This window comes from Danio rerio, chromosome 8, assembly GCF_052040795.2.
Source record: "Danio rerio strain M-AB ecotype USA chromosome 8, GRCz13ab, whole genome shotgun sequence".
Classification (NCBI taxonomy): Eukaryota; Metazoa; Chordata; class Actinopteri; order Cypriniformes; family Danionidae; genus Danio; species Danio rerio.
Window position 1 is genome coordinate 1,351,831 of NC_141028.1, and position 130,670 is coordinate 1,482,500.

At 37.5% G+C, this 130,670-nt stretch overlaps 4 protein-coding genes and 1 long non-coding RNA gene across 19 annotated transcripts in view; 2 read left to right on the forward strand and 3 right to left on the reverse strand.

Annotated features, from left to right (window-relative positions):
* Positions 1-28,923: 28,923 nt before the first annotated feature.
* On the reverse strand, positions 28,924-40,879 carry ptger4a (prostaglandin E receptor 4 (subtype EP4) a). Of its 2 annotated transcripts, XM_087263586.1 has the most exons (3): positions 40,560-40,879; positions 38,182-38,993; positions 28,924-29,468 (listed from the first exon to the last, which is right to left on the reverse strand). In XM_087263586.1, the coding sequence occupies exons 2-3, from the start codon at positions 38,938-38,940 to the stop codon at positions 29,016-29,018; spliced, it is 1,212 nt and encodes a 403-aa protein (XP_087119712.1). In that variant the 5' UTR covers positions 38,941-38,993; positions 40,560-40,879; the 3' UTR covers positions 28,924-29,015.
* An 11,965-nt stretch (positions 40,880-52,844) lies between these two features.
* Positions 52,845-70,169, reverse strand: mrps27 (mitochondrial ribosomal protein S27). Its single transcript, NM_001003778.2, is given in 11 exon segments — positions 52,845-53,575; positions 54,457-54,597; positions 60,023-60,165; positions 60,737-60,839; positions 61,265-61,380; positions 62,406-62,484; positions 63,251-63,365; positions 63,443-63,501; positions 65,448-65,518; positions 67,494-67,571; positions 70,084-70,169. Coding segments are annotated over 11 exon segments (1,197 nt in total). The 5' UTR covers positions 70,160-70,169; the 3' UTR covers positions 52,845-53,359.
* Positions 70,170-70,173: 4 nt separating this feature from the next.
* Positions 70,174-108,489, forward strand: LOC137496321 (uncharacterized). 12 transcript variants are annotated; one of them, XR_015497470.1, is made up of 7 exons: positions 70,174-70,588; positions 75,202-75,266; positions 75,395-75,491; positions 87,082-87,325; positions 91,463-91,536; positions 99,708-99,932; positions 105,921-106,334. It is a non-coding gene; the product is annotated as an uncharacterized LOC137496321 (long non-coding RNA). The 12 variants fall into 12 exon arrangements; XR_015497469.2 differs by having other exon boundaries at positions 70,191-70,588; positions 87,105-87,325; positions 105,921-108,405; XR_015497475.1 differs by having other exon boundaries at positions 70,356-70,588; positions 99,708-99,945; positions 105,921-106,642.
* On the reverse strand, positions 75,373-105,841 carry znf366 (zinc finger protein 366). Of its 3 annotated transcripts, none has more exons than XM_087264126.1 (8): positions 105,809-105,841; positions 99,681-99,904; positions 96,869-97,308; positions 94,704-95,099; positions 89,524-89,715; positions 83,427-83,536; positions 81,892-82,989; positions 79,361-81,219 (listed from the first exon to the last, which is right to left on the reverse strand). In XM_087264126.1, exons 2-7 carry the CDS (start codon positions 99,862-99,864, stop codon positions 82,872-82,874), a joined length of 1,440 nt encoding a protein of 479 aa, XP_087120252.1. In that variant the 5' UTR covers positions 99,865-99,904; positions 105,809-105,841; the 3' UTR covers positions 79,361-81,219; positions 81,892-82,871. The 3 variants fall into 3 exon arrangements, with proteins under 3 accessions (XP_087120253.1, XP_087120252.1, XP_087120251.1); XM_087264125.1 differs by having other exon boundaries at positions 83,427-83,601; XM_087264127.1 differs by lacking the exons at positions 79,361-81,219; positions 81,892-82,989; positions 83,427-83,536 and adding an exon at positions 75,373-75,552.
* A 17,182-nt stretch (positions 108,490-125,671) lies between the features above and the next one.
* Positions 125,672-130,670, forward strand: part of fabp1b.1 (fatty acid binding protein 1b, tandem duplicate 1) — a 6,712-nt gene continuing 1,713 nt past the window's right edge. The window contains 3 exon segments of the mRNA NM_001024651.2: positions 125,672-125,759; positions 127,957-128,129; positions 129,581-129,673. Coding sequence (NP_001019822.1) covers positions 125,693-125,759; positions 127,957-128,129; positions 129,581-129,673 — 333 coding nt within the window. The 5' untranslated portion in view covers positions 125,672-125,692.

Sequence of the window (130,670 nt, forward strand, 5' to 3'; positions counted from 1 at the left end):
TAAGGAAAGCCCAAAACAACACAGAAATTGGTGAGCACATGTGGCATATCAACGAGATGAAACTTGCAAAGTTTTGTGAAGATCAAACCATAGGTGGCGCTATAATAGCAAAAATAGTCTTAAAAACATGCCAATTGCCTTAAAAATAAAGTAAATGTGCTTCATTTAAACACTATTTCACAAATACACTTAATCTACATATCATATGATAGGTCTGCTCATACTGAACAGTTTGAGACTAAAACCACTGCTGTCACTCAAACTGTTCATTAAATAACCATCAATATAAACAAAACCTACTTTTGCGAACTAGTCCCTGGTTTTTAACTCAATCGCAACGAAACCAGTGTTGTATGAACCTCTGGACTGAGTAGATCAATAATTATCAAAAAAAAGTTGAACTTTCCATTTTAGATAGCTGTAACAGGCTCATTTACAAAAGGGGCGTGTCTACACGAACCTACATGCCTGTAAACCAATAAGGAAAACCCAAAACATCACAGAAATTGGTGAGCAGATGTGGCATATCAATGTGAATAAACATGCAAAATTTTGTGGAGATTGGGCAATAGGTGGCGCTATAATAGTGGAAATGGTTCTAAAAACATGCTAAAATGGCTTAAAAATGCAGTAAATGTGCTTCATTTACACACTTATCACTGAAATGATTTATAAGTTATTTTTTCTGTCCATCTTGGATGTTTAAAGGTCTCAAAAACACATATTTTCAATATTCTATCATTTTAGCCAATATAACACAGACTTTCAATTGTCACCTACCATTTCTAACCACTAGATGTCACAACAAGACCACTTATTTATTGTTCAAAACATTTGCATACCATTGTTGTTTTACATTTTTTGAGTTTAAAGTCAGGGAAATTGCATTTAGGATCATTCTGAATCATATTTTGACCTGATGTAAACACTGTTATGTATTAAACATCTAATTTGGTCCCAGTTAACCTCTTCATAATAATTCTAATAGGTAAAACTGGTTCTATGATTAAACACCTTGTTTTAAAACATGTGTAAAGAAAATCACAACTGTGGCTTCTAGATGGCAGTAACAGACCACTTGTTGTTTATTTTACTGCTGTATAGCAAAGAATGTAATGTAATGTTATCTAATGCATTCTGAATCCCAAACTGACATGGCATGAACACAGTTAATCCATTTAAGATTAAATTTAGTTAAAGCTTTTCACAAATTTTTCTCTGTAGATTTATAATTATTTTAATATAATACAAATTTTTCTTTTTATACAGTTAGAACATGCTTAATTATAGAAGGGATATGTTTATGCACACCTAAATGGCTGTAATCACATAAATAAATTACACTGTGGCCACTAGATGGCAGTAGGAGATCACTAATAGCTTATTCACTGCTCTTTTGTCATTTTTATTAAGAAGAGCTAAAATAGCCATAACTTATGAAGGAATTAAAATATCTTCACCAAACTTGTTACACATATGCAAGAGGTCAGTCTAAGGTCATAGCATAAAACTCGTAGACATTGGCCACATGGTGGCGCTATACATTGTAAAATCACTGTATCTGAGTAACCATTTATCTGATTAACTTAAAATTTGACATGTCGTGTCTTTGTCTAAGGTGCCATGACTCGATCTACACATTATATCATAGGGCTGCTTATACTGGTCACTTTGACATAAAAGCGGTCACTCGAAATGTTCATAAAATTTTGTCAATATGTAAAAATCCAAGTTGCTTCTCTGGAGTGTTTAATCAAACATTTGTTAGCTCAATCTATAAACTCTAACACTCTAATCGTATATTTCGTTGTCGAATAAACTACTTACAGGCGTCCTAACTGCTATATGACCTTACCCTGCTAAACTGCTTGACCCCCGTTAATTGCTGCTTGCAGCTATATTTATTATTAGGGGGTCAAGCGCGTAGCGCTGAAACCCTATTGTATTTGTTAGGATTTTTATTATTATTATTATTCTGCCGAAGTCACTATTGCCCAGACCAAACCGTAAGGCCGAGAGAGCTGAAACTTGGCCAGATCGTAGTACCCCGGTACACTACGTTCTCACCAAAGATCAGCCAAATCGGACCATAGGTGGCGCTACAGCGCCAAAAACCAACATTTCTGACATTTTTGGCCGCTATACGTTCACCGTTTGTCGTAGACTCAAAAACTTTACATATTTTCAATCCTTGGGTTAGCCCCAACAAAAGTGCACAGCTGCACTTTTTGCTCTACGGCGCACCGTTTTCCCGCTACATCGCGATTTATCCGAAACCTACTTTTGCGAACTAGTCCTAGGTTTTTCACTCAATCTAAACCAAACCAGCTCTCAAATGTTCTCTAGACACTGAATATTAATAATTATCAAAAAAAAGTTGACATTTTTATTCTCACGCGAAACAGTACACAACAATGTTCGATGCTAATTGAAGCTAAATGCTAATTGGAGCTATAACTTTTGAACGGAATGAGATATCATCACCAAACTTAGTACAAACATGCATAAGTACAATTTGAGGTGACACTGCAAAACCCGCAGACTCTGGCCACATGGTGGCGCTATAAAGCTAAAAAAACATAAAAATGACTCTAACCTTACAGCCATTTGTCCAATCAGCTTGAAATTTGGTATGCAGTGTCTTTGACCAAGTTGTCATAACATACTATAAGGACATTGGCATATCTCAAAAAACATGGCCGCCATTGGCCAATGAAAATTGAGCAGCCATTTAACAAGGTTAACGATGAGTGATCAAAACGAAACTCGCTGGGCATGTTCGACTCATGGTCCTAGAGGTCTGTAAGAATTTTGAAAGAAATCGGCCACTAGGGGGCGATTTTACGTATTTTTAGTGTGTAATGGGATGTGTATCACACAACCTTTTGCGCAACCACACAAAATACATATCATATGATAGGCCTGCTCATACCGAACAGTTTGACACTCAAACCACTGCTGTCACTTACACCGTTCGTTAAATATTCATCAATATAGGAAAAACCTACTTTTGCGAACTAGTCCCTGGTTTTTCACTCAATCGCGACGAAACCAGTGTTGTTAGAATCTCTGGACTGTGTAGATCAATAATTATCAAAAAAAAGTTGAACTTTTCACTTTGGCTAGCTGTAACAGGCTAATTTACAAAAGGGGCTTGTCCACACGAACCTACATGCCTGTAAACCAATAAGGAAAGCCCAAAACAACACAGAAATTGGTGAGCACATGTGGCATGTCAACGAGATGTAACTTGCAAAATTTTTTGAAGATCAAACCATAGGTGGCGCTATAATAGCAAAAATAGTCTTTAAATAATGCTAAATCGCTTAAAAATAAGGTAAATTTGTTTCATTTACATACTATTTCACAAAAAACACTTAATCTACATATCATATGATAGGTCTGCTCATACTGAACAGTTTGAGACTAAAACCACTGGTGTTCCTCAAACTGTTCATTAAAAAACCATCAATATAAACAAAACCTACTTTTGCGAACTAGTCCCTGGTTTTTAACTCAATCGCAACGAAACCAGTGTTGTATGAACCTTTGGACTGAGTAGATCAATAATTATCAAAAAAAGGTTGAACTTTTCATTTTAGATAGCTGTAACAGGCTCATTAACAAAAGGGGCGTGTCTACACGAACCTACATGCCTGTAAACCAATAAGGAAAACCCAAAACATCACAGAAATTGGTGAGCAGATGTGGCATATCAATGTGAATAAACATGCAAAATCTTGTGGAGATTGGGCAATAGGTGGCGCTATATTAGTGGAAAAGGTTCTAAAAACATGCTAAAATGGCTTAAAAATGAAGTAAATGTGCTTCATTTACACACTTATCACTGAAATGATTTATAAGTTTTTTTTGTCCATCTTGGATGTTTAAAGGTCTCAAAAACACATATTTTCAATATTCTATCATTTTAGCCAATATAACACAGACTTTCAATTGTCACCTACCATTTCTAACCACTAGATGTCACAACAAGACCACTTATTTATTGTTCAAAACATTTGCATACCATTGTTGTTTTACATTTTTTGAGTTTAAAGTCAGGGAAATTGCATTTAGGATCATTCTGAATCATATTTTGACCTGATGTAAACACTGTTATGTATTAAACATCTAATTTGGTCCCAGTTAACCTCTTCATAATAATTCTAATAGGTAAAACTGGTTCTATGATTAAACACCTTGTTTTAAAACATGTGTAAAGAAAATCACAACTGTGGCTTCTAGATGGCAGTAACAGACCACTTGTTGTTTATTTTACTGCTGTATAGCAAAGAATGTAATGTAATGTTATCTAATGCATTCTGAATCCCAAACTGACATGGCATGAACACAGTTAATCCATTTAAGATTAAATTTAGTTAAAGCTTTTCACAAATTTTTCTCTGTAGATTTATAATTATTTTAATATAATACAAATTTTTCTTTTTATACAGTTAGAACATGCTTAATTATAGAAGGGATATGTTTATGCACACCTAAATGGCTGTAATCACATAAATAAATTACACTGTGGCCACTAGATGGCAGTAGGAGATCACTAATAGCTTATTCACTGCTCTTTTGTCATTTTTATTAAGAAGAGCTAAAATAGCCATAACTTATGAAGGAATTAAAATATCTTCACCAAACTTGTTACACATATGCAAGAGGTCAGTCTAAGGTCATAGCATAAAACTCGTAGACATTGGCCACATGGTGGCGCTATACATTGTAAAATCACTGTATCTGAGTAACCATTTATCTGATTAACTTAAAATTTGACATGTCGTGTCTTTGTCTAAGGTGCCATGACTCGATCTACACATTATATCATAGGGCTGCTTATACTGGTCACTTTGACATAAAAGCGGTCACTCGAAATGTTCATAAAATTTTGTCAATATGTAAAAATCCAAGTTGCTTCTCTGGAGTGTTTAATCAAACATTTGTTAGCTCAATCTATAAACTCTAACACTCTAATCGTATATTTCGTTGTCGAATAAACTACTTACAGGCGTCCTAACTGCTATATGACCTTACCCTGCTAAACTGCTTGACCCCCGTTAATTGCTGCTTGCAGCTATATTTATTATTAGGGGGTCAAGCGCGTAGCGCTGAAACCCTATTGTATTTGTTAGGATTTTTATTATTATTATTATTCTGCCGAAGTCACTATTGCCCAGACCAAACCGTAAGGCCGAGAGAGCTGAAACTTGGCCAGATCGTAGTACCCCGGTACACTACGTTCTCACCAAAGATCAGCCAAATCGGACCATAGGTGGCGCTACAGCGCCAAAAACCAACATTTCTGACATTTTTGGCCGCTATACGTTCACCGTTTGTCGTAGACTCAAAAACTTTACATATTTTCAATCCTTGGGTTAGCCCCAACAAAAGTGCACAGCTGCACTTTTTGCTCTACGGCGCACCGTTTTCCCGCTACATCGCGATTTATCCGAAACCTACTTTTGCGAACTAGTCCTAGGTTTTTCACTCAATCTAAACCAAACCAGCTCTCAAATGTTCTCTAGACACTGAATATTAATAATTATCAAAAAAAAGTTGACATTTTTATTCTCACGCGAAACAGTACACAACAATGTTCGATGCTAATTGAAGCTAAATGCTAATTGGAGCTATAACTTTTGAACGGAATGAGATATCATCACCAAACTTAGTACAAACATGCATAAGTACAATTTGAGGTGACACTGCAAAACCCGCAGACTCTGGCCACATGGTGGCGCTATAAAGCTAAAAAAACATAAAAATGACTCTAACCTTACAGCCATTTGTCCAATCAGCTTGAAATTTGGTATGCAGTGTCTTTGACCAAGTTGTCATAACATACTATAAGGACATTGGCATATCTCAAAAAACATGGCCGCCATTGGCCAATGAAAATTGAGCAGCCATTTAACAAGGTTAACGATGAGTGATCAAAACGAAACTCGCTGGGCATGTTCGACTCATGGTCCTAGAGGTCTGTAAGAATTTTGAAAGAAATCGGCCACTAGGGGGCGATTTTACGTATTTTTAGTGTGTAATGGGATGTGTATCACACAACCTTTTGCGCAACCACACAAAATACATATCATATGATAGGCCTGCTCATACCGAACAGTTTGACACTCAAACCACTGCTGTCACTTACACCGTTCGTTAAATATTCATCAATATAGGAAAAACCTACTTTTGCGAACTAGTCCCTGGTTTTTCACTCAATCGCGACGAAACCAGTGTTGTTAGAATCTCTGGACTGTGTAGATCAATAATTATCAAAAAAAAGTTGAACTTTTCACTTTGGCTAGCTGTAACAGGCTAATTTACAAAAGGGGCTTGTCCACACGAACCTACATGCCTGTAAACCAATAAGGAAAGCCCAAAACAACACAGAAATTGGTGAGCACATGTGGCATGTCAACGAGATGTAACTTGCAAAATTTTTTGAAGATCAAACCATAGGTGGCGCTATAATAGCAAAAATAGTCTTTAAATAATGCTAAATCGCTTAAAAATAAGGTAAATTTGTTTCATTTACATACTATTTCACAAAAAACACTTAATCTACATATCATATGATAGGTCTGCTCATACTGAACAGTTTGAGACTAAAACCACTGGTGTTCCTCAAACTGTTCATTAAAAAACCATCAATATAAACAAAACCTACTTTTGCGAACTAGTCCCTGGTTTTTAACTCAATCGCAACGAAACCAGTGTTGTATGAACCTTTGGACTGAGTAGATCAATAATTATCAAAAAAAGGTTGAACTTTTCATTTTAGATAGCTGTAACAGGCTCATTAACAAAAGGGGCGTGTCTACACGAACCTACATGCCTGTAAACCAATAAGGAAAACCCAAAACATCACAGAAATTGGTGAGCAGATGTGGCATATCAATGTGAATAAACATGCAAAATCTTGTGGAGATTGGGCAATAGGTGGCGCTATATTAGTGGAAAAGGTTCTAAAAACATGCTAAAATGGCTTAAAAATGAAGTAAATGTGCTTCATTTACACACTTATCACTGAAATGATTTATAAGTTTTTTTTGTCCATCTTGGATGTTTAAAGGTCTCAAAAACACATATTTTCAATATTCTATCATTTTAGCCACTATAACACAGACTTTTAACTGTCACCTACCATTTCTAACCACTAGATGTCACAACAAGATCACTTATTTATTGTTCAAAACATTTGCATACCTTTGTTGTTTTACATTTTTTGAGTTTAAAGTCAGGGAAATTGCATTTAGGATCATTCTGAATCATATTTTGACCTGATGTAAACACTGTTATGCATTAAACAACTAATTTGGTCCCAGTTAACCTCTTCATAATAGTTCTAATAGGTAAAACTGGTTCTATGATTAAAAACCTTGTTTCAAAACATATGTAAAGAAAATCACAACTGTGGCTTCTAGATGGCAGTAACAGACCACCTATTGTTTATTTTACTGCTCTATAGCAAAGAATGTAATGTAATGTTATGTAATGCATTCTGAATCCCAAACTGACATGGCATGAACACAGTTAATGCATTTAAGATCAAATTTAGTCAAAGCTTGTCACACTTTTTACTCTGTAGATTTTTAATTATTTTAATAAAATAGAAATTTTTCATTTTATATAGTTAGAACATGCTCAGTCATAGAAGGGATATGTTTATGCACACCTAAATGGCTGTAATCACATAAATAAATTACACTGTGGCCACTAGATGGCAGTAGGAGATCACTAATAGCTTATTCACTGCTCTTTTGTCATTTTTATTAAGAAAAGCTAAAATAGCCATAACTCATGAAGGAATTAAAATATCTTCACCAAACTTGTTACACATATGCAAGAGGTCAGTCTAAGGTCATAGCATAAAACTCGTAGACAATGGCCACATGATGGCGCTATACATTGTAAAATCACTGTATCTGAGTAACCATTTATCTGATTAACTTAAAATTTGACATGTCGTGTCTTTGTCTAAGGTGCCATGACTCGATCTACACATTATATCATAGGGCTGCCTATACTGGTCACTTTGACATAAAAGCGGTCACTCGAAATGTTCATTAAAAATTTGTCAATATGTAAAAACTGAAGTTGCTTCTCTGGAGTGTTTAATCAAACATTTGTTAGCTCAATCTATAAACTCTAACCCTCTGATCGTATATTTCATTGTCGAATAAACTACTTACAGGCGTCATAACTGCTATAGGACCTTACCCTGCTAAACTGCTTGACCCCCGTTAATTGCTGCTTGCAGCTATATTTATTATTATTATTCTGCCGAAGTCACTATTGCCCAGACCAAACCGTAAGGCCGAGAGAGCTGAAACTTGGCCAGATGGTAGTACTCCAGTACACTACATTCTCACCAAAGATCAACCAAATCGGACCATAGGTGGCGCTATGGGGCCAAAAACCAAGATTTTGGACATTTTTGACCGCTATACGTTCACCGTTTGTCGTAGACTCAAAAACTTTACATTTTTTCAATCCTTGGGTTAGCCCCAACAAAAGTGCACAGCTGAACTTTTTGCTCTACGACGCACCGTTTTCCCGCTACATCGCGATTTGTCCGAAACCTACTTTTGCGAACTAGTCCTAGGTTTTACACTCCATCTAAACCAAACCAGCTCTCAAATATTCTCTGGACACTGAATATCAATAATTATCAAAAAAAAGTTGACATTTTTATTCTCACTCGAAACAGTACACAACAATGTTTGACGCTAATTGAAGCTAAATGCTAATTTGAGCTATAACTTTTAAACGAAATGAGATATCATCACCAAACTTGGTACACACATGCATAAGCTCGATTTGAGGTGACACTGCAAAACCCGCAGACTTTGGCCACATGGTGGTGCTATAAAGCTAAAAAAACATAAAAATTACTCTAACCTTACAACCGTTAGTCCGATCAGCTTGAAATTTGGCATGCAGTGTCTTTGACCAAGTTGTCATAACATACTATAAGGACATTGGGATATCTCAAAAAACATGGCCGCCATTGGCCAATTAAAATTGAGCAGCCATTTAACAAGGTTAACGATGAGTGATCAAAACGAAACTCGCTGGGCATGTTCGACTTAAGGTCCTAGAGGTCTGTAAGAATTTTGAAAGAAATCGGCCACTAGGGGGCGATTTTACGTATTTTTAGTGAGTAATGGGTTGTGTATCACACAACCTTTTGCGCAACCACACAAAATACATATCATATGATAGGCCTGCTCATACCGAACAGTTTGACACTCAAACCACTGCTGTCACTTACACCGTTCGTAAAATATTCCTCAATATAGGAAAAACCTACTTTTGCGAACTAGTCCCTGGTTTTTCACTCAATCGCAACGAAACCAGTGTTGTTGGAATCTCTGGACTGTGTAGATCAATAATTATCAAAAAAAAGTTGAACTTTTCACTTCTGATAGCTGTAACAGGCTCATTTACAAAAGAGGCGTGTCCACACGAACCTACATGCCTGTAAACCAATAAGGAAAGCCCAAAACATCACAGAAATTGGTGAACACATGTGGCATATCAACGAGATGAAACTTGCAAAATTTTGTGACGATCAAACCATAGGTGGCGCTATAATAGCAAAAATAGTCTTTAAATAATGCTAAATCGCTTAAATATAAAGTAAATTTGCTTCATTTACATACTATTTCACAAAAAACACTCAATCTACATATCATATGATAGGTCTGCTCATACTGAACAGTTTGAGACTAAAACCACGGCTGTTACTCAAACTGTTCATTAAAAAACAATCAATATAAACAAAACCTACTTTTGCGAACTAGTCCCTGGCTTTTAACTCAATCGCAACGAAACCAGTGTTGTATAAACCTTTGGACTGAGTAGATCAATAATTATCAAAAAAAGGTTGAACTTTCCATTTTAGATAGCTGTAACTGGCTCATTAACAAAAGGGGCGTGTCTACACAAACCTACATGCCTGTAAACCAATAAGGAAAACCCAAAACATCACATAAATTGGTGAGCAGATGTGGCATATCAATGTGAATAAACATGCAAAATCTTGTGGAGATTGGGCAATAGGTGGCGCTATATTAGTGGAAAGGGTTCTAAAAACATGCTAAAATGGCTTAAAAATGAAGTAAATGTGCTTCATTTACACACTTATCACTGAAATGATTTATAAGTAATTTTTTTCTGTCCATCTTGGATGTTTAAAGGTCTCAAAAACACATTTTCAATATTCTATCATTTTAGCCACTATAACAGACTTTCAACTGTCACCTACCATTTCTAACCACTAGATGTCACAACAAGACCACTTATTTATTGTTCATAACATTTGCATACCTTTGTTTTTTTTTTTTTACATTTTGTAAGTTTAAAGTCAGGGAAATTGCATTTAGGATCATTCTGAATCACATTTTGACCTGATGTAAACACTGTTATGCATTAAACATCTAATTTGGTCCCAGTTAACCTCTTCATAATAATTCTAATAGGTAAAACTGGTTCTATGATTAAACACATTGTTTTAAAACATATGTAAAGAAAATCACAACTGTGGCTTCTAGATGGCAGTAACAGACCACTTATTGTTTATTTTACTGCTCTATAGCAAAGAATGTAATGTAATGCATTCTGAATCCCAAACTGACATGGCATAAACACGGTTAATCCATTTAAGATCAAATTTAGTCAAAGCTTGTCACACTTTTTACTCTGTAGATTTATAATTATTTTAATAAAATACAAAATTTTAATTTTATACAGTTAGAACATGCTCAATTATAGAAGGGATATGTTTATGCACACCTAAATGGCTGTAATCACATAAATAAATTATACCGTGGCCACTAGATGGCAGTAGGAGATCACTAATAGCTTATTCACTGCTCTTTTGTCATTTTTATTAAGAAGAGCTAAAATAGCCATAACTCATGAAGGAATTAAAATATCTTCACCAAACTTGTTACACATATGCAAGAGGTCAGTCTAAGCATATATGATGAAACACATAGACATTGGCCACATGCTGGCGCTATACATTGTAAAATCACTGTATCCGAGTAACCATTTATCTGATGAACTTAAAATTGACATGCTGTGTCTTTGTCTAAGGTGCCATGACTCGATCTCCACATTATATCTTAGGGCTGCTTATACTGGTCACTTTGACATAAAAGCGGTCACTCGAAATGTTCATTAAAAATTTGTCAATATGTAAAAATCGAAGTTGCTTCTCTGGAGTGTTTAATCAAACATTTGTTAGCTCAATCTATAAACTCTAACACTGTAATCGTATATTTCGTTGTCGAATAAACTACTTACAGGCGTCCTAACTGCTATATGACCTTACCCTGCTAAACTGCTTGACCCCCGTTAATTGCTGCTCGCAGCTATATTTAGGGGGTCAAGCGCGAAGCGCTGAAACCCTATTGTATTTGTAAGGATTTTTATTATTATTATTCTGCCGAAGTCACTATTGCCCAGGCCAAACCGTAAGTCCGAGAGAGCTGAAACTTGGTCAGATGGTAGTACTCCGGTACACTACATTCTCACTGAAGATCAGCCAAATCGGCCCATAGGTGGCGCTATTGCGCCAAAACCCAATATTTTGGCCGCCATTTGTACACCGTTTGTCGTAGACTCAAAAAAATTACATATTTGGAATCCTTGGGTCAGCACCAACAAAAGGAGTGACCCAGATTTTCCCTACGGTGGACCGTTTTCCCGCTACATTGCAATTTGTCCGAAACCTACTTTTGCGAACTAGTCCTAGGTTTTTTGCCCAATCTAAACCAAACCAGCTCTGAAATGTTCTCTGGACACTGAATATCAATAATTATTAAAATTAAAAAAAAGTTGAAATTTTTATTCTCGCACGAAACAGTACACAACAATGTTCGATACTAATTGAAGCTAATTGCTAATTGGAGCTATAACTTTTGAAAGGAATGAGATATCATCACCAAACTTGGAACACATATGTGTAAGCTTAATTTGATGTGACAGTGCAAAACCCGTGGACTTTGGCCACATGGTGGCGCTATAAAGTTTAAAAAACATAAAAATGACTCTAACCTTACAGCCATTAGTCCAATCAGCTTGAAATTTGGCATGCAGTGTCTTTGACCAAGTTGTCATAACATACTATAAGGACATTGGCATACCTCAAAAAACATGGCCGCCATTGGCCAATTAAAATCGAGCACCCATTTAACAGGGTTAACGATGAGTGAACGGAACGAAACTCGCTGGGCATGTTCAACTCATGGTCCTAGAGATCTGTAAGAATTTTGAAAGAAATCGGCCGCTAGGGGGCGATATTACATATTTTTACTGTGTAATAGGTTATGTATTACACAACCTTTTGCGCAACCACACAAAATACATATCATATGATAGGCCTGCTCATACCGAACAGTTTGACACTAAAACCACTGCTGTCACTTACACAGTTTAATAAATATTCATCAACATATGAAAAACCTACTTTTGCAAACTAGTCCCTGGTTTTTCACTCAATCGCAACGAAACCAGTGTTGTTAGAATCTCTAGACTGTGTAGATCAATAATTATCAAAAAATGTTGAACTTTTCACTTTGGCTAGCTGTAACAGGCTAATTTACAAAAATGGCGTGTCCACACGAACCTACATGCCTGTAAACCAATAAGGAAAGCCCAAAACATCACAGAAATTGGTAAGCATATGTGGCATATCAATGAGAAGAAACTTGCAAAATTTTGTGAAGATCTAACCATAGGTGGCGCTATAATAGCAAAAAGAGTCTTAAAAACATGCCAAATGGCTTAAAAATAAAGAAAATGTGCTTCATTTAAACACTATTTCACAAATACACTTAACCTACATATCATGTGATAGGTCTGCTCATACTGAACAGTTTGACACTAAAACCACTGCTGTCACTCACACTGTTCATTAAAAAAACATCAATATAAACAAAACCTACTTTTGCAAACTAGTCCCTGGTTTTTAACTCAATCGCAACGAAACCACTGTTGTATGAACCTCTGGACTGAGCAGATCAATAATTATCAAAAAAAAGTTGAACTTTCCATTTTAGATAGCTGTAACAGGCTCATTTACAAAGCGGGCGTGTCTACACGAACCTACATACCTGTGAACCAATAAGGAAAGCCCAAAACATCACAGAAATTGGTGAACACATGTGGCATATCAAGGAGATGAAACTTGCAAAATTTTGTGAAGATCAAACCATAGGTGGCGCTATAATAGCAAAAATAGTCTTTAAATAATGCTAAATCGCTTAAAAATAAAGTAAATTTGCTTAATTTACATACTATTTCACAAAAAACACTTAATCTACATATCATATGATAGGTCTGCTCATACTGAACAGTTTGAGACTAAAACCACTGCTGTTACTAAAACTGTTCATTAAAAAACCATCAATATAAACAAAACCTACTTTTGCAAACTAGTCCCTGGTTTTTAACTCAATTGCAACGAAACCAGTGCTGTATGAACCTCTGGACTGAGTAGATCAATAATTATCAAAAAAAAAGTTGAACTTTTCACTTTAGAAAGCTGTAACAGGCTCATATACAAAAGGGGCGTGTCTACACAAACCTACATGCCTGTACACCAATAAGGAAAACCCAAAACATCACAGAAATTGGTGAGCAGATGTGGCATATCGAGGTGAATAAACATGCAAAATTTTGTGGAGATTGGGCAATAGGTGGCGCTATAATAGTGGAAATGGTTCTAAAAACATGCTAAAATGGCTTAAAAATGCAGTAAATGTGCTTCATTTACACACTTATCACTGAAATGATTTATAAGTTATTTTTTCTGTCCATCTTGGATGTTTAAAGGTCTCAAAAACACATTTACAATATTCTATCATTTTAGCCACTATAACACAGACTTTTAACTGTCACCTACCATTTCTAACCACTAGATGTCACAACAAGACCACTTATTTATTGTTCATAACATTTGCATACCTTTGTTGTTTTACATTTTTTGGGTTTAAAGTCAGGGATGCATTTAGGATCATTCTGAATCATATTTTGACCTGATGTAAACACTGTTATGCATTAAACATCTAATTTGGTCCCAGTTAACCTCTTCATAATAATTCTAATAGGTAAAACTGGTTCTATGATTAAACACATTGTTTTAAAACATATGTAAAGAAAATCACAACTGTGGCTTCTAGATGGCAGTAACAGAGCACTTGATGTTTATTTTACTGCTCTATAGCAAAGGATGTAATGTAATGTTATGTAATGCATTCTGAATCCCAAACTGACATGGCATGAACACAGTTATTGCATTTAAGATCAAATTTAGTTAAAGCTTGTCACACTTTTTAGTCTGTAGATTTTTTATTATTTTAATAAAATACATTTTTTTTCGTTTTATATAGTTAGAACATGCTCAATTATAGAAGGGATATGTTTATGCACACCTAAATGGCTGTAATCACATAAATAAATTACACTGTGGCCACTAGATGGCAGTAGGAGATCACTAATAGCTTATTCACTGCTCTTTTGTCATTTTTATTAAGAAGAGCTAAAATGGCCATAACTCATGAATGGATTAAAATATCTTCACCAAACTTGTTACACATATGCAAGAGGTCAGTCTAAGGTCATAGCATAAAACTCGTAGACAATGGCCACATGATGGCGCTATACATTGTAAAATCACTGTATCTGACTAACCATTTATTAGATTAACTTAAAATTTGACATGTCGTGTCTTTATCTAAGGTGCCATGACTCGATCTACACAATATATCATAGGGCTGCTTATACTGGTCACTTTGACATAAAAGCGGTCACTCGAAATGTTCATTAAAATTTTGTCAATATGTAAAAATCGAAGTTGCTTCTCTGGAGTGTTTAATCAAACATTTGTTAGCTCAATCTATAAACTTTAACACTCTGATCGTATTTTTCGTTGTCGAATGAACTACTTACAGGTGTCCTAACTGCTATATGACCTTACCCTGCTAAACTGCTTGACCCCCGTTAATTGCTGCTTGCAGCTATATTTATTATTATTATTCTGCCGAAGTCACTATTGCCCAGACCAAACCGTAAGGCCGAGAGAGCTGAAACTTGGCCAGATGGTAGTACCCCGGTACACTACGTTCTGGCCAAAGATCAGCCAAATCAGACCATAGGTGGCGCTATGGCGCCAAAAAAACACTTTTTGGACATTTTTGGCCGCTATACGTTCACCGTTTGTCGTAGACTCAAAAACTTTACATTTTTTGAATCCTTGGGTTAACCTGAACAAAAGTGTATAGCAGAACTTTTTGCTCTACGACGCACCATTTTCCCGCTACATCGCGATTTATCCGAAACCTACTTTTGCGAACTAGTCCTAGGTTTTTCACTCAATCTAAACCAAACCAGCTCTCAAATGTTCTCTGGACACTGAATATCAATAATTATCAAAAAAAAGTTGACATTTTTATTCTCACTCGAAACAGTACACAACAATGTTCAATGCTAATTGAAGCTAAATGCTAAATGGAGCTATAACTTTTGAACGGAATGAGATATCATCACCAAACTTGGTACACACATGTATAAGCTTAATTTGAGGTGACAGTGCAAAAACAGCGGACTTTGGCCACATGGTGGCGCTATAAAGCTTAAAAACCATAAAATGACCCTAACCTTACAACCGTTTGTCCGATCAGCTTGAAATTTGGCATGCAGTGTCTTTGACCAGTTTGCCATGACATATTATAAGGACAATGACACATCTCAAAAAACATGGCCGCCATTAGCCAATTAAAATTGTGCAGCCATTTAGCAAGGTTAACAAGCAGCGATCGGAACGAAACTCGCTGGGTATGTTCGACTTATGGACCTAGAGGTCCGTAAGAATTTTGAAAGAAATCGGCCACTAGGGGGCGATTTTACACAATTTTAAGGTGTAATGGGTTGTGTATCACACAACCTTTTGCAAAACCACACAAAATACATATCATATGATAGGCCTGCTCATACCGAACAGTTTGACACTCAAACCACTGCTGTCACTTACACCGTTCGTTAAATATGCATCAATATAGGAAAAACCTACTTTTGCGAACTAGTCCCTGGTTTTTCACTCAATCGCAACGAAACCAGTGTTGTTGGAATCTCTGGACTGTGTAGATCAATAATTATCAAAAAAAAGTTGAACTTTTCTCCTTGGCTAGCTGTAACAGGCTAATTTACAAAAGAGGCGTGTCCACACGAACCTACATGCCTGTAAACCAATAAGGAAAACTCATAACATCACAGAAATTGGTGAGCACATGTGCCATATCAATGAGAAGAAACTTGCAAAATTTTGTGAAGATCAAACCATAGGTGGCGCTATAATAGCAAAAATAGTCTTAAAAACATGCCAAATGGCTTAAAAATAAAGTAAATGTGCTTCATTTAAACACTATTTCACAAAAACACTTAATCTACATATCAAGTGATAGGTCTGCTCATACTGAACAGTTTGACACTAAACCCACTGCTCTCACTCACACGGATCATTAAAAAAACCATCAATATGTACAAAACCTACTTTTGCGAACTAGTCCCTGGTTTTTAGTTCAATCGCGACGAAACCCATGTTGTTGGAATCTCTGGACTGTGTAGATCAATAATTATCAAAAAAAAGTTGAACTTTTCACTTTGGCTAGCTGTAACAGGCTAATTTACAAAAGGGGCGTGTCCACACGAACCTACATGCCTGTAAACCAATAAGGAAAGCCCAAAACATCACAGAAATTGGTGAGCACATGTGGCATATCAACGAGATGAAACTTGAAAAATTTTGTGAAGATCAAACCATAGGTGGCGCTATAATAGCAAAAATAGTCTTTAAATAATGCTAAATCGCTTAAAAATAAAGTAAATGTGCTTCATTTACACACTATTTCACAAAAAACACTCAATCTACATATCATATGATAGGTCGGCTCATACTGAACAGTTTGAGACTAAAACCACTGCTGTTACTCAAACTGTTCATTAAAAAACCATCAATATAAACAAAACCTACTTTTGCGAACTAGTCCCTGGTTTTTCACTCAATCGCAACGAAACCAGTGTTGTATGAACCTCTGGACTGAGAAGATCAATAATTATCAAAAAAAAGTTGAACTTTCCATTTTAGATAGCTGTAACAGGCTAATTTACAAAAGGGGCGTGTCTACACGAACCTACATGCCTGTAAACCAATAAGGAAAACCCAAAACATCACAGAAATTGGTGAGCAGATGTGGCATATCAATGTGAATAAACTTGCAAAACTTTGTGGAGATTGGGCAATAGGTGGCGCTATAATAGTGGAAATGGTTCTAAAAACATGCTAAAATGGCTTAAAAATGCAGTAAATGTACTTCATTTACACACTTTTCACTGAAATGATTTATAAGTTATTTTTTTGTCCATTTTGGATGTTTAAAGGTCTCAAAAACACATATTTTCAATATTCTATCATTTTAGCCACTATAACACAGACTTTTAACTGTCACCTACCATTTCTAACCACTAGATGTCACAACAAGACCACTTATTTATTGTTCAAAACATTTGCATACCTTTGTTGTTTTACATTTTTTGAGTTTAAAGTCAGGGAAATTGCATTTAGGATCATTCTGAATCATATTTTGACCTGATGTAAACACTGTTATGCATTAAACATCTAATTTGGTCCCAGTTAACCTCTTCATAATAGTTCTAATAGGCAAAACTGGTTCTATGATTAAACACCTTGTTTTAAAACATGTAAAAAAAATCACAACTGTGGCTTCTAGATGGCAGTAACAGACCACTTATTGTTTATTTTACTGCTCTATAGAAAATAATGTAATGTAACTGAACACAGTTAATGCATTTAAGATTAAATTTTGTCAAAGCTTGTCACACTTTTTACTCTGTAGATTTTTAAATTCTTTTAAAAAAACACAAAATTATTAGTTTATATAGTTATATAGTTTTGTCATTTTTATTAAGAAGAGCTAAAATAGCCATAACTCATGAAGGAATTAAAATATCTTCACCAAACTTGTAACACATATGCAAGAGGTCAGTCTAAGGTCATAGCATAAAACTCGTAGACAATGGCCACATGATGGCGCTATACATTGTAAAATCACTGTATCTGAGTAACCATTTATCTGATTAACTTACAATTTGACATGTCATGTCTTTGTCTAAGGTGCCATGACTCGATCTACACATTATATCATAGGGCTGCTTATACTGGTCACTTTGACATAAAAGCGGTCACTCAAAATGTTCATTAAAAATTTGCCAATATGTAAAAAACCGAAATAGTTTTTTGGAATGTTTAATTAAACATTTGTTAGCTCAATCTATAAACTTTAACACTCTGATCGTATATTTCGTTGTCGAATAAACTACTTACAGGCGTCCTAACTGCTATATGACCTTACCCTGCTAAACTGCTTGACCCCCGTTAATTGCTGCTTGCAGCTATATTTTTTACTTGCTTCCTGATTTACTTGGTATTTGCATCCTATTTCATTAAGTTTATATAATTTATTATGTTTGTGTAAAGCTGTAACAATCTGAACTGAAACGAAAATGTCCGAAATCAACATCAGTTTATTACAGAAACTAAATTACTTAAGAAATTAGGGTTTGTTTGCTAAATATATTTGACATATAATTCTTGAAAGGGCAACACGATGGCAAGAAGGTCGCAGGTTCGAGTCCTGGCTGGGTCAGTTGGTGTCTCTGTGTGGAGTTTGCATGTTCTCCCCATGTTGGCGTGTGTTTCCACTGGTTGCTCCGGTTTCACACACAGTCCAAACACATGCGCTATAGGGGAATTGATGAACTACATTGGCTGTAGAGTACGAGTGTGAAAGCAAGACTGTATGGGTGTTTCCCAGTGATGAGTTGCAGCTGTAAGGGCATCCGCTGTGGTGAAAAGAAAATGAATACATTTCTGAAAATAAAATAACATGGTTTTACTTGTCCAGAAAAAACTTCTCGAAGTAAGAATTTGTAGATTTTCGGACTAGAAACAAGAAGAGCATGTTTTGCAGTGTGTTCGAGAAGCACGTGTGTGTTGATCTGGTCAGGTATGGAGCATTCTTCTCTCTCGTTATGCTGCTGTGGTGTCTGAGAGCCAAAGCGCAGGCAGAGTTTATTTATCTGCAGTTTGGGAAGCAGAAACTGGAAGAGTTTTCATGAAAACATCTGAACTAGGTTATTTCCTGCATGGCTTGTTTTTGTTGATCTTGATGTGGCTGATGTGAACTCTTCTGGAAAAACAAACACACAAGTGTGCTGTACAGTGGACACACACACACACACACACACACACAAATCAGAAACGTCCACACACACTTCAGGAGCAACTCAAAAACGTGGAAATCAAACCACAGAAACTCTTTACACACACACTGCAAAATAAGGAGCTTCTTACTAAGAGTAAAGCTGCGTCCCAAATCGCACTAATGCACTATTCTACGCCATTTTGTAGTGGTACTAGTGTAAGTAGTGCGTTCACACTGAAAACTCTAAAAATAATAAGTGCACTTTAATTACCCGGATGATGCACTCATTCAGCCGCTAAAATGAAGTGTGTAATGATGGACACTTCACGCACTCAACGACCGCAGGTTTGCTCACGTAGCGGAAGGGGCGGAGCTATCAGGCGCACATGTTGGATAACTTTATTTATTGTGGATGGTGAAAGCAAAGTTCTCCTACAAGAGTGATTATAGCGCCTCCCGATGGTGATTGCGGTTATACTCGCGACAGGTATTATTTGGTAGTCTGGTCATTTATTTCACTGATTTGGCAACCGTCAAACGTCATCAGGAAAACGGTTTGAATTTCCGCTTAGTAAAAAAACATTAGTGTGCCATTTGGGACGACACTACATACATATACTGTGCTGTCGAGTGTGTAAGTGCATAAGTACATAGTGCATGAGTGCATAGTGTATAGTGTGCCATTTGGGACGCAGCTAACGACCTCAGGTTTGCTTACGTAGCGGAAGGGGTGGAGCTATCGTGTGCAAATGTTGGATAACTTTATTTATTGTGGATGGTGAAAGCAAAGTTCTCCTACAAGAGTGATTATAGCGCCTCCCGATGGTGATTGCGGTTATACTCGCGACAGGTATTATTTGGTAGTCTGGTCATTTATTTCACTGATTTGGCAACCGTCATCAGGAAAACGGGCTTGAATTTCCGCTTAGTAAAAAAACATTAGTGTTCCATTTGGGACGACACTACATACATATACTGTGCTGTTGAGTGTGTAAGTGCATAACTACATAATCCATGAGTGCATAGTGTGCCATTTGGGATGCAGCTTCAGATTATTTTCGTCTTGTTTCTAGTCCAATTATCTCAATATACTAAAATCAAGAAGCATTTTCTAGACAAGTAAAAATAGTCAGAAAATAATCAATCAACATTAAAGTTTTTCCTTAAAACAAGCAAAATAATCATTTCAACTGAAAAACATTATTATTTTGCTTGCTTTAAGGGAAAAAAAACTTATAAGCAGTGGTGAAATACTGAAAAATCATACTTAAGTAAAAGAACCATTACATGCCGAAAAGTGTAGTGCACGTAGAGTAAAAGCACTGGTTGTAAATATTACTTAAAGTATGAGTAAAAAGTAGCCCTTCAGCAAACCTCCTCATTCCTGCAGCTCGATGATTTTATGATTGTTTATGAGCGTCAAAAGAGGCTGATCCGTTCAGTAAAATATCTGACTGCATGTCACTGCTTATCAAACAACTCAAACGATATAACTAAAGACATTTCCACTGCGCTGAGCGAGAGCGCTTCTCTGAACAGCGCATCATCGATGACGTAAATGTGCCCAGGCCCAAATGTAAAGTGAGTGCGGGCTGTCAGGGGGACAAGCGTGTTCAAGGCAACTGTACATGGTGTGAGTCCACCCTTACTGGCCCATATCTATCAGCTAATATCCACTGATGACACCATTTAGTCCAGTGATAACATTTGAAGCGGGTGAAAAAGCCAACCGTTGGGCTGATGAATTTTATTTTGTTGCATCCATCCATACACGACCCAGCATTAGCTTAAAACAACCAAGATTTTTTATAGCAATGTTGAATCGTGCTTTAAATAATCGTTTTCGTTGCACTTCACATCGAGTTTAAAGAGGACAGATCACCCAAAAATAAAAACAATTACTCGCCATTTACTCTGGCTTTAAACCTGCATGAGTTTCTTTCTTCTGTTGAACAAAAAGAATACTAAGATACTTTGAAGAAAGATGAAAACACCATTGACTATAATATAATAACTATTACCATGATGGTCAACAGCTACAAACTTGCAGCAAAATGTCTTCTTCCATGTTTTATTAAACAGACGAAAAGAAACTCATAAAGGTCTGAAACAAATGCTTAAAATAATTTGTTCATTCATTCATTTTCCTTCGGCTTAGTGGCTTTATTAATCAGGACTCACTACAGCGGAATGAACTGCCAACAATTACAATACAGTATATGTTTTACGCAGTGGATGTCAACACAACAATAATACAGCTTCAACCCAGTACTGGGAAACACCCATACACACTCATTCACGCACACATACACTATGGCCAACTTAGCAATTTAAATGTCTTTGGACTTGTGGGGGGAAACCCACGCAAACACTGGGAGAACATGCAAACTCCACACAGAAATGTCAACTGACCCTGCCGGGACTCAAACCAGTGACCTTCTTGCAGTGAGGCGACAGCATGACCTATAAATAAAATTATGACAGAGTTCAAGTTTGTGTGTGAACTATCCCTTTGCAGGCCCGTAGCCAGCCTGGTGAAAGGGCTGGTTCTTTTTTTCTCAAAATGTGGATCTTTTTTTGCAGTTACACGCCTCAGTTACATAACTATGAGATTTAAATACTGCATTTTAGTGATGTTTTGCTGGATTAGCTAGTCACATGTCATCATAACCACACTTATTGATGTGCTAAAATATTACCTAAAAATGCAAAAAAAAAAAAAAAAAAGAAAAGAAAGAAAAAAAAAGGAAATGCAAAAAAAAAAAGGAAAAGAAAGAAAAAAAAGGAAATGCAAAAAAAAAGGAAAAGAAAGAAAAAAAAAGGAAATGCAAAAAAAAAAAAAAGACTAATTTTAAAATCCAAATGTATTACATCATATATCATTAGGAAAAATAGCAATCTGTTAAAGTCTTAAAGTAAAAAAAAATGGCAGCCATACTGTCATTTATTAGACAAAAAACAAACTGGCCAGCACACTCAACTGTCCTAAGTCACAATTTGGCAATTTCAATAAAAAAATAATCATTTAACATAATAAAAATAATAATAATAATAATAATAATAATAATAATAATAATAATAATAATACAATAATAGTAAATTCTTCAGATTTTTTCTAGCCTCTTTGAAAAAAAAAAGTATTAGAAAATCCCTGGACATCAACAATCGCCAAAATATAATCCAATTAATCTAATATGGTCGTTTCTGGTGCTTCACACTTTTTTATTGCTCATTTTTATTTTAGGAATAAGGTCCAAGATTTAGATGTTTAGACGTCTGTTTAAAAATAATGCAGTAGTGAAAGAAGACTTCTCTCACGTCAGATTAGTCCCACCGAAGCAACAGCCGACAGAGGACTCCATTTGGTCTTAAATCTTTTTCGATGGATTATTTTCATTGTTTATGGTGGCATAACAGTTAAAATAGGACAAATGAGCTCATGTATGGAACTAATTCTGGACCTTTGTCAGTGAGGGGTGGGTCTTCTGAAAACTCGTGGCTTTGAGTTATTTAAAATTACACTTTATTACAATATATATTACATATAAATATATTATATTAATTATATAATAAATATAAATATATAATATTAAATTACATAAAATAATTAAAAGGACAGGGGGCGAAGCAGTGGCGCAGTGGGTAGTGCTGTCGCCTCACAGCAAGAAGGTCGCTGGGTCGAGCCTCGGCTCAGCTGGCGTTTCTGTGTGGAGTTTGCATGTTCTCCCTGCATTCGCGTGGGTTTCCTCCGGGTGCTTCGGTTTCCCCCACAGTCCAAACACATGCAGTACAGGTGAATTGGGTAGGCTAAATTGTCCTTAGTCTATGAGTGTGTGTGTGGATGTTTCCCATAGATGGGTTGCGGCTGAAAAGGCATCCGCTGCATAAAAACTTGCTGGATAAGTTGGTGGCCGACAAGAAAATGAATGAATGAAAGAATGAAAGAATGAATGAAATTCTGGATCTTGTAGCTGTGGGGGTTGGTTCATTCAAACCACCCGAACCGCCCCCCGGCTACGGGCATGCCCTTGGTTGTCACTGTCATGACACTAGCTATTTTTTGTTGCAATTAAATCACAATCTAATCATGACAAACTATATATCATTGGAAAGAACAAAGATTTCTGAATACTTCCCATACTTTAAAATAAAATATGGTTCATATTCCTCAAAGCATACACAGAACTGAGGAGCGCCCCCATATGGTCAGCAGTGTAAACTATATGTCACCTGGTGGTCATGTGTGATACTGCGGCCAAATGAATCTTGCTGCTACATTTTTTGATATTAACTTCCAATTTAGAATGTAATTTGCTCAAATATGTAGCTTAGATTTGTTAATTTTAGGAGCTAAAACTGAGTTTTTAGAATACACATTTTGTTCAACATAAAATAATGTACATTTATTTATCATTTTCGTAAACAACATCGCGTAACTTTTGTTGTCTTCAACTTTTTACAATCTGACAAGCGTCTTCTTGTAAATGAGACCAAGTTAATTTAATTTGTACACCATAGCGCTGAAGATTGACAATCATTTAAGCTGAACATGTCATTTTCACATCTACAGTGTCTATAGAAAATCATCATATCCCTCTTTAAAGGTAATTAACCTACTTTATTGGTCATACAGCCTGAAATCAAATCCCACTCCAAAATAACTATTCCAGCCTTTAAAATGTGTTTGTAGCCTTCTCTTTTCATAACCTTTCTAACTCTTTTGAAAGCAGGGTGTAATGCGAGTAAACGTATAGATTTTCACATATGAGGATTTTCTATAGGCACTGGGGTTAAACTAGCAGTGTCAAACAACAGCGATGCCTCCAGCAAACTCTACTATACAAATGCTGGGTTAAATTTTCCAATTTAAGCGGATTGAACATAATAGAAGTATTCAGCTGACCCACAAAATAAAAATAAAAAAATGCAAGAATTGTGTTGTTTTACCTCATTTTAAATAACACTGTAAGTAGTTTAAATAAACTCTGCTCCTACAGTACGTTGGGATTTCCGCCTGGATTTTGCCTACCCAAATTTAAAAGCTTCCCAAATCCACATGCAGAGGTGTAAATGCAAAAATGTGGTCTCATTTTAAAGGAAACCCTTTAAATTTTCATAAAACACTATTGAAAGTGTTTAAAATATCTGTATAAGTCGTCTGTGTTATAATAAACACCTAAAAAAAGAGGCGCTTTTTGCATTTTGTTTATATAAACTCAAATTTGAAAGTGTCTCTGTTAGGTTGTGTGTGGTCTAGCGTGCTGTAATTAATGTTGGTGGTTCCTGCACATGTCTGTAATCATAGGAAAAAGAAAAATGTCTCCACCATAATCTATGCAAAAGTTTTTGTATTCCAACTGATGAGAGGTGCAGTACAAGCCACAGGGAGCGATCATTGTTTTCATATTTCACTATTCTTTTGTTTGATCAAACATAATTCACTGTGTTTGGAGCACATCAGACATATAAAAGGATTACTTATGCACATCACCTCAAAAACAGAGGAGAATGGCCCTGAAGCGCACAGCATAAGATAAGAGATGACAGCTGTCTGTGCTATCTGGGGCTGCTTATTGATCATAAATGTATTGTTTTCACTTCTGCGCCATGGAAACACCGCGATTCATTCAGCAACTGTTTGATATGTGAATATAATTCAGTATAAAGAATGCTAGAACTGTATGAGCACCAGCAAGAGCTTTCATTTGAGCTATAACTTGTACATGTGTCATATGAAAAATGAAAATGAACCAATGTAAAATACCCAGCTCGGGTCTCCAAAATACTGTGTATTTAAGTGTAAATAACTTTTGTACAGTAGAATAAAAACCAAAGTGATGCACATGTGCATAAAATATAGATTCTACACTTTCAAACGACATCACTTAAGGGGGTCTGGTGCAATGCGAGCCCTTTAAATCTGAAAGCGAAAGTCGATGACGTCACGGACCCGGTAACTGGTTAAGTTTACTTAATTTTTCTATTTAGCTGTGTTGTTTCAACTCATTTTTAAAATTTGTTCTGAACAATTATCTTTTTGGAGTGTAGTTAAGTTTCATTAGTCAAAAGCAATGTGTGATTACAGTGTGATTTTCTCCAATAAATAAGATGATATAAGACAGTGGTTCTCAAACTTTTTTCACCAAGTACCACCTCAGAAAAAAAATAGTCTCTCCAGTTACCACCATTATAACCAGAATTGAAATAAAGTAGTGCAGTAGGCCTAATTAAGCAGCTATAGCTGTGCACTGTTCGAAAACGAGGCAGAGTCCTATTCAATCAACAAAATATGAAGCTGATCAGTCGTTGTTTTCATGTGACTCGCGGTGCGGCATTCTGAAAAGTTAAGATGTTTTCAACTGAGTACGCCTGGAATAAGCAAGCGCGTCGTGCTGCAGTTCTTACTCATTTGTGGCCTGTGGGTTAAATTTTGGCACTCAAGTGACCGAGATGTAACAATAGAATATGGTAATTTTTCAAAATAAATGATCATTCAGACTCAGATTATAAATAAAACTGAAATAATTCATGATTTTTTTTTTGTGCAGCCCGGTACCAATTGATCAGTGCTGGTCTGTGGCCTGAGGGTTAGGGACCACTGCTCTAGCTCGTACAGTATCCGGCTGTGCAAGCACCACACACCTCTTTCTCTAGTTCAATTGAGTAGATTTTTAGCAGCTGATGACGCAATACACTAAAGTAAACATTCTAAGCACAGGGATTTGATTGTAGGCTTTAGATCAGTGGTTCTCAAACTGTGGTACGTGTACCACTAGTGGTACGCAGGCTTCCTTCTAGTGGTACGCGGAGGAATTGCTGAATAATTTAAGTAAATAAAATGAACACACTTTTAACCCTTTGACACATACAGCACCAATGTGATCAGTAAATTGATTTTAATAGGCTAAAACTTTTATTTTATTTTCAATTTTCTAATGTTTGTTATGTATTCCATCATTTGAAGCTAATCTCCTGCATTTATTTGTAACAGTTGTTGGGGGCTTATCCTGTATTTTTATGTCCCAATGTTGACAGGTATAGTTTAATCACTTGACACACAAAAGCCTAAACTTGCAGTAAGCAGATCTAATTTCTAAATAAAATATGTAAATCCAAATCATACATTTAAAGTTGATGTTTAGATTTCAAATACATTTTAAATATGTGCAACATCTATTACAAAACTTTTCAAAATCATTTTATATGTGAATAAGATCACAAATAGCCTATATTTATGAGGTCCAAGGCTTCTATATGTTAATACTTTACATTGAAGTACAGCAATTTTCTTTTTTCTTTTAAAGATCATTTCTAATGAACTTTTAGAAGCACATTTTAATTTAAACATTATTTTTTTACCTGTAAGCACAGGGCAATGTTAATGTTCAAGCTATTTATTATGTTTAAAGTTGCTGACAATAATAAATATTCATAATAATAGAAATTAATCTGCCTCCTTTTTGAACTGTCCAGAGCTTTAGCTGCTTCATTAGGCCTACTACGCTACTGTATTTTAATACTGGTCGTTTTGGTGGTACTTGGAGAGACAATTTTTTTCTGAGGTGGTACTTGGCGAAAAAAGTTTGAGAACCACTGCTTTAGAGAACAGCCAATGCTGATCACATCAGCGTTATCAAATGCATCAAATGATTAAGTTTGTATACATTTTGTCTTTCATTGCTCAGTGATTTCTCCACGTAGCCACTAGAAGTAAGCCTGTGTACCACTAGTGGTACGCATACCATAGTTTTAGAACCACTGATATATGATATTCTCAGATTCTCCAGGAGGGTTTCATTAGTGATGCTCACATGTAAACTGTGCTTTTGGCATAGACCATCATTTAGAAAAAAATGCTGGGTTCCACACAATTCCTTCATGTTGTCCCAACACAAACCGCTTAAGTTTATTTCCTTTTTTTTATTTAAGTAGATTGAACATAAAACTATTAAGCTGTCCTTAATAGTCCTTAACTCTGTCCTTAGCTGTCCTTAACTCATTTTAAAATAAGTAGTCTAAACAAGTAGCAAAAGCCATTTTTTGAGTGTACGCTGTGAAGAATGCTGGGTTACACACAATCCCTTCATGTTAAGTGCACTTAATCATTATTTTATAAATGGATTGAACATAAAAGTATTCAGCTGTCCCACAACAAACCCACAATATTTGTGTTGTTTCAACTCATTTTAAATACTGTAAGTAGTTTGAACTTTACATAATGATTGTTTTTACAAATTCAAGTAGATTGAACAAAAAACTATTAACCTGACCCAAAAAACCATAAGAATTGTGTTGTTTCAACTCATTTTTTAAATTGGGAGTTTGAACAAGCTGCAAAAAGCTATTTTGAGTGTACACTGTCAAAAATTCCTGATGATCCACACAATCCCTTCATGTTGTCCCATTACAAATCGCTTAAGTGTACTTAATAATTTTCACAAATATAAGTAGATTAGACTATTAAGTTGTCCCAAACAAAACCACAAGAATTGTTTTCAACACATCTTAAATACTGTATGTAGTTTGAACTGAGTTCAAATTATTATTATAATTTATCAATTTAATTAGATTGAACATAAAACTATTAAATTGTCCCAAAAAAAAAAATCTAAGCCGTCTGAACAAGCAACAAGTTAATTTTTGACATTGTAAAAGTGCTGGATTTTCACACAATCTTTTCTTCATGTCGCCCCAAAACAAATCCATTAAGTTTACTTAAAGATTTTCACAAAGTTAAGCGGACTGAACATTATACCATTAAGTTGCCCTAAACAAAACCACAAAAATTGTGTCGTTTCAACTCATTTTAATTAATGTAAGTAGTTTGACCTTAAATTTGTAATAAGAAAATGATTATATAAATTTAAGTGGATTAAGGGCGAGGCAGTGGCGCAGTAGGTAGTGCTGTCGCCTCACAGCAAGAAGGTCGCTGGTTCGAGCCTCGGCTCAGTTGGCGTTTCTGTGTGGAGTTTGCATGTTCTCCCTGCGTTCACGTGGGTTTCCTCTGGGTGCTTCGGTTTCCCCCTCAGTCCAAACACATGCAGTACAGGTGAATTGGGTAGGCTAAATTGTCCGTAGTGTGTGAATGTGTGTGTGGATGTTTCCCAGAGATGGGTTGCGGCTGGAAGGGCATCCGCTGCGTAAAATCTTGATGCATAAGTTGGCGGTTCATTACGCTGTGGCGACCCCGGATTAATAAAGGGACTAAGCCGACAAGAAAATGAATGAATGAATAAGTGGATTTAACTTAAAACTATTAACTTGACCCCAAAATCCCTCTAAGAATGGTGTTGTTTCAACTCATTTTAAACACTAAGTAGTTTGAACAAGCACAAAGGCCATTTTTGTTTGTAACAAATGCTGGGTTACAAACAATCCCTTCATATTGTCCCAACACAAATCACTTAAAGTTTACTTAATCATTTCACAAATTTAAGTAGATTGAACATAAAACTATTAAGTTGTCTCAAACAAAACCACAAAAATTGTTGTTTCAACTCATTTTAAATCCTGTAAGTAGTTTGAACTTAAGTTTGATTGATATTTTTTTCCACAAATTTAGGTCGGTTGAAAAAACTATTAAATTGTGCTGTTTCAACTCATTTTAAATAAGTAGTTCTAACAATCATTTCTGGAGTGTAGTTAGTTTAATTCCTCAAAAGCAATGCTCATTTACAGTGTGATTTTCTCCAATAAATAAAGTGATATAAGCTACTCTCAGATGCTCTTCTCCTGGACGCTGTCGTTAGTGATGCTCATCTGTAAGCTCTGCTTTTTGCATTGACCATCATGGCTGCTGCATCTACAGGATTCACTGCTGGAGTTCTGCCCGCCGTCAGGAGCTTTCGCCAGGTTTAATGAAGTCTGAGAGGTGCTGCTGACGTCCTGGAGCTCGCGGGACACAGCAGACGGAGAGTCTCTGGAGGAAAACTGCTGGCCGTTTATACACAGCAGGCTGTTTTGGGTTTGCTGGCCGCGAGAGTCGCTCCTGCAGAACAAACACTTGATGTTCTCCACCACTTTGGACAGGACCGCTTTACGCAGTAAGATGTAGATCCACGGGTCCAGGATGGGGTTGGTGGAGGCGAAGCGGATGGCCAGAAGATCTGGGTTTTTATCCAGACGCTTCTCCACTGGAGTCTTATAAAGCTGGTTGAGAAACACCTGGACCTGCCAGAAAAAACACACAAATACACGTCACTGTACATGTATTATACACATAAACAGATATATATGTACAGTGCTCAACATAAATGACTACACCCCATTTTGAAAGTGAATATTTTTATCCATGTCTCAGTGACTGTAGGTCACATACAGTAGGGGGAGAGCGGATATGAAGTTACCATTTCTCTTAAAACCCTATTTTTAAAAGATAATGTTTTAGATGGTTCAAAACATTCACTCTGCAGTTCTTAAAGCACATTTTCACTAGTTTGGCAGTATGCTCAGGGTCATGGTCTGTCTGGAAAAGCCATTTGTGGCCCAGTTGTAATGTCCTGGCTGATGTGTTGAGATGTTGCTTCAGTATTCCTCCATAATGTTCTGTCTTCATGATGCCATCTCTGCTGTGAAGTGGACCAGTCCCTCCTGCAGCAGAACAGCCCCACAACATGACGCTGCCGCCCCCATACTGCACAGTTGGGATGGTGTTCTAGGCTTGTGCTCTTTCCCCTTTGTCCTCTAAATGTAACACTGTTTGAGAATGTTTTATTAATTTCTAGACAGTCAAAAGTTTCCACACATTTCCTTGGTATGTTTTTAGCTTTGCTTTTAAACTGTGTAACTTTGGTCAGATGTTCTCAAAATAGTCTGCAGGAGTTTTGGCCCATTCCTCCTGACAGAATTGCTGTAACTGAGTCAGATTTGTAGGCTGTCCTGCTTGCACAAGCTTTTTCAACTTTGCCCACAAATGTTCTATAGGATTGAGATCAGGGCTTTGTGATGGCCACTCCAAAACATTCACTCTGCTGTCCTTAAAGCACATTTGAACTGATTTGGCAGTATGCTCAGGGTCATGATCTGTTTGGAAGAGCCATTTGTGGCCCAGTTGTAATCTCCTGGCTGATGTGTTGAGATGTTGCTTCAGTATTCCTCCATAATGTTCTGTCTTCATGATGCCATCTATGCTGTGAAGTGGACCAGTCCCTCCTGCAGCAGAACAGCCCCACAACATGATGCTGCCGCCCCCATACTGCACAGTTGGGATGATGTTTCTAGGCTTGTGCGCTTTCCCCTTTGTCCTCCAGATGTAACACTGCTCATTATGACCAAACAGTTCAATCTTAGCTCCATCAGAGCACAGGACATGTCTCCACACATCAGTCTGTTCCCAGTGTCATTCAGCTAATGGTAATCTGGCTTTGTTGTTGATTCTGGCTTGTTGATTCTCCATGTTGTCACACAAGGAAGCAGTGTGTTTGAGCTTTTCCTTCAACACTATTCTACAGTTGTGCCTCACATTAACTCAAATGTTGTCAATCAGCCAATCAGAAACCTCCAAAACCCTGACATCATCATCTGAGCTTTTCCAGAGGCAGAATAATCTGATTGTGTGTAAACTTGACTTTCAAGAAGAGTTAGAACCATTTCTCAATACAAATCTCTCTCATTATTCTGCTGTTAACAGAACAGAAACACATCTGATCATCCTCACTTACCTAAAAGAGAAAACATTTAGTCACATCTTTTTTAAAATGGTTATGTGCCTTTTTATACAGTGAATGTAAACTGCTTTCAACTGTATTTTCCTTTATTTTTGCAAACAATATTAAATTTCAGCTCTATCAAATGTTTAGAAATTAACTAAACAATGCAAAATCCATTTTTTTTTCTACAATTTTATTTTTTATGATTACTGGCAATATGCATAAATCTTATAAAACACTTGAATCCAAACGCTGCAAACTCTAACGTGGAAGTGAAAAATATGATCTGAATATTAGCAGTGGGACACAAATAACACTATTTTTGGTTAATAACAAAGCAGTTTTCTGCAAGCCCTGACAACATTTGCTTTCCAGCCTATAGCAGCACATTTAGCATCAGCCCTTGCTGAAGCTGCCAAATATCCAACCCAGGCTCATTCTGGAAACGTAGCCCCGCGGACGTTTCTGGAGACCGCGATTTACGTGGCAGCAGGTCCATATGGCCGCATTTCGTTTTTTATCGAGCGAACGCTGCGGGGCGGTGTGACGCCGCTCTTTCTCTTCGCGCTCGTCGGCTGATGGCTCACCTCCGTGTGGAGGGCTTTCCCGCCGCAACCAGTTTGTCCGCTTAGCTCGCAGTGTTACAATGGCGGAGCGGAGGCCCGGAGGAGGAGGAGCCGGCCACGGCGATGATCGGGATCGAGTCCGGGAAAGAGCGGTTCCAGAAATCAGGTAAGATGAAAAACAGAATCCAAAAAATAAAAACGAACGACTTTGTGACGGGGCGAGAACGCGGTGAAATCCTAAAACGCGGTCAAAATTGGGCAAGGGCTTTTGCTTTTCTTTTGTGGACGGCTTTTGCGAATCGTCGCTTGGGTTTAGGGAAGGAGGAGGGCGGGGTCAGCCGATTAGACGGCCGCCCAGTCGATCGTTCAGTCATTCAGCCAGTCAGTCGGACAGACGATCGCTCTATAGTGGCCTCCGGCGGCTTTTCACGCGAGTACAGCACGGGCGCAAACGGCGCGCGCTCCCGAGAGGCGTTCGAGATGCGAAAAAGCGCGCACAGCGGCCTCTCGCAGATTCGCGAAAACAAAAACTGCTCGAATACGTACCTCCCGGGACGTATTTCGCAGTCTCCAGAAACATTCGTGGAGCTTCGTTTCCACAATGAGCCTGGGTTGCAAATATCAGCTGATTTCAGGAGCGTGTCCTGCGGCTAGCTCTGAAGTTCAGTTCTTAAGTGCAGAAAGTAAATTATCGTCGTAGTTCTTTTTTCTTTATTATAAGTTGTGTTTCTCTCTTCATGCATCATCACAGTAATGATTGATCTACAGGTTATTCAGTGAATTAACACATGCTTACGTTTGCAGTCTCTAGGCTTTTCAGTTTAAGAGTAAATCTGGCAAGAGTTCCTGTGAGGACGTTATTTGTGCCTCACAGCTAATAGACAGACCTTATTTATCGCTTCCACATTAGAGTTTGCAGTGTTTTGATTCAGATGTTTGATAAAATTAATGCATATTGCCAATAATGATGAAAAATATTTTAAAAATTACTAAAAAACACTGAAAACATTTAAATTTTATTAATAAATAGAAGTAATTTAAATACATTTATAAATTTGATTCACTGAATGATGCATTACCAAACTACTACCAAAAAAGTCCCCCCCCCCCCCCCCCCCCCAATCGTCAATGTATAATTCACACACTGGTCAAGAGTAACAATATGCAGTTTATGTTTACAGTGAAGTGACATTAAAGTTGTTCAACATTTGTTCAAAATAGCATCTGATATTAATGGAGCACACTTATGAGTTAATAACAACAGCCAAAATGTATTTCTGTGCGAACATTATCTTTTAAAATTAGGCTTTTATGAAAGAATTGTGGCAGTGCAGTGCACAGTGCTGGTTCGAGTCCCAGCTAGGCCATTTGGCATTTCTGTGTGGAGTTTGCATGTTCTCCCCATGTTGGCGTGGGTTTCCTCCAGGTGCTCCGGTTTACCCCACAAGTCCAAACACATGCGCTATAGGGGAATTGATCAACTAAATTGGCCGTAGTGTACGAGTGTGAATGGGTGTTTATCAGTGTTGGATTGCGGCTGGAAGGGCATCCACTGTGTAAAACATGTGCTGGATAAGTTGGCGGTTTACATTTACATTTATTTTAGCATTTTATTTTGTTTAGATTTGTACTTTTATTTATTTATTTACATTTGTTTTAGCATTTTATTTTATTTTTACTTTTATTTATTTATTTACATTTACATTTATTTATTTTAGCATTTTATTTATTTATATTTAGCTTTTTATTTATTCATTTATTATTTTATTTAGATTTTTATTTATTTGTTTATTTATTTACATTTATATTTATTTATTTTAGCTTTTTAGTTTGCTGTTTCACTATTAGATTTATTTATTTATTTGTTTGTTTGTTTGTTTATGTTAGCTGTTCTAACATATTATATATAACTCTATTCTGTTTAGAGTTTTATTCATTCTTAAATTCTTAAGTTTTATTTTATTCATAATTTCGTTATTTATTTATTTAAATGTATATTTATGTATTTTAGCTTTTTATTTTATTAAAGGGCACCTATGGTGAAAAAATCTGCTTATCAAGCTGTTTGGACAGACATGTGTGTGGGAATAGTGTATGGACCGTCAGATTGGGTTGATATAAACACACACAGTCCTTTTTTTCAATTTAACAACATAAAAACGGTGGACCAATTGGAGCGGTTTACAGACAGACCGCAACTTTACGTAGGAGAGCGGTCCTGTGGCGACCCCTTATTAATAAAGGGACTAAGCCGAAAAGAGAATGAATGAATGAATGAATGAGAAATTGTACTTTCCTCCCAGCTCTCCCCTACTTTTACAACAGCAATACACTCTTAAATATAAACGCTCTTTTTCAGCACATCTAGAAACTTTTAATTCTGTAAAAAGTGCCCAAAAAAAGGACATCATTCAAATGTTCTTCTCAATAAGACAAAATAGTGCTATTAAATGGACAGTTCAGCCATGGAAATAAAATCATTTACTGACTCAAGTGATTGTAAACTGTGCAAGTGTCTTTTCTTCTGTTGAACACACAAAGGAAGATATTCTGAGGAATGCTGGAAAAACAGCCATTGACATCAATAGTAAGAACAGAAACACTATGGAAGTAAATGGCTGTTATTTTTTTTCCAGCATTCTTCTTCCTTTGTGTTCAACAGAAGAAACAAGAGTTGGAAAAAGCCGAGTAAAAAAGTGCATTTACATCTTGTGTGAACTAGTATATTAACATGGCTCTTCTGTGGCAGCTCTATTTCGAAGAGTTTACTGCGAGCATTTTGGCATGTTTATCCCTCTAAACAGAAGACTTTATCATCTTCATCGTCATGATAATCTGCATTTGTCTTATTCTGCAGCACATTGTAGAGAACTGTGAGAAAGCTGCAGATAAGAGACTCCGGCGCTCATATCTGAGACACAAGAATACACAGTTATTTAGACCCACACAGACTCTGCGCCTGCAGAAATCCACACGTTATATAACGCACCATTGAGTCTGTTTGTTTACGTATTTAAACGTGTGTGTATATTCATATTAAAGGGAAAGCTCACTCAAAACTGAGTACTCCCTTTTCACTCTCCCTGAGTTTCTTTCTGCTGTTCAACACAAAAGAAGAGATTTTGAAGAATGTTGGAAACCGGTAACCATTGACTTTCATAGTAGAAAAAACAAATAGGTTACCCTACTGAAAAATGCAGCTTAAACCAGCCTAGGATGGTTGGCTGGTTTTAGCTGGTTGACCAGCCTGGTTTTAGAGGGGTTTTGGCCATTTCCACCCTGGTTTTAGCTGGTCAGACTGGGAGATGACCAGCTAAAACAAGCTTGACCAGCCTAGCCAGGCAGGGAGCCCGGCCAAAATCAGCTACAGTATGTCCAGCTTAAACCAAGATGGTCAAGCTGGTTTTAGATGGTTTTAGTTGGTCACTTCCCAGCATGACCAGCTAAGACCAGGCTGGAAATGGCTGGAAACCAGCCTGGAAGTGGAAAAAACCCTCTAAAGCCAGGCTGGTCAACCAGCCAACCATCCAAGGCTGGTTTAGCATGATTTTTCAGCAGGGATGGTTTCCAACATTCTTCAAAATATCTTCTTTTGTGTTCAAACTCAAAGTTTTGAAAGTGATGGAATTTTCATCTCTTTAATGCGGTTTTTAAATTAGCTTGAGTAATAAAATTAAATAATATGCAAATGTTTACGTACAATACAAGTTTCAAAGTAATATATTCTGTATTTTGGTAGATAAATTATATGGAAGACTGACGTTATTTACCAAAGGAATGGTTGTAATTAGATTTGCATTGTGAACCTCAAATAAACATTTACAGAAGGATTTTTAATGTAATGTATTAAAGTTTAAGTTACTATAAATATTCATTCATTCATTTTCTTGTCGGCTTAGTCCCTTTATTAATCCGGGGTCGCCACAGCGGAATGAACTGCCAACTTATCCAGCACGTTTTTACACAGTTGATGACCTTCCAGCCACAACGGAAACATCCACACACTCACACACACACACACACACTACGGACTATTTAGCCTACCCAACTCACCTGTACTGCATGTGTTTAGACTGTGAGGGAAACCGGAGCACCAGGAGGAAACCCACGCGAACACAGAGAGAACATGCAAACTCCACACAGAAACGCCAACTGAGCCGAGATTCGAACCAGCGACCTTCTTGCTGTAAGGCGACAGTACTAACTACTGCGCCACAGCTTCACCCTTACCATATATATATATATTAATCTAAAAAACGCTGAATTATTTAATCCAATAGTTGAGTTAAACATATTTGGTGCTTTGTTGGGTTATTTTTCACATTTATTAGGTTACTTAATAACTCAACTACTTGGGTTAAAATGTAGAATTTCAACAAGTCAACTGATTAATATGCATGCGTAATGTTGTTTTTGCTTTGTAAAGTTTATTAAAGCTCTAACGCAATAATATTGTTTTTTTTGTTGTAGTTTTCTGTGTCGTGTTTTTTATATCCATTTCACCAGCACTCTTAATTATTGATGACACAAATGCACACTTTATAGTAGATCTATATTAAATAAATGCTTTCTCTACCTCCCGTGTTCATCTTTTTTGGAGGAAATGATCCACATATTTGGGATATCCGGCTGTCATTCTCACCTTTAGGACCTAGTGGAGATATTTATTTATTTGCACAGCCATAATTATTAAATTAATTGTAGTACTAGAAATAGCAGAATAGACAAAAAAAACATTTGATTAAAATAACCCAATGCATTGGGTTAAAATAACCCATAGTGGGAAAGGTGTAATAATAACCTTGGGTTATATGTTGGGCTATCTATAACCTAATTATTTTAACAGAGTACACCACTATACAAGCCTATACAAGATTCTTAAATAAAGCAGCCACAATAATACCAGGGGTCACCAATCTCGGTCCGGTGGGCCGGTGTCCCTGCAGGGTTTAGCTCCAACTTGCCTCAACACACCTGCCTGGATGTTTCAAGTAGTAAGACCTTGATTGTTCAGGTGTGTTTGATTAGGGTTGGAGCTAAAATCTGCAGGATACCGGCCATCCAGGAACAAGTTTGGTGACCCCTGACCTATAGGGTCATAACAACAAGAATGAAAACCTGCACACGATAATTCCCATGCAAAAGTTGTGATCTTAAAAAAAATTTATTTGCCGGGAAAATGTGCACACTTTGTTAAAATAAGTGGGTTATAAATAGCCCAGCTATTGGTTATTATAACACCTTTCCCACTATGGGTTATATAACCCAATGCATTGGGTTATTTTGATCAAATGTTATTTTTTCCATTCTGGTATTACTATAACTAGTCTAGTACTACAATTAATTTGATAATTATGGCTGTGAAAATAAATCAATGTCTCCGCTAGGTTCTAAAGGTGAGAAGGACAGCCGGATATCCCAAATATGTGGATCATTTCCTCCAAAAAAAGATGAACATGGGAGGAAGAGAAAGTGTTTTATCCATTTAATATACACTCTAAAACAGTCAGTTATTTATTTAACCCAATGCTTGAGTTAAACATACTTGATGCTTTGTTGGGTTATTTTTAACCTTTAATAGATTATTTATTAATAACTCAACTAGCTAAGTTAAAGATTTGGTGCTTTGTTTGGTTATTTATAACCTTTATTTGGTTATTTATTTAATAACTCAACCAGTTGGGTTAAAATTTAGAATTTCAACAGTCAACTGGTTTAACTGACACAGAACTGTATTAATGTGCATGCGTAATGTTGTTTTTGAGTTGTAAAGTTCATTTAAGCTATAACTCAATTATGGTGTTATTTTTTTTATCAAATAACCTCTGTGTCGTGTTTTTTTTACATCCGTTTCACCATCCAAGACCATCTTTTAGAAGCGTTTGGATGTGGCTTAAATGTATTGTACATTGTGGACACTGCTGCAGCTGCAGGACAGCCTCTACAGCACACAGAGCTCCATATTCTGCTCCATCAACACACGATTTTCTGCTTGCACAGTTTAAAACCGTCTACTTTGTTCTGTTTGTGATTCCTAATTTATTTTAACAAAGGTTTCTGGAACTAAAATGTAATGGAAATAAAGCATTTTACATATTTAAAAAAAAAAAGTTTGTTATTTATTTACACAGCCATAATTATGAAATTAATAGTAGTACTAACAACAGTAATACCAGAATGGAGAAAACAACAACATAAATAATAACCCATATTGGGAAGGTGCTATAATAACCTAGTTGGGTTATATGTTGGGGTATTTTTGACCCAACTATTTTAACAGAGTAGATCAACTATGAAGTGCGCATTTGTGTCATCAATAAGTAAGAGTGCTGGTGAAATAGATATAAAAAACAGGATACGGAGAGGTCATTTGATTAAAAAAAAATAACAGCAATATTGTTGCACCAAATATTTAACCCAACTGGTTTAGTTAATAAATAACCTAATAAAGGTTAATAACCCAACAAAGTGCCAAATATGTTTAACTCAAGCATTGGGTTGAATAAATAACGTTTTTTAGAGTGCACCTACTTTAACTCATCGTATAATCCATAATCATTGATGAATATGAAGAATAAATTACAATTTAAACTGGTGCACGTTCACTTTTATAAAACTTTCTATTTATATTTATAAATTAAATTTATAAATGAGAGTCCTGGAACTTACAACAAGCGGGATTGAGCAGATGAGCACGACTGCGGAGGTGGCGATCAACAGGATGACCATCTGGATCTCCGCGCCGGCCAGGCGGCTGAAGCTGCGGCTCCTGCCGGGATCGGCGGCTCTCTGTGGGTCAGTGCCTAGAGACGTGCGCCTGACGAAGCGGCGGTGCATGCGGATGAGCGCGCCGCACACCAGCACATTGCAGACCACCGTGACCAGGATGAGCAGAGAACTGCAGCCCGCGTACATGTAAGAGAACGCCGCGTGCGCGCTCACATTGGTCCGCCAGTCAATAAAGCACCAGGTTTGAGGATACTGCATTTTCACCTCGCCGAAGCCGACACTTGGAAGCGCGCAGAACAGTATATTCGATGCGTAAATGGCGAGTAGGGTGACCCCCGCGAGCCGCTTATCCACGTAATCATTGTAGAAATACGCGTGGTTGATTGCGATGTATCTTTCGATGGACATGGCGCAGATGATGCTCAATCCTGCGAGCGAAAAAAACAGCAGCACGAAGCCGAAATATTGGCACAGCGGGTCCCCGTCCGGCCACGCGCCCTTCACATAGGTGGCGATGGTGACCGGGCTGGCCAACACGGTGCCCAGGAGATCCGTGACCGCCAGCCCGCACACCAGGGTATAAAAGGTGGTCTCCTTCTGCTCTCTGCGGGACTTGCAGAGCACCACGATGGCGATCAGGTTACTGATGACCCCGAAGATGAACATGATGGCGGGGATGGTGGGCACGGTGGGCTCCATGCTGCTGCTGGACGCGCTGGGAGTCTGGAGATCGCGCTAAGCAGGCATTTTTGCTGGAGTTGTGGAGGGAAGAAAGTTGTGGATGAGGGAGTAAAGCGCCCCGCCTGAGGCACATTTCATATCACACACACAAATACAAACCACACACACGGGACGCCCCTCGTGCGCATCACCACGGGGTCCGACGCGTCCCGCACTGCAGCCAGCAAACTTTACGGCAAAATATGCTTTGGTTACTTGGATTTTTTTGTCTTGTTTCTAGTCTAAATATCTACAATTTTTAAATCAAGACGCAAGCAAAACTATTGTGTTGTTTTTAGAAATAATATGTGACAATTAAGTGAGCTTTTCCTTAAAACAAGCAAATAATCAGCCAAAATGCAAGCAAAATAAAAGCATTTCGAAGAAAAAAAAATAATATTAGGCTATATTTAGCTTTAATTAAAATTTTACTTATTTTTTAATTAATATTTCTGAAAGCAAATCCATATATACTTTTTTTTTGGTCTAGACAATGTTTCTTGATTACATTTTTTTAGATATTTGGACTAAACAAGACAAAACCTCCAATTACATAAACACATCTCAACCTCTCCAAAGCAAGCATGTTTACGTATTTGGCGTTTTCGTCCTGTTTCTAGTCCAAATATCTAATAAATAAATAAATAAATAAATAAATAAATAAATAAATAAATAAATAAAAAATGTAAATCAAGAAACATTTTCTAGACCGAAAAATAAATAAAATAAATAAATAAAGTAACGGATTTGTTTTCAGAAATATTGATTTAAAATTAGGTAAACAATTAATTAAAGCTAAACAATAATATTGTTGTTTTTTTTCTTCTTTGAAGTAGGTTTATTTTGCTTGTTTTAAGAAAAAAGAAACTCACTTATTGTCACACAATATTTCTGAAAGCAACACAATATTTTTGCTTGTCTAGAAAATGCTTCTTGATTTTAAAGTGTGTAGTTACTTGAACTAGAAACCAGACCAAACCTCTGAACATGCCTGCTTTTGAGAGGTTGAGGTATATCAATAGTGATATACTTGATAAAACATGGGGACAAACATTAGAACACATTAATGAATTGCCAGCATAACCAGTGACCATAACATAATTAAAGATTAAGTGTAATTGATATTCACATAATCTATAGTGATTTTTAACAATGTGCCCAAACTATTATTTAACGATAAAACTATAGTGATAATTATGCATTCTTCTTGATAATATAAGGACAATTTTACTTTACAATACCTTTTATTTATGCATTACCTGACCAGCTCAATTATACTTGCTTTCAGTGTTCTGTCAAAGGTGTTTTTATGCATTGTATTTTATATGTATTATTGTAGTGTTTATTATTCTTCTATAATTTGTAGTAGCTTTATAAATGCACGTAAATAATAAACGTTTAAAGTATAGAGTAAAACGTTTAAAGCATTTTTGTGCAGTGTTTGAGAAATTCTCCTCATCTGTTTTTGCTTTTAAAGTAGAGGCTGCTTGTTGCTTTACTTTCATTTTGCGTCCTTTGATCCAACGCGCCCACTGGGAAATCATCATGAACTGCAGGGACAGTTCGGGCTGAAATTAAAATCTTGTCAATTTACTCACCCTGGCGTCATGAAAGATGTATCAGACCTTTTTCTCCAGAACAACATTAAAGAAGATGTTTAGCTGAATCGGTGCTCCTTGGAGACTCGTATCATGCGCGTCAACTGTTGGTCAACCGTTTCAAAATAAACACAGGCCTAAAAGCAAGTACAAATCACCCCAGTGGCTCCCGATGATACATTGGGCTCTTATAAAGCGAAACCACCAGTTTGTGTAAGAAATCGAACATTATTTACAATATTATTAGCTTTAATCCACAGCCTGAACAAACAGTTCTCGATGCGCTGAGTGTCGCGAACGAGAGTTTCCGGCGGCTTGATGACGTAAACGCGAGCGCGCGCATGCTATTGCTTTAAAAATAAAACAGATTCCTTCCTAAAAAAATCACTTCAGTTTAATTTGACAACATGAATTAAATAATGTATCTGTTCCCCAGTCAACATTTACTTCAAGTAACAAAGATTATCTCTGAGTGACATGGTGGCTCAGTGGTTAGCACTGTGGCCTCACAGCAAGATAATCGCTGGTTCGAGTCCTGGTGAGTCAGCTGGTATTTATGTTTGGAGTTTGCATGTTCTCCCCAGGTTGGCGAAGGTTTCCTCTGGGTGCTCCGGTTTCCCCTACAGTCTAAACACATGTGCTTCAGGGGAATTGATGAACTCAGTTGGCCTACTCACACTATGCCATCCGTACCGTGCCCAGGCCCGTTTCCCGGATCATTTGAGAAGTGTGAGAGCGCTGAATCGGGCTCAAGCACGGTTCACTTGTCCGGCCCTGGCCCGGTTGAAAGAGGTGTTCCTGAGCGCAGTTCACTTGAGCGCGGTACGTTTTGTAGTGTGAGTGCAAACCGTGCCAAAGCTCGAAACTGAACGCAAGACGTGACTTTTAAGGGACTATTTTATATGGATTTATTAATCATTTTTACTGTTCAGTGAGTGCAAACTGCCGTAGTTTACTAAAGACGCAAACCCCTCACTGCACGACAGCTGCACCTTCAGCAGACCTCCTCATTCCTGCAGCACGAGAGCTTTATGATTGTTTATGAGCGCCAAATGTGGCGGATCTGTTCGGCGAAATATTTGACTGCATGTCACTGCATAGCAACTGACTGACACGATATAACTAGAGTAATCTCCACTGTACTGCTGAGCGTAAGCGCAGCATCGATGACATAAGCGTGCCCAGGCCTGATTGTGGTGTGAGTGCGGGCCGTCGGGGGAGATGGGAGGGGGGACAAGTGTGCTTTGGCCCAGTTCGAGGCAACCGTACCTAGTGTGAGTACGGCCTGAGTGTATGAATGTGTGTGTGAATGAGTATGTATGGGTGTTTCCTAGTACTGGGTTGCAGTTGGAAGGGCATCCCCTGCGTAAAAAATATGCTGGAATAGTTGGTGGTTCATTCCGCTGTGGTGACCCCTGATAAACAAAAGGTTGGAGGAAAATGAATGAATGAAAGATTGTCTCTGTAGTTTTAGTTCAGTGTGGGATAACTTTTCTTGTCTCGTCTCTCCCGACGGCCCGCACTTACACTACAATCGGACCTGGGCACACTTACGTCATCGATGCTATGTTGTTCAGTGAGCGCTCTCACTCAGCAGCACAGTGGAGATTACTCTAGTTATATCGTTTTAGTCGTTTGATATGCAGTGACATGCAGTCAGATATTTCGCCGAACAGATCCGCCACATTTGGCACTCATAAACAATCATAAAGCTCTCGTGCTGCAGGAATGAGGAGGTCTGCTGAAGGCACAGCTGTCGTGCAGTGAGGGGTTTGCGTCTTTAATAAACTATGGCAGTTTGCGTTCACTGAACAGTAAGAATGATTAATAAATCCATATGAAACAGCCCCTTAAAAGTCACGTCTCGCTTTAAGCTTCGGGCTCAGGTGCGTTTTGCACTCGCACTACAAACGTACCGCGCCAAAGCCCAAGTGAACCGCGCTCAGGCCCACCTCTTCCAACCGGGCCAGGGCCGGCCAAGTAAACCGTGCCTGAGTCCAAATCACCGCACAGACACTTCTCAAACGATCCGGGAAACGGGCCTGGGCACAGTACGGATAGCATAGTGTGGGTAAGCCCTAATTGACTAGCTGCGGCCCTCCAGGAATTGAGTTTGACATCCCTGGCTTAGTCCCTTATTTATCAGAGGTCGCTACGGGATGAACCGCCAACTATTCCAGCATATGTTTTATGCATTTATGCAGCGGATGCCCTTCCAGCCGCAACCCAGTACTGGGAAACATTCACACACACACACACACACACACACACACACACACACACACACACACACACACACAATCATACAATTTAGTTTACCCACACTCCAAAAAACACAGGGTTAAAAACTACCCAAATTGGGTTGTTTTTAACCCTACTGCTGGTAAATATGGGGCTGAACACATCAGGGGTTAAATTAACCCAAGTAGTTCGGTGATTATTTTTAACCCCATAAATGGTTTGTTTTTCTGCCCAATAATTGGTTATTTTTACTTTAATAACAAGTTTATTTGATCTAAAAATGCCTGTGAAAGATGACCCAGCCATTGTGTTGTTTTGACTCGGCATCAATGAAGTACGGTGGGGGTGTGCAGCTTTGATTACAGGTGTACAAAAGGTGCTAGAAAGTTCTGACTAAAGGCTGCTATGAGCAAAAATCTCATTTTAATCATCTGAAAACGCAAGGAATCTGTGTTTATGCTACACTATTTTCATTGCATTAAATAAATTAGCACATAATATGTGGTATCCCAGTCAGCCCCCGCTGTGAGTTGATCTGACCCAAAAAGCAGGGTTGAAACGACCCAAGACTCTGAAAATAACCCCCAAAAACTACCCAAATGCCTCAACAGCACATGTGTTTGGACTGTGGGGGAAAACGGAGCACCCAGAGAAAACCCACACCAACAAAGGGAGAACATGCAAACTCCAAACTCCGGTTTCCCCCTCAGTCCAAATAAAAGGGGTGCAGGTGAATTGGGTAGGCTAAATTGTCCGTAGTGTATGAGAGTGAATGTGTGTATGGATGTTTCCCAGAGATGGGTTGCGGCTGGAAGGGCATCCGCTGTGTAAAAACTTGCTGGATAAGTTAGCGGTTCATTCCACTGTGGCGACCCCGGATTAATAAAGGGACTAAGCCGACAAGAAAATGAATGAATGATATAATTACAGGACAAAATCAAAACAAGCTGCATGTTGCTTAATTAAAATAAATATAACGAGCAAATCAAATCAATTTTATACAGACAGAAAGTGATTTATTTTTTAACCAAGAGCAGATTACCACAAATTTAATCGTTAATAATATCTTTGTAAAATTTAAACATCTTATATAATCAATTAAATGTAATAATACGATTATAAGTTGCAGCCCTCATATCTTTAATGATTCCGTATGTAGCATTAATGCGCTGAGCTCCGTTATGCTCGTTTTTGATTCGTTATTTGTGACGGCGGACAGGATTTGAGCATGTTTGCTTGATAAGATCTCTTAAATATGATGCTCCTTAAACAAAAGAGATCTCAGTATTGTCTGGATCAGAAGTAAACTGTTTAGATTGGCAGCCGCTGATGTCTGACTCCATATCTCAAGGAAAAACTAAAGACAATACAAAACTGCTTAAGACACACTGGAGAGAACCCTCTCGCTTTCCATTAAAACACTGATAAGAACTCAGAAATCTGCAGAAGGATCATTACCTTAAATTAGACTTGATTTCTGAAAACAATAACTAATTAAAAGTTAAAACAGCAACATATTTGGTGTTGTTTTAAGCAAATAAACTCACTTTATTTTATTTTCTTTCATTAAAAACATTAGAATTAGCATATGTAAATTAATGTTTAGATATTTTGTCACATTTTACACTAATGTTTTATTAAGTAATGTACTTATATTATGAATATATTAACAATACACAATAGACAATTAACAATACATTGATAACAGTGCTTATTTTTGGTAAGCTTATTAAAATTATGCCATTTGCCTTTGGATTTTAATAATACATTAGTAAATGTTAAAATGTGATGAATAAGTGCTGTAAGATTGTTCGTTAATAATTAAATACATTATTTTATAAAGCGTGCAATAATATAAATAACTAATAACATTAATTGTAAAGTGTGACCTTATGAGTACTGGAAAAAGCAAGACCAAATACCTAATAAAGATTTATTTACTTATTTATTTATTTTTACTATACAATCCCATATAGAATAGTTATTTAAAATTTTTTATATTTGGTTGTGTTACATTTATTAATATAGCAGATTTTTTATCCCAAGTGATTTTATTTGTTTATTTATTGAAAAAATAAATGCTGTATAAATATTGTTAGTTATTACTTAAATACATTAATATTTATTGTGGGATGGCACTGTCACCTCACAGCAAGAAGGTCGCTGGTTCGAGTCCCGGCTGGGTCAATTGGCATTTCTGTGTGGAGTTTGCATGTTCTCCCCGTGTTGGCGTGGGTTTTCTCTGGGTGCTCTGGTTTGCCCCACAGTCCAAACACATGCGCTATAGGGAAACTAATCAACTAAATTAACCTTAGTGTATGAGTGTTTCCCAGTGTTGGAAGGGCATTCGCTGCGTAAAACATATGCTGGAATAGTTGGTGGTTCATTCCGCTGTGGCGACCCCTGGTTAATAAAGGGACTAAGCTAAAAGTAAAATAAATGATTACAGTGTTTATTAATCTTTGTTAATGTTAGTTTATTAAAATAATGTCATTGATTTGTTAACTCACTGTGCATTAACTAATGCGAGCACCACTTTGGATTTTAATATGCATTAGTAAATGTTAAAATGTGATTAATAAATGTTGTAATATTGTAGATTAATAGTTAAAAACATTAACTATAAAGTGTGCAATAATATAAATAACTAATCAAATTAATTGTAAACACATTTGTGACCCATATTTACTGGAAAACAAGACAAAATGCCCAGTAAAAATTATTATTTTTTATTTATTTTTACATTAACGTATATTCAAGTTGTAATATTTTGCTGTATTTTTACAATTTCCTATTTAGCAGATATTTTATGTCGACTTTTTTCTCTTTTTTTCTTTTGTATTTATTTAATTGTATGTGTTAGTAAATGCTGTACAAGTCTTCTTCATTATTAGTTAAATGCATTAACATTAATTGTAAAGTGTGACTCATTAAATAGCTATATAAAAGGATTTTGTCGTATTTTTAGAATATACATTTACTCATTTAGCAGATGTTTTTATCCAAAATTATATTATTTCTTTACATTTTATTTATTTATTTATTTATTTATTTATTTATTTATTTATAAGCAAATGTATATATTACAATTTTTAAATATTTATTTTTACGCTAAAAATACAAATAAATGCAGCATTTTATTATATAAAAGTTTTTATGCAATTCCAGCCTGATCTCTCAAGGAAACGTTTATGCTTTGTCAGTTTAGTGGCTAATTCGAACAAATTCATTCGAGTTCAGTCGTACGAAAATTTTTCCAATTTTCAAAAGGAGGCGTGGCACCCAACCCCGCCCCTAAACCCAACCGTCATTGGGTGATGAGCAAATCTTACTAAATTGAATGAATTATATAGTATGAATTCATATGAATTAGCCACTAAACAAAAAAGTTACGAATTGCCGTGAGATTGTGTTGGCCATTCTAACAACGTTTATGCTTTAGATCAGGGGTGTCCACACTCGGTCCAGGAGGGCCAGTGTCATGGAGAGTTTAGCTCCAACCCTAATCAAACACACCTGAACAAGCTAATCAAGCTCTTACTAGGGCTGCGTCCGAAACTGCCTACTACTCAGTAGTTACTGCATTTAAATTTAAATGTTTTTTTACTTGGGCGTTAGAAAAGTGCGTTCTATACAGTATGAATGTAAAAAGTACAAATGGAATTCGGACGTACTACATCCGCCGTTTTGTCATGGTCACGTGACCTACCTGCGTCAGTTGCATTGCGTCACTTCCATTCATGAATTCTCCCGCGGAGCATTATAGGATAGCTCAGCATGCATGGGATGCATACTTCAGAATTTCGTCAGAAGTAAGTCATCCAGGTACTCCTCGCATACTGATTTTCGCATTCTATGAATTCGGAAATACTACTCGGATCACATACTGGTTTTAGCGTACTATATAGTATGGAAGTATGCGGTTTCGGAGGCAGCCTAGGTATACTAGACTAAACTTCCAGGCAGGTGTGTTGAAGCAAGTTGGAGCTAAAGTCAGCAGGACACCGGCCCTCCAGGACCGACTTTGGACACCCCTGCTTTAGATATTATGTAATATTTTCATTCACATATTTATTCATTAATTTTCGTTCAGCTTAGTCCCTTGATCATCAGCGGAATGAACCGCCAACTATTCCAGCATATGTTTTACACAGCAGTTGCCCTTCCAGCTGCAATCCAGTACTGGGAAACACCCACCCACCCACCCACCCACACACACACACACACACACACACTACAGCAAGGGTGCTCAACCCTGTTGCTTGAGATCTACCTTCCTGCAGAGTTAAGCTTCAACCCTGATCAAATGCAACTAAATAGGATCTGAAGGAGCGCTTGGTAATTAAAGACAGGTGTGTTTGATCAAGATTGCAGGTGAGCTCTGCAGGAAGGTAGATCTCCAGGAACATGGTTGAGCACCCCTGCACTACAGTCAGTTTAGTTGATAAGTTCCCCTATAGCGCATGTGTTTGGACTGTGGGGAAAACCGGAGCACCCGGAGGAAACCCACGCCAACACGGGGAGAACATGCAAACTCCACACAGAAACTCAAACTGCCCCGGCCAGGGCTAAAACCAGCGACCGTCTTGCTGTAAGGGCCACAGTGCAACACCACTGAGCCACCATGCCGCCATTCATCTTCTTATTTATAATAATATAAATTTTTTTTAGCAGATGTTTTTTGTCTCAAGTATCCAGAGGGATTTTATTTATTTTGTAAAGATAATTGTTTTTATATTTCTTTACATTGAACAAATAAATGCAGCGTTTTATTATGTAAACTTTTCTATGCCATTCCTACATGGATTATGCTTTAGATATATTCTGCAATATTTACCTCCATCTGTTTTAAAGCAAAATAAAACTGTAATGGAGAATTTAAAAGCTCTTAATTGAATCGCTTCTGACAGGCAAACGCAGTAATGCATCTTATTAAAAGCCCAGATGGATAACGAGACGAGCCACAAATGTTTAAAGCAGGTTTGACATCATTAGATTCATTTGAGTTTTGGGTTTCATGCCGGAACAGAAACAAATCTTTATGATGAAAACCTGAACACACACTCACACACACACAGAGGAAGCATCCATATGATAGAGAGAGCTGAAATATAATTAAAACTCACTCTGGGTCTGATTTTAACTGCATTATTGCATGAAGAGGCCCAGAATACCTCTGATTCATTTATGACAGACGCTCGTTTATCATCACATGACACATGAAACCTGTGTGTGTGTGTGTGTGTGTGTGTGTGTGTGTGTGTGTGTGTGTGTGTGTGTTATCATGCATATCTGACACGTCACAACTCACAAATCAAATCTGTGGATTAACGTCCACTGCAGACAGACAACATGACTGACGACCTGCATTCATATTTATACTGTGAAGCAGACTAGAATGTAAGGGAAAACCTAAAAACACACATACAAAACACAAATATTAGTGGTGGGCAAAAATTAATCACGATTCATCAAATTTAAAAGTTTGTTTTGACACTATATATATATATATATATATATATATATATATATATATATGTGTGTGTGTGTGTACTGTGTTTTTATTATGTACACTCACTGGCCACTTTATTAGGTACACCATACTAGTACCAAGTTGCACCACTTTTGCCTTCAGAACTGCCTTAATCCTTCATGTTGTAGAATTAACAAGCTACTGGAAATATTCCTCAGAGATTTTGCTCCATATTGAAATGATAGCATCACACAGTTGCTGCAGATTTGTCGGCTGCACATCCATGATGCCAATCTCCCGTTCCACCACATCCCAAAGCTGCTCTATTGGATTGAGCTCTGGTGACTGTGGAGGCCATTTGAGTACAGTGAACTCATCGTCATGTTCAAGAAACCAGTCTGAGATGATTGAGCTTTATGACATGCTGCGTTATCCTGCTGGAAGTAGCCATCAGAAGATGGAGACACTGTGCTCATAAAGGGATGGACATGGTCAGCAGCAATACTCAGGTAGGCTGTGGCGTTGATGCTCAATTGGTACTAATGGACCCAAAGACAATCTCCCCCACACCATTACACCACCACCACCAGCCTGAACCACTGATACAAGGCAGGATGATCCATGCTTTCATGTTGTTGAGGCCAAATTGTGAGCCGAGCATCCGAATGTGTCAGCAGAAATGGAGACTCATCAGAGCAGCAACGTTTCTCCAATCTTCTATTGTCCAGTTTTGGTGAGTCTGTGTGAATTGTAGCCTCAGTTTCCTGTTCTTAGCTGACAGGAGCGGCACCCGGTGTGCTCTTCTGCTGCTGTAGCCCATCCGCCTCAAGGTTGGCCGTGTTGTGTGTTCAGAGATGCTCTTCTGCAGAGCTCGGTTGTATCGAGTGCTTATTTGAGTTACTGTTGCCTTTCTATCAGCTGGAACCAGTCTGGTCATTCTCCTCTGACCTCTGGCCTCATCAACAAGGCATTTGGGATGTGGTGGAACGGGAGATTGGCATCATGGGTGTGCAGCAGACAAATCTGCAGCAACTGTGTGATGCTATCATGTCAATATGGAGCAAAATCTCTGAGGAATATTTCCAGTAGCTTGCTGAATCTCTAAAGGATTATAGCAGTTCTGAAGGCATTTTTAATCTCAATTGTTTTTGCGTGGTAAAATAAAGGTTATAATAATAATAAAAGGAGGTCCAACCTGGTGCTAGTAAGGTGTACCTAATAAAGTGGCCGGTTAGTGTATATACTAATAAAAAATATAATAAAGAAAAAAAAGATTGAAATAAAATAGAAAAAACATACTTAACATAAATAAAAGCAGGCACTGATCTCAGTATACTAGTGTGGACGGATATATGCTGTGTGTTGTTTTGATGGCAGAACAGCAGGAGCACAGAATCAGTGCAGAAGATCACAGTAACAATCAACGTAAACCAGTTCCACTGCCCGACTCCCAGTCCTGCTTTTGTCAGAATCTGCAGATAAGCAGCGCTACTCAATGTGCTTTGTCCTGGGGGGTTGTGTGTGTCTCAGATGGGTGTGTGTGTCTCAGATGGGTGTGTGTCAAAGTGTGTGAAAGCAGAAACACTAAACACAAAGCAGCATCATTACAGACGCTCTGTTTGAGTTGGAAGAAGATCCATAACATGTGGAGCAATACGGAGACAAAACAGACACAAAACTGAGGAAATGGAGAAACACACAACAACACTGCGTTTACATTCATTGTGAGTGTGTGTGTGTGTGTGTGTGCACAGAGCTGGGGAGTAATCATTATATGTAATAAAGTCACAATCATTCACCTGCCTGTGAAATTTTTATTGTTTTTAAATATTTCCCAAATGATGTTGAACAGATTCAGGAAATGTTCACAGTGTGTCTGATAATATTTGTTCTTCTGGAGAAAGTCTTATTTGTTTTATTTGGGCTAGAATAAAAGCAGTTTTTAATTGTTTTAAAGCATGACAAAGAGAAAAGAAATCAGTTATTAGAGATGAGTTATTAAAACTATTATGATTAAAAATGGGCGGCACGGTGGCACAGTGGTTAGCACTGTGACCTCACAGCAAGGTCGCTTGTTCGAGTCTCGGCTGGGTCAGTTGGGGTTTCTGTGTGGAGTTTGCATGTTATCCCCGAGTTGGTGTGGGTTTCCTCCGGGTGCTCTGGTTTCCCACACAGTCCAAACACATGCGCTATAGGGGAATTGATCAACTAAATTGGCAGTAGTGTATGAATGTAAATGCAAGAGATTATAGGCTCTATTTTGACGGTCCATGCGCAGTGTAAAGCGCAGGGTGCAAACGCTTTCAGGGGGTGTCAGAATCCACTTTTGCTATTTTAAGGACGGAAAAATCCGCTTTGCGCCGTGGTGCATCAAAGGGTTGAGTTTATTCTCTTAATGAGTTATAGGTGTGTTTTGAGAATAAACCAATCAGAGTCTCATCTCTCATTCCCTTTAAGAGCCAGTTGTGTCACTACATGGTGCATTTGCTATTTACATGGCGACTTTGAAAGTCCAAAACCTGAGCACTTCACTAGAGAGAAAACAGTTAAACAGAGCATCTGCAGTGCCAGAATGAGAGATGAGCCTCCTCACTCTTTACTTTCACTTTCGCTCTTGGATAGGGAAACCTTTACGCACAGACATCAATTAGCCTATAAATAATTCATTTAGTTTGTTAAGCGCGAAGATTTGTGTCAAAACTATTTCTAAATTCAGTTCTAATTTCCAGCAAACGAATAAATGAACAATAATAATGAAGTGTGCTCAAAAACCTGAGTTATATCCTAAAACACATGCTGTGCCCCATATGGTCTAAAACCTGACAGGTGGACAAATCTAAGCTTGTTTTTAATAAAACAAATATAAATATGGATCTAATAAATAATACTGCTAATATAAATTACATTATACAAACACAAATTGAATGAATTGAAAAAGCCTCCCGAGATGAAGAAGACATAACAGCAGTGGTTTATATTTATGTAGGCTAGAAAATAATATGTTTTGTAATATTTTAATTCTTTATTATTATATCCTATATATATCCTTAATATTTTAATTCTTTTTCATTTGTAAAGATATTTGCGCATTGTTCTACATCTTGTGTGTATTAAGCGGTGTGTAAGCGAGGCGCACAACTAACACGCTCTACGCTGGACTTTAGACCGGCTTTGTTCTGGTCCAAAGAACAGACTATTATAGTTTTTTTTAAAATAGCAACGTGCCTTAACACGCCTGCTTTTTGAGACCAGAACGCCTTTGGGTGCACATATGAGCGCAAATGCATTTGCTATTTAAACAAAACGTCAAAACGACTCTTGCGCCAAGCTGAAAATAGCAAACAACAATTGCGTCACACCTTGCACCACATTGCGTCGGGTGTGTGATAGGGCCCTATGGCTGTTTCCCAGTGTTGGGTTGAGGCTGCAAGGGCATCCACTGTGTAAAACATGTGCTGGATAAGATGGCGGTTCGTTCCACTGTGTTGACGTCTGATGAATAAAGGGACTAAGCTGAAAAGAAAACTAATGAATGTTTAGAGATGAGTTGAAAAAATCTTCTTTTAAATGTTTGAGAAGTTTTATAAATAATCATAATAATAATTTGAAAAACTACTAAAAAGATTTACAAACTAGCTAAAATAAAATAAACTCAGTAAAAAAAAGTTTATATATATGCAGGAACAACGCGCGCTTTCACTTTAATGGATTCTCTTTCACGTCTTTTGATTCTCAACTCGTATGTTCATTACACAAATGAGGGTTAATATACTGTAAATAATCACTAAACACCGCGTTTTGACACCTATTTGACCATTAAAGCGCTCACATTAAGATGACTTTAGAATGCTGACCGTATGAGACTGAATGCCGACCGCGTGCTTATGTGTGTGCGCACTGCACACACACACACACATTGGCGACCGTGTGCTATATATATATATATATATATATATATATATATATATATATATATATATATATATATATATAGCATAGTTTAATTTTATTTCAGCTTGTGGCCAAGAAATGATTAATCTCTTTTATTTAGTCTTAGTGCTTTACTAAAATAAGCTACTCATTCATTCATTCATTCATTCATGATTTTCTTTTCGGCTTAGTCCCTTTATTAATCAGGGGTCTCCACGACCCCCCAACTTATCCTGTATATGCTTTACGCAACGTATGCCCTTCCAGCTGCAACCCATCACTGGGAAACATCCATGCACACTCATACACTACAGCTAATGTAGTTCATTAATTCCCCTATAGCGCATGTGTTTGGACTGTGGGGGAAACCGGAGCACCCGGAGGAAACTCACACCAACACAGGGAGAACATGCAAACTTTATATAGAAACGCCAACTGACCCAGCTGAGACTCAAACCAGCAACCTTCTTGCTGTGAGGCACCGTATTGCTGTAGAAATACTATATGTCCTAATATTTACAGCTTCCCCCATCAAAAAATGCGTCCTTGGTGAAAAATACAAGTAATTTAAATAGTTTTTTGTTAAAAAAAAAACAACGTTAGCCTTGTAGCGCAGTATAAAACGACAGAGACTAAATATAAAAGTATTCTGATTGTTTATTTCTGCTGTTTAGATTTACAGATTACTGATATAAAGACACCAGATAATATCAACACACAAACCTACATGACGATGATGACACACCGAACAAGACTTTTCTTATTTAGAGTTTGCGTCTTGTTTCTAGTCTAAATATCTCAAAAAATCTTAAACCAAGAAGCATTTGCTAGAGGAAGAACAAATATAGTCTTATTTTCAGAAATAATGAGTCGAAAAGAAGAGAGTTTTTCATTAAAACAAGCAAAATAATCTGCCAAGGGAGTCAGTTCATGAATCTTCAGTCAAACTGAAAGCATTATTATTTTACTCACCCCATTGGCAGATTATTGTGCTTGTTTTAAGGAAAAACTCACTTCATTTTGACTCATTATTTCATTATTTTGCTTGTCTAGAAAATGCTTCAAGAATATTTAGATATTTGGACTAGAAACAAGACAAAAACTCACAGTAAGCAAAGCAGTGTTTGCAGTGTACACACACACACTCTCAATCTCTTCATTGCGCGGCTCTGAGTGTGTGCGCGTCCCGTTTGCTCTTTTCTCTGCTCTCTGCTTCTCTCTGGATGAGTTTCTGCTGCTCGTCTCCCCAGTCCTGCATCCGCTGCCGATACGCAGATAAATCCGACTCTTCACTGATCGGCAGGAGCTCCAGCAGAGACTCCAGACTCCTTGAGACGATTTTATCCTGAGTCTGCAGACGCTCCTTCAGCTCCTGCAAAAACACCAGCAGTTAAAGTGCACCTATTATGCAGAAATCACTTTTATGCGGGGTTTAACCCTAGTTGTGTGTCAGCAGCGTGTGAGTATCTCCAGCCTCTAATGGTTAACATTAATTAATTGTGTTTATTATAATCAGAACTGAATGAAACACTTTGATTGACATTCTGTTGATGTATAAGCTGATGAATGCTTATAAAATAAACACTGCATACATTTGATCCCTGAGTTTTTGGGCGAACCGTCCCTTTAAAGGCAAACTAACGATAAAAAACACAGGTCGCATGAAACAGGTTTTTCAGCATCATGTTTATTCTCTAGAGGCTCCAGATTTTTGCATATCAAATTAGAAACAGCAGCTTCCTTTTCTTAAATAACTAGTTTAGATTCTTTATCACTGTTCCTCTGAAATTCACCAGAACACTGAGGTCTGGGATGAAGTCTGAATGTGTGTGTGTGCGTGTGTGTGTGTGTGTGTGTGTGTGTGTGTGTAAATGCATGAATGTGAACATGATGAGTGTAAATGATGAATGTGAACAGCATGAGTGTAAACAGCATAAGTGTAAATGCATGAGTGTAAATGATGAATGTAAACAGCATGGGTGTAAACGCATGAATATGAACAGCATGAGTGTAAATGCATGAATGTGAACAGCATGAGTGTAAATGTATGAATGTGAACAGCATGAGTGTAAATGATGAATGTGAACAGTATGAGTGTAAATGCATGAATGTGAACAGCATGAGTGTAAATGTATGAATGTGAACAGCATGAGTGTAAATGCATGAATGTAGTCATCATCAGTGTAAGCAGTATGAATGAAATCAGCATTAGTGTAAAATCATGAATGTAAATTTAAATATTAACCCACTCACCCTGAAGCTGCTGATGTATTGTGGGAGTTTGAGTCTCTCCAGCTGGTCTTCTTCGTCCAGATGCATCTCGCTGTCATTCTGTGTGTTTGCTCCATCAGAGATCGCTGACAGATCTTGCAGGATTTTCTCCATAAAATTCAACTGAAACCCACAGAGAGACACTTCCACACTCAATAACTTCATCATCATTATCTTGCAGGTGTTAAATTCTTAAATCATCTTTCCAGACAACTAGTTAAATTTTAGTGAATTTTTCCTTAAAAAATAAATAAGCTAAATAATCTGCCAGTGGAGTAAGCAAAATAAGTCTCACGTCAAAATGAAAAACAAGATTATTTAGCTTATTTTAAAGAAAACACTTTTCATTTTGACATTATTTCTTAAAAGACAATATTTTTTGTTATATTAGTGAGATTTGCACTAGAAACAAGGCAAAAATGAGTGTAAAAGTAAGAAATGCAATTGTTCAAATGTTTTATATTAAAATGATTTACAGTGAATTATGATTTTGCTCATTTCAGTACATTAGATGAGGATTATGATTTGTTTTTCAAAGCAGTATTTCAGTATGAAGTTGTTTCATGTAATGCAAAAAATGCTTTTCTCACTTGGAGTTTTCATCTTGTTTCCATTCCAAATATCTAAAGCCCGTTAAATCAAAAAGCATTTTCAGGAAAAGTAAAAAAAAATAAGTGAAAATTAAGTAAGCTTTTCATTACTAAAACCTTAAATCACAAAAAAGAAAACATTAAAAACTAATTCAAACTACTCATACAAACAAAACATACATCATTAAACAGAGTTTATTTGAGTTTTTATTATTGTGAAGCTGCCTCTGTTTGTATAAAACCCCACAGAATAAATTGGAGTTACAATGTTTTAGTAGTGGGTTTGTTTGGTTATTTAAGTGTGATTGTATGTTAATCTATTTAATATTTCATTTTGGGAAATATTTATCTCTGATAATAATGTAAACTAGATTATTTTGTTTTAAAAGGTAAAATCTCCAGTATAATACTAAGAAAAGTGTTGTTGTTATTATTATATTTACTATTATTATTCTCCTCATTATTATTTTTATTACTATTATTGTCATCGTTATTATTATAACTATTAATCTCACCATTATTATTATAATAATTATTATTCATTCATTTTCTTCTGCTTATCTGGGTCGAGGTCGCGAGGGCAGCAGTCTCGAGAGAGACTTCCTTCAGCTCCTCCAGGTGGATCCTGAGGCGTTCCCAGGACAGCTGTGGCCCCGTTTACACTAGTGTGTTTTAGTTTTAAAACAGCGTTTTAGATCAAAAATGATCCGTGTCCACACTAGTAATTCACGTAGCGTTTCTGAACATATCTTCGTCTACACTACGCCACCAAAAACATATATCACGTGACCATTCGCGCACTCTGGGCACTCTAGTATAAACAGGAAGCATGTGTCTCGCTCGGCATTTGGTTATTGTTAGTCAACATACGCCGGTTGAACAATGAACGCGATGGCAAAGAAAGCAAGAGAGGTATTTTTGTGGACAGACGACGAGATCGAGTGAACAAATGAACAAATGAATAACTGCACAATGGCACCTAAAACAGACAATAGTGCAAACAACGCTCCATTTCAGTGCCCATGTTGTTGTTTACAGTGAAGGCTGGTCTGCTGTCTTCCGTTAGCGTTAAAGCCATGTGTTATAGTCATGTGATAGAGGCTTGACGAATAAGCGAAGGATACCTAATGACGCAAAAGCCCCAATCAGGTAACGAATCACAGCAGCCCCGCCTCCGTTTCCAGATGTCTCCGTTTTCCCTCATCCACACTGAGACGGAGCAACAGCGTTTCAGAATGAAAACAGCCTCTCCAGCGTTTCCAAAACGCTCCGTTTTCGGCTGGCGTAGTGTGGACGGATGGCGTAACCGTAGCCAAACTCATGCATTTTCAAACTAAAATGCACTAGTGTAAACGGGGCCTGAGAGACATAGTCCCTCCAGTGTGTCCTGGGTCTTCCCCGAGGCCTCCTCCCGTACAGACATGCCTTAAACACCTCCCTAGGTAGGCGTCCAACAGGCAACAGATGCCAGAGCCACCTCAGCTGACTTCTCTCGATGTGGAAGAGCAGCTGCTCTACTCCGAGCTCCTCCCGGGCAACAGAGCCCCTCATCTATAAGTGTGCGCCCTGCCACCCTGAGAAGGACACTAATTTCAGCCACTTGTATCTGAGATCTTGTTCTTTCGGTCATGACCCAAAGCTCATGACCATAGGTGAGAATGGGAACATAGATTGACCAGTAAATCAAGAGCTTTGCCTTTCGGCTCAGCTCCTATTTATTATTACTATTTATTATTATTATTACTTTCACTGTTATTATTACTGTTATTGTTATTGATATCATCATTATCACTATTATTATCACCATTATTATTATAATTATTATTATTACTATTATAGAGTGGAGGAACTCTGACGTCAATTTGTATGCAAAAACCCGGAAGCGAGTTAGCATTTTAGCACTTCCGGTTCCCTCGTCCCAAAGTCAATGGGTTTTTTGAAAGGGGTTTCAGTAAAATCGCTTAAATAAGGTCCGTGGCGAACACCAACTCAAGATATTTTCACGTTTTGTTCTACGACATAAAACACATCAGTTACAGCACACTCTTGAATTTTTAAATCGATTATGCTTCTTTAAAAAGACGGTTGCTATCAAGTTGCTAAATGGGACTACAGGCGGCGTCGGGGACATTATACGTCATCGAGCTGATCTGGTCTGGAGCGCAGCTCGCTTGCGTTGGGCATTTGGATTTGTCTGTGATTTAAGTATTTTCATGAATAGTATTTTATAGTTTGTTGTATTATTCTAATTGAGAATTCAGATTGTGTGTAGATAATTGTTTCAGTTGTAAAGGCTGTCGATAGACTAATTTGTTGATCATTTATTTTAATTAAACGATATTATGAAGATACTGCTTACCAGTGCAGCCTGTTTCTTTCCTGCTCTCAGTAATGCAAACGTGTGAATAAATGTGTACAAATACATGCATGTTAACTATCATTAACGTGATCAAGTGATTTCTCGTCTTTTTTTCTTCATCTGAACACATTTTACTGCAATATTTACACTCCTCCATAAAATGTAAAGCAGATGTGACTGTATGAGCTGCTTTTCGCTGTACGTCGTGACAAAAAAGGAATATTGAATGTTGCTCTGTGTCCATGATGGAACTTGCAGGCATTTGATTGACTTGTTCCTCCTCACGCCCCATTTCTGTTGTCTGTTTAAGGTAAGCGGGCTGTGTGCACGCGAGCGATACACTTATTTAAATGTCTCATAATAATACTATATAGGCACATTTATACACATTTTTAAAACTTTTAAAGAGCCCATATTATACATGAAATAGGGTCATATCTTGGTTGTAAGGGTCTCCAACAACAGTCTAATATGCATGCAAGGTCAAAAAACACTTTCATGGTCTTATAATCTGCATTTATTTTTACCTAATTATCCCAGCGACTCCTGTATGAATCGTTCAGTGATTCATTTGTTCCCAAACCCCTCCTTAGCGCGAAGCTAATCTGCGCTGATTGGACCGATGACAGTCTGTCGCGATTGGTCGACTGCCTTCAGTCAGAGAGTGAAATGGCCAACAGCTAATCAGCAATATAAAATAATCACAGTTCACACACGCTCGATAGTGTAGGCGTGGATTTTAGCTGCCACACACACACAAACACACACACCTCCGGACGAGAACGCTCCCGCTTCTGCCCGCACCCGCCAGGTTTTAGCCTTAGAACCCGCCCCGTATTCTGCCCGCCGCGCCCGATCCCGCTAAAGAGCGGGGGAGAACAAAACCGAAAATCTGTATAAACACACACACAGCACCAAGCATAAAGCTCTCGCTCTCTCTCTCTCTCTCTCTCTCTCTCTCTCTCATACGCGCGCGTGCGCACTAACACACAAGCACCAAGCAGACACATCTTTCTCTTTCTCAGGCAGTCCGCTCCCGTCCCAAATCAAACCCGTTACCGACCGCTCCGGCGATTTATTCGGAAATTTATTCCCGCGCCGCAGAAATCTGGCGCGGGGACAGCCGCGGGTATGCACACCTCTAACGTTACCACGGAGCTCCATAAACAAAGCACCACGCGTCGCGTTTTTAACGTGACTTTGCACGCGATAAGAGAATATAGCCAGTTAACCTGATACAGTACACTCGGTTACAAGTAACAAATCACAACTAAATACATTTGCAAGCTAGAGTCAACGAGGCAACAACTTTAACCGCACGTACTTACACTTGAGAAATGGAAGAAACCCATCCTGACGTCCATCAGTAAGTTACTGATCCTTCCTTTAACAAACGCAGATGAAGTATTCTTTGTAGCATGTAGCTTCCAGAAGTTTCCAGTAGTTTCCAACTGCTTGGCTATAATGCTGAGGTTTCATCTTTGGGTAGAGACTCAATATATCCATCTGCAGTGTGAGTTCAATCGACCGGCATGTTTGTGTGCGTGTGTTTGTGGGTGTGTGTGTGTGTGTCTGGGTTACTGCATCAGAGGGCGGGGCCTCAGGTTTGAAATCTCCCGGGTTTGCGCGTGCACGTGAAAAACTTTGTTTCGTTCGTACGTCATGGCGAAACACCTAATGAGTCGGTATCAAGGCGACTCGTTTGAAGCACTATGAATCGACTCTTTTATAGATGAATCAACAGTTTTAAACACTGTACTCTTACAGATTTAAGCCTTAGCTGGATACTTCACTTCACTTAGAGCTGTGTTACACACTACATGGAGGGGAATTTTCAAAAACCCATAATATGGGCTCTTTAAAACAACCGCAAAGCAAAACAGACGTATTTCCCACGTAAAAACAATCCAAAAGGCACAAAGGTCTATGTGTTTTAGCGTATTTATTTGTTTATAATATATAGCATGGATTATAATATAATAAACGGAGAGATTAACTCTTTGTCATGGACAATATTTCTAAAAATAAGCTTGATAAGTTGTCTGTAGCAGGGCGGTGCTGACGTCACAGCTGAGCGCCCCGAGGGCTCTGTAGTCCGTTAATAGCCTAATGTTAGCTTTTCAACTCTTGCGTTTGCATTTAAGATCCAAAAGTGCTCAAAGTTGTATTTTCGTGTGAGGATTATCCGGCTGGACAAAACGTGTAAGTGTAATGAACAGTGTTTGATCACAGAGCTTATTATTCGCAATCTTCGAAAAGCCTATGGGAAAATCCTATAGGGATTTTCACGAGGGAACCAGTTTTATGCTAGCAGCCGATTAGCCTACAAAGTGACGTCATAGTTCCTCCACTCTATATTATCATCCTCATTATTCGATTATTATTATTATTATTAAATCCCATTCGCATCAGCAGTGTGTTATTTTGAGGCGTTCACAGAAGTTTCTCATCTGTTAAATCATAATTCTCTGGAAACCGTATTTCTGTCCTGTGATCTTAAACTACAGAAGCATCATTGAAGTGGACTCTCTGATAACTCTGACAGATGTTTAGGGCTCATTATGGTCATCTATCCTTCTTGTGATGAACACACACTCACCGCGTCCTCGGAGATCTGCACGCCTGTGAAGTCTGAACTCACGGCCTGCAGGACGGCGACAGCGCGGCGCAGATAACCAGAGCTCCAGATCAGCGGCATCTCATGAAACACAGCGTGGATCCCTCTGGAGAACTCCACTTTACCTGCGCACACACACATGCATCCACAGCATTGAGATTGAAGGCACGATATGTACCATTTTTTTTAATTAAAGTATCTAAAAACCACTAGAAAAGTGCTGTATTCAGGTGAGTGGGCTTGACAAACCACCTGTAGAAACACTCTGCTCTCTTATGCACCTGACACTTTATCTAAACTCCATCTTACAAGGACTCAATAAGGAAAGCGATGTTTATGTAATATAAATGTACCACATTCAAATTGCACTGCTTGCTACACCTTAAATAACTCGTGCACAATGTTAAACCTTAAATACCTCTTTTGCACAATATCCTGCACAACATTCCTCAGTCTCATGTAAAAGTACTTGTATAGCCTGTCTTATGTGTACAGTTAAGTCTTTGTTTTGGGGTTGGCGTGTGGGGGTCTTGAAGGCTACCGATGAATCTGCAGTCCACGCGGGAATAAGAAGATCATTCCACCAGTGAGGAACGGTGAATGAAAAGGTTCTGGAAAGAGATTTATAGCCTCTCTGCGATAGCACTACAAGGCGGAAGTGGTTACAGCAGTTGTGTTATATATGAAGGTACCCACCAATAAGAGCGAGTCCCATTAGCCGCGCACTGAAACCAATGGAGTTCTCCTGCTTCAGTCCTGCCAGCAGCAGCGATGCTCCAATGCTCCTCTCCTCCTGCCACTGAACACACACACACACACACACACACACACACACACACACACACACACACACACACACAGACACACACAGACACACACAGACACACACAGACACACAATCTGCAGGTCATGTCTCAGTAATAAAGCTCAGAACAAACAAACAAACAAACTAAACAAGCAAAAAAAGGTCTTGTTTTCAGAAATGATGTGAGTTAAAAATTAAGTGAGTTTTTCCTTAAAACAGGCAAAACAATCTAACAATGGGATGAGTAAAATAGACTTATGTCAAAATGAAAAACAAGTTGTTTTTTTTACTGATTTTTAATTGCTTTAAAAAAAACTCTTTTTTTTTGCTTGTCTAGAAAAAGATATACGAACTAGAAACATCACGAAAACTCTGAGAAAGAAAAGCATTTGTCTGCAGTGCAGTGCTCAGATACTCACGCTGAGCTCAGGTTGGGTTGCCAGATATTTGCTGAGAGCATGAAGAGACAGAATCTGTGTGGAGATTTGCTCAAACGACTCCTGAAGCATCACTTCCTCCACAACTGAACACGCTCCTGGATTCAACATGAGTTCAACATTGTCAGTGAACTATAAAAGGCAATATATACACATATATAAATATAGTTGAAGTCAGAATTATTAGCCCCTTGTTTATTTTTTTCCCTCAATTTCTGTTTAACGGAGAGCAGATTTCTCCAACACATTTCTAATCATAATAGTTTTAATAACTCATCTCCAATGACTGATTTATTTTCTCTTTGTCATGATGACAGCACATAATATTAGACTAGATATTCTTCAAGACACTTCTATACAGCTTAAAGTGACATTTCACTAGGTTAATTAGGTTAATTAGGCAGGGGTTAGGAAAATTAGGCAAGTTATTGTATAACGATGGTTTGTTCTGTAGACTCACAGAAAAAAATATAGCTTAAAGGGGCTAATAATATTATCCTTAAAATGGTGTTTAAAAAATTAAAAACTGCTTTTATTCTAGCCGAAATAAAACAAATAAGACTTTCTCCAGAAGAAAAAATATTATCAGACATACTGTGAACATTTCCTGAATCTGTTAAACATCATTTGGGAAATATTAAAAAAAAAAACAAAAAAAAAAACAAAGAGGGGCGAATAATTCTAACTTCTGCTATTTATTACTAAAAATAAAGTAATCATTCATTAATCGCAATCGAGTTACAATATTTAATTAATCGAGATTTTGATTTTAGGCGAAATCGCACAGCCCTAGTTGTGAACAGTTAAGCTTGAATGTTTAGCGAACAACCGGAGGCTTTGGAGAAGATGTGGAAGAAACTAGTGCTGCACACAGGAGGACAAACACCTGACTAATACACTCTTAAACACAACATCTGAACAGTGGATTCAGCAGCTGTGCTGGAGATCAGAAAAGCATAATAATAACCTCCAGAATGGTCAATTTTTTTTTTTTAGTAATGAACGGCTAAAGTGTAATGGCCACTCCATAAAAAATGTGCTTTATTTTCTAATAATTAAATAACCCATCATCAATTAATCACAATTTATAGTCAGACACTGAAAGATGAAAAACTTTACAAACCTTTAAAGTCTTTGTCTTTTATAAAGGAGTCGATCAGAATATTAAAGGTGAAGTCATCAGGAAATATGCCGAACTGAACCTACAAGACAGCATGGAAACATTTATGATGAGGACTGTATATTAACTCTCTACTTTGTAGACATACCTGAAATTAACCATGAGGGCTGCAATGGAAGTAAGCCATATGCTTTATTGTTTATACGTTTTTATCCTTAAAAGTTTACTTCAAGGTACTGGTTATTTTGTACAGTTTATTAAATAAAATAAAATAAAAATACATTTTAAATAAATAAAATAATAAATGATTATAAAATAACAAACATAAATAAAAAAATAAAAAAAATAATAAGAAAATAACAAATAAATACAATAACAAAATAAATAATAATTAATTCATAATAATAATAATAATAATAATAAAAATAAAAATACCGAAATAAAATAACAATAATAATAAAACAACAACATATTAAATAAAAAATATGCAAAACAAAATAATAATAAATGAACATAAAACATAACAAAAAATAGAGTAATAATGATATTAAATAAAAAAATAATAAATTCATTTCAAAAACAGAATAAATAATAATAAATAATAATAATACAAAAATAAAATAATAATAATAATAAAACAACAATAATTTTTTCAAAAAAAAAATATAATAAAATAGTAATAAAATGACAAACAAAAAATAGAGTAATAATAATAATAAAAATAATAAATACAATTAAAAATTAAACATAGAATAAATAAGAAGAAGAAGAAGAAGAAATAATAATAATAATAATAATAACATAAAATAAATAACAATTAAAATTTCATGTTAAAATGAAATTCAGACCTTGTTCTTCAGCGTGTAAAGAGCTTTATCTCTGGCTCCGTATTTAAGACACTGTCGAATCCAGCTGTGAACGGTCCAATCCCGGAGAAACCAGCAGTTTGGACTGTGACGAAACCTGAACGCACAAACACACTCACAGCACAAACACACCAACACCTGAACAAAACATTAAAATAAAGCCAAGATACTCACTTATACAGGTAATATTCTGCTTGATCCACTTCATCTCTGGATGATATATTATCTATGAACTGAACATAAATGTGTGCATATGTACGTTCAACACAAATACTGAGGAAAACAGCAGAGGCATTCTAATTTCATTATATAGAATAAAATTATTAAAATTAGGGCTGCATGATACTGGAACAATAGTCTAAAAAGAAACAAGAAAAAATGTATAATTCCATGATTTTTGTGTATTTTCACAGCAAAACACAAAAAATCAAACAAATAATGCCAGAAGTTTTAAGAAAAAATGCAAAAATCTATCAATAAATAAATCCTGAAGTGACATATATAGTGCATCCAGAAAGTAATAATAGCGCTTTACTTTTTCCATGTTTGTTTATGTTACAGCCTTATTCCAAAATGGATTCAATTAATTGATTTCCTCAACATTCTACGCACAATACCCCATGATGACAATGTGAAAAAAGAGTTTTTGTTGATGCACCTCTGGCAGTGATTACAGCCTCAAGTCTCTCTGAATATGAGGCACAAGCTCTGCACACCTGTCTTTGGGAATTTCTGCCCGTTCCTCTTTGCAGCACCTCTCACGCTCCATCAGGTTGGATGGGAAGCGACAGTGTTCAGCCATTTTTAGATCTCTCCAGAGATGCTCAATAGGATTTAGGTCTGGGCTCTGGCTGGGTCACTCAAGGACATTCACCACATTGTTGTTGTGCCGCTCCATTGATATGTTGGCGGTGTGGTTTGGGTCATTGTCCTGCTGGAAGATGAAGCGTCGCCCCAGTCTGAGGTGGAGAGCACTCTTGTGCAGGTCTTCATTCAGGATGTCTCTGTACATCGCTGCATTCATCTTTCCCTCTATCCTGACTAGTCTTCCAGCTCCTGCTGCTGAAACACATCCCCACAGCATGATGCCAACACCACCATGCTTCACTGTAGGGATGCTGTTAGCCTGCTGATGAGCGCCGCCTGCTGTTCTCCAAACGTAATGCCTGGCGTTCACTCCAAACGGTTCAGTTTGAGTCTCATCAGAGCAGAGAGTTTAGTTTCTGATGCTCTGAGAGTCCTTCAGATGGTAAACTCCAGGCGGGGAGTGTCTTCCGTCTGCCCACTCTACCATACAGATGCCTGATTGGTGGATTGCTGCACAGATGGTTGTCCTTCTGTGAGTTTCTCCTCTCAACCATAGAAGCTCAGCATCGCGCCACACAGCGTTATGCATTCTAGAATTCTAAACATAGGTTTCTATCCGAGTACACACAACAGCGCTTCAAGTTGGTGGATGTCCGCGGCGCCCCGCCACGATTCAAGACACTTCATATTTCTGTGTCGCGGCTCTTGAGCGGCACATGCGGTGCCTTAGTCAAAGTTAAATCAGTGTGCGTGGTTATTAGTCTCGGTGTACAAGCTCGGCACATGAAACTAGCACACGGTTGGCTGTAAAACTATACAGAGACACAAATGATTGTGTACTCTCTGCTTGGTCTGTGTCCGAGTCGTACATGTACGGCTGAATGCTGATCCTCTCACTCATGCTGCTTCTCTCTGTCTGCCTGTCTGTTGCCAAACACAGAGTGGGGGAGCTCTTGGCTCCGCCCCCTTGTTACATTGGGCGGGAAGTCGAAACTAATTTTCATGTGAAGCAACACGCCCCTAAAACTGCGAGCTGTGTACACGCCCACAACATGACACTCTTTAACACATTATAATAAAAACATCTGAAGTGTGTATTAAACTGAACCTAAACTGGCACACTCAGAACAACAAGAATATTAATATTAAATCATAAAAAGTATTAAGTAAAAACTCACTTCATTTTGACTCATTATTTCTGAAAACAAGACTATATTTTTTGCGTGTCTAGAAAATGTTTCTTGATTTAAGAATTTTTAGATATTTAGACCAGAAACAAGACAAAAACTCTAAGAAAGAAAAGTATTTTTTTGCACTGCATCACTATTATCGCAATACAGGTCATTTTAAACACAATATATATATTTCTCACCCTGCCGATGGCCAAGGAGCTGACGGGCAGCTTTCTCTCATACGTTCGGTCCATCAGAGCAGCTAACTGACCTGCAGATAGACAGAAATAAACATACAGACATTTAAAACACAGATTAAATCTATAATCGGAGGAACATTAAATAAAGCATTGATGATTTATTTAAAATGGGGACGAATAAATCCTTCAGAAAAGCCACATAAACAGTTCAGATTTCTCTTCATGTACACATAATTATGAGCAAAATATTGGTTAGGGACCTATTATGCAAAAATGACTTTTATAAGGGGTACAGTTACAGTTGTGTGTCTGTCAGCAGTGTGTGAATATCTCCAGCCTGCAACATGATTTAATTGTGTTTGTTATAATCAGACTTGATGAATGAAACTCTTTGATTGACATTCTCCCTTTGTACATGCCATCAGATGGGTAAAGCCCCGCCCACTAGTGCCCATCTCTCCCTTATTAGCATAAACAGCAGCCCTGAGTGAGAAGCAGCCGTCTGTCCATTAGCCATTATGCTGTGTTCACACCAGACGCGGAACGCGCGGATAAATCACGCTATTCGCGCGTAAATAGCCGCGTGAACATTTGAGTTTACTCGCTTCATTTGCGTGTCAAATTCACTTTAGAACTGACGCGGATTCGCGTGATGGGCAGGGCTTCTGTCTGCCCGAAGAGTCTAGCTTTATAGCTAAATGGCTAACATGGATTTTATGAAGAAAATAACAGTGTTAAGGTGCTTTATGAAGACTGAAAAACAGCGTCGATACGTTTAGGGTCGTTTATGAGTCCACTACATCCTTTCAGAGGTGCATCCAGCTCTGTGAGCTCATAAACTCCTCCAGAAACTGAACCTGGATCACGGAGGCTTACAGCGGTGCTTCTGACTTAGCCCAGCCCAGTTTGACGAACTGTTGTCGGTGTCGGCTGGAGGATTTCCCTCGGAACATATGATCATATCACCCCAATGTTATCCTCCGTACAGTGGCTGCCTGTTAAGTTTCATATTGAATTTAAAATATTACCCCTCACCTATAAAGCTCTAAATAATCAAGCTCCTGTTTATCTAACCAACCTTCTGTCTCGCTACAATCCAACTCGCTCTTTAAGATCTCAAAATTCAGGGCTTCTGGTAGTACCTAGAATAGCAAAGTCGAGTAAAGGAGGTCGAGCCTTCTCCTTTATGGCTCCTAAACTCTGGAATAGCCTTCCTGATAACGTCCGAGGCTCAGACACACTCTCTCAGTTCAACACTAGATTAAAGACCTATCTGTGTAGTAAAGCATACACTCAGTGCATAATTTAGTGGGTTTCCACACAAGTTTCTGCATCTTGTTTATATACACTATGAACAGCAGCTACGCTAATTATTCTCTTTATTCTCCATTTTCACCTGGGGATCCTCATCCCGAGGTCCTCAGATTATGCAGAGTCACTGATTGGACCCAAAACCAGCGACAAGATGATCCCAAGGTTTCCATATCCGGGACCAGGCCGTATCCTGAGCTGCTGCTGCGCCTGTCATGGAGGAGTGGAGAGTATGAGACTGATTCCAGTGACGCTCCAGGGACAGATGAGTCTTTGCTGAGGCCATCTTCCAGCCTCCACCGCTGAGACTGCAGCTCTGCACAAGACTTTTGGCCAGTGGAGAAATTAAAATGGTCGTGCCGAACTGAGTCTGGTTCTCTCAAGGTTTTTTTTCTTCACTCTCCTATCGGTGAATTTTTTTTCCTCTCTCCACTGTCGCCACTGGCTTGCATGGTTCAGGATATGAAAAGCTACTCATCGATGAATTTGCTCTTCAGTGTTTGGACTCTCAGTAATGACTTTAAACCACACTGAACTTAGCTAAACTGAACTGAACTTAAACACAAAAAACTGAACCACCCTGATCCAGTTACTGTGACCATTTATGTGAAGCTGCTTTGACACAATCTACATTGTAAAAGCGCTATACAAATACAGCTGAATTGAATTGAATTGAATTGAAATTGGTTCACTTGATTCACTCTGTTCATCTGAAAGCTGCAGTGTGAGTCTCACCCAGGCTGTGTGGCTCTTTTTGTCTCTGCTCCCATATTGTGGCGTTAGTGTATGCGGACGACAGCAAACATCTTCTGGCTGAAAGAACACAAATTAAACTGATGAATTGGTGCGTGAATAAATGTGAACATTATTCATATACTGTATAGCTCCTGTGATCAAATAATCAGATTTGTTACTTTTGATCTCAAACAAAATGTCAGTCTTAAGTTATATAAAAGAGCATGTAAACTATAACATGTGATATTTACCACAGGGAAATAAAAAGACTATTGAAATTACATTTTATACAGTCTTACACTGATCAAAGAGCTGTGCAAAAATATATATAAAAGACAATAAAGGGAATACAAAACCATAAACAGAGAAAAGACAAAAATAAATAAATAAAATAAATGTTAATACATATGAAAGGCCAATTAATAATACAAATACTGATAATGTGGGTCACCTAGAAAAAATATTTTAGAGAATCATTATAACAATAAATGAATTATTATTATTATTATTATTATTATTATTATTATTATTATTATTATTATTATAATTATTATTATTACTACTATTGCTGTTGTTGCAATTAATAATAGGAGTAATTTAATACCACTACTACTACTTATAATAATTAATCATTATTATTATTACATAACAATTTTTATTGATTTGATAATATTTAATTATAATAGTAGTAGTCCTACTTTTAGAGAAAATCATTTTAATGTAGGGCTGCACAATATATCGTTTAAGCATCGCTATCAGCATGTGATCACTCGCAATAGTCACATCGCAGGATCTGCAATGTTGAGTCTGTATTTTAACTGATCATTTTGCAAGTGTTTTTTGAGTCCTGTGACTGTATGAGGATTTTAAAAGGATTCAGGGATTAGATAGTGCCGTTTTTAACTTTAATATCAATACATTTGATTGAGTATGCAGCATTATTTTACATTTGATTATTCAATTATTGTGTAGCTGGATACAGTTAGACTTCTCGGAAAACAATAAAAAGGCTGTTTATTTATTTTGTATATATTTTTTATTAATATTGCACTTTATACAGTCTTACACTGATCAAAGAGCTGTGCAATAACATTTATAAAACACAATAAAGAAAATTAATATTATGTTAATACATATGAAAAGCCAATTAATAACAAAAATATTGATAATGTGGGTCACCTAGAAAAATATTTAAGAGAATAATTATAACAATAAATGAATTATTATTATTATTATTATTATTATTATTATTATTAAATTATTATTATTGCTGTTGTTGGTATTAACAATAAGAATAATTTAATACTACTACTACTACTATTACTACTACTACTACTACTACTAATAATAATTAATATTATTATTAATTATTATTACAGGACTATTATTATTGCTTTTATGAATAATTTAATTATAATAATACCACTCCTACTTTTAGAGAAAATCCTTTTAATGTAGAGCTGCATAGTGTATCATTTCAGCATTGATATCAGCATGTGATCATTCACTATAGTCACATCGCAGGATCTGCAATGTTGAGTCTGTATTATAACTGACCATTTTGCAAATGTTTGAGTCCTGTGACTGTATGAGGATTTTAAAAGCATTCAGTGATTATAAATTGTGCTGTTTTAAACATTAACTGCAATACATTTTATGACTTGTTTATACAACGAAGACTATGCAGTATTATTTTACATTAGATTTTTCAATTACTGTATAGCTGAATACAGTAAGACTTCTCGAAAAAAAAACGCTGTTTATTTACTTTGTTTATTTGTTTTTATTGAATTTTTCTATGCTTGTAGATTGTTGAATAAATTGTATGCAGATGCACTGCCCTACAGAATCATCCCAATCAATCTCAAATAATAAATTATTTCCAAATCAATATTAAAGGTGGAATTGTAATCTTATCGCAATATATTTCGCAGAATAAAACATATGGCAACGTTACATTTTTCCAATATTGTGCAGCTTTATTTTAATGAATACTGTTCGTATTACGTCTTTAGTGTAAGTTTATTTTGTTAGTGTTGTTTTTATACTTAATGCATATGTCTAAACAAATCCGCCATGAAAAAATGCCTTTGTTTAGTAATATATAATGCAATTTTAATGTTTCTATACATTTTTTATTATAAATAAAACGCAGCTGAATTTAACTGTGGTCATGCTAATTAATTCTTGGTATTAAAACCCTATAATAAATTAAATGTAAATAATAAGTCCTAATAAACATCATAATCTTGTCACAACAGTGTAAAAACTTGAAGGTTATGAAACTAAAGCCTCCAGATCTCCAGAACAAGAGGGTGTTTTTAAAACTTGCAGCATTGACAAATGACAGCATTAATTGTTTGTATTTATTTTATCTAAAGCAATGTTAGAATTCAGCTTCATCACCACTGAATAATTAAACAATTATTTGTTTTAATAATAATAAACGAATCATGTGTCATCGGAGTCTCCTCGCATTCACCTCTCTAGGCGTCTGTATTAAAGAGTACAGCCCTACACCTGTATATTAATCTTAATATGACTTCAACACGAAGATAACATATCAATCAACCATTAAACACAAACTCACCAACTGATTTGTAATCAATACATTGGATAAACCTCCGTCGTGGAAACAGACAGCGCTGCATGATGGAGGTCGCCATCTTGGGACTGAACCATTCAGTAGGACTTCATGGGGGGAATCAGCATCACCGAGAACACTGACGTCTGGGGTCATCTTTGCCGATGCATAAAATTGTGAAAAATATTGATATTCGCTTATTTACAGAACATCAGATAGGAAAATGTTTCGTATGTAAGAAAATGACTAACAAATACACTCCGTGCCTGTGGAATAGTACAGTCTAACGTTAAGCTTGCGCGCGAATTTGTATTTTAACCGCGGCGTTTTAGAAAATAGTTTGTAATAATAATATTCAATGGAATAAATGTGATTAATTTAGCTGGAAATCTTCAGGAAAGAGGAGTATTATTCTCTGAGTGAACATAAATCCGACAGATGGCGCTCTCCGCTTATAAAACCGACACTGAACAAGAAACAAACGATATATATAAATGCGAAAGTCCTTCAGGTGAGTAAATAACCGACACAGATAATATTATGCACAGAATTGCTGATAAATATGAGGAAAAAATAGTCTCGTGCTGGAGTAAATATTTCACAAATGTTTAAAGTGAACATCCTGAGAGGATCTGACTGACAGAATCAGTTTATATTCACCGAGCGGACGGAAGAGTGTGTGTATTAAAATAAAGACTAAATGAACTGTTTATTACAGCCCAAACTCATCACTTCCCTTCACAGAGACAACGACAATCTCCAGACATTCAAAAACATTCAGAAAACTCCATATTGCAGAAATCACCATTTCCATATGGAAATCTGATACTGTATGACCATAAATGAACACACACACACACACACACACACACACACACACACACACACACACACACACACACACACACACATTAATAGCTTATACATTTAAACAAATACAGTTGAAGTCAGAATTATTCGCCCCCCCCCCCCCCCCCCCCCTTGATTTTTTTCTTTTTTAAATATTTCCCAAATTATGTTTAGCAGAGCAAGGGAATGTTCACAGTATGTCTGATAATATTTGTCTTCTGGAGAAAGTCTTGTTTTATTTAAGCAAGCACTTTTAATTAAAAAAAAAAAAACATTTTAAGGTCAATATTATTAGCCCCTTTAAGCTATATTTTTTTCGATAGTTTACAGAACAAACCATCGTTATACAATAACTTGCCTAATTACAAGCCTTTAAATTCACTTAAGCTGTATTGAAGTGTCTTGAAAAATATCTAGTCTAATATTATTTACTGTCATCATGGCACAGAAAAAATAAATAAGTGATTAGAAATGATTTATTAACACTATTATGATTACAAATGTGTTGAAGAAATCTGCTCTCCATTGAAATTGGGGAAAAAAATAAATCGAAAAATTCTGGGGGGCTAATAATTATGCTGGATAAGTTGGCGGTTCATGCCGCTGTGGCGACCCCAGATTAATAAAGCTAATTTAGCTAAACAGTGCTTAAAATGTAACCTAAATTCAGTATTTAAATCTCATAATTAAATAGAAAATAAGTGAGGAAGTGAATAGAAAATAACAGCATGCTTATATTAGAGAAAATGTTTATTTATATTTAGATATAAAATATATGTATATGCTACAAATTCTATATTAATTTAGATATCTGTGTAACAAAATAGTTTTGTTTTTATGTTTGTGTTTGTATCATGTATACATAATATTTATATATAATACACACACATATCAAAACAAACTTTTATTTTGCATGCGATTAATATCGATTAATCTTTTCTCAGCGCTATATAGTATACTTTTTAAGTAATAATGCATCAGAACACAATTTTATTACTTTTTCATTACATATGAACCACGAAGCAGGCTGAAAAAATTAAATAAAGACACTTGACTGGATATTTGTATTGGTAAAGGGTTATACTGGTTTAATAGTAAAAAAGCTGAAATCTGATTTTTTCATCACAATCTCACGGCAATTCGTAACTTTTTGATTTAGTGGCTAATTCGTATGAATTCGTACGATCTAATTTGTATAATTTAGTACGATTTGCTCATCCCCCAATAGGGGTGGGGTTAGGTGCCACGCCTCTTTTTTAAAATCGTACAAATTCGTACGACTGAACTCGTACGAATTCGCCACTAAATTGTCAAAACATAAAATACTTACGTTTCCTCGTGAGATCAGGCTGGATTTTTTTGTGTTTTTTGCATTTACACTATAATTTTTGTCTTGTTCCAAAAAAATCCAAAACAGTATTATTTTATTTTAAGAAATAATGAGTGAAAATTAAGCTAGTTTTTCCTTGAAACAAGCAAAAAATAATCTGCCAGTGAGGTAAGTGCGTAATTTTCTTTTTGGTTTAAAATGAGTTTAATTAGCTTGTTTTAAGGAAAAAAACAAAAAATTAATTTTGATTTACTGTTTTCCAAAAACAAAACAATAATTTTATGTCTAGAAAATGCTTCTAAGTTATTTGGACGAGACAAAAAGACAGAAATAATTAGGGAAAAAAGCTATATTTTATTTTCACTTGTTTTTTCACAAAATACTGAGGGGAAATTTATATTTGTACATGGTTATATTCATTTAAAAATAATACTAAGAAATCTGAAATCACACAGCAAATAAATGATTTTCTTAGTCCTGTTTCTAGTCCAAATATTTTAAAGTTCTTAAATCAAGAAGCATTTTCTGAAATAATCCGCCAATGAAGTGAGCAAAGAAATTTAGTTTTCACTTTGAAATAAGATTATTTTGCTTGTTTTAAGGAAAAACTCACTTTTTATTGATTCTTTATTTCTAAAAATAAGACAATATTTTTGTGTCTAAAAATGTTTCATAATTTTTAGAGATGAAACAATGAGAAAAGCATTATAATCAGCTAATAAGTAGTTTATTGAACTAATAATCTCTGAATTTTATAATAAAATAAAGTGTGACCAACTATATTCATCTTGTATAAATAAGATTATATTGCTTGTTTTAAGGAAAAATCTTTGAAAACAAAACTGTATTTTCTGCCTGTCTAGAAAATGCTTCTTGATTTAAGAATTGTTTCCTTAAAACAAGCAAAATAATCTGCTAATGGAGTGAGTGCACTGTAAAAAATATATGATCAATTAGTCATGAGTTCATTGCAACTTATTAAACGAGGTTAATCATGTTCTTATTTAACTTTATAAGTTACACAAGCTGTTTTAACTCAGTTTAACATAAGTTCAATGCACTCATATAAGGTTAATTTGATTTAGCTTAAAAATTTAAGTCAACCCAGAGCTCAACAATAAGGACTGCCTAATGGCCCGGGGCCAGCGTGAGAGATGTTCGGGACAGTAGAGAGAATCGTGACTGGCCCGATCAGGCCAGTGCTGCCTTGTCACAAAATCTTTATTTACCTGCGACTATTTGTCAATTGCATGCAAATACAGTCTTGGAATCGAATAACAATTTGTGCTTTTAAGTCTTCGAATGTATCCTTTTCTGTGAAGTCGTAAACACCATATTGCTTTTTGGTTCCTTTTATCTGATTGGATGTTGTGAGCAAGTTATTTTTTCCACAATCTGGTAAAAACCAGTACAGTGAAGAGACGGCAACATCAAATTATGAGGCTAAAAGAAAACGTCTGTTTCTAACATTGTGGAAACAGATATTTACATGGGTACAACACGACAAAAAAAATTATGTTTTGCATATAGTTTCCATCACTTTTAAGTCAGCCACCTTTTGTTTTGCAATAAAATACCTGGACATTTTTCATACTGCTGTATATTACTGCTAAATATTTTAACATTTTAAAAATATTTAAATTCATTATTTTTGATGCATTTAAAAGATGTGGCTAAAAAATAGCTATTTATTTATTTATTGTGGTGGGGCCAGTGAAAATTTTGGCATGGCAAGTAAAAATCTGAACAGCTGGTCCAGTCGGGCCAGAAGAAAATGTCCTTAACGTTGAACCCTGCAACCAGAATATTTTTTTACAGTGTGAGTAAACTTTTTGGTTTGAAATAAATTACTTTGCATGTTTTAAGGAAAAAACTGACGTAATTTAGACTTTCGTAAAATAAAACAACATTTTTACTTGTCTAGAAAATGCTTCTTAATTTAAGAATAAGATATTTGGACTATTAAAAAATTATAAGAAAAATGCAAGATTTTATTTTCACTTGTTTTTTTTTCACAGAAAATAAAATACTGAGGGGATATTTATATTTGTAAATGGTTTTATTCATTTAAAGTAATACTAAAAAATCTGAAATCACATTGCAAAACAAAGCTTTTCTTAGTTTCTGTCTTGTTTAGTCCAAATATATAAAAGTTTTTAAATCAAGAAGCATTTTCTGGATAGGCAAAAAAATATAGTCTTGTTTTCAGAAATAATCAGTAAAAATGAAGTGGCTTTTCCCTTAAAACAAGTGAAATAATCTACTATTGGGGTGAGCAAAGTAATTTTGCTTTCGCTTTGAAATAAGATTATTTTGCTTCTCCATTGGCAGATTATTTTGCTTGTTTTCAGGAAAAACTCACCTAATTTTGACTTTCTTAAAATAAAACAACATTTTTACTTCTTGTCTTGTTTTCAGAAATAATGAGGCAAAATGAAGAGAGTTTTTCCTTAATACAAGTGAAATAATCTGATATTGGGGTGAGCAAAGTAATTTGGTTTTCGCTTTAAAATTAGACTATTTTGCTTCTCCATTTGCAGATTATTTTGCTTGTTTTCAAGAAAAACTCAATACTGACTCATTATTTCTGAAAACAAGACTATATTTATTTTGTGTTTAGAAAATGCTTCATGATTTTTAGAGATTAAACATTAAGAAAAGCATTTATTGCAGTGTACTGTTTATAATCAGCTAATAAGTAGTCTATTAAACTAATAGTCTCAGAATTTTAACTTAAAATAAAGTGTGACCAACTATATTTATCTTATATAAGTAAGATTATATTGCTTGTTTTAAGGAAAAACTCCCTTATTTTTGACTCCTTATTTCTGAAAACACAACAATCATTTTACATGTCTAGAAAATGCTTCTTAATTTAAGAGGTTTTAGATATTTGGATTAGAAACAAGACAAAATTTCCCAGTAAGAAACTCATTTTTCTTCAGTGTTCACACAGGTCGTTAACCGCTCAGCTTTGCCCACACAGAAGCGGAACTGAAGGGATGCTAACGTGGGTTTGTGTTTTTCACAGTGGTACAGTTTTCTCCACTTTTACAGAAGCCTCTTTGTCCTGATTCATCCAGGACTTTCACTTCAGCACTTGCGTTTCACAGTACCTGATTCTGTGTGTTTTCACAGGCTCTGCAGCGAAACGCTGAGGTGATTGGAAGACAGGAAGAGGATCTGAGCGCTTCCTCTTTACTCTCAGAGTTTCATCAGGACAAATACCCAGAAGGTGTGCCGCATTAAACAGCCTGAGAGTTCAATATTCTTGTGCAGGGATCTGAAATGCATATCTGAAGGCAAAAACAACACAAATTAGCGTATTAATAATTTCTGAAGCATCATGTTTCACTGAAGACTGGAGTAGTGATGCTGGAAATTCAGACTTTCATCACAGATATATATATATTTCTTTTTCATATATTGTTGAACAGATTCAAGAGTTGTTCACAGTGTTTCCTCTAATATTTGTTCTTCTGGAGAAAGTCTTATTTGTTTTATTTAGGCTAGAATTAAAGCAGGTTTTAATTGTTTTAAACCCATTTTAAGGTCAATATTATTAGCCCCCTTCAGCAATATTAGTGTTGGATTGTCTCCAGAACAAACCACTGTTATACAATGACTTACCTAATTACCCTAACTTTACCCTAATTACCCTAGTGAAGCCTTTACATGTCACTTTAAGCTGAATACTAGTGTCTTGAAGAATATCCAGTCTAATATTATGTGCTGTCATCATGCCAAAGATGAAAGAAGTCAGTTATTAAAATTATTATATTTAAAAATGTGATGAAAAAGGTGTCATGGTGGCGCAGTGAGTAGCACGATCGCCTCACAGCAAAAAGGTCGCTGGTTCGAGTCTTGGCTGGGCCTTTCTGTGTTTAGTTTGCATGTTTTCACCATGTTGGTGTAGGTTTCCTCCGGGTGCTCCCCACAAGTCCAAACACATGCGGTACAGGTGAATTGTGTAAGCTAAATTGTCCTTAGTGCATGTGTGTGAATGAGTGTGTATGGGTGTTTCCCAGAGATGGGTTGCAGCTGGAAGGGCATCCACTGCGTAAAACATATGCTGGATAAGTTGGCGGTTCATTCCGCTGCGGTGACCCCAGATTAATAAAGGGACTAAGCCGAAAAAAAATGAATGAATGAATGAATAATTGCATGCATGAATGAATGCGCTGAAAAAAATCTTCTTTCCATTACACAGAAACTGAGGAAAAAAATGTAAAACAAATCAAATTTAATAGAAGGCGAATAATTATGAATTCAACTATTTTATAAACATTTTAACTATTAATAACAAATGCATTAAAACAAACCAGCAGACAATATCAATTTATTATTAAGATATTAATGTTTATTAGTGGTTATAAAGTGCTTAACTTTAAATTTATAAAATATTATTTATTTTACATTCCTTATCCAACAACTAAACCCAACTACTACCGTAATAACTAAAATAAAAATAAATAAATAATAAAAACACAAAAATTATTAAATAAATAAATAAATAAATAGCAATGTATATTAATTCATTTATTTTATTTTCCTTTATTAATTTGGGGTCGTTACAGTGGAATGAACCTCCAAATTATCCAGCATATGATTTACGCAGCGGATGCCCTTCCAGCTGCAACCCAACACTGAGAATCATTCATACTCACATACACTATGGTCAATTTAGCCTACCCAATTCACTTGTACTACATCTTTGGACTGTGGGGAAAACAGGAGCACCCAGAGAAAACACAAGCCAACACGGGAAGAAGATGCAAACTCCACATAGAAATGCCAACTGACCCAGCTGAGGCTCGAACCAGCGACCTTCTTGCTCTGAGGCGATTGTGCTACCCACTGCGCCACCATGACGCCCTAAAAAGATATATTTATTTATTTATTTATTTATTTATTTATTTATTCATTCATTCATTCATTCATTCATTCATTCATTCATTCATTCATTCATTCATTCATTCATTCATTCATTCATTCATTCATTTTTTTAGGCTTAGCCCCATTAATAATCTATTTGGTAATGAACCACCAACTTATGCAGCATATGTTTTACGCAGCGGATGGCCTTCCAGCTGCAACCATCACTGAATCATGCCCACTGCGCCACCATAACGCCTTAAATAGAAATATATATATATATATTTTTTTTTAATAAAATTTATTTATTTATTCAATTTAAATATTATTTCAGATTTCAGAAATTTAAGCTCAATAAACTACTAATTAGCTGCTTATTAATAGTTATTATGGTAGTAGTTTAGGCATTAGGTAGTATTAGGGATGTAGAATAAGATCATACTTTATAAGTCCTAACAAACAAAACAAAAAAGTTTTATTTATTATTATTTTATTTATTTATTTATTTTTGGCTGGAATAAACAACAAAAAAGTAAAAATTGTTAAGGTCAATATTATTAAGGAATTAGAATAGAAAGACTTTTTAAAGAAATTGTTTTTAAAAATTTGTTTACAGAACAAACCAATGTTGTCCAATTAAGCCTTTAAATATTACTATAAGCCGTATACTAGTATCTTAAAGAATATCATTCGAATCAGTCGAATATTATTAAAACTATTATGTTTACAAATGTGTTAAAAATAAATCTGTTAAACAGCACTTGGGAAATATTTCATAAAGAATTAAAAAAAAAACAAGAGGGCTAATCATTTAATCTATAACTGTACATAGCTGCTGGTAAACTCTATTTGTGCAACGGCAATTTTCTGTTGCAAAAATCAGATTAGTGTTTTGTTCTTTTTTCTGGGAAACAATAGGCATCAACAATGAGAAGTGTGCAATCTCATGTAAAGGGTTCAGACTCCCGCAGTGTGTTTGATCGCAGCTATTCTCCAATACTTCCCTTTCTCTGCTGAGGAAGTGTGTTTCTCTTTTTAAGGAAGAAAACCTGTCCAAAAGGTTGTAGAGTAAAAATAGACTTCAGAACAGATTTGTCTGGCTGGTTATTCTGATGAATACACAATATAATATTGCACGTACAGTTGAAGATTATTAGAGCTACAGTGAAATTTGTATTTATTGTCACATGTTTCCCAAGTGTTGTTTAAGAGATGTTTTCAACACATTTATAAACATAGTATAACTGATTTCTTTTCTCTTACCCATGATGACAGCACATAATATTAGACTAGATATTCTTCAAGACACTAGTATTCAGCTTAAAGTGACATTTAAAGGCTTCACTAGGGTAATTAGGTAAATTAGGCAAGTGGTATCTAAAAAAATATATGTATAATATTTTTTACAAAAAAAGTATTTCATACTTAATTCAAAGAAATAAAACTTTATCCAGAATGAACTAATATTATAGGAATTTTCCTTTCATTCTCCTTCAGTTTAGTCCCTTTATTTATCAAAGGACGCTACAGCAGAATGAACCGTCAACCGTTCCTATGTTTTAGACAGTGGATGCCCTTCCAGCTGCAACCCAGTACTGGGAAACACCCATACACTCTCACATTCACACACACTTATACACTACGGCCATAGTTAATCAATTCCCCTATAGTGCATGTGTTTGGACTGTGATCGTAACCAGAGTATACTGACGAAACCCATACCAACATGGGGAGAACATGCAAACTCCACACAGAAACGCCAACTGACCCAGCTGGGACTCAAACCAGTGACCTTCTTGCTGTTATGCCACACACATATGTGAAGATCATTCATTCAATTTTTTTTCAGCTTAGTCCCTTTATTAATTTGGGGTTGCCACAGCGGAATGAACCACCAACTTATCCAGCATACCCAATTCTCCTATAGCGCATGTGTTTGTGAACACAGGGAGAACGTGCACAAAGAAATGCCAACTGACCCAGCCGAGGTTTGAACCAGCGACCTCTTGCTGTAAGGCAACAGTGTTAACCACTGAGCAACCATGCCACCTAGTCTAAATATTTCAAATTCAATTTCAGTTCCAGTTTATGTGTAAAATAAATAATAAATAAATAAATATGTTTGGCTGGCTGGTCTAATATTATAAATTGTCTATACACATATTATATGTACATTTTAGAACATTTCTATCTTGTTGTCTAAACATGCATAAATCAAAATACATTAACTGAGATGCAAATTTAATTGTTTATTGAAAAAACATTATGTATTCATACTTAAAAAATATTTGCCATTATTTGCTCATAACAATAAATATAATACATAACTTAAGGATTTTCTTTCTGAACACATTTTCACATATTTGTTCTTGTACTGAAAACTATTTTTTTTTTGGCAGTGGAGTGTTTATATTAATAAAGAGCAACCATGCAGTTTATTTAACATAGCGTGCAAAAAATGCTTTTCTTACTGAGAGTTTTTGTCTTGTTTCTAGTCCAAATATCTAACAATTCTTAAATCATATTTTTTTTTTTTGTCTAGAAAATGTTTCATTTAAGACTTAATATATATTTATACTAGAATCTAGAAAAAAATCAAGTGTATTGATTGCTTAATACATTATAATGCATTGTATCTCTACGCTCAATCTATTTAAAAACCAATACAGAATAATCTGTCAAGAAATTTATTGTACAAAAATATTAATCAGCACTTAAACAGCATTTGATTCACATCTAAATAATCATTAAATTTATATATACAAATAATCTGTTTACACAAAGCAAAAATATAAAATCACGAAGCTGTCAGTACTGTATAATCATTAATTTATCAAAGTCAGAACAATTTAGAGCGATTAAACCTCCACTGAAGGCAATTAGCATGAGCAGTCAGAAACATATCAGTTTAATTATATTAATCTCATTGAACACTACGAAATAATAACCTGCTACACTTCTGAAAATCAAGAAGATATTGCTGAAAAATTCTGTAAATGTTTTTCACAGTCTGTTTTACCACAAAAAAATAAAATAAAAACAGTTTTCAGGCTTAGTTTTTGTCTTGTTTTTATAGTCCAATATCAAAACATTTTTAAACCAAGAAGCATTTTCTAGATTGTTGTCAAATAAAAAAAATCTAATCATTTTTATTATTTTCAGAAATAATAAAGTAAAATCCAAAAGGATTTTTAATGACGTCATAATTTACTCACCCTCAAGCCATTCTCATTGACGAACTCAGTTATAGTTGTTTTAAATTTAATAGGGGTTTTGGATAGTGACTTTTATTTTGAAGCTTTGTTGTCAAGCTAATCCATTCACTGCCAGTTGGTTAAATGTCCCATGAAATAAAAAAAATGTTTTTTAGATGTTAATTTTAGTATGTTTAGTCTATGTTTAGTAATTTTAGTCTAAAGCACAGGTGTCAAACTCAGTTCCAAAAGGGCCGCAGCTCTGCACAGTTTAGTTCCAACCCTAATTAAACACACCTGATCAAACTAATTGAGTCCTTCAGGCTTGTTTGAAACCTACAGGTAAGTGTGTTGGAGCAGGGTTGGAACTAAACTGTGCAGGGCTTCGGCCCTCCAGGAATTGAGTTTGACACCCCTGGTCTAAAGGATGTCTATAATCTAGTGTGCTCCAAAACCAACACAGTCAATTCATAACTTTTTGATTTAGTGGCTAATTCATACGAGCTCATTCATATAATTTAGTACAATTTGCTTACCTCCAATGACAGTTGGGTTTAGGGGAGGAGTTGGGAGCCACGCCTCCTTTTTAAAATCATACATTTTCATATGACTGAACTCATATGAATTTGTACAAATACGGAAAAACAATGACATATTTCGCAATAGGAAGATATAAACTTGATATAACCATCTAAAGTTTGCAGTTTGCCACTTGGCATTGTGTACGCTGTAAAACCCAACAGTCAAATTTATCAAATAAAATGAGTGCAGTTAACTCAAAATTGACTGATAGTTAATTCTCCTCATTTGAAAAGAGTTTTGCATTTAGTGTTGAAGGTAAGGAGTTAATTAAATACCTCATTACTTCAACATAAATGGAGTAAGTTCACAGTACTCAGGGTGCTTTTACACCTACACTTTTGTTTCGGAACGTATCTCGTTTGCCCAGTTAGCGCGGTTCGATTGGCATATGTGAACAGGGCAATCGCGCTCTGTTCTGCGCTAAAGTAATCGCTCCCAATCGCTTGAATGAGGTGGTCTCGGCTCGATTGAAACGAACCCTGGAGCGGTTCGATTGCAGTGAGAAAGCGATCCGATCCGAGCGCGGTTATATCACAGTGTTTTATGGATATGTAATAGGCTTACGGCTATATGAAGAGAGAATTATGAGTATGGCGGGAAGTTTCGCGAGTCTCCGGATGCCCGCAAACGAGTGATGATCTCCCGGTAATCTGTCTCTCTCCCAGTCCTCAAATAGGCATCGTCGCGCACCCTTCTCACCCCTCCCCACCGTGTCTCTCCTCAGACACGTCACGCGCGCGCACCCTGTCAATCACCACCAAACCACCACCTCTCCTGACAGCTGAGCGGGACGCTGCAAAATAAACCCTGACACTCTGACCAATGTGAGGAGAGTTTACTCACACGTGACTTGTTTTAGCTCTTTTGGTCCGATTAGAAACTTTGCAGTGTGAAAGCGAACCGCTCCAAGAGCAAAGAGCAACAATGTAACAATTTTAATCCCTGTTTCGGAACAACTGAATCGATTCACAGGTGTGAAAGCACCCTCAGATTAGTTTAACTCAAATGGTTTCCTCAAACAGTTTGAGTTGCCTTAACTGATTGGGTTTTACAGTTCTTGGTTGGTTTGAGTTCTCTTCATTCATTGGGCTTTATTCATTCATTCATTTTCTTGTCGGCTTAGTCCCTTTATTAATTCGGGGTCGCCACAGCGGAATGAACCGCCAACTTTTCCAGCAAGTTTTTACGCAGTGGATGCCCTTCCAGCCGCAACCCATCTCTGGGAAACATCCACACACACACACTCATACACTACGGACAATTTAGCCTACCTGTACTGTCTTTGGACTTGTGGGGGAAACCGGAGCACCCGGAGAAAACCCACGCGAAGGCAGGGAGAACATGCAAACTCCACACAGAAACGCCAACTGAGCCGAGGTTTGAACCAGCGACCCAGCGACCTTCTTGCTGTGAGGCGGCAGCACTACCTACTGCGCCACTGCCTCGCCTCATTGGGCTTTACTGTGCTCAAATTGCTTCATTTACTCAAATGGATTAAGTTCACAGTACTCATTGGGATTAGTTTTTGAACTTGAATGGTTTGAGTTACCTTAACTTTTTACGTTTTACAGTGTAGTATTAAGGATTTAGAATAAGATCATACTTTATAAGTGCTAATAAATGTTTAATATCTTAATATTAGGCAGGATATAAATCAGAAGTAAATGAATGGTGTGAATTGTTACTTAAAATAAAGTGTTATCTGATATATATCTAGAAAATGCTTCCTGATTTAAGAATTTTTAGATATCTGGAGTAGAAACAAGACAACAACTCAAAGTCGTCCTGCTCAGAAATCCTCCTCCTTGTCGCTGTGTATCTGTGCGAGGTGTGATGTCTTCTTTTCGTCCTCCTGGTCTCGGGCCTCCGCAGGGTTTTCTCTGTCAGGACTGTATTGGCTCATTCTGTAGACGCTGTCCTCGTCCTCCTCTCGACTGGAGCTGCCGCCGCGGACGCTCTCGCCGTCAGATTGAGAAAGACGCAGTGGGTTTTTCTGGGACAGATCGAAGGGTTCGTCCTGACCGATGCGGGACAGGATCCGCAGGGGGCCCGAGAGACACAACCGACCCTGGCGTCTGCACACTAAGAGGATCCACACACAAAAACAACATCACACACTGCAAAAAATGCTTGTATTACTCTGAGTTTTTGTCTTGATTGTAGTCCAAATATCTAATAATTATAAAATGAAAAAGCATTTCGTGGCCAAGTAAACAATAGTTGTTTTATTTTCAGAAAAAATGAGTCAAAATGAAGCGAGTTTGTCCTTAAAACATGCTCAATAATCTTTATCAAGTCTGATTATAAAAAATAGAATTAATTCATGTTTACTATTAGAGGCTGGAGATATTCACACACTGCTGACACACAACTGGGTTTAAACCCTTCATAAACGGGATTTTTGCATAATAGGCCCCCTTTTGACATCAATAATTTTAGCTTCTCAAATAAACACATCTTGATATATAGATATTCTGAATGTAAAATGAGTCAGTAATGTATTATTAAGTGTATCTCACCGCGAGCATCCAGGCCCTGGTCCATGATGCCGTGCTTGATCTTCATGTGGCGCGTCAGGTTCCCCTTCAGCGTGAACTTGCTGGCGCAGTAAAGGCATTTGAAGGGTTTGCTGTCAGAATGCAAGTGCATGTGGCCCATCAGATTATGCATTCTGTTAAACTCCTTTCCACACAGCTGTAAAGAGAGTAACTATTCAGATGTCTGTGATCTGATCAAGTGCTTAGCTTCATACGCAGACACGATGCACTCAGAAACATGCTCTTCATTCCTGCTGATGGTATGTTAGTCTTACGGATGTCTATAATCTAGTGTGCTCCAAAACCAACTCAGTCTCCTGGCAATTCATAACTTTTTGATTTATTGGCTAATTCGTATGATTTCATTCATACAGTTTAGTATGATTTGCTTATCTCCAATGACGGTTTGGTTTAGGGGAGGGGTTTGGTGCCACGCCTCCTTTTTTAAATCGTACATTTTCATATGACTGAACGCGAATACGGAAAAAAAGAAAACAATTACATATTTTGCGTTAGGAAGATTTAAACTTGATATAACCATCCAAAGTTTGCAGTTTGTCACTTCCGACCAAATTAATTTTTGACGTCACTTACATATACTTCAGTGTCTCATTAAGTCAGCACGTAACCTCAAAGGGTTAAACAAATAGCGCACAGCACTAGTACGGTTACAGAAAGGTTTGCGCTGTTATAATTCACTTACCTTTTGATTTTGGTGCATTAATAATCAGCTATTAAAAACAACAACAACAAAGACTGAATGTTTTGATTGAGAAGCTGTAATGTAGCCGTGGAGGGAAGAATGAAGAATGAATGTAGCGGAAACCATGATCATACGTTATAAGTGCTAATAAACCAACACAATCTCACGGCAACTATTTAATTCAGTGGCTAATTCGTATGAGTTTGTACGATCTAGTTCGTACAATTTAGTACGATTTGCTCAGCCCCCAATGACGGTTGGGTTTAGGGGTGGGGTTAGGTGCCACGCCTCCTTTTTAAAATTGTACAATTTTGTATGACTAAACTCGTACGAATTAGCCACTAAACTGGCAAAACGTAAAATACTTATGTTTTCTCGTGAGATCAGGCTTAATAAATGGTTAATATCAGGCAGGATATAAACCAGAAGTAAATGAAGGGTGTGAATTGTTACTTAAAATAAAGTGTTATCTGATATTTTTACTGGTCTAGAAAATGTTTCCTGATTTAAGAATGTTTAGATATTTGGACATGCTCTTCATTCCTGCTGATGGTTATTATTTACCCCTCAATGACCTCAATGGATATTTTCACTTTTTATACATGTTCCCTTCATCTCAGGGCTATGAAACTCTGCAACAAAAAATGGACTTCATTCGTTTGTTTTAAAGGTGTTAAAAAAAATCAGGTTCCTTAGTTTCCTCGTTTAGGTTCCCCACATTGAAAATGAATGAGAAATTTTAATCCTATTATGAATCTGAGAGGTTTTACATTTCTGCAAAGGCTTGTTTTCACTCTGATATAAGTCTATTTTGGAAAAACTCTTAATTTTTTTAATTTTAGTTTTAATTTTGACTCATTATTTCTGAAAACAAAACAAGTTATTTAGATATTTGGACTAGAAACAAGACAGAAAGTCTAACTAGGATTTTTTTTTTTTTTTTTGCAGCGTAAACAACCCTGTTATACAATTACAAATGCTATAAATTGAAATTTGGGCTGGATAATTATCAACCTACAGAGCAGACCCGTAACCAGGGGTGTTCGGGTGGTTCGGAAGACCCACCCCTCACTGACAAAGGTCCAGAATTTGTCTCATACAGTACATAAGCTCATTTGTCCTATTTGGACTGCTACACCATCATAAATAGTGAAAATAACCCATTGAAAAAGGCTTTAAGACCAAGCGGAATCCTGTGTTGGCTGTCGCTTTGGCATGACTTTAGCTAATCAGTTTTGGCCAAAGCTAACAAATATTTAATAATCTGACGTAAAAGAAGTTTTCTCTCACTTATTGTTTTTAAATAGAGAAAACATTTGACGAGTAACTTTTATTCTAAATCTTGGACCTAATTCTTGAAACAAAATGGACCAATAAAAAGGTGTGAAGCATCAGAAGTGACCCATATTAAATTCATTTGAATACTATTTTGAATACTATTTTTACAATTTTTAGTTGTTATGCGTGAATTAACAAATTTACTTTGTTTTTGTTTTTTTTTACATAAGAGGCTAGAAAAATTGTGAAGCTCAGCACAACTATTATTATTATTTATTATTATTATTATATTTTAATTATTTTTTTTCATCCAACTAGCTAAGCCAGCAAAAAATACTACTTAAAGTGTCACTAAAATGCAGTATTTAAATCTCATAATTGAATAGAGAATGGGGCATTTAAAGATCCAATTTTTGAGAAAATAGAATCACCCCTTTCACCAAGCTGACTATGGGCCTGCAGAGTCTAGACAACTGAACTGCAGTGGTTTTATCTAGACCAGTGTTTCTCAACCACATTCCTGGAGGACCACCAGCTCTGCATATTTTCCAGGTCTCCTTAATCAAACACACCTGATTTAGATGATCAGCTTATTAGCAGAGACTGAAGGACATGTCATGGGTGTGACGGACAAAGGAGACATCCAAAACATGCAGTGTTGGTGGTCCTCCAGGAACGTGGTTGAGAAACACTGCTTTAGACTAACTTAAAAACCTAGTATATATTTCAAGTAGTATATTTTGCTGCAAAACTGCAGAGTTTTTGTCTTGTTTCTAGTCCAAATATCAAAAAATTCTAAAATCAAGAAGCATTTTCTAGACAAGTATAAATCATTGTCTTGTTTTCAGAAATAAAGAGTCAAAAAAAAAAGGCTAAAAAACTGCAGGTTAACTATATTTATATATAGTAACTTGTGTATTTGATGTAATTTTAACCTAATTTGATTGTAATGCAACAATGTGCACCTGTGTAAAGCTGCTTTGAGACTATAATTATTGTAAAAAGTGCTATACAAATAAACTGGAACTGAATTTTAAATATTTAGACTAGGTGGCATGGTGGCTCAGTGTTAGCACTGTTGCCTCACAGCAAGAAGGTCGCTGGTTTGAGTACCCGATGGGTCAGTTGGTGTTTCTGTGTGGAGTTTGCATGTTCTCCCCGTGTTGGCGTGGGTTTCCTCCGGGTGCTCCGGTTTCCCCCACAGTCCAAACACATGCGCTATAGGGGAACTGATCAACTAAATTGGCCCTAGTGTATGTGTGTGTGTGTGAATGTGAGAGTGTATGGGTGTTTCCCAGTACTGGGTTGTGGCTGGAAGGGCATCTGCTGTGTAAAACATATGCCGGAATAGTTCATTCCACTGTGGTGACCCCTGATAAAATAAGGGACTAAGCTGAATTAAAATGAATGAATGAATATTTAGGCTAGAAACAAGACAAAATCTCTAAGTAGGAACAGCAGTTTTGCAGTGATTAAGTTGCGTGAATTTCTCACTATTTATGTCAGGATATTTTGTTTACAGTTTCTTTGTCAAAATATCTAATTATTGCTTGCCACAATACATCATAAGGCAGTGTAAAGTCTGTGTTTTCTCTGAGGAGTATGAAGGAGTCTGAGGAGCGTTTCTGTCCTTCCTCTGCATGCTTTTTTTATTAGGGTGGTTCTTTCCTTTCCTTCAGGAGGATAGAGGGACTGTAAACTGTCCGAACGGACCGTGAGAAAACAGGAAGTGCTCCTGAGCGCAAGAGAAAGCGAGATGAAATCTATTTACAGGGCTTTTTCTCTGGGGAAGACGGAGCCATTGTTACACAGCGAGTTTGTGCAGCGATATCCTTCCTATAGACGAGGAGACACTCAACTGCCAAAAAACGTATCTGGTCATCGTTCGGACCAGCCCAAGGTCACACGCATACCGAAACAACCCAGAACACCAACTATACATTCAATTGAGCTCAATCACATCAGTTCATCATCAAGCAATGCTCTTCATGCTGAAAGTTTTCGTCCTGTTTCTAGTCTGAATATCTGAAAACCAAGACGCATTTTATAGACAGACAAAAACAAGCGGTAAGGAATGTCGAGTGCGGACGCAATAATTGAATAAATGAACGACAGGAGAAAAGAAAAACTTCTCAGCGTAGTGATTAATATTTGATTTAATAGGCAATAAAAAAGTTTTTATTCTTATTTTATTAAGTTATTTATTAGTTGTTTGATTTTTTTGAGAAATAATGATTAGGCCCACACGGAATCTGCACGCGCATATTTCTGCAGATTTTTAATCCATTATTAATTCTGTTTATTTACTTGAGTAAATGTGTAAATCTGAATTTATTCAGTTTTTATTCAGTATTTTATTACTTTTTATTTCATATATTAGGGTTTTAGTTATGATACTCCCAAAATAATTCCGCAGAAATCCGCAGATTTTTACCAAAATTCCCAGCAGAAATAGCAAAATACATCCGCAGATTCCGTCTGGCCCGGTTAATGATCCAATATTAAGAGAGTTTTTGTTTAATACGAGTGATTACACTTGACTGTGGCTGCATCCGAAACCGCATACTTCCATACTATATAGTACGCTAAAATCAGTATGCGAGCCGAGTAGTATGTCCGAATTCATAGAATTCGAAAATCAGTAGGCGAGAAGTACCCGGATGACTTACTACTTCCGGCGAGATTCCAGAGTGCGCATCCCATGATGCCCTGCGAGCGAATTCATGAATGGAAGTAAAGTGGCGCAACTGACGCAGGTAGGTCACGTGACCATGACAAAATGGCGGATGTAGTACGTCCGCATAGATATATACACTAGATATCACATAGGGAACCTGAGCATGCGTCAATAGCGCCGCCACATTGGTACAGTGCTCCCAGGACAAATGTCATTCAACCGCACTAGACAAGACAGTGTTATTACATGAAGATGCGGGACTTTAGCGCTGTCTACATGTGTAGTAACGAGCAAACAAAGAAAACAAATCACAAAGGCAGAACATTTCATAGGTAATATTAGTTTTTTCTGTTTTTGTATGTTCTGAACTTTTGTGTTAATCAGGTAACGTTATTGATGATAACAGTCACTTACTGCATTCACCATACGGCAAAGCAGCTCCAACTCGCACTAAACACTCGGCTTATGCTAGTTTTGTTGAATAAAATCAGCAAACAATGCAAAAGAAATATGACAACGAGATGCTGCGCTGCCAGAAACTTGTGTTATTGTCGGCTAACGTTAGTGAAAGAGTCGTTCGGGGGATTCATTCACAAGCGAATCGCTCCCTCCGTCAGTATGAGCAGTGAAAGCAGGAGAGGAGCTGTGTTTCAGGACATGATTAGATCAAATTTAACAGGGAGGGTGAATAGTACATTTCTGTACACACAAACACAAGCTTTTTGTCAGGAATGGCCGTGCGGTCACTGATCCATCAATGTAGAAAAGTGATGTCAAATTATAATTTTCATAATTAGAAAAAAACATTACACACTAAGATCCAGGAAAACTCCCGATCATAGATATATGTGTATATGTGTATATCTCTGGCTCTGGATGGCCACAGTCCTCCACTGTACCTTGGTCCCGCATTCATTTCAAAGGAGCGCTACCCTGTAGCAAGATGGCGGCGCTATTGACGCATTCCGTCCAATAGACAACAATAGGCCAGGCGACATCCAGTGTACATATCTATGGTACGTCCGAAGTCCATTCATACTTTTCACATTCATACTGTATAGAACGTACTTTTCTAACGGTCGAGTAGTACGTTTAATTTCAAATGCAGTACCTACTGAGTAGTAGGCGGTTTCGGACGCAGCCAATGACTTGGCTAATTACCCTAACTTTACCCTAATTACCCTAGTGAAGCCTTTACATGTCACTTTAAGCTGAACACTAGTGTCTTGAAGAATATCTAGTCTAATATTATGTGCTGTCATCATGACAAAGAGAAAATAAATCAGTTATTAGAGATGAGTTATTAACACTATTATGATTAGAAATGTGTTAGAAACATTTAGGAGAGCTAACAATCCTGACTTCAGCAATATGTGGATGTAAACACAGCTGTTGTAGTGTGTGATACTGCAGTGACGCACCTTGCATTTGTAGGGTTTGATGTCGGAGTGGACGATCATGTGAGCCTTGAGCGTCTGTTTCTGCACGAAGCTCTTGTAGCACAGCTCACACTGATACGCGCGGATGTTGGTGTGGATCAGAACGTGGCGCTTCATGTTGGCCAGCAGTGTGAACTCACGGCCACAGATGCGACACTTGTGCTCCTTCACTCCCTAACACAAACACACACACACATAGAGAGAGAGAGACATGAGAAACCCACACAAAATACATACATATATAAGAAACACACACACACAAACGTACGCAAGAAAACAAACATGAGACACACAGACACACACACACACACACATATGAGAAACACAAAAGGACAGACAGACAGACTCACACACAACCACAAGAAACACACACAGACAGACACACAAACAATAAACACACACACACTCGTGAAACAGACACACACACACATAAGAAATACACACACACACACGAGAAACGGACACACACACACAGACAGACACACAAACAATAAACACACAGACATTAGAAACACACACACACACACTCGTGAAACAGACACACACACACAAGAAACAGACACACACACACACACACAAGAAACACACACAGACAGACACACAAACAATAAACACACAGACATGAGAAACACACACACACACTCGTGAAACAGACACACACACACATAAGAAATACACACACACACACACGAGAAACAGACGCACACAAACACATAAGAAATACACACACACACTCGTGAAACAGGCACACACACACATAAGAAATACACACACACACACGAGAAACAGACACACACACACACATATAAGAAATACACACACACACTCGTGAAACAGGCACACACACACATAAGAAATACACACACACACACGAGAAACAGACACACACACACACATAAGAAATACACACACACACTCGTGAAACAGGCACACACACACATAAGAAATACACACACACACACACGAGAAACAGACACAGACAGACACACAAACAATAAACACACAGACATAACAAACACACACACACACACACACACACATGAGAAACAGACACACACACAAGAAACACACAGACAGACACACAAACAATAAACACACAGACATAACAAACACACACACACACACACACACATGAGAAACAGACACACACACAAGAAACACACAGACAGACACACAAACAATAAAAACACAGACATGAGAAACACACACACACACTCGTGAAACAGACACACACACACATAAGAAATGCACACACACACACAAGAAACACACACAGTCAGACACACAAACAATAAATACACAGACATGAGAAACACACACACACACACATAAGAAATACACACACACACACACACACACTCGTGAAACAGACACACACACACATATAAGAAATACACACACACACACACGAGAAACAGACGCGCACACACACAAGAAACACACACAGACAGACACACAAACAATAAACACACAGACATATGAAACACACACACACACACACACACATGAGAAACAGACACACACACAAGAAACACACAGACAGACACACAAACAATAAACATACAGACATGAGAAACACACACACTCAAGAAAGACACACACACATTACAAACACACACACACACACACACACACACAAGAAACAAACACAGACATTAGAAACACACACACGAGAAACACAAACACACATAAAAAACAGACAAACACACATGTGAAACACACAGACCCAGAAACAAACACAAGACACACAGATATGAAACACACACACACACACACACACACAAGAAAGAAACGCAGACATAAATGAGAAACACACACACGATCATATGTAATGTCTGGCTGATGTTGTTTTGCATCTGCTGATTTGTCTTCAAGATGAAGCATCACACAACCTCATGTGTCCTCTGTGTGTTTTGACTAGACGTCCACCATACTGCTGCCTGACCTTTGACCTCCACGACACAACAAACCGAAAGTGTTTTCTCCGTACGTCTGGTAAGTCTACACTGCATTTCTGTCTCGTTCTCTAGTAGGAATATCTGAACTTTCTTAAGACTGGTCGAATAATTGATTGATTGACAGATCAATTAATTGACTGATTGATTAATTTACAGACTGATGATTAATTGACCTACTGATTGAATAATTGATTAATTTACTGATTGATTGATTAATTAATTAATTGATTGACAGATCAATAAATTGACTGATGGATTAATTTACTGACAGATTGATTAATTGACTAACTGATTGATTAATTGATTGATTGGCTAATTGATTGATTGACTGATCGATTCATTGATTAATTTGGTGACTGATCGATTAAATTGATTGGCTGATTGATTAATTGATTGGTTGACTGATCGATTAATCGATTGATTGGCTGATTGATTAATTGATTGGTTGACTAATCAATTAAATTGATTGACTGATTGATTAATTGACTGGTTGATTCATTTACTGACTGATTGATAAATAGATTGATTGACTGACTAATTTATTGACTGGTTGATTAATTTACAGACTGATTGATTGATTGATTGATTGATTGATTGATTGGTTGGTTGGTTGGTTGGTTGGTTGGTTGGTTGGTTGGTTGGTTGGTTGGTTGGTTGATTGATTGATTGATTGATTAAATAACTAACTTACTGACTGATCGATTAATTGATTAATTGACTGACTGACTGACTGACTGACTGGTTGGTTGGTTGACTGATTGATTGATTGATTGATTGATTGATTGATTGATTGATTGATTGATTGATTGATTGATTGATTGATTGAATGAATGGTTGGTTGGTTGGTTGGTTGGTTGGTTGATTGATTGATTGATTGATTGATTGATTGATTGATTGATTGATTGATTGATTGATTGATTGATTGATTGATTGATTGATTGATCGGTCGTAAAGAAAATAATCTATCAATGATCTCAAAAAGGTTTTTCGTTGTTTTTATTTTTATAAAGTATATAAAATTATAAAGACAGAAGCCAATCGTATGCATTTAGAGCCGGAAAGAGATTTAGTCTGTTGATTTAATTGAGTCCTCGGGTTTGAGTCATTTCTCTTTACATTCTGTGACGTGAAGAACGAACGACTCAAGAACCTGAAGACTCGATAGGTAAACTAATCATGGCTCCTTTTGGCTCAGACTGTGCACATTGATTAAGATTATATGTGACTGTCAGTGTAACGTGAACGAACCACTGAAATTTGAAGACATGAAGAGGTGAGCTGAGCAAACAGACAACAATACCTTCCTAGACAAAAGAGCAGGTCAACATTGAATTATTTTGTTCTCCTTCTTATAGTATTGTATTTATGACTTATTTGTCATGTGATCAACCTTTTGGGCTATTTGTAGATGTGTTTGGAAGCAATTCGTAACATTTTAATAATATTTTGGCAAATTGAACCAAACGTACGAAATGACTTGAAAAAAGATTCGTTCATCTCGATTAACGAGACTCAAAGATCTGAGTCAGTAAAATCCTAGTCAGAGCCGGGGGGTGCATTGGATGGCGGAGGGGTGTCGCGGAAAGTGAAGAGCGGGGGGTTGTCATGGACAAGAGTGAAGAAGGTAGAGAAGTCGCGGAAGAAAGTAAAAGTAACAGCGAACAGGGGAGGAGGGCGATTGAGGAGGGGGATCAGTAAAATGAGATCAGATTTTAGAGGTGCCGGATCCGGTATGTTCCGGCACAAATTCAGACCAGGGGCCTCATGTATTAACCCTCAAGTTTTTGTGCGTACGCCAGGTTTCAGAATCGCTCACGTTTGGATTTACTAACGATGAACTGAACGTGGGAATGTGCGCAGCTTCATGTCTGGCGTACGCACATTTTTTGTGCGTGTCTGTTTTATTTCCATTCGCGACTCCTAGAGGCAGTTGTGTTAAATTGCTCTCTACTAAGTGTCTGAGCCTTGCAATGGCAGCTGTATGAGACGGGTTCATCTAGCAGGTATATAAGGTTTCCATACCATACAGTTGACCAGCTAAACATTAAAGCACAATTTGCAGCGGTCGCCTGTTTTCCCAATGTAATCTGAGCAATCTACTGAACGCACATTGCTATAAAGACACTATCTGAAGATGAATTTGTATGCGTGAATCAGAAACATTTCCATTCAATAAATGTGCAAATAAAATATGATGCACAAACTTATTATTGATTCCTACTTGTCTTTCTCCTGATAAATAGTGGGCAAAATCTGATATGTAGCGGGGAAAAAAAGAAGAAAGAGTTCATCAGACGCTGGATTCGAACAGAGTTCATGCTCGAACGTGTTCAAACATGTTGACAAACGTTTTACGAGCTGCGCCACTGAGACTACAAAAGATTTTGCAACATTTTACACCTATAAATCACACTATTTCTTTTTTAATTCACTCAGTGCGATGTTCAGACCCAACTGTGTTAACCGCATCAGCTAAACTCTACCCGCTCTATTTATTTCTTTTGTTGTTAATTCCGGAGGACAAACTTGTAAATAACACCGCTTTTCTCCGGTCTACCTCTGAAAGCAGCACCTCACATTCACATTCTGTTCAAAGTTTCTCTTCTTGCTTGCTTTTGCCGTTGCTTTTTCGTTGGGTTTTGCCAAAGTAGAGTCATTAGCATATTCATACGGGGGAGGAGGCAGGGAGGGGTTTTGTGCTCGTGCATGTTGCGCTCAGTTTCACGTTCATTCAGATGTACAAAAGAATATGCGTGAGATTCGGCGTACGCAGTGTTTCATACATCTGAATTTTTTTCTTTTTTTTCTGTGCGTACGCAATGTTTTAGTAAGATTTCCACGCAAGTCTTCGTACATGAGGCCCCTGGTCTTGCAATACGAAATAGAGTCAGGTCTGGATTGAATACCTCGCGGCCCGGATCCAGACCGGATTCTGGACTTTGAGAAGCCCTGGTTTAGACACTGATGAGTAGATGATGAATGTTCACTGTTTGATGACTGAAATCTCCAAATGACCTTAAATAATAACTAAATCACTACAGAATGTTACGTTTACACATCCCTGCACAAACTGCATCAGCCTTCCACAGTGTAGCACTCACTACTCTTGAGTACCTTTTAAAAGGGCTACTTTCTACTCTTACTTTGATCTTTACTCTACTTGCACTCATTTTTTGATGATAACCCCTGTGTGTGTGTTCTTACCTTGTGCGTCAGTGTGTGTTGTTTGAGATGGTGCGACTGCACGAACTCCATCCCGCACTCGCTGCAGATGAACGGCCGGATGTCCTTGTGCTTCATCATGTGGTTCTGCAGCTGACTCGGGTACTGGAAGCTCTTCCCGCACTCGCTGCAGGCATACTGCACGGGCCCGCGGTGCGCCGTCAGATGCCGCTTCAGCTGCGCCAGCGTGGGGAAGTCCAGTCCGCACTCCACACACACGTTCTCCTGTCCGCGCTCGTGTTTGAGCTCGTGCGCTCGCAGCTCGCTGGGATACGCGAAACCCCGTCCACACACACTGCAGCTGTACGGCTTCACATCGCTGTGCTGCATCATGTGCCTCTTCAGGTGACTGGTCTGCGTGAAGGCCTTGTGGCACACCTGAGACACAGCAAAGGTGCAGGTACACTGTGAAAATGCCTGTCTTACGATAAGTTTGAGCAATTCAATTCAAGCACTGTAGAAAATAGCTTGTCAGATTTAAGTTTTTGTCTTGTTTATAGTCCAAAACAGTTTTACAGTCTGTTTCTTCCACATCTCCTCCTCTTTCTGTTGTGTTCTGATGTGATTTTTAACTGTTAAATAACTCTAATCATTAGCCTACATCAGGGGTCTCAAACTCGCGGCCCGCAGGCCATTTGCGGCCCTCAGTGCAATATTTTGTGGCCCGCGCCGACCGCTGTACTCTGACAGAATCAGCGGAGCGGGGAGAGAGAGCGCTGATTCTATCCGTACACAGCGCGCTTGTCACTCAATGCGCGTTGTCGCGCGCGTTCTGATCAGCGGTGTTATCGCGCGCCTACTGAAGGGCGGGACCGAGGGTGTGTCGCATCGCGGGGGCACTTTTGATCATTTTGGAAGGGCACTTTCTATTCAAGACTAAAAAGGGCATGTGCACTGCACAGGTTGAGCCCTATGTGTGCACGTGTCTGCCCTGCATCTTATATATTTTATCAGCCTGATCTCACGAGAAAACGTAAGTATTTTACGTTTTGCCAGTTTAGTGGCTAATTCGTACGAATGGTACGATTTTTAAAAGGAGGCGTGGCACCTGACCCCACCCCTAACCCCAACCGTCATTAGGGGATAAGCAAATCGTACTAAATTGTACGAATTAGATCGTACAAATTCATACGAATTAGCCACTAAATGAAAAAGTTAAAAATTGCCGTGAGATTGTGTTGATATTATAGGTAGATACAGACTGGTACAGACTGATGTGACTGGAGTGGGGTGGGGGTGTTTTATTTATACATATATACGCCTTTTTTTTGGTGAGGGAATGGAAGTTTTGAGTGAGTTCCCCCACTTTTTTCCCTAGGACTTCAATAAAAAGTACAGGTCTAGACTTAATGATGATCATCTTCAAGCCATACTGAGGGTCTCAACTGCTTCCGCTCTAAAGCCAAATGTGGTTCAGATTTGTGAGAAGAAGCGCTGTCAAGTCTCTGGCAGCAAGAAGTAGGCAAAAGATGCCATGTTCAGAAGAACTGTTCATAATCTTCCCTCAATGTTCTGTTAATGTTCAGGACACTTCATGTTCAGAAGAAATAATTAAAACTGTTAATAATGACATTTGAGGACTTTTTTGTGAAATCCCTTATGCGGCCCAGCCTCACCCAGACTTTGCCTCCTGCGGCCCCCAGGTAAATTGAGTTTGAGACCCCTGGCCTACATAGTGCGCTTAATACCTGTCGGAACTACTTTGCTGTGACAATCTGACAAAAAAACAAACACCTTAGAACGATCATCAGCCAATCAGAATCCAGCATTCAACAGGCCTGTAGTATAAATGTTAATAATGAATACTTTTTCTACCAGATTAGTTTTTTCTGGTTATTTTGTGTTTCATTCGGATCAATATTTAAAAAAAAAATAAGTGTAAAGTGAAATAATGATAGTGATATGGGGCTGTAATGCACTCAAAACCTGCCGGAACTACTTTGTCTGTGTGTTTAACTGAAAATAACAGCACACCTTGGAATGTCAATCAGCCAATCAGAATCAAGCATTCGACAGACTTGTAGTTCAAATAAAGGATAACTGACTCTCTCCAAGTAAATTCTTACAAAATATTAAGCTCTCATAAATAAACATGCTCATCAGCCAATCAGAACAGTACAGTATAATCACAGTCACTCCATACTGACCTGGCACTTATGCGGTCTGGTTCCCTGGTGTGTGAGCATGTGCGTGTGCAGGTGGCTCAGCTGCTTGAAGAGTTTCCCGCACAGACTGCAGGCGTGCGGTTTGATCCCGCTGTGGCCCAATATATGCGTGATCAGGTTGTATTTAGAGGTGTAGGATTTCTCGCACATCCGACACTTCCAGCGTTTCTGATCTCCTCCCACATCCACATAGTAGCTGTCGTCTACATGCACGTTCAGCTTCTCAGGCCCGTCCGGAGGCCTGCGGTGCACACGGAAAGGCTCGCTGGGGTAGAAAGGGTTCGGGGAGAGATTTGGGACGGAGCCGGGAAGCAGGAACGGGAACGGGACGAGGCTGGGGTGGAATGGAGGGAAGTATGGAGCTGGAGAGCGGAGGAGGAGTGGAGATGGAGGCCACAGCGGCAGCTCCTGCTTCACCTGCACTGTATAAAAACGTAAACTTTACTGTAAACCAACAGCAGCTGTGTTTGCCAGTGTTTTACCTGTGCATCAACTAGAACCGCATCAAAGCAATCCAGAAAAACTATCATACACAAATAAGTAAGTATTAACATCTACACATAATTTCTTTGTTACCGTTATCTTTGGGAAAATGTGCCCAGGGCTACATTTTTTGAGAACTTAGACATATGTGCTTGCGGATACATGTGGTTGCATTTTGTGTGTAAAATGAATGATACGGGCAGATACCGCTTACCTCTGTATGAAACGGCTTTTCTGGCATGACTGGTTTGCTTAGTAGTTCACCGCAAACGGCGCTAGATTTGAGAGGCGGGAGTGATCTCCACTCAGGTTCGGGGAGAGATTCGGAATGGAGCGTTCAGGCAAGAACAATAAAACAACCCCAAAACAGCATTGTAACGTTGTGGTTAAAGCATGCAACTGCGATGGTTTTTCTTTTACTTTGCTTTTGAAAAACTATGGATTGTGCTTAGGGAAGGGGATGTGGGTCAGTCCATAACAAGCTGATATATTGGGCTCTATTTTGACGGTCCATGCGCAGAGCGCAAAACGCAGGGAGCAAACGCTTTCAGGGCGTGTCAGGACGCGTTTCTGCTAATTTAAGGACAGGAAAACCTGCTTTGCGTCGTGGCGCGTGGTCTAAAAGGGTTTAGTTTATTCTCTTAATGAGTTATAGGTGTGTTTAGAGAATAAACCAATCAGAGTCTCATCTCCCATTCCCTTTAAGAGCCAGCTGTGTCGTACCATAAGCGCATTCGCTATTTACAGGACGCAAAGTAAGTCTAAGTGGAAAAACTGAGCATTTCACAAGCAAACAGTTCACAGTTTTTTAACAGAAAACTGTTAAACAGAGCATCTACTGCGTGAGAATGAGAGATAATGGATCTACTTTCGCTTTCGCTCTTGGATAGGGAAACCTTTACGCACAGACATCAATTAGCCTATAAATAATTAATTTTGTTTGTTAAGCTCAAATATTTGTTTCAAAACTATTTCTAAATTCAGTTCAGTTTCCAGCAAACGAATAAATAAACAATAATAACAAAAGTGCTCAAACACCTGAGTTATATCCTAAAACACATGCTGTGCCCCATATGGTCTAAAACCTGACAGGTGGGCAAATCTAAGCTTGTTTTTAATAAAACAAATATAAATATGGATATAATAAATAATACTGCTAATAATAATAACATTATACAAAAGCAGATTGTTATGAATGAACTGAAAAAGCCTCCCGAGGTGAAGAAGACATAAAAGCAGTGATTTTTCATATTTATGTAGGCTAGAAAATAATTTGTTTTGTAATATTTTAATCTTTATATTTATATCCTATATCTATTCTTATTATGTCCTATATATATCCTTAATATTTACATTTTTTCATATGTAAAGATATTTGCCTATTGCTCTCTTGTGTGTATTAAGCAGTGTGTAAGCGAGGCGCAACTCTGCGCTGGAGTTTAGACCGGGTTAGTTTTGGTCTAATGAAAAATCTATTATAGTTTCTCAAAATAGCAACGCGCCAGCGGTCTGCCTCAGAACGCCTTCCTTTTTAGAGCAGAACGCCTATGAGTGCACAAATGAGCGCTAATGCATTTGCTATTTAAACAGCATTGCGCAACGCCTCAAAACCACTCTTGCGCCAAGCTGAAACTACCAAAGACTATTGCGCCGCGTCTTGCGCCACACTGCGCCGGGTGTATGATAGGGCCCATTATGTTTCTCTCACATATGCACACCAGAAAGATTTACAAGAAATGGCACTTATGAGACAATTCTGTATGAAAGAGTGTCAGAAATGTACACGGCGCCCTCTAGCGGATTTATGAATACAAAAACTGCAAGAAAATGTAGTCCAGGGTAGTCCATATTTCTCAGTTCTCTAAAAATTTAGCCCTGGGCACATGATAAAACTGGGTTGTTTGTTACAAAAAAACACAACCAATTTATTTTGCAGTGTAAAGTGCAGGGAATTCCCAGTTTGATCTCACGAGAAAACGTAAGTATTTTACGTTTTGTCAGTTTAGTGGCTAATTCGTACAAATTCATATGAGTTCAGTCGTACGAAATTGTACGATTTTAAAAAGGAGGCGTGGCACCTAACCCCGCCCCTAAACCCAACCGTCATTAGGGTATGAGCAAATCGTACTAAATTGTACAAATTAAATTGTACAAATTCATACGAATTAGCCACTAAATCAAAAACTTACGAATTGCCGTGAGATCGCGTTGGAATTCCGGGTCCATTTACAGTTATTCATTGTATACATGTACTGTTAACCAGCTTACAGTAGTAAACATTTTACTGTAGCATTTCGTCAGTTTTTTTTACCATTGAAATCCCGTCCATTTTTGACAGTGTGCAGCACACGGTGCAGACGCAGCCGGCTGAGGTCGATCATTTCTGGCGTGAATCGGTGAGGATGAGGAAATACAGGATGATGAGGAGGAAGAAGAGCCAGATCTACACTTCTGCTGCTCGCGTCTTCTGAACGCTTGCTCTCCGACGAGTCCATGATCACGATTTCTGGATCATCAGACTATCATCTCCATCAGCTGTGGAGGAGAACAACATGGAGAGCAGGTTACTGAAATGGGCACGTGCACATTACTTTGCATTTAAAGTTGGAGAGAAAATTATAAAATGTTTATAATAAAATGTTCATTGTATGACACTACGCAACTTTTGAAGTGTTAGGAAAGTTACAGTAGGTTAATTAAGCAAGTCATTGTAAAACAGTTTTTTTCTGTAGATATTAAGTCGGAAAGAAAACAAATATTCTTACACTGCAAAAATGCTTTTATTTTGTTTTGATGAGATTATTTAAAGGCGGAACATTGGCTCAGTGGTTAGCACTGTTGCCTCACAGCAAGAAAGTCGCTGCTTCGAGTCCCGGCTGGGTCAGTTGGTGTTTCTGTGTGGAGTTTGCATGTTCTCCCCGTGTTGGCGTGGGTTTACGTAGTAATTTAATAGTAATAAACTTGTTTGTACTACAAATGTTTGTTTAATATGGGTTGTATAGTAGTGTTCCACTGTAGTATATAGACAGGCACAGCTAATTGAGTTCTGAAAAAGCCAAACAGGCTCGACCCACCTGTTTACTGTAGTAAAAACCACTTTCTATATTCTAGTGCATTTTTTGTTTCCATGTATTAAATAAATAAACTGCCACTTTTCTAACTAAATGACATATAAATATTTATTTAAACTTGCAGGCTAATTCACACATTTCACAATCTGAAAGATAATAATAAACGTGTATTTTTTTAATACTAGACAGCACAATGTTTCTGTCTCTGTCAGTGACAGAGTGACAGATTAAATGAGTACATTCTCTAAGTGTGTTTAATCCTTTCTGTGAAAGACTGTGTATACAGTCACGAATACAGCCCCCCTAAAATAGGCCTAGTGACACCCATGTACTGAAGGATGCTGCCATTGACTTCCAAAGTATTTTTATTTCTACTATGGATATCTCTCTTTCATTTATTTTCCTTAAGCTTAGTCCCTTATTGCTTAGTCCCACAGTGGAAGGAACTGCCTACTATTCCAGCGGATGCACATCCAGCCAAAACCCAGCACTGGGAAACACCCATACACACTCATACACACACACACACACACACACACTCATACACTACGGCCAGTTTAGTTCATCAGTTCCCCTATAGCGCATGTGTCTGGACATGGAGGAAACTTACACCAACACTGGGAGAACATGCAAACTCCACACAGAAACACCAACTGACCCAGCCGGGACTCGAACCAGCAACCTTTCCAGCATTCTTCAGAATATATTGGTTGTTTTTCAACAGAAGAAAGGAAACCATATAAGTTTACCACTACTTCAGTGAGTAAATGATGAGAAAATTCAGATTTTTGAGTGCACTGCCCCTTTAGGGCTGATTTCAGGTTCCTCCAGATTTCAGATTCGCAGGTTTTATTGTGTTTTCTCGTTTCACAGACGGATCCATCAGTAATTCTTCCTCTCTGCTGTTCCTCTGTGCTTGCTTTTCACAGCATTCAGATCAGAACTTCTCTTTTTGTTATTACAAGGCATCATTTAAACACAATGCAGTCTGATTTATGGCAGAGTTTGCAAATCACATATTTAATATACAGTTCAGGGTAACATTTCACATATAAAAATAACTAATTTACTTATTTCTAATAGCTGATTTTTTTTATCTTTGCCATGATGACAGCACATAATATTAGGCAAGGCAAACTTTATTTATAGAGCACAATGAGATAAAACATTTAAGAAAATAAAATAAATAAAACTTGTATTAAAAAGTGTAAGAAAAGAATATATGTATGTGTATATGTAATAATAAAATACAGATGGAGAAATTACATGTACGAGTCACTCAAAGGCAAGGCAGTAAAATATGTCTTTAAGTTAGATGTAAAAGTATCCAAGGATGGAGAAATCCTGATGTTTATCGGGAGACTGTTTCAGAGACTTGGGGCCGCAACACAGAAAGCTTGATCTCCTTTTGATTTGCAGCGAGACCGAGGGATCAACAAAAGAAACTGATCATGGGACCTTAATGGTCTACAACAGGGCTGCTCAATGCTGTTCCTGGAGAGCCACCTTCCTGCAGATTTCAGTTGCTACCCATATCAAACACACCTGCCTGTAAATATCACGGGGTGTTCAGGTCCTAATTAATTGGTTCAGGTGTGTTTGAAACGGGTAGCAGCTGAAATCTGCAGGAAGGTAGATCTCCAGGAACAGGATTGAGCAGCCCTGGTCTACAAGCTGTATATGGCCTAACAAGCTCGCTGACATAAACCGGAGCAGAATTGTGCAAAGCTTTATATGTAAAAAGAAGGATTTTAAAATCAACTCTGAATTTTATAGGAAGCCAGTGTAAGGAGGCGAGGACAAGGGAGATATGATCTCTTTTCTTAGTTCCTGTTATCAATCTGGCGGCTGCATTCTGGACCAACTGTAACTGAAAGAGTGTTGACTGAGGTAGACCAATGTACAAGGAGTTGCAGTAGTCCAACCGAGAGGAGATTAAAGCATGGGTCACAGTTTCCAGATCTTTGTTAGACTAGATAAATTAGTATTTAGCTTAAAGTGACATTTAAAGGCTTCACTAGGGTAATTAGGGTGAAGTTTGGGTAATTAGGCAAGTTATTGTATAACAGTGGTTTGTTCTGGAGACAATCCAAAACTAATATTGCTGAAGGGACAAATAATATTGACCTTAAAATGGGTTTTTATATATATAAGTGCTTTTATTACAGCTATTCTAAAAGATGAGACTTTACCCAGCATCAATTTTTTTTTTTATAGGAAATACTGTGTATTGTATAGTTTCCTGAGTCTGTTAAACATAAAGAAAAGAATAAAAATTTCACAGGAGGGTGAATAATTTTGCCTTCTGAATAAATCTGCATCTTTTATCAATGCAAACATGACGTGATGTGCAAATCACATGAGGATAGTGATTTACGAGCATGTGAATTACCTGTTCAATGCTGGTGTTTCTGTCAGATGTAAAGCAGCAGCTGATTGTTGAGTTAGTTTTCTTCGCTCTGAGCTGGATGAGTTTTTTAATGGCCATAATATACACTCAAAAAATGTATATATAGTTAAAGTAAGAATTATTAGCCCTCCTGTTTAATTTTTTCCCTACTTTCTGTTTAACGCAGGGACACATTTCTAATCATGCTAGTGTTAATAACTCATCTCTGATCAACTGATTTATTTTCTCTTTGTCATGATGACAGCAAATAATATTAGACTGGATATTCTTCAAGACACTAGTATACAGCTTAAAGTGACATTTAAAGGCTTCACTAGGGTAATTAGGGTAAAGTTAGGGTAATTAGGCAAGTCATTGTATAACAGTGGTTTATTCTGTAGACAATCCAACACTAATATTGCTGAAGGGGGTTAATAATATTGACCATAAAATGCTTTTTAAAAATCAGGGTCCCCACGCTTTCTGAAAGTACTTGAATTCCAAATGTACGGATTCAAGGCATGTAATGTACCCAAAAACAAACACAGGTTTTTTAATTTGGCAGAATTACAATTGAAATAAAATAGGTTTTTGGTGTTATTTGAACAATTATACTGTGCTGCTGTCAAAAACAGAATTAAAAAAAGTAAAATTAATCATTAATAATTTCATTTAAAGGTTAATTAATTAGCATTCATTTATTTTATTTTCGGCGTAGTCACTTTACTAATCAGGTATTGCCACAGCAGAATGAACCACCAACTTATCCAGCATATGTTTTACACAGTGAATGCCCTTCCAGCTGCAACCCATCAATGGGACACACCCATACACACTATTTCACACACACACACACATACACTACGGCCAATTTAGTTCACCCAATTCCCCTATAGCGCATGTGTTTGGACTGTGGGGGAACCTGGAGCACCCGGAGGAAACCCACGCCAACACGGGGAGAACATGCAAACTCCACACAGAAACACCAACTGACCCAGCCGGAAATCAAACCAGCGACCTTCTTGTTGTAAGGCAACATTTAAATGTTACATTATACATTTAAATCTTGTACAACAACACTAACAAATAATGCGCATTTGATAAATATTTCAGAAACCGCATTGAATACTACATGTTTTATTAAAGTTCTTTCAACATGACTTTAAATTGGCACAGTGTTTAAAAATGACTAAGAAGAGTCTAAATTACTAGTAAGGACCTTCATGGCACTGCGTATGCTGGGGTATGAGTTACAGAGGTGCTTGATTTTATAATTAACGGCGCTTTAAAAAGTCCTTAAAACTGCTGTTTACCAAAGAGACGAAACAAATAATACTACGAAAATTTCCTTAATCCAATTAATATCATTAATTCATTTTCTTTTCGGCTTAGTCCCATAAACCGCCAACTTATCCAGCATGTGTTTTACGCAGTGGATGCCCTTCCAGCCGCAACCCAACACTGGGAAACACCCATACACACTCATTCACACTTATACACTATGGCCAATTTAGTTCATCAATTCCCCTATAGCGCATGTGGTGAAATCCGGAGCACCCGGAGGAAACCCACACCAACACAGGCAGAACATGCAAACTCCACACAGAAACACCAACTGACCCAGCCGAGGCTCGAACCAGCGACCTTCTTGCTGTGAGGCGATTGTGCTACCCACTGCGCCACCGTGACGCCCTGGTAAATATCCCTTGAGAAAAATCCTTTTGCCCTCCACTGTATATATATTATGGCCATAAAAAAATTCCAGTTTGGAACAGAGAAAACTAACTAATTTGACAGAAACACCAGCATTGAACAGGTAATTCACATGCTCGTAAATCACTATGCGATTTGCACATCACGTCATGTTTGCATTGATAAAAGATGCAGATTTCATGTAAAGCCAAGCAATGTTTGGATGCATGAACAGCTGAAGGCAAAATTATTCGCCCTCCTGTAAGATTGTTATTCAGTTTAAATGATGTTTGAAATAAAAAAATGTTTGGATTGCATTTCTTAACTCCTAATGTTGTAGTTAACACACTCAATGCACATCCCATAATTTCTAAAATATCAGCCTCTACCTAATGGTAGATATTATGGTTTATAGTATATGAAATATCATAAAATATAAAGTGCAATATGATATAATATTCAAAATAAAACATTTGTGAGTACTAAATCCTCTTAAAGTATGCCATAAAATATTTCAGATTCTCAATGAACATGTTTTCTTGCTTCTTCTTTCATAATAAAACCAAAATCGAGTGTAGTGGTGCAACAGGACTATGTTTGTTTGATTTTTTTGTGTGTAAACCAACAATGCTGTGTGTGTTATTATTTAAAACAGCCATTACTGAAATTAATTAAAACAGCCAGAACACGCTCAGCTGCTTGGTAGAGAGGCAGTCAAAGGGTTAACAGACCAGGCAAATGTTCACAATATTTCCTATAATATAGTGTTTTCCTCTGGAGAAAGTGTGCTTTCTTTTAGTTCGGCTGAAATAAAAGCAGTTAGATGATTTTAATATAATTTTAGGGAAATAATTGTAACCCTATTTAGTAATATATACTTTGCTTGTCTGCAGAACAAACCACTGTTGCACAATAACTACCCTAATTAACATAATTAACCTAGTTAAGCCTTTAAATGTCTCTTTAAATCTTAATACTAGAATCTTGAAGAATATCTAGTCAAATATTGTGCTGTCATCATGATGAAAACAAAAGAAATGAGTTAGAAATCAATTAGTAAACCATATGTTGGCAAAATCTCTCCATTAAACCACACTTTTATTTTAAATATATTTATATTTAATTTATTTTAAAAAGAATTCAAATTTCATATGAGAACTGTTCACATTTTGAAGTCATATAACTGTCTTTGCATGTGATATGTAATGCTCTGAGCAGATCATATGCAGATTTGCATGTGTGCATTGGTAATTGCAGTGTGTGCATGTGTGTGTGTGTGTGTCTTACCTGTCGTCTCCTGCTCGTCTCTCCTCTCTCTACGCGCCTCCAGCTTCACACTCCGCATTTGAAGTGACTTAAGAAAGAGAACAGGAACAATCACTTTGTTCTCATTTTTCAGATGAGTACCTTCGCAGAGAAGGAAGGAAGGGAGGGAGAGGAAGTCAACAAGCCTGTGCTTTCCTGACCCAAAATAAGGAAACACTAGATACACATCTCCATTCCTCTTCGAAACACTGAAGCTGACGCTGGAGAGACCAGATCAGACACTGAACGTATGATTTCTGATGATGACCTTTGACCTTTACTCATAATTAGGCCCAGATGGAATCTGAGCGCTTGCAGAAATCTGAAATCAACTCTGAATCTGTTTATTTACTTATAAAAATGTGTGTAAATAATTACAGACGTGGACTAAATAGTTTTTTTGTGTTTTATCTAGTTCAAAATATCAACAAATTCTTAAATCAAGAGGCATTTTCTGGACAAGTAAAAAATATTGCTTTGTTTTTAGAAATAAAGAGTCGAAATTAAGTGAAATTTTTTATGTGTATATATCAGCGCTGTCAAAATTAGTGCGTTAACGCATGCAAATAATTTTAAATAATTAACGCGTTAAAAAATTAACGCAATTAACGCAGTTCCAGGTTTTTTTTTTACTTCCTGTTGTGGTGGACGTGAGTTCAACATGCAAGATATGTGGATAAGACCAAGGAAGCACTTTTTGAAGGCAAGTTCCAGTATAAAACAATTAGTCGCATCACAGGTTATCCAGAGTTTCATGCAATTTCGGGTGTTTCATTTTTAACTTTCGACTTCTGTTGTAAGTTGATACCGCATGGCGAACAGAAAGAAAATCCACCGCATTTCGTGACTCGGTGTTCCTTTAAGGAAATAAAATCGCTGCTTAGGCTCAGGGCCGGAGCAAGCTGAACTGCCGCTCTAGGCAGAGGATGATCACGCCGCCCTCAACCCCAATGTGAAAACGAAAGTGACCGGTTATGAAAATGAAGTGAGGTGTCGCGGCCCTCTATTCCAGCGCACTATGCACAGATATAACTGAGGACGCGCGGGTGCTGAGGGAGGGAGTGAGGGAGGTGTCGCGGACACTGCGCTCTCAATTCTGCCGCCCTATGCGCGGATATAAATAAGGACATGCAGGTGCTGATGGAGGTGTCGCTTACGCCGGCTTCTCAATTCTGTCGTCTATGCGCGAATATATCTGAGGACGCTGGTGGTGGGGGAGGTGTCGCGGACATAACTGAGGACGCAGGTGGTAAGGGAGGTGTCGCGGATGCCGCCCTCTCTATACTGCCGCCCTAGGCGGCCGCCTAGGTCGCCTCTATGGATGCGCCGGCCCTGCTTAGGCTACACGGTAGAATTTTCATAAGAGTATAATCTTAATCATATTAAAATCGGAGTATTGGTGTCGTATGTGAATGTACTCAGAAAGTCTCTGGTGAAGTCGCGAGCTGTCAAAGACAGGGCATTACTCTGCCTTTCAGCATGAGCCCTCCAAGTTTAGCGTGTTTCCTCATTAGACGCAATGAAAGCGTATGCGTCGCGATGTTGTGTCAGAATCCTTGTGAAATACAGTAATACTTTAGGACGCTTAGTTTAAGCAAATTTGATGAACGTGATCATGCGTGTTGAGTCTGAAGGGAGTCGCTCCAGCGCGTTGTGTGTGTGTCTGTGTGTGTGTGTGTGTCAGGCTCGTTGAGGGGTGTCAGGGGTGGAGTGAGCGGCGTATCTGAGTAGGGGCGTGTGCACGAGAGACATACCTGAAGGAAGGTGGGGGTGAGTTGAGCGTGACATACCTGAAGAGCTAGGAGGGATGGGGGGAAGAGGGATGGGCAATGTATATAACGACCGGTTTGCGGTTGTTGCTAGAGCGGATATGTTTGCGGCCGGAAGTTAACGCAAATTATTTCTATTATTTATTAAATTTCTCATTTGTTGTATTTTATTAACGTCTACCCCCACCCCAACCCTAAACCCAACCGTCACAGTAATGTAAAAACTGTAGTTGTACCGAGTATTAGTTATGTTATCTATTAAATTACCCAATAAAATGTATTTTTAACGCCTACCCCCACCCCAACCCTAAACCCAACCCTCACAGTACTGTAAAAATATTATTATTGTTATACAGTGTCAAAAAAAAATGCTGCTTTAATAATGTGCATATTGCACTTCCGGCCAGCCGCATATCCGATCTAGACTTTACCCCGGTTTGCGAGAGATTATCCTTCATCTGCGGGCATTTGGGAGTCTCTCTGCACTTGCGGGATACTCCTAGTCTTAGCAACTGGATGAATGTAAAGGAGGATTAAGCAAAATTGTTTCTACTCTATAATTAATGTTCTCAACTCACAGCAATAAAACTTTACAATGAGTGAAACAGTTTGTATTCTATAGTTTATTATTATAATTTTTCATTTTTCATATCTGCAGTTCCTGTATTTTGGCATTTTTTTTGCAGTCCACTTAGAATCCAACATGGAAATCAATGTTTTCTCTATTGGCATTGATTGTTTTGAAATTTTAATGTCATTAACATGCCTGTGTTTTAATTTCTGTAATAAATATGGCTGTCAAGCAGGATCTTGATGGTTTATTGTGGGTTTGTTGTTTACATGAAGAAATCTGTGTTACAAGCTAAACAAAATTCTATTAAACAATTATATTTTGAATTTAAATAGTTTTTGTCTTGCGTTTATATTAGTTTTACATTAAAATAGCCAAAATTACAAGTTTCAGTATTTTAAATGTGATTAATCGCGATTCATTTTTTTTTTAAAGGTGCGATTAATTAGTTAATTTTTTAATCGATTGACAGCACTAATATATATATATATATATATATATATATATATATATATATATATATATATATATATATATATATATATATATATATATATGTATATACAACAGTTCTGTGAGGTTCTCGAATCTGATTGGCTGATAGCCATAATATATTTAAGTAATATCAGCACCTGTACAGCCTCTTTACCCTTTGTGTATTACTCCGCCCACATACAGCCAGCAAAAAGCAGACACTACAGATCTACAGTGTAAAAGATGCACGCTCAACTGTTTACCTGTCAGCTTATGATTTCAATCCAATGCGGAAGAAAAGTAGTTCCTCATACAAAAGGGTTTTTGAGACTCTCCATGTTTGATTTAGTTTTTATAAACACAAATATGCCGTCAAACTGTTGTATAAACGCAATATCCCACTCGTAGCAGAGCGATATGGCTGCATATCGACACTGGTTGGGGCACTAAGGGTTGGGACTGGTTGGGACACAACGCACGCCTCCCACCAGTGCCGATATACAGCCATATATGTATGTATAGAACAGTTCTGTCTGGTTCTTGATCCTGATTGGCTGATAGCCGTGCAGTATTCTACAATAACAGCACTCGTACTGCCTCTTCACCCTTGTGATTTACTACGCCCACATAGAGTGACAGCAGATCATCAAACTCATTACAGTGTGACAAATATTGCAGCTGTTTGACAACATCATGTACTGTTCAGGCTTTTTTAGGTGAGAATGTAGTTGTTTAGACTGCAACTATGCAGTTTATTTATGAGGATAGAGCATTCAGCTCATCTATCAGCCTGTCAAACTAACAGTGGTGGAAAGAGTACTGAAAAATCATACTCAAGTAAAAGTACAATTACTTGCAGAAAAATGTAGTGCAAGTAGAGTAAAAGTATCTGTCGTAAAAATTACTCAAAGTATGAGTAACAAGTAGGCATTTTAAAAGTACTCAGGAGTAGTGAGTAGTGAGTATTACGCCATAAAAAGTCTATTTTCATTTACATGCAGTTTGTGCAGTGATGTGTAAACAAAACATTCTGTAGTGCATTTAGTAATCTTGTTCCTTCCAACTTTCTTCCATTGTTTGTTTGTTCTGTCCTTCCTTCATTCTTTAATTTGTTCATTCTTTCATTCATTTGTTCGCTCATTCATATTTTTGTTCCTCCCTTCATTAGGGTCCTTTGTTCATTCCTTTCTTAGTTTGTTCAGTTCTTCCTTGAATCCTTACTTCATTCATTTTGTCTTTTGTTTGTTCGTTCGTTTTTATTTTTGTTTCTTTCTTAATAAGGACCCTTGTTCATTCCTTCCTTCATTCGTTTGGTCCTTCCTTCATTCGTTCATTCATTCATAGTTTTGTTCCTTCCCTCATTAGGCCCTTCGTTCGTTCGTTCGTTCTTTAGTTTGTTCAGTCCTTCCTTGAATCCTTCCTTTATTCAATTGGTCCTTCCTTCCTTCATTAGTTCAGTCCTTCCTTCCTTCGTTCGGTCCTTCCTTCCATTTTTCATTTGTTCCATTTAGTGATTGTTTAAGGAGGCTGTTTGGTTATTTCAGTCATCATACAGTCGACATCCTTTTTTTTTTTTTTTACAGTCGACATCTATTTTCTCATCAGTGACATCTATTAAAAGTCTGTGTGTCAATGTGTGTAAATATTTTGAACATCTTTTTGGGCATTTTTAATGCTTCTAAAAGGTTTGCTGCATTTTTAAAGCGCCCATGTGTTGATGTTGTTCAGTATCATGTGATTTACTTTCTACGTGCGATTTGATTGGACAGGAATCACAGGACTGATTGTTCTACTTTAGCCAAACACCATAGACAAGAAAGAAATAATGTAGTGACTGCAGGATGAAGGACAGTAGTGGAGTAAAAGTACCAATACTGCAGTAAACATGTACTCAGGGAAAAGTAAAAGTACTAGGGATGTAACGGTATCAGAATTTCACGGTACTGTAATACCTCGGTATGAATGTCATGGTACGGTATTTATTGAATCATTTACAGGAAAAAACAAAACTTATGAAAATACTCCAAAAAAGAACCAAAAGTGTCAATGACATACAAATTAGCCATCTATCTGTAAGCTTTAAAACAGGAACTTCAATTTTAATAACAAAAAAATATTAAACCATGTAAAAAAATAAAGTTTCAATTTAGTATTGTTGAAAACTCATCTCATTCAACATTTAATCACTCACTCACTTAGATAGAGATGGGTTTTAAGGAAAATGATCATATAAATATAATCTGGTAAAAGCTGGTATCTCTGGGTATTTACAATGTCCCCTGCAACAGAGAAAACCCTCTCATTTGGGACTGAGGTTTCTGGGACAAGAGAGATATGACTTGGCCCAGGTTGACAGCAGTGGGGAACGTTGTGCATTGTCTTTCCCCCACTTGAGAGGACAAACCATGAGTGAGATAGAGATCTCATGTCTGCATCAATCTGAACAGTGTGCTGACAACACCGCTATTCAGTACGCGCGCGACAACACAGCTGATAAGAACTCGCGCGACAACACCGCTATTCAGTACGCGCGCGACAACACAGCTGATAAGAACTCGCGCGACAACACCGCTATTCAGTACGCGCGCGACAACACAGCTGATAAGAACTCGCGCAACAACACCTCTATTCAGTACACGCGCGGCGACAACACCCGCTTTAGAGTTTTCCAGCTCTTTTTCATCCCCGCTTCTAGCAGCACACTCCATTTCCGCATTACTGGATCTGTAGCGACAACAGACCGCAAGGGATGATGGCCAAGCCTGGGCTGATGGGAATTGTAGTTTTCGCTACCTCCCGTTCGCTTCATTCGCCTGAGCAAATTTTCTCAGAAGACCTATAGTTTTACCGAGTCATGCGACTACTTTAATATCGAAAAAAAATAATATTGCGGTATGACGGTATTTACAATACCGTTACATCCCTAAAAAGTACACATTTTTAAAACTACTTAGTAAAGTACAGTTTCTGAGAAAAAACTACTCAATTACAGTAACTGGAGTATTTGTAATTAGTTACTTTACACCACTGCATACTAAGCAGAGCAAAGACGGTTGGCATTCTACCACAAGATGGCGACAAAGACTGCATAATACGTCTTTAGGGGAGGAAAAGCTTGTAACTACAGCGGATCATACAATTATAAAACAGGTAACAGCGATCTCTGTCTTTTGTATTTTGTAGTGCTGCATTTACACCATAGCAATCTGCCAGTGTTTGCTTTGCTTTGGCTTTTTCGGGGTTAGCTATCGTAATTTCCTGATTGCAACAGAGAAATACTGGGAACTCTCTGTAGAAAACTGCTAGGTCATTACTATTATTAACCTCCTAAAGATGTTTTTTGCACTGAAGATATGGGTGAAGCGTGTGATCAGATAATGGGCTTAACCTTTGACCTCTGCACTAATGATATGACATCATCATCATCATCACACACTGATGGACCTTTGATTTCTGAGGAGCTGCAATGGTCGATAGATATAATAAAAGTCTCGCTGGGGAGCACAAACACTGGAGGATCTTCAGGGTTTCTCAGCCTTTCTGCTCATCAAACAAGCAAATTCAGCACCGCCTGCAGGATTATACAAAACCATATATGTGTTTGTAACTGAAAATGAATACTTATATATGGTTTGGTTTATTAGCTCAACTGAACTGACCCCTGTGTGTGTGTCTGCGTGTGCATGTGTTTTTTTTGTGTGTACATGAAGTGTGTGTGAGATAGAGAGAGAGTGTGTGTGTGTGTGTGTGTGTGTGTGTGTGTGTGTGTGTGTGTGGTGCTCCAGCTGTCCCTGCAGAGGGCAGACAATGCCTCATACACACTCTGTCCTACAAGGTCACTGAAGACCAAGTTATATATTCAGGTTGCAGGTCAATTTGGTGGTTTTAATGTGACATGGCATCTTTTAAAAATTGATGAAAAAAATAAATGTCCAAAAACATGGCATGGTTGTTGCTGCCAGACGGGCTGCTCTGAGTATTTCAGAAACTGCTGATCTACTGGGATTTTCACGCACAACCATCTCTAGGGTTTACAGAGAATGCCCCGACAAAGAGGAAATCTGCAGTGAGCGGCAGTTCTGTGGGCGCAAATGCCTTGTTGATGCCAGAGGTCAGAGGAGAATGGCCAGACTGGTTCCAGCTGATAGAAAGGCAACAGTAACTCAAATAAGCACTCGATACAACCGAGCTCTGCAGAAGAGCATCTCTGAACACACAACACGGCCAACCTTGAGGCGGATGGGCTACAGCAGCAGAAGAGCACACCGGGTGCCGCTCCTGTCAGCTAAGAACAGGAAACTGAGGCTACAATTCACACAGACTCACCAAAACTGGACAATAGAAGATTGGAGAAACGTTGCTGCTCTGATGAGTCTCCATTTCTGCTGACACATTCAGATGCTCGGCTCAACAACATGAAAGCATGGATCATCCTGCCTTGTATCAGCGGTTCAGGCTGGTGGTGGTGGTGTAATGGTGTGGGGATTTTCTTTGGGTCCATTAGTACCAATTGAGCATCAACGCCACAGCCTACCTGAGTATTGCTGCTGACCATGTCCATCCCTTTATGAGCACAGTGTCTCCATCTTCTGATGGCTACTTCCAGCAGGATAACGCAGCATGTCATAAAGCTCAATCATCTCAGACTGGTGAACATGACGATGAGTTCACTGTACTCAAATGGCCTCCACAGTCACCAGAGCTCAATCCAATAGAGCAGCTTTGGGATATGGTGGAACGGGAGATTGGCATCATGGATGTGCAGCCGACAAATCTGCAGCAACTGTGTGATGCTATCATGTCAATATGGAGCAAAATCTCTGAGGAATATTTCCAGTAGCTAGTTGAATCTCTGCCACCACGGATTAAGGCAGATCTGAAGGCAAAAAGGTCTCCAACCTAGTATTAGTAAAGGTGTACCTAATAAAGTGGCCGATGAGTTGAGTTTGTGTGTGTGTGTGTGTGTGTGTGTGTGTGTATATATATATATACACACTGAATATGCAAGAAAAGCCTTTTTTGCAGTGTGAAAATCACTCAATGAAAATGTAAAAAGAAAGAAAGAGTACGCTAAAGTTAATCTCACACATGTTGCACATCTGCTCTAACTGATAGTAAATAAACAATGTCATCATGCATAATTATGGGCTGCGAGGTCTAAGGTCATCAAGGTACACAGTGTTCACTAAGGTAAGGTACAGACTTCAGGACAAACTGCCACTGAAATGTATAAAATGTGATGATAGCTGCATTTCCCGCTGGCTTGATTGCAGTTTATTTAAGATTTTTTATTTATTTGTTTTTAAGGTAGACTTGAACAGAAAGAGGGGCTTTTAAGGGCATTTTGTCTAACATTGGTGAATTACTGAATTAATTATTCTGCCGTACTCTTTATTTTTGCTTTGTGATTTTTGCTTTAGGTTGATGTATATGGCTCTGGCAGGTTTATTTACAGTTGTTGGTGTCATTTTATCAGCAGCTGTTCAATGCTTTAAAGTCTCTAATAACCCTGTTTTATGCAATACACATTATTTATCAGCAGTCAATGCAACATTACACTGCAAAAAACGTGTTTCTAGTCCAAATATCTACTAATTCTTAAATCAGGAAGCATTTTCTAGACAAGAAAAATATATAATCTTCCTTCATTTTCCTTTGGCTTTAGTCTGTTTATTCATCAGGGGTCGCCACAGCAGAATGAACCACCAACTATTACAGCATGTTTTAGACAGCGAATGCCCTTCCAGCCACAACCCAGCACCGAGAAACACCCATACACTCACACACACATCTACTACAGCCAATTTAGTTAGTAACACATGCTGGAATAGTTGGCGGTTCATTCTGCTGTGGCGACCCCTAATGAATAAAGAGACTAAGCCAAAGGAAAATGGCTGAAGATTATATGTTCTGCTGATAAATAATACACTGCAAAAAATGCTTTTCTTACCTAGATTTTTGTCTTGTTTCTAGTCCAAATATCTACAAATTCTTAAATCAAGAAGCATTTCTGGACAGGCTAAACATATAGTCTTGTTTTAAGAAATAATCTGCCAAAATGAAGCGAGTTTTTCCTTTAATCAAGCTTAAATCAGATTATTTTGCTTACCCCATTGGCAGATTATTCAGCTTGAATAAACGAAAAACTCACTTCATTCTGGCAGATTATTTCTTAAAACAAGACAATATGTTTTGCTTGTCTAGAAATGCTTCTTTTAGATATTTGGACTAGAAACAAGACAAAAAATGTAAGTAAGAAAAGCATTTTTTGCAGTGTGTGTATTGCATTACCAGTGCCGTGTGTGTTAACATGTTTATTAGTCTGTTTCTCTCCACAGGGAGAACATGCAAACTCCACACAGAAATGCCAACTGACCCAGCTGAGACTCAAACCAGTGACCCTTTTTGCTGTGAGACAACAGTGCAACACCACTGAGCCACCAAAATATAGTCTTGTTTTCAGAAATATTTAGTCTAAATGAAGTGAGTTTTTCCTTAAAACAAGTTTAATAATCCGCCAATAGGGTAAGCAAAATAATCTTGTTTTTCAATTTGTGATAAGATTATTTTGCTTAGGCACTTTAAAAATGAAAATCTCACATATTATGCTTTTCATTCATTCTTTTTCTTGTCGGCTTAGTCCCTTTATTAATCCGGGGTCGCCACAGCGGAATGAACTGCCAACTTATCCAGCAATCTTTAAGCAGCGGATGCCCAATATATATATATATATATATATATATATATATATATATATATATATATATATATATATATATATATATATATATATATAATTATTATTATTTTTTTACTTAAATAAATGCTTCTTGATTTAAAAATTTTTTAGATATTTGCTCTAGAAACAAGACTAAAACTTTTTGTATCTCTCTATTTTCATTACTAAAGCTATACTGTACATACAGTTGAACTCAAAATTTTTTATCCTCTTGTGCATTTTTTCTTCTTCTTCAAATATTTCCCAAATGATGTTGAACAGATTCAGGAGTTGTTCACAGTGTTTCCCCTAATATTTGTTATTCTGGAGAAAGTCTGATTTGTTTTATTTCGGCTAGAATAAAAGCAGTTTTTAACTGTTTTAAAGCCATTTTAAGGTCAAAATTATTCACCCCCTTCAGCAATATTAGTTTTGGATTGTCTCCAGAACAAACCACTGTTATACAATGACTTGCCTAATTTAAAGTTTCTTGGAGTCCATATCGCTGAGGATCTGACATGAACGGCAGTGGCGTAGCGGACGGGCCCGCAGGGCATGCATTGCGGGGGGGGCCCCGCGTGATTAGGGGGCCTCGCGTTGTCACGATTTTCAATAATTGTAAATCCGGCAACCACAATAATCAAACTCTTGGGAACATCTGTGGTCGGAACCAAAGTTCACAGGTCTGTGTTCTCTAAACTCCTCTCAAGCGGTGGACTACTTCATTCTGATTGCCTGCCGCCGAACCGCGTCATAGCTCATACCATAAAGTTGACATGATTTCAACAATCCTCGACGCTCACACAGGAGAAGACGCGCCGCTGTTTCTCGCCGCCGGTTCTCATTGAAAATGAATGACTTCTGGCTACTTTGACGCTCTCGCCGCTTTCGGTTTGTGATCGCTCCTCAGTTTGTGAAGGCTTCCCTGCCTCCCTTCCCCGCTTCTCAATTTGTGATCGCTTCCCCGTGTTGCACCCAACCCCCACCCCTTCATCAGGGGGCCCTGTCAGTGATCCCTGCAGGGGGGCCTCCGCATTTTGCGCTACGCCACTGATGGACGGCTCACACAGACGCAGTGCTGAGGAAGGCAAAACAACCTCTCTTCTTCTTCAGGCGTCTCAGGAGGTTTGGAATGAGCCCCCACATCCTCCGCTCGTTCTACACCTGCACTGTGGGGAGCATCCCGTCTGGCTGCATCACCACCTGGTATGGGAACAGCACCAGCAGCAATCGCAAAGGCCTACACTGGATTGCGTAGTATGAGGTGAGCTTCACACCCTCCAGGACATCTACACCAGGCGGTGCATGAGAAAAGCCAAGAGAATCATCAGCGACTGCAGCCACCCAAGCCATAGACTCTCTCTGCTACCCTCAGGCAGACGGTTCCGCAGCATCGGATCTTCTAGAACACACGTGCTGCTGACGATGTGACAATAAAAGTGATTTGATTTGATTACTCTAACTTTACAATGCAAGACAAATATAATAGACAACGCAATGCAAAACAAATATCATAACATTGACCTTAAAATGGGTTTAAAACAATTAAAAACTTCGGCTTTTATTCTAGCCAAAATAAAACAAGTAAGACTTTCTCCAGAAGAACAAATATTAGAGGAAATACTGAGAACAATTCCTGAATCTGGTTAACATAATTTAGGAAATATTTAAAAAGAAAACAGCAGGGCGAATAATTCTGACTTCAACTGTATCTGTGTGTGTTTCTGGCTGTATTTTAGGCCTCCTTTAGGACATCCTGCGGAGCGCGGAGGCACAGATGAACCTCTTCAGGAGTTCACGGAGAGATAACCGTGTGGTTTTACAGCATCTCAGATAACAATAAATCATCAGACGGCGATTGAGTAACGCAAGTATTTCACACATCAGTGCTGTAATGTGATTGTGCAGTTTTACACTCTCCACATCTGATTATTAGCAAAGAGCCAATGATGAAGCAGCTAAGAGCCAACCAATCAGACCAGCAGATTCAGCACAGCGCCGCCTTTATGCAAATGAGCTCCGAATGCTTTGTATAAATCATCGGCGCTCATGAGTGCTAAATATAGAGCTTTTTCATGGCTGCTGCATGGAGGGCGCCATCGCGACCAGCGTCTTCCGGTAGAATGCTGAAAACTTCCGTTCACAGAGTGTACAACTGGTAATTTGCTCTCCGAAAATGGGTTTCAATGACGTTTTTAATGGATAACAGAGTGTTTTTGTGACACACAACTTAGAAATGTGTCTGTTAAAGCCGTTATAATCTGTCACATGTGGTTCAAGAGCGTCAGAAATACAGTATATAGTTCACGTGTCTGCCGTCAGAAATAACAGTGTGTGTGTGTGTTCCCGGCCTGTCAGCTGTTAGCTCAGCGGCTCTTTAACACACACACACACACACACACACACACACACACACACACACACACACACACACACACACACACACACACACACACACACACACAGAGAGAGAGAGCAAACCAGAGTACTGGCATGAAACTTAACAGGTATGAAAGTCGTGCAGTTTACATAAATGAGCAATAAAAGTCTGTTATTGATCCTCTGCTGCTGATTTGCTGTTCATTCTAATCGCGAGCCGTTTGTGTTTTATTTCGTGTGTTGTTTTCACCACGGTTTGTGTTTTTCTGTCATTTTGAAATGACACTAGTCTATATTTTCACTTTGTCACAGTTATTAAATCAGTGTGTCAGTGGCACAGTACAGGCTACGTGTGTGTGTCAAACATTTTGCTGAATGACATGTGTTTGGGCTGGTTATATATTTGAAATAAAGAGAAAATGTTGACTTTAGCGATGACGAGGCTTCATTTAAACTGCAGAAGATGCCGTCTGACAGCGAGGGGAAAACGCCTCACAGCAGCTGTTTACCATCCTATTAGATCACATTTCTGTAAATGATCAGTCCAGGAGATGCTGCTGATGGACAACAGTATTAGCTCAAAGAGGATAAAAGCAGGTAAAATAGATTAAAACTATCGTTTCAAAGCTGCCCAAATGTGACTGTTTACACGCATCAGCTGCCGACCGGAAGTTCTTTGCATTCTTCTTGCGCATACACGCAAAGCATCATGGGTAATTTTGCGTTCCAAGAAAAAGGTCTATACACAGTGCTCAGCATAAATGAGTTCACTCATCACAGATCTCTCTTCTACAGAAATATATTCTACAGGATGTTTTACAGTAATATATATGTATGCCGATAAATTAGATTAGTCAGTACCAAAGACAAAACTGATCAACTAATCTAACAAAAGATTACACACACACAAATATTAATTACAAATTTAATAAACAGAAAAACAAGAAAAATATATAAAACATTTTGTAGTTTGGATTTGTTTTAGTTTTTTTGCAATAACAGTTTGAATTTAATTGCATTATTTTAGTATTCCTAAAGATGTTTGGTGACTGAACTCTTATTTTAATGGATCTGGAACTGTTCATTTAAATGCACCTAATGCATAATGGATTTAACTGTTTCAAGAGTTCGCCCTTGGCTGATGATTGATTATGAAGCGTGTTTGGCATGCTGTCCCGGGAGAGAGCCCTGAACTCGTGAGATCCTCGAGCGCGGGGCTCCTTCCCATTGCAGGGCGAGAGGAGAGTCCGAGTTCAGGTAGGTGTCGAGAACTCCCCTGCTTGATAATGTTAGTAGATTGATGCTATGAAGTGCATATGCTGTCAATTTAGATTTGTCAATTTGCTTATGTTACATGTTTTTGGTCTGTGGGAGGAAACCGGAAAGCTCGGTGAAAACCCACGCAAACACGAGGAGAACATGCAAACTCCGCAAAGAAATGCCGACCTGGCCAGGAAGTGTCAGAACCGGTGACATTCTTGCTGCGTGGCAATGATGCTAACCACTAGGCCTCCGTGCTGCCCTGACAAGGACATGGGAGGAGTAGGGGTGGAAGGGGGGATTCTTCAAGATGAAGGTGGCTGAAGTAAGATACTCTGGTTATTTATAGTGGTTAAGGAGTCGTCTGATTGGTAGATCAGTGTTAGCTAATGTGGACCAGGTGCTATTAATCATAAGCGCGCGCTCTTCTCGAAATTAGTTTATAAATAAACTTCACTTCATTTAAATGCACCAAAATATATCATCTATTTTCACTGAGAAATGGACAAAAATATCCAGTTTCCAAAGAGTGTGCACTCAATTATGCTGATGTGTGTTTAAACACTCTCAGAAATAAAGGTGCGTGAGCTGTCACTGGGGTGGTAGCTTTTTAAAAGGTACACATTTGTATTTAAAGGGTATATTGGTACCTTAAAATTATATATCAGTACCTACAATTTTTAAGAGGAACACTTTTGTACTTTTTTAGACATTAATGTGTACACTTGAGGTATTAATATGAGCCGTTAATGTACAAATTTGTACCTTTTGAAAAGGCACAACATCAGTGACAACTCATGTACCTTTATTTCTGACATTCAATTATTCTTATAAGATTAAACAGAAAACATCATTATTTCACTATTTTATTTGTTAAAATGACTATTATTATTGATATTGGAGCGGCACGGTAACTCAGTGGTGTCGCACTGTGGCCTCCCAGCAAGAAGGTCGCTGGTTCGAGTCCCAGCTGGGTCAGTTAGTGTTTCTGTGCATGCTCTTCCCTTTGTTGGCGTGGGTTTACTCCACGTCTTGCACCATATTGAGCCGGGTGTATGATGGGTAAGAAAAGCATCTTTTGCAATGTGTAAAATAAACGTAATGCATTAACTGCTAAGCACACATCACACTATTCTGTCTTTTCCTTCAGAACGCTGTATTCCTGCAGACGGCAGATTTCATGATGTCACCAGGTCAAGGGTCACTGTGTCTGGATGTCACGCTGCACTCTGAGCAGCATTGTTATCATCACCTCAAATCACCAACAGCACTTATTTTGTAAAACAAAGCAAACACTGGAAAGCTGCAGTGTCGCAGTGTGTAGATAAGCGCAGTGTGTGTTGTATAGTTTTATTGTGCGCTGCTGCGGTTATCTGCTGCTCTGTTCTGATAAAACACTGATAATCAATGCCGTCTGACAGACCCGGTGCAGAGTCCAGCACTAATGCTGATGCTTTACTATCACAGGGGCTACTTTTACAGCGAGTACTATAGTGGTTTAAAACTATACTATAGTAAAGGCTACTATACTGTAGTGTTTATATTATAGTATCTACAACGCTTTGTTATTGAATGCTGCAGCATATAATGTATTATTAACTATGATGATCCACTGTCATCATGATATGTGCTGATCAAATAATGAGATAGTTTGTCCGTAATTGACAGCTGCTGCAAGTAAAACACTTCCAGGCATGATGTTCTCTCAGTATGTGTAGTGTGAGCACTCACGGTTTATTGCTGATGAGTGTATATATGATACAATAAATCATTAGAGATCAGAGGGAACATCCTGAATGCTTTGCGCTGTTACGACACATCCCCCTTCTCCATAGTAGGGTTCAAAAACCACCACAGTGTTTTTGAAACACACTATAGTAAAGTACTTGAATTAAAAGTATTTGATAACAATAGCATAGCAATAATATAAAGAAACAAATGTAGTTTTTTACAACAATATGGTATATTATACTACTATAAACCACAGTTTACTTTTACTAAAAACTAAAGAATACAATGGTATTTATTACAGTATTTACTACAGCAATTTACCAGAGTACTTGAATTAATCTACTGTGGTGATTCTACAGTTGCCATGGCAACACAACAACTATAGTAAATAATCTGTTTTAGTTGTTATGGTAACACAACAGCTATAGTAATTGATCTGTTGTGGTGATTCTACAGTTGCTATGGTAACAACTACTGTAGTAAATAATCTGTTGTGGTGAGTCTACAGTTGCTATGGTAACACAACAACTATAGTAATCCATCTGTTGTGGTGATTCTACAGTTGCTATGGTAACATAACTACTATTGTAAATAATCTGTTGTGGCGAGTCTACAGTTGCAGTGGTAAAACGACAACTATTGTAATTGATCTGCTGTGGTAATTTACAGTTGCTATGGTAACACAACAACTATAGTAATCGATCTGTTGTGGTGATTCTACAGTTGCTATGGTAACTTAACTACTATAATAAATGATCGGTTGTGGCGAGTCTACAGTTGCTATGGTAACATGACAACTATAGTAAATGATCTGTTGTGGTGATTCTACAGTTGCTATGGTAACTTAACTACAATAATAAATAATCTGTCTTGACGATTCTACAGTTGCTATGGTAACATGACAACTATAGTAAATAATCTGTTGTGGTGATTCTACAGTTGCTATGGTAACATAACTACTATAGTTAATAATCTGTTGTGGTGATTCTACAGTTGCTATAGGAACATGACAACTGCAGTAAATGATCTGTTGTGGCGAGTCTACAGTTGCTATGGTAACATAACTACTATAGTAAATAATCTGTTGTGGTGATTCTACAGTTGCTATGGTAACACGTCAACAATAGTAATTGATCTATTGTGGTTATTCTACAGTTGCTATGGTAACACAACAACGATAGTAAATGATCTGTTGTGGTGAGTCTACAGTTGCTATGGTAACTTAACTACTATAGTAAATAATCTGTTGTGTCGAGTCTACAGTTGCTATAATAACACGACAACTATAGTAAATGATGTTGTGGCGAGTCTACAGTTGCTATGGTAACAAGACAACTATAGTAATGGATCTATTGTGGTGATTCTACGGTTGCTATGGTAACATAACTACTATAGTAAATAATCTGTTGTATTGATTCTACAGTTGCTATGGTAATGACAACTACAGTAAATAATCTGTTGTGGTGACTCTACAGTTGCTATGGTAACACGACAACTATAGTAATAGATCTGTTGTGGTGATTCTACTGTTGCTATGGTAACACGACAACTATAGTAATATAAACAAATGAATGAAGTTTCCTCCAACTATAGGGTGTATATACACCACAGTTTACTGTAGTAAACACAGCTTATCATGGTAGTTAATACTACAGTATAAGCTGGAGCCTTCATTAAGTTGTAGATACTTGAGTATTATAGTATTTCTCAGATGTGTGGTTTTTTCCACTGGTCTTACATGAATAATCACACATGTCGCTTTTTCCGAGGCTTCTGTGGCTCTCTGAAGGCCTCTTTTCTGCTTGGACACGCTCAGATGATGCGGCTCATGAAAATGACACACAGAAAACGGATGTATTTACATCATCTCATGACTGATTCATAATTTGAAGACAGCGTGCAGATATAAGCAAGTAGATATAAATCAATCAGCACAGCAAAACCTCATGCAGGATGATTCATCCCGGCTGTTTGAAGTGCATGACATTCAAATCAGAGCTTGGCTATAAATATGATTGAATGTGTGTGCTATTTACGTCCTGACATAACCTTTATCCTGGGCGACGAAGTGGCGCAGTAGGTAGTGCTGTCGCCTCACAGCAAGAAGGTCGCTGGTTCGAGTCCAAACACATGCGGTGAATTGGGTAGGTTAAATTGTCCGTAGTGTATGAGTGTGAATGAGCGTGTATGAATGTTTTCCAGAAATGGGTTGCGGCTGGAAGGGCATCCACTGCGTAAAACATGTGCTGGATAAGTTGGCAGTTCATTCCGCTGTGGTGACCCCGGATTAATAAAGGGACTAAGCAGACAAGAAAATGAATGAATGAATCACCTTTATCCTTTATTTGTTTGTCTTGTTTCTAGGCCAAATATCTAAGAAGTCTTGAATTACGCATTTTCAAAACTGTGAATTTTATTGTCTTGTTTTAAGAAAGGAGACAAAGTGAGTTTTTCATTAAAACAAGCTTAATAAATCACCTTTCAAAAAGAAAAGCAAGAATATTTTTCTTAGTCCCTTATTTAGCAGGGGTCACCACAGCGGAATGAACCGCCAACTATTGCACCATATGTTTTACACAGTGGATGCCCATCCAGCCACAATCCAGTACTGGGAAACACCCATACACACTCCTTCACACACTTATACACTACGCATGTGTTTGGACTGTGGGGGAAACTGGAGCACCCAGAGGAAACCCACGCAAACACTAGGAAAACATGCAAACTCCACACAGAAACACCAACTGTTTCAACCGAGACTCGAACCAGGGACCTTCTTGCTGTGAGATGACCCTAACCACTGAGCCACCATGCTGTCCGTAAATCTCGTATATATTGTAGATGGACAAATTTCCCATCTGCATATGTAAAATATCCTTTTGGCTGATTCTGCACACTTGTTATGAATGTGCAATTTCCCTGTCAAATTGACATGAAAAATAAAACTATAACTCATCTCTAATAGCTGATTTATTTTTTGTCATGATAACAGCACATAATATTAGACTACATATGCTTCAAGACACTAGTGTTCAGCTTAAAGTGACATTTAAAGGCTTCATTAGGGTAATTAGACGAGTTATTGGTTTGTTCTGTGATAATTAATAAATAATAATCTCTTTAAAGGCAATGCTATTTACCACAGCAGTTTTACATGTTTGTTTTAGAAAGTTTTTGGAGGACTAATCTTCAATTATATATGAAAATGTATATGCATGCACACAGTATACACTCACCGGCCACTTTATTAGGTACACCTGTCCAACACAAATTCCAAATCAGCCAATTACATGGCAGCAGCTCAATGCATTTAGGCATGTAGGCATGGTCAAGACGACCTGCTGCAGCTCAAACTGAGCATCAGAATGGGGAAGAAAGGGGATTTAAGAGACTTTGAACGTGGCAAGGTTGTCGCTGCAAGACGGGCTGCTCTGAGTATTTCAGAAACTGCTGATCTGCTGGGATTTTCACGCACAACCATCTCTAGGATTTACAGAGAATGCTCCGACAAAGAGGAAATATGCAGTGAGCGGCAGTTCTGTGGGCGCAAATGCCTTGTTGATGAGGCCAGAGGTCAGAGGAGAATGGCCAGACTGGTTCCAGCTGATAGAAAGGCAGCAGTAACTCAAATAAGCACTCGCTACAACCGAGCTCTGCAGAAGAGCATCTCTGAACACACAACACGTCCAACCTTGAGGCGGATGGGCTACAGCAGCAGAAGAGCACACCGGGTGCCGCTCCTGTCAGCTAAGAACAGGAAACTGAGGCTACAATTCACACAGACTCACCAAAACTGGACAATAGAAGATTGGAGAAACGTTGCTGCTCTGATGAGTCTCCATTTCTGCTGACACATTCAGATGCTCGGCTCACAATTTGGCCTCAACAACATGAAAGCATGGATCATCCTGCCTTGTATCAGCGGTTCAGGCTGGTGGTGGTGGTGTAATGGTGTGGGGGAGGTTTTCTTTGGGTCCATTAGCACCAATTGAGCATCAACACCACAGCTTACCTGAGTATTGCTGCTGACCATGTCCATCCCTTTATGAGCACAGTGTCTCCATCTTCTGATGGCTACTTCCAGCAGGATAACGCAGCATGTCATAAAGCTCAATCATCTCAGACTGGTGTCTTGAACATGACGATGAGTTCACTGTACTCAAATGGCCTCCACAGTCACCAGAGCTCAATCCAATAGAGCAGCTTTGGGATATGGTGGAATGGGAGATTGGCATCATGGATGTGCCGCCGACACATCTGCAGCAACTGTGTGATGCTATCATGACAACATGGAGCAAAAACTCTGAGGAATATTTCCAGTAGCTTGTTGAATCTGAATCTGAATTCTGAGGGCAAAAAGGAGTCCAACCCGGTACTTGTAAGGCAGAGGTACCTCAGTCCTGGAGGGCCAGTGACCTGCATAGTTTAGCTCAGACTTCCTTCAACATACCTGTCTGGAAGTTTCTAGAATACCCAAACAGCTTGATAAACTGGTTCAGGTGTGTTAAATTGGGTTTGGAAATGGGTTTGGACACCCCTGTAGTAAGGTGTACCTAATAAAGTGGCCGGTGAGTGTATATGGTTTTGTATAATCCTGCAGGCGGTGCTGAATTTGCTTGTTTGATGAGCAGAAAGGCTGTGAAACCCTGAAGATCCTCCAGTGTTTGTGCTCCCCGGCGAGACTTTTATTATATCTATCGACCATTGCAGCTCCTCAGAAATCAAAGGTCCATCAGTGTGTGTGATGATGATGATGATGTCATATCATTAGTGCAGAGGTCAAAGGTTAGGGCCATTATCTGATCACACGCTTCACCCCAGATGACACTTCACCTGATGAGATTTCGGCTGCATCCACCAATCAGGAGCCTGCGGTGCGGTGGTTAATAATTATTAATCAGTGATTGTGAGTGTATTAAAGCGTCTGTCGGACCCTCAGGGTCACTCTGTATTCAGCTCTCATCATGTCGTTCACTGGGAAATATCAGCTGGAGAGTCAAGAGGGCTTCGTGGAGTTCATGAAGGCCGTCGGTGAGACCCACAGCATTTATTTTTTCAACAGGAATCATAAGTAAAGCCAAAATAGAAGAGCTACGGGCGAATCAGATGCATGGAAATGGCATTTTAGTAATGACTTCAATTTTCATCAATGCCTAAGGTCGAGAAGATAGGTGATGATAACTTGATTTTAATAAGCGTGTGGATTCACATCTACGAATCTGCAATGCAAACCCTATGGAATGGCTTGAACGATTTTATTTGAATGCACATTTGCTGTAAAATATCATGCAAACGTCTCTTTTTTTGGACATTTGCATTGGAAATCATGACATAAATACATGGCATGACACTGCAAAAATGCTTTTCTTGTCTCATTTCTAGCTATAAGTATTTAAAAGATCTTAAATCGAGAAGCATTTTCTTGACAAAGTAACAAAGTATAGCAGAAATAAATAAATTAAGTGAGTTTTTCCTTTAAAACAAGCAAATAATCTGCCTTGTTTTAAGGAAACTCACTTAATTTTGACTATTTCTGAAAATTAATATATTCAGTCTTTTCATGCATCCAGAAAATGTGTCTCGATTTAAGAATGTTTAGATATTTGGACTAGAAACAAGACTTTTGCACTGAAACACAAGTGAAGAAGTTATTACCCTCCTGTGAATTTCATTATTTTAATATTAATATATTAATAATTCATACATCTCAAGAGCAGCACGATCACCTCACAGCAAGAAAATCGCTGGTTTGAGCCTCAGCTGGATCAGCGTTTTTGTGTGGAGTTTGCATGTTCTCCCTGTGTTCGCGTGAGTTTCCTCTGGTTTCCTCCACAGTCCAAACACATGCGCTATAGGGGAAGTGGGGAAGCTAAATTGGCCGTATTGTGCACGTGGGATTAAGAGTACTGGGTTGCAGCTGGAAGGGCATCCGCTATGTAAAACATATGCTGGATAAGTTGGCAGTTCATTCCACTGTGGTGACCCCTGATTACTAAAGAGACTAAGCCGAAAAGAAAATGAATGAATTTCTCAAAAGCAATGTTTATTATTTTCATATATTTTTATTATTATTATTACTTTATATACAGTTTTCTTCTGTCTTTATATCTTTTATTATTGTTATGATTATTATTAATTTATTTTTGTAAATATTTGTCATAAATAAAATACATATACTCAGTAAAAGAAAATCCTGGTTGCCCTAAATTTTTAAGCTGAATTAAATTAGTCTTATGAGTCTATTAAACTTTGAATATCATGTTAAACTGACTGAAAACAGCTTGCATAACTTGTGAAATTAAGTTAGAACATGGTTAACTTAGTTTAATAATTTACAATAACCTATTCTGTCAAGAATAATTGATCATAAAATGTTTCCAGTGTTTATCAATTTTTATTCCTATATTTTTATAATCCTTAAAATAAATTTTACTTTTTTATTTTAACTTGTTTTCTATTTTAATTCTGTATTTTTGTATTTATTTACTTGTATTTTTTTATTTTTTTTAGTTTAGTCAAAATAAAAAAAATAAATAGGAACAAGTAAAACCACTTTAGTCAATACCATCATTCATTCTTTTGGCTTAGTCCTTTTAATAAACAGGGGTCGCCACAGCGTATTGAACCGCCAACTTATCCAGCGTATGTTTTATGCCCTTCCAGCTGCAACCCAACACTGGGAAACACCCATACAATACCCATACTCGTTCACACTCATACACTATGGCCAATTTAGTTGATCAATTCCCCTATAGCACATGTGTTTGGACTGTGGGGGAAACCAGAGCACCCAGAGGAAACCCACGCCAAAACAGGGAGAACATGCAAACTCCACACAGAAACATCAACTGACCCAGCCAGAACCAATGATCTTCTTGCTGTGAGACGATTGTGCTACCCACTGCGCCCCTGTGATACCCCAATATTATTATTGCTATTATTATTAGTCTACAGTACAAACCACAGTCTAATGCCTTCCCTAATAAATTGCAGTAAGCTGAACATTAGTATCTTGCTAGATAACTAGTAAATGATGTACTGTCATCAAAGCAAAACAAAAGAAATCAGTTCTAAAAACTCGTATGCTTATTAAAAATGCTGTGGATCTCTGTTAAACAGCACTTTGGAAGTATTATAAACACTATATATTTCACAGGCGGGTGAATACACTTGTGTTGAGCTGTAAATTGATGCATCTGATGATGAAATGAACACACGATTGTTTCAGGTCTTCCTGACGACATGATTGAGAAAGGCAAAGACATCAAGAGTGTGTCTGAGATCGAGGAGAACGGAAACCAGTTTAAAGTGACCGTCACGACCGGATCAAAAGTGCTGACCAACAGCTTCACCATCGGGCAGGAGGCCGACATTGAGACGCTGACCGGAGAGAAAGTCAAGGTGAATATCTGCTTATCCATGCAGTAAAATACATATGCATATTGAAGCTTAGTGACTTTACCTTTAACTTTAATTTGTTGGGTAGACTAATTAAACTGACTTGCAATCAGCAAATGCAAAATATCTTTTTGACTGTTATATCAAGATATCCTTCTGGCATGTTGTAAATTTCTGTATTATTATTTATTTATGTATTATTAATATTATTTATTTATTTATATATTATTATTATTATTATTATTATTATTATTATTATTATTATTATTATTTATTTCTGTATTATTTATTTATTGAGTATTATTATTATTTATGAATTCTTCTTTTTCTTCTTCTTCTTCTTCTTCTTCTTCTTCTTCTTATTATTATTATTATTATTATTATATATGTAATATTATTATTTATTTACAAATTATTGTTATTAATGTATTAATTTTATTTATCTGTTTAATTATTTACGTATTATTATTAACTTTATTATTAATATTATTATTATTAGTAGTAGTATTATTTATGTATTATTATTTATTTACGAATTATTATTTTTTATATTGTATTAATATTAATATTATTTATTTATTTATGATTAGTATTATTAATTATTTATTATTATTATTTATGTATTATTACTCTTTAATTATATACTATTATCTATTTATCTATTATTATTATTATTTATGTATGTATTTATGTATTATTATTATTACTTATTTACTAATTATTATTATTATTATTAGTAGTAGCAGTAGTAGTAGTAGTAGTAGTATTAATAATAATAATAATAATAATAATAATAATAATAATAATAATAATAATAATAATGTATTAATATTAATATTATTTATTTATTTATGATTAGTATTATTTATTTATTATTATTATTTATGTATTATTATTAGTATTAACATTATTTATGTATTATTATTTATGTATTTATTTATTACAATTATTATGGCGGCACGGTGGCTCAGTGGTTAGCACTGTGGCCTCACAGCAAAAAGGTCACTGGTTCGAGTCCTGGCTGGGTTAGTTGGTGTTTCTGTGTGGAGTTTGCATGTTCTCCCCGTGTTGGCGTGGGTTTCCTCCAGGTGCTCCAGTTTCCCCCACAGTCCAAACACATGCGCTATAGAGGAACTGATCAACTAAATTGGCCGTAGTGTATGTGTGTGAACGAGTATGGGTATTGTATGGGTGTTTCCCAGTGTTGGGAAACCTGAGAGAGAGAGAGTAATATGACGACTCTTGAGAACCCGAAGGAAACCCACGCCAACACAGGGAGAACAATTAGGTTTGACCCAATGTAGGGTTGGTTATGGCAATGCAGCATGTTTCAGATTAATGATGAGTGTGTGTGTGTGTGTGTGTGTGTGTGTGTGTGTGTGTGTGTGTGTGTGTGTGTGTGTGTGTGTGTGTGTGTGTGTGTGTGTGTGTGTGTGTGTGTGTGTGTGTTTCAGACTACTGTGAACAGAGAGGGAAATAAGCTGAAGGTGGTGCTGAACAGAATCACATCCATCACAGAGCTGGTGGACACAAACACACTGGTCAATGTGAGTCTCACTAACATCACTCTAGTTGATGCAGTTGAAGGCAGATTTATTTGCCCTCCTGTAGAAAAGTATTTGATTTCGTTACAAACATTTTACAAGTGATGTATGATCAAGCAAGGAAAATTTCTAATTATATATTTATTTATTTATTATTATTTTTTTTTATTTCTTTATCTTTTTAGTTTGGCTGAATTAAAAGTTGTTGTTGTTATTAGAATAGTATAAAATGTGTATTTATTTTCAGCTTAAGGTGAATATTATTAGCCCCTCTCATTTGTTCCCCAATTGTCTCCAGAACAAACCACTGTTATACAATGACTTGCCTAATTACCCTAACTGTACCCTAATTACCCTAGTGAAGCCTTTAAATGTCACTTTAAGCTGAACACTAGTGTCTTGAAGAATATCTAGTCTAATATTATGTGCTGTCATCATGGTGAAGATAAAAGAAATCAGTGATTAGAGATGAGTTATTGACTTCCGGTTATGGCGAGGTGCTGAGAGGTCGCAACCTTTTAGCTCTGCTGCTAGTTTGCAATTACTCCTACAATACCAACTAGCATTGTATTTAAAGTCAAGCAACACAAATATAAAAGTATAGGGAAGTAAAATGTCACGCAAAGGTGCCGAGAAACACAAGAAAAAGACCAGAAATGAAGCTGAATATTCTGAGGGTGAAGAAACTAACGACGCCATGACAGCTGCGGATGGCTCTGAACAAGATGCTGATGAAGTAGTAACTTCGGGTGAAAATAACGAAGATATTATGAAAGCTGTAATGTCTTCGAAAAGTGGACTTTACAAGACAATTTATGGAGTCCCACCAACAATTACGAAGATAAGTAGGGAAGGAATGCACAGGGCGGATAGCACAAGCAGAGCAATGCATACTGTAAGTAAGCTGTTATCCAGAGTGAGCATGCTATACTGTTGAAACACTTTCAAACAAAGTGGAAGACTTGGAATGCATAAGTCAACGCAACAACATAAGACTGGT

Coding starts and splice junctions, on each gene's coding strand:
- ptger4a (XM_087263586.1), bottom strand. CDS start 38,940: ATGGAGCCCACCGTGCCCACCATCCCCGCCATCATGTTCATCTTCGGG. Junction 29,469..38,181: donor TCTGCTCAATCCCGCTTGTT/GTAAGTTCCAGG, acceptor TTTTTCTGGCAG/GTCCAGGTGTTTCTCAACCA.
- znf366 (XM_087264125.1), bottom strand. CDS start 99,864: ATGGACTCGTCGGAGAGCAAGCGTTCAGAAGACGCGAGCAGCAGAAGT. Junction 83,602..89,523: donor TCAAACCCTACAAATGCAAG/GTGCGTCACTGC, acceptor CTCTCTTTACAG/CTGTGTGGAAAGGAGTTTAA. Junction 82,990..83,426: donor CCAGGGCCTGGATGCTCGCG/GTGAGATACACT, acceptor GGATCCTCTTAG/TGTGCAGACGCCAGGGTCGG.